Here is a 144,179-nt window from a genome sequence, read left to right as displayed (position 1 = left end):
TGCTGCATTTAAACCAAATGCATTATTAACCTTGATGAAATAAAATAGATAAACCTAATTTGGATATAATAGAGCCCTGCAAATAATTTTCGCTGCTTCAGTAACAACACCTCTATGTTAAATATGTACGATGCGATATAAACGATAAAACTTTTATAATGGAAATTATTATTTAATTTTTTTTGCTACTCAAAAACATACCGACAACACGGCCACTTTAAACATTTAAAAGTTACAAAGAAAACAACAGTTAATTGCAAGATACAGCTAGCAATGTATTAAGGCTACCGTTCTAAACTTTATTAAATGATTTATTAGCTAAAAATAACTATTATTTTGTAGTTCTAACTAATTCATTCTTTGTTATTCTGTCTCCGCGCCGTGCGTGACTTGCTTACACACTTTTCTTTACACAATTCGCTGTCTCCACACCCGCGGCGCCACTCACGCCTGTAAAGTAGTTAAGCTAACACAATAAAATGTAGCTCTAAATTAGCTCCTCGTTTTACAAGCAATAAATTTAATAGGCTCCCCGTCAAGGGGGTCGCTAGTCACGCTTAAAATTTTAACTCGGCGACAATTTCGTTACTGTCAGCCGTGGGTCATACTATCTGCATGTTAGCGTGAATATTGTCATTGGTACTAGTAATATCGCTGAATAAATTATAAACTTTTATTTTAGCGATTTATTTAGTCGGTTCTTTGGAACAAAAGTACTTAAAAGAAACAATAGTCGTCGTTATTTGTTTATGACATCATCTACCACAGTATAAACCTTTGATTAATTGCTATTAATTAAAATTAATCACCATAATTAGAGTTATAGATACATTAATAAAAATAATGAATTTCATCATGTCGCAGCGTCAGCGAATTAAAAAAATTGTAATATTTTTCTGTTTTCATATAATAAAGCTAAAATAAATTCTGCCTATATTTTGCTTTACATATTTCTTTCTCTTTATAAGTACGTCGCTACTATTCAGCAGTGTGACATGGGTGCCTGGGGTGTGTGTCAGAAATCGAGTTGGTAATCAACTTTTACTGTTATTATTGACTTAGGAACAACCCTCTGCGAAAACGCAGTGTTGGGCGCCCAGATAAGAACTTCTTTATTGGATGTGTAAAATTAATATGGCCACCTGTAAACGTTGAATAAAATTTACCCGATATACCTACTTATGTACATTTTCGTGGCAAAGTCTAGTGAATGAAATAAATCTTACACAAAAAATATTTTTTTACTGTGCCTTTGTTAAATACTTATTTTTTTGATTTCGGTCTAAGAACCCATTACGCCCCAAACATATTATTTATTATTATAGACACAAAATTTTGCTAGAAAGGTTTATATTAATAAAATTAAAATGCTATTATAGCGTTTATAGTATAATTCGTCATAGTAAGGAACGACTTCTTTCTTCTTTTCAGTTCTTGCCCTAAACCTAATACCATCCATATTACGTTATTTTCGAAAATTATAAAACTTTCGAAACGTATGCTCTACTTATCTCCAAACTTATACAATTTCCTACGAAAACTGAAAGCATTCTCAAACTGCGAGATAAAATCAAAAGTAGTATACGATAACACCGTCGCAGTATAAAGATGCCGTAATATCGTTTTAATATAAAATTTTCTTAGCTCCTCAGCGAAAAAACTTGTAAGCGCGCCCATCTTCCTTTTTGTTATTTTATTTTCTTACGTAACTTCAGTTAATTCAGTTGTTACGCTGCAACATGCTTTTACGGATCAACGGTGAGTTGCAAGAATATAATGGAGTCGTAATTTAGGGAAGCGATGGCAACTTCCGGACATTTTTATTTGAATATTAATGTCAGACCAAAAAAGATAGATTAACCTCTTGAATAGAATACTGAATCGTACCAAAATCTGGCAGTTTACGTAGTATACATACAGGAAATACGAATACAGAATTGTAATGCACTTTGCATTACATTGCTGATTGCGTTCAGTAGTTTATATTGCGCTCTTAAACAGTCAGGTACCTAATTAAAATTAAATAGCATAATTTACCATAAAATGTTCCAAATACGATTTTATTCGGCGTGATTTTAAAAATCTAGCGCTTAAAGCCCTCAGTCATAGTATAGGTATATATAATACAAGTGCAAGTTGCGCTTCAGTGTTCGGCATTGTTGTATTTTTTAGTCTAAGATATTTAAATAAAATTCTGTTTAAATTGACGATAATGACAATCACTGTACCGTGAATAACTTGTGTACTTATGTTGTCTTGCGTGTAGAGACCTTCGGCTTGAGTAATGTGTTGTTACTATTTGTAGATTACGTATGTTTTCTGCATCTTTTATTATTTTTATAACCTTAAGTAAGTAACAGCTTACTTATCGCTAATTCTTAGCATTATAATAATGTAGGTCGAATACAGTTTAACCGCACAAAGGTTAGATTGTTTGTTTCTATATTTTACAAGATTTCTATTGACTGGCTATGTTAAGTGCCTGTCGTACCCATACCTAGGTCAAATCTTCCAATTAAATTTGTAACTACCTATGCACTTTTAGTTAAACACTTCAATGTTTCTGTTACTTCAATGACGATGCAATAATATTATTATGATATTATAAAATCCAATAATTGCCATTTCAATGCCTCAACTACACGAAATGTCTTCTTCTTCTTTGTTTTCGTGCGTTCGTTAAATAATTCTTGTTTTAAAAAATACTAATCCTATAGTCAATGTCCAACAAAGTCGAATATAACTAAAGCCCAAGACAAACGATTGCACAATTGTGAAAATCCACAGTCAAATTAATAGATAAACTGGCAATAGATTCTATTTTATTGCAGTAATTATCTGAAATTAGCGTCGTAAAGATACTATTAAATTAAACATATTTAAACTGTGACTAAATAAATAATTGTTTAATATTTAATTTATTATTAAGTCTTATCTTTTTATTTATACATTTACTAAATATGTGTAGAATTATACACATTTTATTATTTGGTGTAAGTATACCTACTTAATGATTATTTTCAATTTGAGAGCGCGAGTCACAAATTAAAAATCGATTTGTTGCAATTATAAGAAACCCCTATGATTTTTATCTTAATCTCTCTAACTCGGCAATCATAATTGGCAATGAACAATCCATCATACATATGAGTTATATGTATAGCGGTTATGAAGTTATATGTATAACGATTCTGAATATCTATATATTAAACGTCTAACTCTGTGACTGTTAGAATTAGTATACCCTATAACTAGTAGCTGTTTATGATGTATTCTGGTTTAAAAGTTTTTTAAGATGCAAATACCTACATGGTTACTTATCTAACCATCTAACTTAGTCCTCAAACATGGCATAAAAGCACATTCTTCTAAGCCGGTATTCTCAAGACAATAATATATCAATAAATGGCCAATAACTGAGGTTAATTTGGGTTTTGAATACTATTGGAGCTGGAGTAAAACAATACAATTTAAATTGTATTCTATAATTGAAATTGGCCATATTATTAAACTGACGGCATCGTACACTACGTCATGAAAATAATGTAGCTCGCGAGTGAGTGATATAAAAGATATATATCTTCACCAAAGAGCTAATCACTCATCAACTCCGACGGATTTGAATTATATCTTTATATCCGCATCACATGGTTTAGTTCATAGATTCAAACGATTCCGGATATAAGATCTTCTTCAACTCAACAGTGTTATACTAGCTCGCGAGTGAGCGATGAGTCAAATGAGCGACTGACTGAGAGTGAGTAGTGAGCCTGATTCGAGTCAAATGCGTTGATTGAGATATATAACAGTTACGGTTACGTATTAAACACTAAATTAAAATATTTTATTGCTAAGAACATGGAAACCGGGATATACAAATAGCGTTGGCTGTGATAATTCATATATAATTTCTTGCCAGTTTTGTATTAATTATAAGAATCAAAAATGTCAAAACAATTTTGTCTTGCAGACTATTGTGTCTGTTAATGTGTGAGTAAGTCATTTAATTTTATAAAACTTTTTTCCATCGTTACTAATTTTAAGTCTTCGTGTTTTATTTTTCTAGCTGGCAACGGCAAAAAAATAAATGTATAAAAAATTAAAAATTATTAAATTGAAATTATTGGTTCATTAAAATTAGTAAGAAAAAATTTAATGATATGATATGGAAATATTATATAATTTTTATCCAATCGAATATATAATGCACTGGCATCATAGTATATTCTTTATAATCAGCATAAAGATCGCAAATAATGTATTTAAACTGTACCTACGGTTTAGCTCTAAATGTATTAGACTGATAGAAAGAAAACATACGTATCAGCACAAGATAGAAAGAGATAGCGGATACGAGATGCATGACCGTTAGGTTTTTTTGCTTATTACTCCTTACCATTCTCATAATAGAGTTTATATTATCTTGATAAGTTTTCGTAAACATTCAAAACAATGTTTATGTTTTTTTCGTTCAGAGTGCTTTTCGTAGGAAGAATAAGTTCAAATAAGTTGGTTTGCTAAAAGTTTGTGTTACAATTTTAATTTTATTTCATAGATTAGTATTTTCGTTATATTTAAAAAAAACTCTTAGTTCTATCGTATGTAAGTGTATAGTGTAAATACTTTTTGGACATTACAACTTTTAAATGATATAGAAAGTGTTATGTGTAAATAAACTTTTAGACTTAGTACTAATATATGATTTTAGTGTATGTAAGTGTATAGTGTAAATACTTTTTTGAACATTACGATTTTTAAATTAATAGAAAGTGTTAAGTATAAACAAACTTTAGACTTTTAGTGTAAATAAGTATTTTTCGGACAATTAAACTCTTAAGTTAGTATCGTTATAGCTTTTAAGTGCTTAGTATATAAAAACTCTTGTGACTTTTTAAAATGTCTTCCCATAAAAGAAAAAGAAGCCCCTTGTGGGATCACTTTTTGGAACCAGAGCCCTGATTGATCTGATTCTCTGAAATGCTGATAAAATGTCGCTTATATCTTTACAGAGCTACTGAGCTAAAGTGAGCTATTGAGCTAAAAGAGTGATATATATCACTGAGTTCAAAAGATATATATCACTCTTTTCACTTTAGTGATACATTTTGCGCAACTCTAGTACCAACTGACTTGCCGGTTTTTAAAAAGAGGTACAAAGTAAATTAACTCCGATAATTCTCCAACTAACATTACACCCGTATTCTTATCGATACCCCTTACCTATATAAGAAATGAACATAATTTTACTGAGGTAGCTTAAAGATAAGAGATATAATACAACGATTAAATATAAGCAATTCTAAAAGATATCTTCTTAAGGTCTCCTTCGCATGTCACCCTAAGGCAATTTAAAAACAGCTTACAATTTTATCACGGCACCTAAATCAAACGATCCCCCAGGGATAACATAAAATTCAAAATGCCAGCTTATAAAGCAGCGCTTTCACGCTTTAAATCCTGCTAGAATCGTATTTACTAAGTATGCGTTTTTATACATTTCAGTAATAGATATGCATCTGTATCTGCTAATTTAAAACTGTTAAAGTTATATTAAATATGGCTTCAGACAAAAAATACTATTTAAAACTAAAATAGGAAACAAATAATAAATTGCATCCACACATTTTTGTATAGGTACTTTTAATACCTAACCTAAACATGAAACACAGTTTAAAAGTTAAAAAAAATCAATTGTATGTAAGTATATTATGTTTATGTTACAAAATATTTACTGAAAGCGATTAAATTCCATTGTTGAATGGGATCATCAAAAGTCGCACATAAAACATCCAGCTTATCTTGTTCACTACTGAAATAAATCGTGGATAAATAAAATGGCGGCATGACCCGGCGATACTCAGTGGAAAAGAAAAAAGTCCGATAGCAGAGGCATGAATTGTTCAATCAATAGCAAAATGGCCTTAAGATATATCTCGAAACGATTGTCGTTTGCCCCCGAACTTAGAAAATGATTCGAAGTTGTTTAAGTCTACAGTAAAAATACATTCTTACAAATTATTCAGTTTAAGGAGCAACCACGTTCTATTCGTTCCCTTCGTGTTTACACAAGACAGCTGCTCTATGTGGTCTCGGTCGTAAAAACAGAATTGGAAACGATATAAACCATGTAGATACCTACTTGTGCTCGTCAATATTCATATAATTTTGTCGCACGAGGAAAGGGCATAAACAAAAGAATATTAAATCTGTTATAAACATTTTAATTACGTACTATACAAACATCAGCCATACTGGAAATAAATCTACACAATAATTTACAGTCTTTCAAATTAATACTCATAAACTTTTCTCTCAAACAAAATACAATAAATACGAAGAAGCAATTCGTATCGAAATGCAAAAATTTGGTATCGTTATTGTACAAAAGTTATAGTATACCTATTAAAACTATGAGGTCTATTTACATTGGAATTACATTGTTCATTCATTTACAACAAAGCCAGGTTTGTGTGATTGCTTACATTACAAAATGAGATCGGTTTGTTTCACTACGGGCCCCCTACACCAGGTACGTTTGAACAGTGTGGTGCAAAACCACGGACTGCGGCTGATTATGCCGGCCTTGGAAATCGGTAGATGAGTAATCCGAATCTATTGTAGAATATATGTGTTCCGATAGCGGTCGATCACAGGGCGAACGCTCAGCTGAATTGGCAGACTTGCCGCAGAGCGTTTGACAGGTGCTGTTCAATACAGACGCATCCATTGTGTACGTATTCGAATGCCTCCCATAGTTCAGCCTCTTTAGCTTCTGACCGCGTCGTTTAGAAGACGGCATCGCATAACGTAACCTCTCCCAAAAACGTTTCTCTTTCCACGTTATCTCCAAACCCGTTTTGAAATACGACTTCAACTCCGCGTCTCGTGGAACGAGCCCTACCGTGACTATTATTAATTTATGTGGGTTCTTTCGTAATGCTTTCTGTAAAGCTTGTCGGAATTCTATCTGAGACCATTCGGTCAAGATAAAATTCTTAGTCATAACTACTATAATACGCCTCGAAGCTTCCGTTGCTTCGACCACCAAGTCAGGAAATTGGGCGTAGGTCGCTTCGAATTGTGGGACGTCCCTATAATGCAAACAGAGATGATACGACGGATAACCATTTTCGAGCTCCCGCGCGAATGATTCTATTACGAACTCCTCGTCTTTAGGACTATAACAAATATAAGCGTCATAAAGCTTATCAGCGTCGTTAAAGGCGCCCGCTAAAGGAGAGAGCTTAATGCCGCAATTCGAATACAGCCACATTCTGCAAGCATATCTAAATGTGAACACTAACGCTAATATTAATAAAATGAGCATGAACCCAGTGAGAACCGACGCTAATAACGGTATGTTGTTGGAGATAAAGAACGCACTTATCATGGAGGTATCACTTATTTCACTGCAAACCGTCACATTTAAATTCAATGGTTTTTTCGCCGGATTAACATTCTCATTGTAACACCACAAATTGTGAATATCTACAACTTTTTCAACATTCTGCGATATGTAAGTTAGGAATCCTTGTAAATATTTACAACTACAAGACCAATAGTTACTTCCTACGTATAATGTTTGTAACTTTTTATTATTGTCCAAATGCCAGAGGCCGTAATTTACGAGTCTGTTCCCATCCAAGCGTAAAACTTCCAAAGCGCCCAAAAAGGAAAAAGTTGCATTCGAAATGAATTCGATAGCATTGTTTTGAAGATACAATTCTTTTAAGTTGCTTAACTTTGAAAACTCGAGACCGCGCAGTTGTGTTACTTTGTTTGAGTCCAAATGCAATATTTTTAAATCATTGAGACCGTTAAATGTATGATTATGGATGTAAATAATGTTACTGGAATTTAAGTATACAACCAAAGCTTTACGCATGGAATCAAAAATAGTTTGATTGATTTCAGTATACACATTGCCATCCAGATAAATGTGTGTCGCGTTAATTGGAAAATCCTGTGGCAAAGCGTATAATTGATTAACAGAACAATCAACAACATTTGTAGTTTTCGTAGAATCATGATAACAAGAACAGTTTCGTGGACAGACAGTTTTGCAATTACAAAAATTAAAGTCGCAACAATTACACTCTATAGGACAATAGTTGTCATATTTACACAAAAAATCTTTTATATGTAATGAGCTGACTGGCAAATATTTAACCCCACGTACATATGATTCTTTACATATAACATTTTCCAAATCCATTACTCTAGGATAGTCCCTAGTGGTTACCGAATTTATAAGTAGAATCCATTTCATTGTACAGTCACAACGAAAAGGATTTCCACTAATATAAAACTCTGGCAGTGAGCGATCGTCGGCTACTCGCGAAATACGTAAACTACTCATGTCTAAGGTTTCGATCTCATTAGAATACATATCAACACGAGTCAAATTAGTTTTTTCTAAAAACGTGTCTGAATCTATGCTTGCAATAAAGTTGTTGTTTATAAAAAGCAACTCTACACTGTTAGGTATAGACATAGAAGATAATGAAACTATACGATTATGACTCGCGTCTAACGTCTTCACGTGTAACTCCTTTTGAATTTTATAGTAATTACCAAGAATCTCGATAAAGTTAGCGTGAATGTCCAGCCATTTTAAACTTCCCGGTATAAAAGCGTAATCAAACCATACTAAATGATTCTCGGATAGATTTAACCATAACAATTTTGTCAATGACACAAATACGCCATTTATGTCTGAAATGAAATTACCGTCCAATCGAACGGCTTCCAATTGCACGTTCTTTTGAAAGGTTTCTGTTTCTATAGACTGTACTTTATTTTTAGCCAAATTGAGTACCTGTAGGCTAGGTAAACCCCAAAATAAACCAGCTGTAAGATTTCCAATTTGATTGTCGATTAAACGCAACCCAGTCAACTGCGATAAATTCTGGAACGAACTGTTTGATATTTCCGTTAATAAATTTTCCCCCAAGTCTAACGACTTCAAAAATGGTAATTGCAAAATTGCTTCTGGTACTTTCGTTAACTTATTGACACTTAAATCTAGTTCTTTTAAGTCTGAACAATTTCTAAACGCACTTTCACCAACAAAGGATATCAAATTGTTGTTTAAATTAAGCTTATTTAGTATAAATAGGCCATTAAACACATGATCTTCGACTGTGCGAAGTTTATTTTGGCCTAAATTCAAAGTGTGCAAATTGAAAAGTGGTGAAAACGCGTTATCCTCAATGAAGCCTATAGAGTTATTGTTCAGGTTAAGTATCTGTAAAAAGAACAAGTCCTTAAACATGTTTCGTGCGACCCTTGCGAGTGCGTTGTGCGACAAGTCGAGCACGATTAATCTTATTAAACCACCAAACGTTTCATCTTCTATGTGGTCGCTTCTCAATTTATTCGCTGAAAGATCTAAAACGAGTAATTGTTCCAGCCTATTAAATATTTTCTTAGGCAATATTTCCAGTTCGTTATACCGCAAGTATATCTCGCGGATTTCCCTCGTGTTATAGAATAAGCCCTCTGGTAAATAACTTATAGAATTTTCCGATAGATTTACAAGTTTAAGTGATAGTAAGTCACTGAATACTTCGCCTGGCAACTCGCTTATTTTATTATTCTGCAGAAACAATTGCGTTAGCCTCCGCAAATGTAATATTTCAGAGTCAGCTGGCAGAGACAGGATATCGTTATGGCTCAAATCTATCGTCTGCAGCGTAGATCCACATTTATGTCCGAAGCCAAGTTCGTCAACAAACTTTATTTTGTTTCGAGTCAAGTTGAGAGATATTATGTTTTCCAATGCACAAAACAAGTCCGATGGTATTTTCCGTATATTGTTATAAGCTAAATCGAGAGTATGCAATTCTCTCAGCCCATTAAAGGCGCCAAGGGACAGCTCGAGTTCCTTATTGTGGCCCCATTCGTTATTCATGGAGCGCAACTTCAAAGTCTTCAAGCCTCGTAAACCCTCGAACACGTTGCCGGGTAGCCGGAGTATCTTGCAGTTATTTATAGCGATCTCCGCCAAACCTTGCATTCTTCCGAAGTGATGGTCCCTGAGCGTGCTCTCGAGGAGGTGCGGGCCGCAGCGGATCGAGAGCCGCTCCGCGCCATCCGAGTGCATCGAACCGACCACATCCCTGTCCGACGACAGCGTCCGTACGTTGCACTCCACCGCACCGTTTTCACCGGACGCACGGAAACAAGCATCTGCAACGTCAGGCGCTTCCGTAAGCGCCGCGCCCATCACTAAACAAAAGAATATCACGTTAATTATCATTTTAAACCGCACCGTGTCCATATCATTGTCACTCGTCAACTCGTTTCGATGAATGAAAGTGTAGTTCGTGCGTCGCGTGCGATCATATTAGAGTTCGGGGCGCGAGTAATATGCGGACACGATTCGATAACAATGATTATGAGCGTGGTAAATAGAGCAGTTCACGGAGCTAGCTCGGGCACGACGCGATCCCCCCGCGGCGGCGAGGCCGCGACTGCCGCGCTTACAATGAAATGCCATGAATGCGCGGCGGCTTGGAGGGAACACACCGCACCATCGCATTTCTATTGCCGCATACTAAGTAACCCCCGTAGTTTTCGACTTTTGTAGAAAACGGAAACCGTTACGTGACTTTGCTTCCAATAATGTTATTAGATGTTTTGGGATCGAACGCTTAGTGGAAACACAAACCCAGTCTAATAGCCCGGGATTCCTATTCAATTACGCATATTATAAATAAAAATACTTAACATTTGTGATCACAAGTTTTTTTTTATTTTAAAATGCCAAAGGAGCGCTGGTAGTCAACCAGATGTTAGGCGCCATAATTTCACAGACTTAGATATCCATCTCGATACCATAATTATAAATAAAAAATAAAGAATATACCTAACGATAATATTTGATTTTGCTAGTGCCGTCCTCGCTGATCTCTGCTTAACCTAAGGGTTGACTGGTAGAGAATGCTCATAGCATTAAGTCCGCCTTTGTACCATATTCTAGGTATAAGAAGATTAAATAAATAAATAAAACAGATAAACTTTGGAAATGAAATTTTAAAAATTAAGTGTCAATATTAATAGATATAAATAGTACCTATTTAATATTTTCCTAAGCAAATTCTACCTACCTAAATTTTACATTTTCTACTTACTACAATTTTTAAATTTTTGTCTTTGATAGGCAAAAAATACATACTAATAAACTTATTGATTTTATTAATAAAGGCCGCAACTGTTCGATAAGATTACATAATTTAAATACATAATGTGAAATGAAATACTCATATTTTTGCAAAGTTCATTAATAAAACAGCAATTACTAAAAACAATATTCTGCGTTGAAAACATTAAAAACTCAGCGACTTATTTCCAAAGATAATATAAAATAATTAGGTAACTTTAAGTGTTGGAAGTAAAATGTATGTAGATGGAATCTCTTATATCTAACGTAGGTATACTTATTGAAAATACACTATACTTATACAGTGTATTTTCAATAAGTGATGAAAATGCTTGAAAAATAACAAAGAGATTAATGACTTTCGTATCACTGTTTTTAGGTTTTTAGTGTTTTTACCCAATATTTTCATTATTTTAATACTTCCAATGTTCAATCATTTGCGTAAAGTATAATCTATAGTGATTAATAAATGATAGAGGTTCTATTTGGAATCAAAATTTACAATAACAGTAATATTTTGCTATTTTGAAAATCCACCCATGTAACACTACGGGACTTCACAAGAGTATTAGGTAGATACATTATAAAGGGATTTATGGCCAGGAAAATACTAGCTCATTACGAGAATTCTTTTTAAAAACAACAAATTAACGTTTCAAAAACATGTGTTACATCCAAAGTTCGCTTTGAGATCTTAAAAAAACTAGGTACGAGTATCTGTAACTAGAATAATATTAAGTATACCTACCTACAGTAATTCCCGATTACAAACCAATTAACATTAATTAGGTACAATTAACATTGATTACCTACCTACACAAAGTAAATATTATTCAGGTATGTACCTAAATTTATATGTTTTATATTTTTTAATCTTTATTCGTTTACATTTATAAATAGAAGCAGATGTTTATCAACAATATGACAAAGTAAACTTTTCTTATTCAATAAATTAGGAGAAAGTAAATTTGGGGCGCAAAAGCTGATGAGTCCTGGTAATATTTCATAACAAATATCCCATTCTATGAAGCTTATTATATAAAAAAATTAACTGTTTTATGAATTGTATGTAGGTTGTTGTATATCCATGGGCAGCAGTACCTTACCATCAGATGTATTGCATGCTAATTTGCTACGTCAATATTAAAAAAAAGATCTGAAATGGTCTAGTTGTAACGCCTTATGTTCATATCTTCGCATCAAACGAAAACAGATCAATATTACACCGTTATTTTAAAGTAAAAATCATTGGTGCTAATGCACCCTATCTCACGACTTAAGATGCTCTACCAAATTTTTATTACAACCCCTATTACATAATCTAATTATATTCAGAACAAGTCAATTTACTCTTATCTATCCTTTGTGTAACTCGTTGCATAACAAGTGCCTTTGTTCAGTGAGGTTCCATTTGATGTATGCAGATAAGTTTTGTCTTTGCGCGAGCGCGTGACAAGACGCAATAAAGTTAACTAACGAGGAATTAACTACTTGAAGCTAGTTGAGTCGAACAATTACATGCATTGTGTAATTGCTCTGTTCTCCGTGTGCTCTATTTAACGGCAAAGTCAAGGTGCCCTAAATGCAACAACAAACGGTGCGCAATTAGATACCTACATATCGTAGATCTTGATCAATTTATCTGTTTCCTTTCACTTGTGGACTTGTCTGTAGAAGAACAGCTAGATACTTTGCTCATAGCGTTCATACAACAGGTAGATAAAACATAAGCTTATATCTAACGCTGATATTTAGACGATGATTATAAACTACAAGATTTAGCGAAGTTTAAGAGTACCCACACCATCGTATTAACTCATTGTTTTACATTATTTGTATAAAATTCTTGAATTAACAAAAAGTAGTTCGTTAAATTTTCATTTATTTTCCTAAAGTTAAAATTTAAACTGCAATTTTTTAGAGCCTGAGAAAATTGTGAACTTTTTTACTTATCTTAGAGTTCCTGCAGGAAAAAATCTATATGTTTATTCCTAATCCACTTTATAAATATCTTTATTTATGCCGTATATTCTTTTGTCCGCATTTTCAGTACTTAGACTAAGCATTTTAGCAAAAGATAAACAGGATAACATCACCGGACCTGGGGTATTGACATAGGAGAGAAGAATGGTCGCTCTAACAGTGGTACGAATATATAGCAGTTCTATTTTTCATGGGTCTTCGCCAAAAACAGTATCCACTTATAAATTTAAAGAGATTGAAAACATGATCAAAGGCTAGTAATGGCGCTGTACAACTGCATACCTGTTTGTAAAATGTCTTCTATCTGATAGAACTTGGATTTCATAATATATTATATATATTTCAATTATTAATTAATATGTATTTCATATTAATAAATATCATTTCATAAATTAAAAGAAGCGACCAAATAAGTAAGTAGTGTATGGAGATGCAATGTTAGAGATAAAGAGATGTCTTTGTGTATCCTATGTGTGCATCGAAAGTCCATAAATTAGGGTGGCGTTAAGAGTAGCACCTAAGTGAATAAAAAAACCACCAATACGAAATTATTTTGGACTACATAAATACAGTTATGTAGTTGTAGTACAGGTACCAGTTCTATCTGTTCTAGTCACCTAGTGTTAAAATTTACATCTCGACGCACTTTACCTATAACTGCTAAGTTCATTTCATACTCTTATGCTACACTGGCGCCTTTTTAAAGGGTTTTCGAACTGTTATTTACATTTTACAGCTGGACACTTTCAACAGATCCCTTCCATGAAATAGAGATTGAATGTCCTTAGCGAAGAATCATAAAGTAAATTTTTCCGTCAATTTGACGGAATGATTATATTTTTATACGCTTTATATATTATTACGCTTTACTTATAAATTTCTGTTTTCTCACATAAATAAAATTGCTCTTACACAAAAACTCTTGTTCCAACTGCAATTTATTATTGCATACTTTTCATACTGGCCAAGACAAATGTAGTGGCCATAAAATTCTACTTAGGCCACTTTTTTCACCGTGACGCCACTCTGCCACCATCCAAACAAAATAAAATGTATTAAAATTTTTAATTGTAATCACTACTGCAAAAATGGAGACGTTACCAAAACGTCGACAGGTGAGATACTTGATGAGATGTTTCCATATTTATTTAGCTACGTCTCTAGTGACAAGCCCCTATCTTACTGGGACCCAGAGAGATAGGGGCCTTATATGTGTTTACGTACGTTACCTGATATACATTGTTACCAAGTTCTTACGTTGGAAACGTTGTAACGTCGTCTTGTTCAGTAGTTTAGTTTTGCCCCATAAATATCAACAGTTCCGAAGTTAATCTAAAAAAAACATATAATTAAAGGCAAGAATAAATTGTAATCAAACAAGTGATTTTTTGTTAAATAAATATAATCATATTCTTTTAAAATTTACACTACGTAGCGTCAGGTGAAAATTCTTAGATATTAGCAAAACTACATTCATATTTTGCACATCTTTATTGTAGGTACCCTCTAAGCTTAAAAAATATTTACAATTATCAAAGCTGTATAGAGAAATTCTATTTTAAATAAATTGGTTAAGTCACACCAAAAATGTAGCTTAAACTAGTGATATTTTCATAAGTCATCGAGTTAACAATGAGAGGACACTGTATTGAATATATAATAGTTTTATAAAACTGAGATGCAATTACAATGTTAAGGGCAGCCGAAAAATCTGGTTTGGCATTTACCTACTTTGAGAATAAGTTGCCTACACACAAAATACTATTGAGAATAATATTAATGAATAACATAATACATATAACATTAACAAAATTTCTCTATGTTAATTAGGTATGTAACAATTACTTCATAATTAATTGCCAATAAATTACAGTCAACAGTAGAATGACAACCAAAAAAACTGACAATAACCCTCCCCATTGCATCCATTTTTCAAAAACATTACAATTATTCTATTTCACAGTTGACACCGGCTATAATTTTTAAAACATTAAATATTTAGAATATTTACTATTGTCTTTACTTAAATTCCATACAAGCGCCTATATAAAAAAATATGAGGCAATTAAATCCCTAATAATTCAAAATTGCAAAAATACAACATAGTGGCAGTTTTAAGTAATATACTACAAGAAAGATGAATGCAGATGTTAAAAATAATAAGAAAATCATGACTATATTGCATGTATACATTTTTTTACTAATGAACGTAAGTAGACTATTTTTAAAGATTTTTTTATTACTCATATAATTATAAATATTTCCACATAACAACACTGATGCAGTAGAATGTCACACCTAAGAGTTTCAGTCTTCCATAAATTTCCCTTACTCAGTCATTACATGCATTCCACATTTGTAACTAAAATTACCAAATGGTCACTAAGTAGTCACTTGTAAACATGTCACTTAAACATGTCTTCTTAACATGTCACAACAAAGTACATTACATGTAACAACAGAATATCCTTTATGACATTGGTAGTCGAGCAGAGCAAAATCAAAAATACAATAGAAATCCATACTTTCTATTTGTAGGGAATTCATAAATTTATTTGTAGATCTTTATGATAACCCATAATCCACATTTATTAGAGATCGACTTGAATTGCTACCATACAACATTTAATAAGAGTCATTCTGTTTTTCTCACGTTTATTACAGTCACAAATTTAGGTAAAGTTAATCGTTTCTATCAGTTGAATGCTGTTTAACTTTTATATTACGTCACAATATATCAATACCTATTTATAGGCAATTGGCTGCTTAATAATTTAAACTTTTGCTGACTATAACCCATATATGAGTATACTATATACAGACACATACATTATATATTAATTACTACATTTATTATTACTGCATAACAATTTATATGGTGTCAGATTATAAGTTGAATAGCATACAATATATAGCCTCAAGTTTAATTATCTTACTACTGGTATTTAATCATGGATACATATTGCTATAAGATTACAGGAAACAAATACTTCTAATCCACAGCCTATTTATTCAACAGTAATTTTTCTTTACTAATTAACATATCATTGGGATTTGCTAAATTTATTTTAAGTGTGAGTAACATAATTATCTCCTCATTTAACTTTAGTTTCAATTCTCATATAATCACATTGATCAAACAGCAAGTTGATAACTTTAATAATTCAAAAACTGGATGAGCAGTTTAGGTAACCTTAGTTAGTATCATTTGAAGGCAATGTACAAAAATATTAAAATTCAGGCAAATAAAACCAAGCATCAACAATATTGTGCAGTTTTAACAGTTTACTACATGTAATAACAATAATCTACTAATAAGATAAAGTGTCTAGCATCAAAAATTAGGTGTTATTTATATAAGTAACAGCTAATTATTGCATTCTCTGATGTTTTACCTAATATTGCTTAAAAAATATTTTGCCTCATAAGCATAGGCAAAATCCATGGGAAGGGAGACCTGAAATCTCTCAACATATTGACTAGAAAACAATAGCTGTCTTAGCGATTACAAGTGAAAATAACCTTGACACATTGAAAGTCAGAACTAGCCACTGGATTACCGTAAAAGTAAAATATAAACTAACACTGAGCAGGCTCTGATTAACACATTCCACTCATTGGGATCATATTCGAACATCCCGAAATGAGTTTGACACTGGAGGTCACTTAGCACGAGCACTGGGCGAACTTCACTTCACAGCTCAGTTGATATACAGTCATTAAGTTAAGATTAAAACTACTTCGCAATAATCCGCTACAAATATGTATGATGACATATATTTTAAACATTAAGTGGTTTTAAAGATTAAACATCGTAGAGTCAACTTAGCCTAATGATACTCCCTTTTGGAGCGAAACACGTGTTGGTTGGTGGTGGTATATATTTTTAATTTTTTGCATCTGCACGCATCCTTTGTGGGGGGGAGGGTAGTACATACTGCATGGTTTAAAATATATACCATAATACATATTTGTAATGGATTTTTGCGAAGTAAGATTAAGACTTAACTTAATAGCATAGATTTCCGCAAAGTAACGCCTGATACAACTAACTATCTGATACACAGTCGTTTGAGTCACTTCACAGTCGGTTACCGCACGTGTCCGATCACTAGCACCGTCTCTTTTTCCTGGCGTGTTGTGCGGGCGCTAAGGCCCGCAACATCTATTTGTCGACCGCCTGTATGTGGTCGGGACGCTCGCCGCGCATGTAGCGCGCCCACATCTTGTTGTAGAGCATCTCCAGGCCAGTCGCATACGCCTTGCAGTCGAACAACGGACTCTCCGAACGCGCCGTCCACACTTTCGCGCGGATTGCTTTGAGGCTGAACAAGAACAGATTTTATGAAGTATTTCCACATAATAAATAAAAATAAAATGTTTTACTAGAACTTGTAACAGATTCCACATTTGGCATAAGATGCTGCTCTATGTGAAAAATAGCTGAATTTCATAAAGAGTACATAAAAATGTAAACTTCGCTTTTAGGCCCAAAACTGCGTAATATGAGAATTTAATTACATATTGCTGAGTTATAATATTTTATAAGTACTTACTATTCTCTATCAGTTCCTAATCTTACAGCTATATCTTGATATTCCTGTCTCGTTCTTGCAATCAACTCAGGACAACCAAGTGTGTTCAGTTGGGAAGCAGCCACTCTGTAACAACATAATAATAATCGTAAGTCATACCTGTATGTTTTATATTTTTAGAAGACCTTAATTAATCCTGCAATATGATCAATTCATTCTTTTTTTTTTATAATATCATGCTGTGACTATTTTATGACCCTAACTACTAGCCTAGCTTTGTAGCTGCCTACAAATCTCTCGCCACAACTGGGCTAGGGCTTGAGTGTCCACAATTGTGAAACCTTATATTGAAGAATACTATTCTGTATAAGGCGGCTTATGTCAAAGTCCTCGGCGAAATAATTTAACAACATACTTTGGGCAAAGTTGTAATAAGATCTATTTTACTTTTTTTATAAGTCCATTTGATGGTATTTACAAAGGACATTGAGTTGAATACGTATTGGAATCCATTTATCATTATCTATGTACTTATTAGATCCGCGAATAAAGAATTTTTTAGCCGCGAATATAGGAATTGGGTTGCATTTTTTTTACCCGCGAATAGTGAAAACGCGAATAAGGAAGTTGAAGATGGTAGAACTCTTTGTGGTTCGACTCCAGCGGTACCACCGTCACACCTATTTCTACCTAATAACAGCAGTGGTAGGCCCTGCTGCGTTCCGGTTTGAAGGGTGTCGTAAGGGAGACAGACTTTTCCGAATCCAGACTTTTCAGGTGGACTGCATGCTCGTCTGCTACTCGTATATATTAAAAAAGGTGCTATTTCTGTACTCGTACTATTTTATTGTCCTTCGAAACATATATTCACAAGGATTGTCTCACCTGGAAGCCAGAGTCTCCCCGGGCAGCGTGACGACGGGCGTGCCGGTCCACAGGATGTCCATGCTGGTGGTGTGTCCGTTGCACAGCGGCGTGTCGAGGCACACGTCGGCCAGCTGCCCGCGCCGCACGTGCTCCTCCTTCGCGGCCACGTTCGAGAATATTATACGACCGTGGGGCAGACCTGCAACCAAATAAAACATTATTATGACATAGATAAGTATAGATATATAGTATAGATAATACACAAATCTTAAAGATATGTGAAGTGTACCAATACGCACTTGGCCAGCGCGGTGGACTATGGCCTAATCCTTCTCATTGTGAGAGGAGACCCGTGCCCAACAGTGGGACAGTAATGGGTTGATGATGATGATGATGATGAAGTATAGATATCTCACCGCCTTGGTAATTGAAGGAAGCCATCAAATATAGCTTAAACGGCTGACAATTCTGTCAGCCATTTAATAGCTGTTATGGTGTAAATTACGCGGAACAATGCCGACATGCGCAGTTAAATGGCGCAAAAACACGAAATCGAAGAAAAAGTGCGGAGAAATATCGTTTCATTCGTAAATTATCTAAAAACTACATTTTTTAATATTTTTCAAACCCGAAAATAGATGACAGTGACAATTCCAATTATCAAAACTGGTTGGATTTTCTTTTTAGGAGTGAGTAATCTTTACTAATCTATGGATTATGAGCAATACGGAAACGGTAAACATGACTACAACGACCCGCGTGGCAAGCATGCAGTCTACCTAACTACCACCCATTAGGTAAAATTTTCAAACCGAATGGCAAAAAAAAATTTTAAATTATCTGAAACGTAAAAATTTTTACGTTTCAGATAATTTCAAACCGAATGGCAAAAAAAAATTTTTTATGTGCCCTTTTAGCATAAATCCCTATTAACCCTTAGCTATAGGCCCTTTTACCTTTAAGCACGGATATATTGTACTATTATGCGGAAGTACTTATTTGATTCCCAGCCAGACATCTGCCTTAATATCTAATACACAAATACATAAATGTAACTATACAAGTCAGTGTCTGCCAAAACAATGAGTTGAAATAGCGACAGATAACTTCATTTATGCGAAAATAGACATAATAGACATTTTTTTGACTGACCTTGCTCAATATAGCTTATATTGACATATTGTTTGCGATAAGATAAGGCCTTAGCTATCATATAATATCGTTCAATTAAAAATCATGTCTTTATTTCTACTCACCCAACTGTTGCGCAGTCGCTTGTAAATTGGGTTCACCCACGGCCGGGAACCTCAGTAGCCAGAGCACACTGTTCGGCACGTGTTTCAGTATGTACACCCACATGTGCAGCGTTAACGGATCAATCTTGTACAGCTGGTTGAAGTTGCAGTACACCACCGCGTCGTCGGGAAGACCGTACTGCTGCCTCGTTGTGATCACGATAGATTGGGGCACTTCCTCCCCGGTTGCTGCCTTGTTGTTTGTTTGTGTTGTTGCCAATCCGTTTTGCAGGATCACTCCATTTACTGAGGTCTGTAAACAACATAAAAATTAGATGTGTATTGTTTTTGAAGCTTTCTTTTAGAACAATATGTGAAACGAAGTTAATAAAAAATGTGGGATTGGTAGACCAAATAATTAATAGGTTTCTCTAGAGTTGTTCTTAACAAAAGTTTCGGCGACTTTTATTTCAGAAGTGCTGCTATCAGCTAGTATGTGAAACATGTAACGTAATAATTACCTGAACTTGTCCTGAAGCAATCATTGTTTCGATGGGTGTGGTAGTTGGCAATTCGGCAACCTTCAGCGAGATCTCAACAGGTCTGGCGGCTCTTACGATTTCCTTTATTTCCTTAATGTCCGTATTCTCTACAAGTGGTGACAAGTCCGTCGCATTGATGACAGCTACGTTATCCGCAACGCTGCCCAGGTTGTTATGAGATTTCACCTTATCACTTAGGATCAATCGCTCTTGCAAATGCGGGAACATTTGCTTGTGGTCTCCAACAAAGTATGTATGAGGCATGTAAGCCAGTTTCTCGCTGTACTGGCTAGCCAGCTCCACGGGCGAAGTTACAGCATCCGTGACTAAATAATCCATGTAACTCGCGCCACTGGTACCTGGGTATCCCAACCACATAACCTGAACCGGAGCTGGTCTCAAAGCAAATATTTCATTACGTGCTCCCTTCGTATAACCATTCATGTTAACGAGTATGTGAATACCATCGGCGTTAATCTTGTCCGCCGCCTTTCCATTGCATGGAACTTGCGATAAGTCGATAAAGTGTTCCGCTTCTCTAGCAATTTTGGAACGGAACGTAGTGCCATCATCTGGGCTTAGAGCGTAGCAGTAGATCTCCACTTTGGATCGATCGTGCAGACCAGGAACTGACTGCATCAAGTGGGAAGTGGGATGATTACCGAAATCACTGCTAACGTAACCGATGCGCAAACGACCTGGTAGTTCACGAATAAATTTGTACGGATTCTTGTGAAGTACTTGGACTTTCTCGAGACACAAATTGGCATGTCGCGCTGCAATAGCCTTTCTGAAATCATGAGTCAAGGGATACAGCATGGAATGATGAGGATGAACCGACGGCAACCTGTTCTTCTCCAACTGTTCAGCCACGATGCTGACCAACTTCTTCATACGCGCTTCGTAGTCGGTCCAGTCACAAACAATTTGCAAGCAATGGGCCAAGTTGCAATACGCATCTGGGAAGTCTGGTTTCAGCTTAAGCGCTGTCCTGTACGACTGGATAGCTTCTGGAATGTTACCAGAATCCTTGTGAATACTGGCGAGGTTACTATGTGCGTCGGCAAATGCGGGATTGATTTGAATAGCCCTTGTGTAGCACTGCAGTGCGCCCGCTACGTCTTGCATTTCCTTCAGCGTATTGCCCATATTACTGTAGGCATCCGCAAATGTCGGCTGGATGCGAATAGCCTCCTTGTAATGCATGAGGGCTTCATTCAGCTTTCCTTGTTGTTGCAAAACTGAAGCTAAGTTACTGTGTGCTGCCGCAAATTCTGGGAACACTTCCAGTGCTTTCAAATACAGACGGGTCGCTTCTTCGATGTACCCTTGTTCCCGTTTAATATTGGCCAAATTGTTTAAAGAGTCCGCATGTGATGGACATAGGCGTAAGGCTGTGTTGTAACACTCTTCCGCGTCGGCTACCTGGCCTTTCTCCTTCAAAGCATTAGCCAAGTTACAGTAGGCGTCTGGGAAGTTGGGCTGAAGCTCAATCGCCCGCCTATACGTGTCAATAGCTAAATCGATCAATCCCTGTTCGTAATAGACGCAAGCCAAGTTTCCGTGAACGACTGCATTATTCGGTGACAAATTCAATGCGCGAAGATACGCTGCCACAGCCCTGTTGAAAAGGTATGAAACTATTAGAAATATATCTTACATTAAAAGCGGCAAAGAACATTTAATAAAAATATGCCTTACCGGTCAAAAATTCTAGCTTCTTTCAGGACATTTCCCAAATTGATGTAAGCATCCAAGAAATTCGGATCCAATGCCACGGCCTTTTCAAAATGATGGATGGCCAACCAGATTTCACTTTGTGCGTTAAAAACGCATCCCAAGTTACTCCATGCCACTGCAAAGTCTGGCCTCGTTTCAATGGCCTTCAAGTAACATGCCTACACACACGAAAAAAACAAGAGTTAATGTTAGGCTTAAGTTGTAATTTTACATTGATGAAATTCTGAGATGTTCTTTACGCCAAAGGATGTTACACCAGAGCGACGATTGATGCTGGGTAATCTCAACACAAAAAGCAAAATACCGAACATCAATCGTGTGATTTAAAAGTTACGCCAGTAGCACCCTACGACACGAAACTACGCCGAAAGCCAGAAACATCAGTAGGAAATGCAAACGACAAAACCTAATAGAATGCAAGGCAATCGAATAAGGACGACAATATAGTAACAAAGATGCATTGCATGAACCGCTTCCACTTCCTAGCCGATGGAGGGATGATCACGACAATGATATGTCAAGAGCCCGAGTGTGTCCGTTAACCTGTTCATAACGTTTTCTGCAAACCTTTTACACTTTACCTGAACAGCATAGTACGTTGTCATCGTGGCGGGATAGCGAGTGAAGTACCAACCGTAACCCAGCTACAACAGCACCAGTCACACCTACTGTCTTACCAGACAACACCTTGTGAAAATATAATAGAATTAGTTGATTTTGAGTCAAACTATGTGAGCCGATTGTCGTCTTACTTGTATTTTATTGCAAATCAAGGTTTATGATTTGAGAGGATCATCAGCTCGCGCTATCTTCGAGCAGAGTGTACGACAGGCAAGATGTGGATGACAAAATCATATTGTACAAATAAACAGAACGCTACGTCATACCACTAATGAAATTAATGCTACTGTCTTCTCTGATCCTCCATTGCAATGTACAGTAAGAGAAGTCACTACAAGCACAAGAATTAAAAACTATTCAAAAGATTGAAGGAAACAGGATATGGTCAAATATAAAAAAAATGTTGTAAGCTAACGTTAATTTTAGGGTACTCTTTATTTACACATTAATCTTCCACAGACTGTTTGTGTACAGCAAAGAAATGAAATTCCAAACGATTTTACATAACCTTTAGTAAATCAAGTACAAATCATAAATTGGAAGAATTTAAGGTTAACAATGTGTGGAAAATTATTAGAAAATTAAACATAGATTGTACGCATACGCAAGTCACAAAATATCATGGAAATATCATATTAACACGCCGCCACGATATTTTGCCACCGATGTGAAGATGTGAAACAAATTGGACAACGAGTCAATACCTTCACAATCACAATTTGTTTTCCAACTTGTTCGCATAATTATCATAATGGTTTGAACAAATACTTATGGTGTTAAGTGTTAATTGATCTGATACTAGCTCTACATAGGCTGTGGAAAATGTGACAAAAAATATCGTTAAAACCATTACGAAGGATGAAGTTACGCTTTGTGCAATCGTCACAATTATTTACGCAATTGCAATATACGCCGGCGAAACAGAGAGTACTCTAATTCGATTCAGCACAAAGTAAAATCTCAATAGAATCCTGTTAACTTCAGAGCAAACCAGAAAGCGAGGAACACAAGATTGTATTTACCTTCGCCTCGTCCAAACGTCCGAGGGCCTTGAGCAAATTGCCCAAGTCGCTCCTAACGCAGTAAAGATCCTGAAACAATGTTAAAATTTAACTTACTAGACATCATTTAAATTTAGAAACATTTAAAGTATTTTTAGGTAATTGAATTACAAAATGAGCGTGAAGTTAGTATCACTGTAAGTCGTCACATGGAAAACTGGGACTAATTTCAAAAGGTTTTATAAATTCTAAGATATGTATTCCGAAATACATTTATTGAAGTATACTGAGCATGATTTAGGAACATTTGACGTCACTATTGATCCAAACAACATACAACTTTTTCAACAAACAACGTTAAGTACTATCTTATCAGAATCGGTGTGCAATTTAAAGATTTTTGGTACCTTGCTATTTATACAACGATAAACAAGCTGTCTCAGTTGTCTCAGTAGCAGTAATAATTTAACATCTAATGTTCATGTGCAGTCACCTCCACCTGAATTACTTAGTTAAAGTAATAAGGATGATAACAATAAAAGGGCCTAACCGTATTTATTAATTATCACAGATTTGCAATCCCAATGAGACAAAGCGGTCATCACGACAGCCTGACGCGTAAAGGATTCAGAAATCACAGCCAAAAGGACATCTAAGGATGGATTTAAATTTCAAGTTTCTAGAATTATGTGTTTTTGATTATTTTTAGTTTAGATTAATTGTATTTTTTGTGTATATGTCATGTGCATTACAGGAAATTCTAGACTATTGAAGAAGAAAACATCATAGCCAATTTAAGATTATTGCACTGGTTGTAATAACAACACATTAGATAGTATATTATTTATCGAACACTTTCAAATGTATTGCGTGACTCATATCATGTTTACATCGATTCGTTGGTGCGTAGGTAATAGAAGGTAAGGATTTCCTGAACTTAATATAACAACAATTAATTACGATGTATATACATATAATGCGGGTACACCAATAAGCGGAAAAGTGGATTCGATTCCCAACCAAACCAACGTCATTTGTATAGGTAATAGTGAAATTCTTATTTAAATGGAAATTGGCAGTGACTGTAATAAATTGAATAAGTTTGAATAACACTGAAAAGTCCCATGTTACGTTTACATGAGCCTGCCTAAGTTTTAGACGAATATTATGCCATGAACGATCTAAACCCCTAAAATTTAATGCTCAATATGAACACGGGAAGAGCAACTGCAAAGCGTATTGGTGAGCGCAGTAAATTTCTGTGAAGAAACCGGAAGAGAGTCTTGAGTGACATTGACATACATTTTATCTTTGAGAACTGCTTGACTGGCTATGTATCATATAATTGGATATATTGATCACATTGATCATCAAATAACATTGCAGGAAGACACTGCCAGACAGCAATGTCTTCAGGCATAGGTATGCCCTGCAATTAAACCCTCAGTCGCCAACTCGCCACCTTCGACATCTAGGACAAGAGGTATGATACCATTACGGGTAAGGATTCTCAAATTTAATGAAACATATTTTTCTTAAAATACAATTATGCAATAGATAAAAAATTACCACCCACAAGGCAGCTCCATTTATTGATATTTACACTAGAACGCTACGAGTTCAAGGTTTTTTAATCACTGTGTGCCATTACGTAAGCCAAGCTCGTAGGTACATGCAACCTTTGTACAAGGAACTGGCGGCATCAATTAATTATATTCTAGCTCACTAGCGGTACACGGTGTTGTGTAACGTGTCACTAGTTATGACTCGCGAATACGCTTTTTTATAAAACTTTGTATTACTGAGTTCAACTCGCCCATTATTTGCGTGCCTTGTGTGATAACTAGACTATAAATAGACCTCTCACGTACTTACCGACTCACAAAGAAAAGCACACAAAAAAACCCAGATTTAGTATTTATAACTTAAATTTGTACGAAGATCAAACTCTTTCAACAAAAATATCACGGCGTGGGTGGTCTATATTTCAGTCTGGAACTCTCATACATGCCTGAGTAATGTTAACTAACAAATAGTGAATATCATTCATTAACATATTGTTAAATAAACGTCACTGATTTGAAATTTTCCATATAAAAACAGTTTCATCAAATAAAATATGTAAATAAACGGAGCAGTTACAATGTGACATCCGTTGAGATTTTTTAATACAAGTAGTTGTCGGCGCGCTACAATAGACATTTGTTGAACGAGGAAATTAATTGTAGGCGACCTTCAAGTCTATAAAACAACCATTTCTGCAAACAAACCCGCCCACTAACAATATCGTATGGAAAGATACTATGTAGATACTTGAATACTTTGAATACTTTATATTTTTATGCAAATTAAGAACAAACCATGGCGCCATAGAAATAATTACCACGATATAGACGTGATTGACTATACATACATTAGGTAAATATTACATCATAATTATGGATACAATACAAATAATAAACCGCTAACTACAACAAAGTATTTTAAAATTCAATACACACGGGCTAAAGTATAACTTTTCATTTTTATAGAATATACATACTAATCAATATTTTTTTTATTTTGTGTACATTTACCTACTACAAAACCTAAACGTAAAGAAACTACATAAGCAATACAATAATGTTTTCGAATCTGCCCTACATCAAATCGGGTAATATTTTTTGTGGCTCCTCCTCCCTTGCTTCAAAACTTAAAAGGGCAGAGGGATAACTAGATATGAAAGAGAGAGATAGTGGTGAAGCCGAGACAGAGATATCGATTAAAATAATGTTGCATTTGGTCGTCTTTACTTAACTGCCTCACAATAATAAAGTGTGCAAATAAACATGTACTTTATGACTAAACTACATGATACAAGTAAGGTCACCATAGGGGGGCGTGTGTGGCTGTAGGTCCGTGTATAGCCCGAATATAAGAACAAGACCTTGGTTGACGGACCTTGTGTTTGGAGCATTAGAGAGCAGCAATTATTCCAAAATTTGTAAAGTAATACAACAAATACGTTCTCTGCATCAGTATTTTAGAACACACGTCATTGAATAAAACGGCTTCTAAATATGCTTTCAATTATTTCATTAATATTTCAATCTATTTCGGTAAGACCAATGAATCCGTCCTCCTCCCTTTAGTCATAGATAAATCTTAAATTTCTGAAAGGGGCCTCCGCTCTAGCATATCAAAAGAGTAGGTATAATAATATTCCATGAATCTACATTGAAAATACAATGTAAACTCCTTTATACAAAGCTGAATAGAATATTGAAGAGAATATTTTGCTTTCTGTTAAGCTATTACAAACTAAAGCTGTGTGCTAACTTATAAGATTACAGATAAGTGATAGATTAGGTACAATACGATATATATAGGATTTGTTCTGATTATTTTTAACACGAGTCACATAAAAATGACTCGATTATTCTAATGTTGCTAAGATGATATATTTCCTATTTGATCTCAAAGTACCTAACAATTTAATAAACCGATAGGTTTAAACGTTCATAGCGTAATAGATAAATGCAATATGCATCATTTATTATTTTAAAAAGAACTAAGATTAAACACTGTTTTAATAACATGTACTAAAAACCACAATTTGACTGAAACTCAATACTTAGCTAAACCATATAATGGAATGTATATATTATGTAAAGAAGAAATTGTTTGATTTCGCAATTTTATTGTATTCTTGACTATATTATGAATATACACTGCATTGCGTTTTGTTTAGAAAATGTGTTGTTTATTAACAGATAACAGCGCATAGCACTTGAAGCAGAAACGAATGAAACTCCATTTTTCCATTCAACAATCCGTTTGTATTGGATAGCATCGACAAATGAATAACAAATGAAGGCCCATGCATAAACAGCGCCGCTCGGCTGTATTTTTCCGAGTAAAACAATGTGTATATTTCCATTACACTGCGCTCAACGCTTATTTTTGTAACGATTTTTCCACTGATGTTCACTAAGATGGAATTAAAGTAATATAGATAAACATTTTATTACGTACTTGCTATCTTCCCGTCGCTTCGGCGAGGAATTTAATAGAATCCATATCGTCAAAACAGTTAAAAACAGTGTCACAAGTAAACCATTAAATGTTTATACATAAACAGTTTATATAAATGTTCATCAAACGATATCTCATTTTTTTTCGTAAATATGTAATTAGTCAATATGCCTACCGCCTCTGTCTGTTTTAAGCGTCTTACATTTTGTTAATAGAAAATGTTTTACGCGTTAGGGTTCGTAAACAAAACTGCGATGCGACGTCGCATCGCAAAAATCTGCGAGCTCCCTCGACGCATCGCAAGAACTTGCGAATTGATTCGCATCGCACAGTGGTTGTTGTTGTTGGTCACCCTGAGAGACGCTACGCCGCACGATATCGCATCGCAGCAATTCGCATCGCAATTTTCTGCGTTGCGAATTCGCATCGCGTCGCATCGCAGTTTTGTGTTCGAGCCCTTAAGGAAACAATCGTCACTTAACATTTCTATTTTGGCAAAGAGATTAAATAAACATTTTTTTAGTAGTTTAGTATGAAAGTTGCCTATACCATGCTTCGTATTGTTTCCTAAACATTTTCGAGTATTATTTTAAGTAAGTATTTATATGACATATAAATAAATTATAATCATCATAACATAGTTTGTTAAGTTGTTTTCCTTCTTTCAATTAGCTGGCCTGTACAAAGTAACAAACAAGTTTCTTATTTTGATCTCAATGGAGAACATTAAAATAAATATTATCTAAAAATTACTCATAAATAAATTTTATGTAGCGACAGCTAATATGAAAAGTAATCTATCATTTTATCATATCTTATTGTCTCATACCATATATAAAAGACCAATTTGGGCCCTACAAAAAGTTTATGAGTTATCCCAATAATGTTAAAGACACGTATCTATAAAGTAAAATACCTGTAATATATCCTGATATACTACAGAGTAATATTACGGGAAGGTTAATATAATAAAAGGCAAGAATTTCGTGGGGTTAAACATACTTTCCAAAGCACATCTTATGGTATTTTTTAATAATAAAAATAATTAGCCAAGTAAGAGTCGAACTCGCACATGGAGGCTTCCGTACCATTCATTATTTTTTACTTATTTTTATTCATTTTATTATTTTCAACAATACTTAGTTATATGACACAACAATAGATGGCATTGGGGTGATGATGAATTATACGTAAAAAACGTATAATAAAATTAAAATAACTATATTAAAATATGTTTTATGGATTGTAAAAATTTCAACCGTCTTCATAGTACGGTTAAACAGTTAGATCCAAAAATGCCAATAAAATCCGGTTTGTTGTATGGAGACCCCCTTTAATATTCAACTTTATTTTATTTTTAGTATTTGTTGTTATAACGGCCACTGTTATACATGTTGTGTAAAAATTTCATGTGTCTATCTATTACAGTTCCGGAGATATAGCCCTGTGACGGGCAGACAGACAGCGAAGTCTTAATAATAGGGTTCTATTTTTACACTTTGGATATGGAACCTTAAAAATGTAAGATGTACTCACTGGGTTATACTGTAAGGCCGTGACGTATGCCTGCACGGCTTGCTCCATGTCGCCAGCAGCGACGAGCGCCGCGGCCAAGTTGATGTAGCCATCGATGAAGTCGGGCTTCAACCGGACGGCGTGGCGGTAGTTCTCAAGCGCCTCTTGGAGCTGGCCCCTCTCCTTGTAGACATTACCCAGGTTACTGCAAACAAATATAATGTGAATGGTACTTCTCATACTTACCATACATAATTATTTATTATATTAGCCAACATTATATGTAAAAACTTCCAAACTACAAATGCTACAGAGACACTTCAAGAACTTAGAATCTCGATCTAAATGTTTTTTACAAGACACCTCATTTTGTCTCTACAAATGAGTGCTCCAAGGAGTATGTATATCCCAGTGCATGTATCTGGATGTGATTATTTAATTAATTAGTTAGAATTGCATCAGTAGAAGCCAGTTATAAGTGGCACCAATATAACATTGATGATTTAAAAGAAAATGGGCAGAGTATGAGTAGCATGTAATTAATGCAGCCTTGATGATGATGATGATGATGTAGAACACCTTTGTAGTACTTAAAAAACACAAAGCCATTGCAAACATGATATATCTATTTGGGATTAACCATTACTTATCTGTAGATAACTTTACAGATCATATAAATACATTGTCTATCTACCATTTGAGTGAATAATCAAGGCAAACATGCCTTGATATGAATAAAGGAAATGAAATAAGCATCAATTACAGCATGTTTCTTGTGAGATAATTGTAGTTAATCATAGATACAATTATTGATGCAATTATCACTGTTTATGCATTATAATGTTATAAGATTGAGCAGAAATATATATTCAATATAAATAACTGCAAATATATGGTATATTCCACAGGTCCATTAACTATAATTATATATTGTTAAATTATAAATATAAATTACCTATTAAAGCAGTATTTGTGAAGATGTGTTAGCTTCAAGCAGGCGTCAATAAATAATGTTGGTGAAAATTGGTAATTAGCACAGATGGTACACCGAGACTAGAATGATTTTGTGTCCAGACTACTTCAGTTATTCTTAAATTGTTGGCTTAAATTCAATACCAATAATTATAGTTGCCTTTGCACCTGATGCTGTCAATATTATAGTCGGATATAGAATAGCATGATTTTATGTTTATCTGCATTTAAATGTGAAAATATTAGACAAAAATATACAAACATATTTTCATAGATAACCTGGTATAACCACTTTCCTTTGTTGTGTATTATAGAAATTGTACTTCGATTGAAAAGCAGATAGTTTTCGTCATGTAGTCAGATCTCACATTTTGATGTTAAAAAATATTTACTAAATAATTGTTTCCTATCAAGGAAATTGTAAATTTATGTATATTTAATAAAATACACTTTTTATCTATAGGAATATTGGAAGAACCTACAAGTTTTAAGAGACTAAGACTTGCCACAATACATAATAAATATGTACTGCCCTATGAAAGCTTTTGAAAAATTTAATTATTTGTCATGTTCATGTTCCAATTATATATCAGTATTATTGAAAATAGTAACATGAGACTTTTTTGTGCTCATAACATACAGGAAGAAATCCTACATCTATACAATTCGATAAATAAAAGATATCATTTGTATTCAAAAATAGTTCGATGGTTCTCATAACAAAGGATGGTATTTTATTTTTCCGTTAGGTACCAGACTTACCTGTAAGCCTCTGCCAATAATGGATTTTGCTTGATTGCGAGCGTGGAGAAATGCGCGGATTTGTCCAATCGCCGACATTGGAAGTGGATTGACGACAGCAACAGCAGAACTCCGGTGTTGGTCCCGTCCTGACGCCATAACTGCATGCAATGCAACTCGGCGCTATCGTAGTCTCCCGCTTGATATTCGCGATGCGCGAGCTCCAATAACCCTAGCGTAACACACATTATTAACTAAGGCCCTCATTACGTTATATTACATTAAACAATGTACGCTTTAAATAGTTATAATAGTCTAGGAAAATTCCTACCTTTCAACATACTATTAATAGAAAATACAATGAAACATACCCACTGTCGATATCTGTTGAATATCCGACATTTTTAGTATTACTGCATTCGCGGGCACACCGACAATTTGCTGAGGCTGCGTCGTGACAGACTGTGGCACCGCAACATTTGTTTGAGGTTGCATTTTTGTTATCATATTTCACTCTATTAATCCGTATCTCTTTTTAAAAAACACTTTTGACACGACGTTTATAAACAAAAAATCAGAAAATCATATTTGCCATGGCCAAATCAGTGTGAACGAACGCTTTTGATGCTGGGATTACAAAAATTGTTCAAGACTTCATCAAACCAGCTTCCAACTTTCAACAGATTTCAGCGAACAAACATGACAAAAATCCTTTCATCGCAATCGTCGGACAACAACGCGGCGTAAACGGAAATATTATTGTCTATGGATGATTAGTAACATATCTTTTTAATTTTTATTTACTTTATAATATTATTGTAATGTATTAAATGTTGTTTCATTAGTCAATTAATTTGCTGGTGAATTATTGTGTAATGATAGAGCTTAAAGTACAATTAATTTTATTTACACAAGAATTATTATTTGGTTTTATTATTGTTTCATAAGGTGATATCCGGTTTTTGTCTATTAGACAGATATAAAAAAAAATGAGAGTATATTAAAAATAACAGCGTATTAAAACTATAAATTAAAAATATAATATATATTTTAAGAAATATTTTAAATAAATGATAGTGTTAAACTTTAAAAGAAAACAACGTTTTGTTGAAGCAGGCGCATTACTGAAGTAAAGGACAATCATTACATTACATATTATATTCTCTACTCCTTGCTTCGTTCTGAAAAACTTGAGGTAATTTTTATCATTATATGGAGGCCCGATCAGGTTTTTTTTTTTTTTTTTTTTTCTATCTGTTTGGCGAATTTAATTGATACATTTTTTAATTATTAACATACATTAAATGTTAAATATAAACTAAAAATGGACTTATTTACAAAATATATACAAGAAAATTATAAATAAAATAAGCCATCTAAAATTGCCGTGTGAGGCATGGTTCCCAAAACGCTGGCGGCGTTTCCTTGCTGCACGGCAAGACTTAATCTTTGTGCAAAATAGCCGCCAGCTTTTTGGTCACCGGAAGCAGTGACAAGTCTGGTCGACATATCTGACATGAATTTTTTCATGTCAGATGACCATGGACCCATTGTCTCTAAAGCAAGCGCCGCAAACAAGTAATTGTCTAATAAATTACTATATTTACGACGCTTGAGAGTCTGGGCATGGTCGGCTGCAGCCCCCGCTTTCACTGAAGTATTAGCTAGGTGAGAGGGGGCTAAAGTGTCAACGCACGTTGCGTCCCATATCAGGGGTCGTCCGAGACTCCATGGAACTAGAGTGATTCCATCAGGTCTCTTGCCATCGTCTCTAAAAAGACCTGGGGGTTCTAAAGTCGCTGGTATAGAGACGGTAGCAAGAGCCCGACGAATCAAACTGTTCAGAGTCCCGTGACGATATAGCCTGCCGGCACTCCTGATACAGGACAAGCCATGTCGACCCAACGTGTCCACCTCCTGCCCACACGGACAAAAGTGAGACTCGCAAATCTTGGCACCGAGCCGGAGACCTATAGAAATGCGTAACGTTATAGGATCCAGCACGGTGCCAATATTGTTGGAAGGGAGCGCGTGTAGCCAATGTCCTGATTCACTTTGGGCAACAGCTAATAAACGGGCCCTATCAGAGTTGTCAGAACATTGTTCCAGAAGACAGGCAAAAACAGACTTAAGAGCCGGTGTATCCCAAACGGATTGCTTGGTTTTATCTGACATAGATATATCCTCAGCCGGAAAGCAACCACTCCAGGCCTCCTCAGCCTCTGGCATGTACGTCACCCGAACATCATCCAAATTAGAGTTTAATATATCGGAGATGAGGGCGATCGTACTATGACAAGAGGCCAAGAAAGCCGGAAGCGCCAAACTTTCCGTGGTGCGGATACCTATGCCACCAAACCTAACCGGAAGAGTTGCCTGCATCCAGGAACGATCATCAAATTTTAAATTTAGAATTTTGGATAAGCAATTTTGTAAAAGCGTATCTAATATGTGAGTGACAGATGGGAATTTCCAAAAAGGACAACAACGAAGTAAGTACAAGAATTTTGGTGCGAATAAACAAAGGCGCAAAATGTACATAGCCATATGTGGTTTTAAATCAAAAAGTCGCTCCGAAATATTTTCAAAATTATGTAATTTTGAATTAAAAATGGGTAAAAATGCATCATCAAATATTGGAGCACCTAGTAGTGTCAAATTTTCTTTTTCTAAAATAGATATGTTCGGTGATATTGAATTGAATTGACCGTAAATATGATGACATTGTTCAACTGATAATTTTTCCGAAAAGAATATTTCACATTTATTAAAATTTAAACTCAAACCAATATTATTAAAACGCCGGATTATGATTTTTAGGTCCTCCAATACAGTTGATGCATTTCCTCCCAAAGAACCATCATCTAGGTACCATACATTAAATTTCGAATTTAGTTCCATGATAATCGGTTGAATAGCCAAACTGAAAATTACTGGGCCAAGAGGGTCGCCTTGCTGACATCCCACACACGATTCGATGACATTATCACCAAATAATAATTTTGAGGGGGTACCATAACATTGCCACATGTAACCGAAAATCTCAGGCATTTCTTTTTGAATTTCTGCAAGAAGGGCCCCCCTATCTACCGAATTGAAAGCATTTTTAACGTCTATTTTTAGAAAAACCTCGTAATCTTTATTATTTAAAAATGTGCGAGCAGCGTGTACTGCTGCTTCGCAGCCACCCTTGACTCCGAAGCCGAGCTGCCGTGGCTTAAGCCGAATAGCCAATAGCTCACTATAGTTACGGCAGCACAACTTCGAAGCCAATCTTCGGATCGTACACCCAACAGCGATGGGTCGAATACCCCCATCCTTCTTTTTGAGAGCAACAAGGTTGGCCCCGTAAAGCACAGGCGTAATTTCGGGAGGAACTACACCTGCCAACATTATATTAATGAGGGCAGTGAGCTCCTTCACCAAATTTACGCCTGCTTCACCTAAAGACGGATCTGTAAGGTCTTTTAAGTGTTGCGGTGTAAGGCCGTCTAAGCCACCAGCAGATCCATTCGGAAAAGAACGGATAGCGATCTTGGTGGCATCCTCGCTGACTCTCAAAAAATCGCGCTGTGAACTGCGCGGTGGACTAGGAAGCTGCGAAGATGTGGTTGGTGTGGGATGCTTCTCGCGAAGTGCCCCAAGCGTTTCAGGCGAGCGCGTAGCCATAGTGTCGTCAGAAAATAAAATTTTCGCAGCGCCTTTTACATCTCCATCGGAGAGTTTGTTTTCGATTAGCTTCAGAATATTGTTACGTACGGAATTAAAATTGACAGAAGACGTATTAATAGGAAGGACATTTTGGGAAATATTTTGTTTAATTAAATTAGTTAATGTTTGGTTTTGAGTTCTATTGTTTAAATGTAATTTTTTAAATGTGAATAATAATAGGTCTTTCCAAGCATTGAAGCTATTCTCTGCGACTACTCTGGCCACGTGCTCGGTAAGACATACAGCCACGGCATGACGCGCTCCTTTAGGGATTCGTTTGACCACCCTGATGTTATGTTTTAGATTTGCGAGTCTCTTGTGTAATGGTTCGTCATTACGGTCCCTATCTGTGTTATTTATATAATTTGAAGTAGAAGGTATATTTATTTTTTCTATACGGGGGACATGAATGCGGCTGCAATGAATTTTTAATCCCCGTTGGCCTTTATAAAATTTATTATCAACACAGATAGGGCATCGTAATAACGAATCACTAGACATCTATTAATTAAAAAAGAATAAAATCTCTAAAAAAAACCTGTACAAATAATAAAACACTATAACTATGTCTTATTCTAAAACTTATAATTTATTTAAAGTAAATGGGCTATATTATTTATAATTATATACTAAATAAAGTTAAAAACACAGTTTTCTGGTACAAAGTAAATAAAAACAACAACACTTTTAACTGCTTTCGAACACTGGACTGGACACTGGATAGTTGCAAAAACAGAAGATATAATAGTCGGAAGATATTTTTACGATCACGAGAAGCACTTGAATAGATTTTTGATTTGGTTTTCTCCTCTTTTTGTGGTGTGATTGCATCCTTGTCAAATTCTTTTCTGTTGCAAACAATGGCTAAGATGATGGACACTATATTGGCAGTAATAGTTATAGGCACTTATAGCACTATTTATTCAATAAGTATAACTTATTAAAATCACATAAATATATTATTTTATTATTTAAATTGAAATTTTTTCGGAGCTTTAATTTTTCCGTGACACTGTCATTGTCATTGAGGTTGAGTACTTCCGGTTTACCGCGTATTTCAAATGAATATTTTGTTAGCAGAGATAATTAATACCGTCATAATCGCCGTAGCTATACTTTCTTTAATTAAGTAAGAATAAATTGTTTCGAAAGAAGCTAGTGTATTATCATAATTTGCAAATGCTAGGAATTTTAATGGATATGGACAAATTTGAGAATGTTACAATTTTTGCCGTTTAACCTCATAAAATAATAATGCTACTCCTTCCTTGCCACCCATTAATAGTAACAAAATTATATGGTCACAATAAAAGACTGATATTTTTTAATAAAAATATAATAATTCTTAAATATATTGAAAATGCTTCATGGACGGATAATAATTTAAAGCTACAATACAGTAAGTAATACTGATATAAAATACAGTAAGTAATAATAACCTAATATCAAAATAAGTATATGTTCCAATATTTTACTTTCTTAATAAAAATATTTAAAATAGTAGTATAATAATACAAATATCATTCTAAGTAAGAAAGCAGATAGGCAACTTCTGTAAGATCTTGTGGCACTGACTCGTGATAACATAAATACAGCTCCCGTGGCTCTGGCTCGCTAAAAACTCGCCTGCAAATCATAAAATATTCATATTAATTTGAAATAATGGGACAATGGTGTGGTGGCAGATAAATGTCAACTTATTCTCCCGTACTTTTGTCCTTATTCCCAATTACATTTCAGATAAGTTATTCATACTTACATATCATTACATTGTAAAAATGGTTTTAAGTAATCCCTAATAATATGATAGTATCTTACCCAACAACCCAGAAGTAAAATGGTTCGACATTCTTCTTTGTAATCCCACATTGATGCAGAATTTCGGGGGGTGCTTCAAACAGCATACCATATTCTTTAACAGCCACTAAAATCTTGTTCAAAGGATTTGATGGTGCTTGGTTCTTTTTAAACCTGCAAATTCAATTATAAAATGAAATTTTATAATATAAAATATTGACGACGTTTATTTTTCAGTGACTCATTGTAATATAAATTACATGCTTTATTTTTCTTATATGCTTCCGCAAAAGTCGCTAAATCAAACCACCAAAACTTACTTAATGCTGTGTTGCAATAGTTCATGTATCTTCTTAGATGCAGATCTAAAAGTTTTTACTATGTGTGAGTACAATGCGTTGCTGGCTTGAGCTTCGATACTTTTCATCGGCGCTATTAAAATTCCCTTTTCAGATTCAAGATGCACAAAATGGAATAACACATTGTCTTCTCCGGCCGTGATTCTATAAAAAAACGAAAATAAAAATGCGTTTTTAAAATATTTGTATACTATACTATATTCTATACTATACATTCAAAACAAGCATAAATGACGAAGCATAATGACATAAATAAAGACATTTTTCGAGATTGATTTGGGATTCATTTTAAAGGTAAGGTTGAATGTACTAATCTAATCATATGCTTTCTCCTTATATACAGTAAAACCCGTTTAAGACTATTTCATAGGGACCCGACCAAAAATGCGTCTTAAGCGAGAAAGCGTATTAACCGGGATAAGGAAAATAAAACTTAGTAGTAATAAATTATGCATTTATACATTACCTTATGATTAATATAATTAATTAATTATGATTCCCCCATTCCATCGGGTGTTATTTGCTTGTCGCATTTGGAGGTAAGTAAACAAGCTTGATATTCTTTAGTTCAACAACATTCGGATGAGCGGGACAATTATCAATTAATAGAATTATGCGTCTACTTTTAATCTGGAAGTGTTCATCTAATGATTTTAACAAGTCCATGAAACAAATGCCGGTCATCCAAGCTCGAGATTGTGCATAATATGTTACTGGGAGCAATCTTAGTAGTAGTAGGAGTAGATTTATTGTTCGGCCAGTTACAAAATAGGCGTATTAAACGAGACGGCGAAGCGTATTAAGCGTATGAAATGTATGAAAACATGTCTCAAAATGCAGGGACTTGCGTAAAATGGCGTATTAGCGAGAAATCGTATTAAGCGTGATCGTATTAAGGGGGTTCTACTGTAGTTGCTTACATATTCATGGGCCTTAGGAAGTCTACAATTGGACCTTTCATAACAACATTTGTATGTACAATCGAAATGCCGTTCATGTTCAAGTCATCATGCCATATGATACATGGCTGATGCTCAAGGACTTAACGTTCCCAGTGCGTGTCAATTCTTTTGTTGAGTTGTCCAACTCTAGTTATATTATATTATTTTTAAACAGTACTTCTTTCATATACAATACATACCTATGTACAGTGACGTGATCAAGTTCATTTAACAATGACTTCCTAATATCACTCATATCTAGATTACCACTTGCTCTACTACCATCCTGTGAATTGAAAAGTTTAATTACAGTTTCGTAAACAAATTAACTGGTTAAAAGTTTAATTAAATATTGAAATTCTTTAAAGTTTAATTTAATCCAATTATTCCGTCATAACAAAAATTTACCAAAGTTGTTCCACTCATCCAGTAGAGCAACCTTGGCTTCTGTAAAACTATCTGCTTGTACGAGGGTGCGTTTTTAAGTCCGCGGAATGGCAGGGTTGGAGGGGGGATAGCGGGCTCGTTAAGGGCGGTACGTGTTAAGTGACTCATAAATAGTATAAATATAAAGTTTTATCACAATTGCATCATTAGTTTTAAAACTATCGACAATTAAACAACTCAATCCGGAAGAAAATTGGAAGTATGGAGAAAATCGAGCATCGCGCCGTTATAAAGTTCCTTACCAAGCAAGGAAAGTCTGTGCAAATCATAATGGAAGAGATGTCATCGGTTTACGGGGACTCTTGCCCTGGAAAAACGATGGTTTACAAGTGGAACAACCTTTTTAAGCAAGGCAGGGATTCACTTGAAGACGACCCACGACCAGGACGGTCTGTTGAGGTGACCATTCCGGAAACGATAGCGGAAGTCGAAAAATTAGTACTGGAAGATGCTCGGCTAAAGAAGAAACAGCTTGCAGAAATGGTTGGAGTATCGGATACAACCATTTTTAAAATTCTGCATGACCATCTTGGCATGACTAAGGTCAGCGCGCGGTGGGTGCCGAGAATGCTCACGCCGCCTCAGAAACAACAGCGCGTTGAATGTTCCCGTGCGTTTTTGAACCTCTGTGGAGAAGATAAGGATATTGTACTGAATCGAATTGTTACTGGAGATGAAACTTGGGTTCACCATTGTGAACCTGAGTCTAAACAAGACTCCATGCAGTGGCATAAAAAGGGTACAGCACCTCCTAAAAAGTTTAAGGTGTCACAATCGGCCGGCAAACTCATGGCGACAGTCTTTTGGGATGCAGAAGGAATTTTGTTAATAGATTACAAAGATAAAGGTGTCTCTATAACCGGAGAATATTACGCAACAATCTTGGAGCGGTTAAAAGAAGCCATCAAAGAAAATAGACGAGGAAAATTATCCAGAGGTGTCCTGCTGTTGCACGACAATGCGCCCGTACACAAGAGCCGTATTGCACTGGCTGCCCTGCATAAGGTGGGCTTTGATATTTTAAATCACCCACCCTATAGTCCAGACCTGGCTCCCAGCGATTATTGTCTCTTTCCAAAAATGAAAAAAGAGCTTCGTGGAAAGAAATTTTCTACAGACGAAGAAGTAAAGGACGCAATTTCCTCGTATTTTTCCGACAAGGACAAAACATTTTTTTATGAGGGTTTAAATAAGTTAATACAAAGATCTGAAAAATGCATTCGTCTTGCAGGAGAATATGTAGAAAAAGAAAAATAATTTTGACATTTTATTTTCGCTCCTTGTCCCTCATTCCGCGAACTTAAAAACGTACCCTCGTATGTTAAATAAATGAAGTTAGTTTAAAAATATCATAAAGGTTGACTACTAACCGCCGTTTAGTTAGTGACTCTACACTGCAAAGGGAACAAATATTAACAGAGAAGTAAAATAGAAATAGACGTTATTACTTCACCTGTCTATCCCAATCGGAGTCAGAGCCAGAGGAGTCTCGGCGATTCTTCTGCTCCCGGTCAGCCCGCCGGCCCATCACACGGTCTTCACTGACTTCACTGAAAGAAGATAGTTTACTCGAGGTAAAGTATGTATTCTCTACGTCTTTCGTAAATTGCCTCAATAAAATGTTTCTTTGTAGCCGTTCACAGAAGAATGGAAAGCGGGTACTTTTGACATTATTCTATAACATATTGATTAATGTAAAACAAATCAATATTGTAAAATTATTATGTCCCACTTCAAGGTAGACCATTAATCCACGAGAGATGGCGCCACGCGTATCCTAAAACACGCTGTCGAAATTTCTAAAAACATTATCTTATCTATAATGTGGGATAAATTCTTATTAAATGTTAAATTACAAAACCATTACCTATTACTTTTCATACTGCCAGAATCCTCCGAGTAGCTTACATCCACATTGCTAGAATGCCTATAAGTTTTCTGCGATCCATTGTACCACTGTCCATACAGGCTGTGGTGGCTACTGCTATGGTAATTATTTATGGATGCCTCACTTGTACTCGAACCCATGTTAATTTGTTCTGAAGAGTTGTGACGTCTTTTCAAATCCAGTTGCGATTTCGACAATTTGAATGTTGAAGACCTCAGAATATCGGATTTTGAAGCTGAAATACATGTATGAATAAAAGGATATGTTATTTCAATTGAGCTTGATAAGATTTTTTTTATTTATTTATTGAAGAAACTTTAGAAGATATTTTGATTTATTTCTTAGTAATAGAAGCAAATCTACGATAAACTTTAATTATGATGATTCCGTTCATCTTACCTGAATTTCATAATTGGTGTCAAAAGGAACCAGTAATTTAATCAAGAGCAACTTTGCTTTTTCTAATACAAAAATCAAATGCTATTAAATACAATAATACACAAGAAATTAAGAAACTTCGAATCAGTTTGCATCTAAATAATTGAGTTAAGAAGATCTTACAATTACTATCTCTTATTTTCTTCCCATGTTTTGTGAGGTACTGCGGCGAAATCTCAACTTGTGGTTGGGTGTTGGAGGCGAACCACGACGCTAAGTACTTGTTGAGACCCACGTCGTAGAGAAGCTCTACACAACTCTCACACTCTTCTACATAGAATGGAGATGGTGGTGTCGCTCCAATGGCCTATAAATCATTTTTTTTTTATTCTTCGATGGAGAATTACAGTTAAACTAGTATTAGGCATTCGGAGTTTCTTCTTTTTTTATAATCTATTGTGTTGATATGGCAAAAAGGCTACCTGATAGATAACAGTCATAGTTGCCTATAGAAAATGCAACATCAGAAGAGGTGCAAATATTTGTTAATTGGTATTTTATTTGAAGACCGGCCGGCTTTGAAGACCATATGCAACAGAAATCGAATGTAAATATTTGCCTGGGGAGGACTTAATTGGAATGCCTCATAAAAACAGTGTAGTTAATATTAAACTATAGTACACAAAAGAAGGACTTACATCTTCTGTACATCCACCAGCTTCCATTAATGTTGCTAATATAAAGTGACCCTTGCCAACAATAAGAATAAACCAACGGCCATCTGGAATTCTGAAAAAATAAGAACAATTGTTGTATATACGTGACTAAGATATTTTACGTACTGAAAATTTATATTTAGATATTTCGAACCAAATTAATTTACACATTTCTGAGTTATTACTTTGAGAATAACTCAGAAATATGTGTATAAAATGACAAAAATTTCTATGTGCATCGAAATAAAACTTTGTTTATTGTTTTACATTTGATCTATTTGGCTGATGTGTTGGTAAAAATTATAAGCCTCCTATGACATTCTATTTAGTAATATCAATTTATTATTAAACCACTACAAAAATACCCCTGAAACCAAGACAGCAGCTAACATACTTTGATTCACACTTTTAGCCATTATAAACCAATAATTTTATTGTTATTGATCACCTGTAATCATTTCCTTCATGTTTACTTTGATTTCTGTGTTCGTTAATAAATACTTCTCTCCACATAACCAACTTTTCTAGTTCCTTTACAGCACTCAATTTTAATATTCCATTTAGTTTTAAATAAGAATGTATCTCCATCAAATCTTCATCTTGCAAGTGAGTACTCAATAAATGACTGGAGTAATATAAACATGAACCTATAACAGTATAGAGCCTTTGGAAGTTTTCCACATCATCCGTCTGAAATAATATAGAACAAGCAGCTTCTTAAAATTGAAAATGTTTGTATCAGGTTATATTTGGAAACTAACATTTCAAATTGTGATAAAAGTCCCTTTAAATAAGTATTCTCACCCATTCTCTATAGTCAGCAGCTTCTAATTCTGTTATTGCATCATCAACCTGTATTTTAACTTCTAGTGGCAGAGAAACTGAATGAGCAGCTAGAATATCTTCAAAATGTGTCAGATTTTTTACATTTTTATTCTTGTTGTCAGTCTTTTCTCTATCATTCCCAAAAAGTAGAGTGATAAAAATCCTCGAAAACAATCCATCTAGTTTATCCACATTGTTGGGTTTTGTGAAACAAGATTTGAGAGAACCATACAAGAATTCCAACATCTTCACAATATCAACTATAGTCCTTTTGGCTGCAAATAGATCTAAAAACTTGTTAGGAATTGCAAACAATAGCAAGTCATTATAATGAGATGCATATGCAACATTTATCAAAGTATTGTTGAATAATACTGTAGATGTCACTGGTTCACTGGTTCCCAGAGACTTTGGTGCTAAATGATTGAGTGTGACATAAGCACCTCTTGTGTTGTATAGAAAATTTTGATTGAATGGTCTAGGAAAACAGTACAATACTCCTTTATCATCATTGCCATGATATTCTATGTCATTACAGCAAACATACAGTACTGAGCACATAGATTCCTTTAAAAAATGTATCAAACTATTTTCAATAGGACTTTTTGAACTTAACAATTTTTCTACATCAAATTTAAACTCTTCTGTGACAACTTGGAATGTCAGTTTTGGGCTTTCATGATCCTCAATCACTCTTTGTAGAACATTGTTAATATTGTATGAGTTGACTTCAATTCCATTTATCTTTTGTAGACAATATCCAATGTTGACTTTTGGAGAGTACATTGCTTTAGCTTCAGGCAAGAAGTCTGCAACCACTAAAGTCTTTCCATCTGCATGAGTTCCCAAGCTCAAACCAAATAACTTTTCTATTTGACAATTTTTATCACTTTGAAATATCATTGTTTTGCTTACCTGTAATTAAGGGTAAAAAGTTTTCATAGTTTCTTTTTTCCAAAAAAATAAATAATAAACCTAATATTTTTAGCAAAATTTCTATTAATGCTCTAAGTAGTTCTAACAAAAGTATTGAAAAACATGTAACTTCCTTTATGATACTGGAGTATGAAAATTAAAGGCCAATTTTAAATACTTACCTGAATAATAACAAGTTTATTATTGTCTTCCACTGAATATTTCTTTGTGGTGCTTAAACCAGATCTGCCTACATCAATTTTCCCCAATGCATTATCCTTAAATTTTGGCTTTTTTGACTTCAGTACTTTGAATATCCTACCTAATTAAAAACAATTGAGAAAATGTATAATGATATTATTTCAAAATGGTATTTACATAAGTAAAGCAGTGTTGTAAGATCTATAGGAATATTCGTTATGCTTGTGTGACCTATTATATATAACAGCAAAAACTGCTGAATGTATATAATCATGATCATTTACTGGTAAGTACAAATCAAAAGAAATTAAAATGTTGTATGTTTTCCTAACAAAAAGTCATCAACATATTGACAATAATTTCAGATGCAAATGAAATTAACGGATTTTACTACCTCTAGTAGACCGTCTGGTTGAAGACCTCTTGAAATCACTTCTTAATTTAAAAGTTTCACAGTTTTCAAGCAACGGTGCTTTAGAATCATCGGTGCCTTCATTTACAGTTTTCACTTTTATAAAAACCAGTTCTCCATCTTCCCCTACGTCGGAATCCCATTCTGGAACTGAGCTAAAAGTAAAATTACAATAAAATAGTCAGTTTTAACACAGTTAAATAAACAAAAGGTATAATATCACCTTTCAGAGTCTGAATATTTAGAATCATCCGAAGAATTTGTCCAATCGTTATCAGAATCGCATGGACTTTCATAATTGTTTTTTTTCTTATAACTATTCATGATATTTTCTTAACAGAGTTTTAGTTATATAGTTTCAGATGAAATTTGAAAGCTTTCATAAAATAAAGTTAAAAGTTTTGATGATCAGATGTAGAAGTTGAACTTAAGCTTGTCAATGTCAGATGTTATGGCAAAGTTCAGTATTGTCAAATGGACAACGACGATTGACAACTTCCCTTTTTATTAAGGCCTGGCAAAAGAACGCGTACTTGGCGCCGCGTTAAAATATAATTTACGCCTCGTTCTAGCGTCGCCTACTGTAGGTGCTACATAAACTACTTTTAGTCTTATGCGTCATAACAAGGTATTTTACCAAGTCATACCACGGGTACCACATATGGATAACAGTTTTGGAGAAAATATACTCACTATTGAGATGTTGAGTGATTTAGATGTGGAATAATTTTAATAATATTTTATATCACGGCGTGCGTAAATGGACGTTTTACGCACGCTTCGCGTGCGCAAAACCCCCATTTCCGACCCCGTAATATAAAATTTTATACAACACGCGGACGAAAAATGTTTTTCTGACTCGTGTGATTGCAGTCCTCGCCTGCGGCTCGGCCTGCAAACTCACACTTGTCAGAAAAAAATTTTTCGTCCTCGTATCGTAATGTACTATTTTGTACTATTGCTATTTATTATCATTCTATATATAGACCTACAAGCTATGCCCCACGGTTTCTTTTTGCATGAAATCCTAACAATTAAACATCAGCTGACTACCAGTAAAAGTGACGACAAAATCAGTCCAGCCATTTCGAAGTTTTGTTGAACCAATGTTTTTTACTGCCTGTATAGGTTTAGTAAAAAGATGTTATTATGACATTAAGAACAGAGCCTATATGGTGAGATTATATAGAAGTATGTCCGATCGTGTACCATTAATGTAAAGTTTTTGCAAATGTACAACACTCTGCGACAAAGCTTCTTAGTGTTAGCGTGGACAGAACATTGCCCGCGTAAGCACTGTTAGGCCTTTTGCTACTAACTCAATATAACACATCTCGGCGCGATAGCACAGCGTCAGGATCTATCGCTCTTGCGTCATGATGCGTGTAAATCGTGTGGCCGGTTCTTTAGAGTATCGTTTTATAACTTTTACGTGTACCCAAAAACATACTTATTTATCTCCTGTTATATTTTTATAGTAATCATGGTAAAATATTAAAATTATACACTTTTTAGCACAGTTACGTTGGCTTCTCAAAAGTATTATAATATGATTAAAAAGCTTAATTTTATAAACATAAAACATAATCTGTAAATTAAACTAGCAACACTGTTAGCTTATTTTGGCACAAACATTCAAAATGAACGAAATCATGGATTGTGGGACGCGATAATTATGAACAAAGAGTATTTAATTAATTTATTTATTTCATTTTTCATAACCATTTAAGAATGAACTTATAAATAATATTTATTGAAGGTTCATATAAAATCTTGACCGTGTTCCAGTATGTGTTTCACAAAATTTCTTTCACGTGTCAATGGAAGATCAATTTAAAGAACGGTGCATGCCTACTTCTTCTTCATTTACTTTAAATGAAGAGAAGCCCGGCATAGCTCAGTTGCAGAGCACAGATTTATACAGTGACATTAACTATCGTCTTATACATCCGGATATTCCTAAATTTCCAAAGTCAGGTACTGTGAGAAATTCTTCTGCTAAAAGTTACATAGAAGATAATAACTTTGATGATTGTAATGAATCTTTGGAACCCTACTGCCACGTTAAACTAGTAAGTTATAAAATAATTATATACCTATTATATTTCTTTACTAAATGTATGATAATAATAATCGCAGTAGGCAGGTACTAACAGTACGCCGCGTGAACCGAGTTCAATACAAGCTCGGCTGTACGGCGTAATTTGCTTCTGCAGCATTCATGAAGCAACGGCAACGTTTTCGTGGACTGTAGGCCTTGAGGTCTAATATTTTAGCAATCACATCATAAAATTGGTATATAATTTGGTGCTCGGCGTAGGCGTCGTAGTACTCGTTCTGTACCGCGCAAATCAGTTAGAACTATTTGTAAATCGTTAGTTTCGCATGTAGAAATAAAATGCTTCCATCTATTTGTCCATTTATGAGCCGGTTACTGCTGGATGCGTCAGTTTTACTGCAGTCATAGCATTTGGCTGTTGATCATTCTTTATACTTACCATTGTGAATTTCTCCATTCGCTGCCGTACCCACACTATACCACAAGACATATACAAGAAAATACACATTTGTGAGAATATTAGATAATTTTAAACACATCATATAAGAGTGGTACGCTTTATTAATTTTTTTAGGAATAAGATCATTTTTTTTTAATTCCAGGATTCAATAGTTAAATTAAAAGACAGTACAAAGAAATTGCTGTGCTTGTTGGAGGAGATACAATCTAAAACACACTCAAAATTAATTAAACACGATGAATTCCTTACTTTGGATCATTTTACTAAGTCAACACCATCAGCAAACGTAACTATTTTTCTTTTGTGTTATTTTTAAATATTTTTGTACATTATTGTGTTCTATAAGTTATCATTATTAAGAATCAAATATTCCTTATTCATAGACTAACCCAGTTGCCGACAATATAAGCATTGGCGTATTAAAGAAATTAGAAACTCAAGCAAGTAATTTAGAAGCAATCTATGTCCAGGTTTATTTGTTTTTTTTTTTACTATATTTCATAAGCCAAAGAAAAATGTGAGTGATGACTAAATATATTTGCAATCTTCTATTTACAATAATTTGATTGATCTACTAAATAGATTTTAAACCAACTTAATTATTATTTCTTATTATGAAAATGGTTTTTGTATAAGATAGTAGTAGATGTAGAAGAAAATATTACAAATGATTAAATTCAAAGTAATCAATATTTGGTCATACGTAATATCAGTAACCACTCCAAAATAAGTTTGAACTTGTTCCCGAAATCGAAAATTGCGCTTCATAGAATTAAATTACAGTTTACTTCATTACAACCTTCAAACCTAACTACCGAAATAAGTATTTGCGGCAATAGAACCACTCTACCACCCTGATAGTACCTATTTATAATAATCTAGGACGAAGACGACGACTGTTCAGTATACAAAAGGCTGACAAGAAAATGCCACTGCTTAAATCAAGACGACTACAACGATTTAGTCATACATTTCAATGAGGAAACTAAATATTCCACGAGTACTATTGGCGAAATTATAAAGAACATGCGAATTCTTAAAAAGTTTTTATATATGGGTGGTAAATACACGAAACATGCTCTGATGTTTTTAAACGAAGTGAGTGAATTAACCTTAAACATCAAATACTTACCTATACCTATTCATCAAATATTTATCTAAGGAAATATAACAACTTCCATGAAGTGGGATGAACCATGATTAGAGTTAATTCTACCCTCCGTTACCACCGTCCGTTAATGAAGTAGGTACTCAGTTGAAACACGACTTATTTTTCCTACCACAATATTGAAGATGTCATTTGAAACTCCACTCGTAGCGTCGTAGTTAAGAATTTTGTAAAACTTGATAGAAAACCAATTTACAATATGTTACGTACATACAGATGGTACATTTATCTTATATTTTACTAACATTCCAGGGTCTTTCAGAGTCTCCACACACTGAAAAAGTAGAAATCACACAGGGTTGCTCACACTCAGACATCTGTAATATTTTCGATGATCAATCTATTGTCATGAGATGCATATCTTGGCCGTGTAAATTTGATTATTATGGAGACACTTTTACACAAGTAAGTACCCAAACAAAATATGATTAAAATAAATATTTTAAATAATATAATTGTATCTATATCTATTATCTGTATCCAATTGCTATTCAGGATGGTTCTAATACAAGTTCTTCGCGTATTGTGGATTGATTTAATTAGTTATAATAACATAAAAAATATGGATCGATCTGTTGCTACACTTAGGAACTCAGTCTTTTCAATATATTGGGGGGCGTTCAAGTATTACGTAACGCAATTTTTGAAGATTACGTAATACTTGAACGCTCCCCTGTTGAAAAGATAGGTTTATATCTTAGAGCAAACAACCCGTGACATTTCATGTTATGTTACGTGTACCTATGTAATTTTTTTAACATTTTGTAGGCTTTAGCAGCTGGATTACTAAACAAACTTGCAGAGATCGAAGAAGGAAGGAGATATTTGAATTTTAGTTCCAAGATAACGAACGATATCAGAAAAGTCCTGAGAAAAAAATCTGCTGTTTTAGAAATCGATACTATAGAATCATTAAATTCGACATTAAATTTACTAAAACCTCCATTCGTCAAAAACTCCAATATAACTTATTTTTGCAAGTCTATCTACGAAGGTAAACAAAAGAAGCTTATTACCAGATCCCAACTAACAAATACAAACGAATATACTATGCAGGAAAATCAAGACACTACTGATGCCACAAAATAATATACATTTAGACTGATTAGTACGTATCCTAGTTTAGAGAAATATTCTAGGGTATGTACTTTTATGGGAAGTACTTAAGTGATATTTAAAATTTTACAGGTTTTGGACACAAAACTATAAGTGATTTGATAAAATTTCGACAATATATGACATTGGATGAAATGCTAACCCATCTAGATCTGTTGAGAAACTTTAGTAACAATGATAATGGAAAAGTAGAACTGACCATGCATCTACCCGCTATACTGATATTGTTCAAAAATATGCTAACAGAGTTTGACAATAGCGAAATGAATATTATTATAACACACATACTGAATAATGTTGTTTCTAAAAATATGGTAAAACCAAAGGAACCAGAGAAATCAAAAATTGTATCAATCGCTGACACAGCAACTGAGGTGATTATTGATTCCGTGTGAATATAATTAGATATGACTTACCAGACCTCTAAATTAATTGTTTTCTTTTTGCTATCTTCTCATCTTAAAATCCCACCGTTCTTATTTGTTGTTAATTTTGTACCCCTAAACCACTACCCCTAACCCTAAACCTACCGCATTGCTATCATTGCTCTAGATATTTGTTTACCCTTCATCTTTTTTCATATCTGTGCTAAACTATACTAAATAAAATAGCATTCGCATCGAAATTCGGAAAATAATATGAAAGATTATCGGAAAATATAAATGTTTCATACATTTCAATTTAGAACAATTTATCAATAACAGAAGTAATTTACTGAGCAAACAAAGTTTTGGTTTAGACCAAGTTTCTTCCAAAAAATAAGTTTCGGCTTAAGTTTCGGTTTCGGTCAAATCTCGGCCGAATCTTTCCGCTCATCCAAAATATCCTTTCGTGAACTCTAAGGTTCCGTTGCGTGCTGTACCTACTCAATGCATTTGCATCGCACGGGTTTCGTGCCCAATCACCACCAACCAACAAGGCACTTCTGACGAGTCAGACTTTCGTTTATATTTTTTAATCTCAATGACTAATTTGATATTTTCCTAAGTATTTAAAAAAAATGATTTGGCCAAAAGACAAACCAAAGGTTCGGTTCTGGCTGAAAAAAAAATCAGTTTCCATCAGTCACTACAATGAGCGTATTAATTTTTTTAGCCAATTAAAATGAAAAATGAAGTGGTTCAAATTCCGCCAAAGAAAAACCATATTAACAAAAAGATGAATAAACAGAAATTAAGTTTGGGAATTGCACCCAATAAGAACAGACAGCCATTTAAACAACAAGGTAAAAGTACAAGTTTATATTTATTATTATTATACTATTTTTAACCATAGACAAGAAAAATGTTTTTATTATTTCTAGTTTCAGGATGGGAACCCTCTAACTTACTAAACAGATCCAAGAAATTCACCAGAGGTAAGATATTGTAAATAAATTACATAAATTATTTAAAAACCAAATTGTAATATTTTTTTATCATACAGATTTAAGAAGATCTATCATAGTGGTACCAATTGAAATAAATGAAACATATGAATAGCAGAGCCGATGTATTTCAAAAACATAACTACAAGTATATCACAAATTCTCAACCTACACCAACACAGTAATAAATAAATACAATCTATATAACTGTAAATTATGATTATTAATAAATATCCATTATGTATAAAAACCTTATTTTATTAATACACATTTTATTAATACACAAACAGCTACCTTTTGGTAGAAATGACATTATTACAATAAAAATGCAAACCAAATGCGTATTTCTTACAATTTTTTAATCAAATGTAAAAAGGAATGTTAAAAGAGGACATTTAATTTTTTTGTTGATCACACACATGTCACACAAGATTAGAAATCTTTAGACTTGGTAAAAAAAGGTACTGCTATGCATGCAGATAATGTATGTATAAATTGATGTACATTAGAACTTATATACAACTACCAAAAGATAGTCTTTCGAAAAAGTTTTGCATATAAAACTACCACATACAGAACCAAAAAATATAGCTTAGTCATATTTTTTATCTCCCAAATCACAATATATTTATACTCCATAATGTATTGTTATACTATTAACAAAAATATTTTAGACAAAATCTAATAACAGAAATAACTGTGAGGAAATATATTGTGCTAGGCTTGCTGGGCTGAAGATTAATTAGAATTTGTTAGGTTATTTGCAAGGTTCTTGTGAGGTCAGTTTGTTTACTTCGTAACTTTTGTACTTTAAGTTGATTTTAAAACAAAAACAAAATGCTACAATAGAATTTTATTTTATCTGGCTTTAGGTTTTCTTAAGCTATGATAATATTCAAAAATCTTTGGTGTAAAGCCATAGATTTTGTCTACAGATAGGCGCTGCGTTATTGAACCTTTGAAATATTGAGTAGGTATAAGAATGCAGACAAGTAAGTGCAACTACACTAGAATAATATTTCTGTAAAATTTCACCACTATCATAAGACATTATGGATAGCCGAAACATTAAAAGCCCTATGTCTACAATAATAAGTAACCATAATTACAATGAAATCATTGCAAGTATATCTGTTATGTAAAACCAATTCAATTAATCAAATGATCTATCATCATATTGATTTGGACGATGTTGTGTCCGGTCATAATATGTCAGGGTTCTTTTGTTTTGGGGAGGAGGATTACTCGGTTTAAAAAACATTGCTAGCAATATATAAAACCCACCAACAATTTTACTTAAAAAATCCAAAAATCCCAGAAACATGGGAGTAGAATTTTTAATCAAGATCGACAACTCTCTCACAAGAGCTAAAATGAAGTTACCAAGGAAATTGACAAAAGACGAGCTCCCTGTAAAAACTGCTATTATAAATACAAAAATAAATGAAAAAAATTCTTTTACATTACTAATAGACAAGGCACTTTTTAAACTATTTACAACATCACTGTAGGTTTCATTATAATTCATTGCATTCCTGACTAACTCTGCACTGCTATCTTTGGTTTTTGTCATCGATCCAGTAAGTATTGGTTCCAGTTCCAAAAACGCTTCAGATATATGTCTCAAGCATTTTAGGAGAATGATCACTTCGTTGTCTCTGAACTTTATACTCTTTATTTGAAACCAGAACGGCCCGAATGGTTGGTTATCTATTTCAGTACAAATGCAAGTCCCGGAGGAACTGACGCCCAAAATATCGGCATCACTTATACCAATCCAATATGAGTCGGGACACACCGATCGAAGTTTGTGTTGCGCTTCCAATAAATCTTTCTTTAGATCCACTTCGGCCGCACTCACCAATACGACGTCACGGTATCCAATTCGCTGATCTATTAGCCTCCTTTCTAAATACCGACCCAAGAATATTCGCGACTTCAATAAATCTTTCACGTAATTCTTTATTTTTGTAGTGTCCATATCGTCGTATGCCAACATTTGTGATGACGCACCAGACGAGTTAAACGATGAACTTAACCCCGAAACAATCATTTTGTTCTTGTTGTAATAGTAAAATAATGTATAAATAAAAAATAATTTAATTAAAAAACATATATGATTCAGAGACACAATAACAATAGTCACAAACTGTCAGTGTCACAAATGTCACAATGAATGTTTACTTGATAGTTGTCTTACCCTTGTCAATACTTGTCATAAGGTGTCAGATATAATGTCAATGTCAGTAGTGTATTATATAATTTTTGGTGTGCTCTATGGCCTCTATGAATGTAAAGTCATTTTGAACGGGATTAACCGTTTATTATAATTTTTGAAATATCTAATATATTGTTTAGAACCATACCTTTAGCCTCATAGAATGCAAACTTGACGTACACAAGTTTGTCTTTCGTATTGTACTTTTCTCATTCTACTAGTGTACGAAGGTGTATTATCACTTATCATCATTCGATATTAGAGTTTAAGAAATTATATTACTCCACCAATCCGCTCAGAAATATCGTAGAATAATTTTCAGTTTCTCTTATAACGAGAGACCTGCGCTCAGCAGTGAAATAGAGGCAGCCAAAACCACTACCACTGGACTAAACCTCATTAAAATTTTACTAAAATTACTTAAAATAGCTATTTGGTAATACACCAAAATAGTCTGGCATTGTTAATTGAGTGAGAGTAAGGAACTGCCTTGGTAGTTTTAATTACCCAAAATAAAAATAAAGATACGTATCAACAACGACCAAGATAGTGAAAAGGCAAATAAATTATAATAGCTCTCATCTACGATGAGAGTAACCGCCCGATAACATACGAATAATGTTTTATATGCTTCTTAATTTTAAGCTTCGGAACAAGTATATGAAGTAATGAATCATAGACTTAACTAACGAATTATCAATAATGAATTGTATTTGTAGGTAATGCAGATGGGTTATGTTAAATAAAAAAATATATACAAAGTTTGTACAATTTATTAAATTTAATTGTAATTAATACAGATTTAATTTGAAAAGATAAAGTTTACCATTCTGGTATTTAAAATATGTTCTGAGTATTTACAGACTGACTTATATTATAACTACTTTTGAGATACTTTGTAAAAATATCCACATTTTTTGCTGTTAATTAATTTTATCAATCGGACAATTTAATAATAAAATTCATTATTTAATAACAAACAAAATAAATATTTCGACAGGAGAATTACAAATTTTACGTATTTACAATGAGTTGATCCTTCGAAAAAGAAAATGTAATTGAATACCTCAAAACTGTGCTCAATATTTATAAGGTGCTCTCATGAATATAATATTTTTTTATGCGAAAAGTATAATTTTACACATTTTCAAATGTAAAAATAATTAACTTATTATACTTTTGTCTTGACTTAAAGGAACAAATAAAAAAATAATCTTAAAAATATTATAATAGAATGCAATGATTTAGCACCTCCATCCGAAGACTACTATTTGTATAAGCCCTGATATTCAAACAATATCGTCAGTGTTTGCAAAAAAATATGAGTCTGTTAATTCAATATGACACAGTGACTGGTTTCCACGATTGGACTAAAGACAGGACCTAATGTCCCTAAACACGCTGGCATTAAGACCCAGTTATAGTTATCGCCAAAATGCTAGTCCACTCTGAAGTTGTTCCGAGCAGGTTAGTCATACAATTTGCAATGACGACGCAATACATTTCTATATTCAGAGTGGTCTAGTAGTTTTACGAGGACTATACCAGTCTATAATGACGATGAGCTGTCTTAAATGAGCGTTAGTTTTATAGGTATATTCGTATTTTATACTCGACCCGTGGGGTCATACACAACGAGCGTCTATATAATAATACGTTACATTCGAGGTACTTAAAGAGCTGCCAAGCAATCAATATTCCATGAAGTAAAGTAAGCACATGTTGATCGTGTGATACTATTTATCGTCATCGGGCAAGCCCGAGGACAAGTCCTCGAACTAGTTTTGTGACCATTTAGTTGTAAATCTACAGGCGCGATCTAGGAATGGAAGATATGCTACAATCGCAGTATTTTGTGTTATTGCACTTATCATTCGGATATAGCTAGGCAAACCGCGTTCAATTTCTAACGGACTAGCAAGAAAGTATCCCCGGCGGGTATTACTGAGCTATAGTTCTAAACAAAAAAGTCCAGCTAGATTTAATTGTTATAAATTGCTTACGAGCCGTATATAAATCTGTAATGATTAATGACTCTGATCAATATCTAATTTATTATACCATCGGAGCGGTAGTAGTTTTGTGTCATTAGTAAATAACAAAAAGTGCTTAGAATAACATCTGAGATATATAATCGTATTTAAAAGTTTTATGCAGATCTAAAATTGTAATATTTACAGGTATTTAAATTACGTATGTATAAACAATATGTCGGTTTTATAACCACGGTTCCTATCTAAATATTTTATATTTTCTTCTCTTCATATACGAAACCGCCACAAATAATATTAATATTACTTACCACTAACTCGTATTAAAGTCAAAGTTAAGTCGACAAAATTTAAGGTTTAAAGAGATAAGACAATATTTAAGACTAATTTAAAGACGGAATTAAATTTGCAATTAATATAAGTGCCACCATCATACTATTTGAACCGAATAAAAATTACTAGCATAATGAGAAATCACAAATATACTTAACTAATAGCCATAAGTACTAAAAAAATGTACTTCTTATTCTATAAGCTTAAGATTCATAATAATATTATAAACTTTCTGCACTTGCACTCACAACCACAATATAATAAATTTTAAATTTACATCGAAACATTCGTTGTGAACCACAATACTCGCATCCATCTTAAACACAGCTGCAGAAATTGTAAAAGGATGATTTATCATAAGGATACACAGTCATCGTATTGGAGTCACGAAGCACCCTGTATAAATTTAGGCCTTAATAATGAATAAAGGCGAATCGAAATGGGAATTCAACTTCATGGCACCTCGCACAATAAATGGACATCACTCTTCTTAAATGTAAAACATTTTTTTCAACATTAAATACTAATTTACCACAGCCCCGAGGAAGGACTTTAATACAATTTAAAACTTAACTAACATGACACATTCGAGAACGCAGAACATCTGCGATAGAATTTCTTTGGATTGGCACACACACACTCAACCACAAGGAATAGTTTGAAAATACAACATTAATCTTATCAAATTATTTGACGATAAAAAATAGTTATCAATGTGTTACGTAATATTTGCGGGCGTGTGTGTCGCTATCTATTCAGTCATGTATCGTTTTTCAGTCGCGTTACGTCATAACGTGACAACGTCGAAGTACGTTATGTAACTTTACACTTGTTCCGATTATTTGCCTAACAATCCACGTCGGTTCCACTACTTCACAATCAGAAACCCGTGCACGCTCGCTAGGAACTTGTCGAAGTTGTCTTGAAAGCGTATCTTGTGGGTCCGAAGGCCATCGAATAGAACCCCGTTGGTTAGAACACCGAACGCTTCTTCCAATCGCGGTACGTTAGCGGGATCGTTGACAGCGAACGCCTCGATTAATTGTCTGGCTAATCCCTCTAATAATGCAGGTTTTACGCATGTCAACGCGTAAATAGCCGCTCCAGCCGCTGGTATCGAATCCGGTGGGATTTCCATCTTAATTATCAGCATCAGTAGCAGCTCAGCTAAGCTTAGAAGGGATATTGCGTAGGGGTTGTCATCCCCCAAGGTTCGCACCTTGTTCGATAGCCCCACTATTGTGTCGCAGCATAACGTTGACACGTCACACGACACCGCTGTAAGACCAACGCGCAAAGCGGTCACCACCATATTGAAATCAGTGATGGGTAAGCTTGTTAACTGAAAGAGATATTATATATTATTTAAAACAATGTAAGTAGGTATAATGTAAGTAGTAAGTAGGTATTACAGAAAAACACTATTTAGATTCTAAGGTTCAATTCAATTTATTTTTTATGTTTTCGCATTTTAAAGCATGTATATTGTAAGTAAGCTGTTCGTAAGTGCACATGCACCCTACAAAAAAAATCTTAAGCATACCTGATCCGTGGTATCCAAGTCGCGTATCATCCTGTAGGCGTGGTGGGCCAGACTGGGTAGCGCCAGTAGCGAGGGCGTGATGAGCGGCAACAGGATACGTAACCCTCGAGCACACGTGTCACCCACACCCCTCTCCGCCCCGCTCCTGCCTATACTGCATATCAGCTCCATCAAAGCGCATATGTCCTGGAAGATAATATAGAATTGATATTTGTTTACAACCAAGTATATTGATATTTTTTCCGTACTGACAAATTTTTAATATGCACTCAACTTTCAACTAATCACACTAGTCTTACATGCTTAATTTTTTTGTTCTTAATTTTACCATCCAATTATAAATAAAGGACTGTCCATAGATAAGTTTAATACAACTGTGTGTAGCATGCAATATTTTTGTTGTTAACTGTATTAGTAATATGTTTAATTTCAATAATTTTATTTTATAGAATCTAGATACTTAAATATAGAAATTTATATAGAACATGGTAGTTCCATTCTCACCTCATATGCTTCCTCTTCCGCATCTTGTGGAATACTTGAAATCTTCCCCGAATTCCATCTGAGATATACTTCGAAGGTGGTATTACACACCTCTAGGAACCTAAAACCAGATGGAAAATATACATGATTTATGATAAATGAGAATTTATGATAAAAAAGAAAACTACAACAAAAATCTGGCATAAAATGATATGTAATAGTGATTTATGAGTTAGTGCAGGGGTCGGCAACCTGCGGCTCGCGAGCCATATGCGGCTATTTCGAAGTGAAGCTGCGGCTCTTTAGTTCCATACGCAAATATGATTTAATTATTAAAAAAATCGTTCGTACAAGTTACATTGTACAAATAAAAAAATGACTTTACTAAAGTCATTTTTTTATTTGAATAACTATGAAAAGCCATGGCTTTGTTGATCAATTAATTTGGTTGCTCCATTACCCAATAAATTATTTTATATCAAATACTGTATTTATGCATGTACTACATATTTACTATTGAAATAATTTTGTGACTCTTTAAAAACATTAAAATTTTGTAAATTGTAATTTTTGACTCTTCCGACTTAAAAGGTCTTAAAAGGCCGACGCCTGAGTTAGTGACTAATGCAAGTTATCCCATGTAACAAAACAATATAGAACATATTATTTTAAGTAGCAGAGATCACTTGACATTGAACAGACACCATATTTCTTTCCTACTTAATCGTTAAAAAACTTACTTATTAACATTTTGCGGTTGAACAGAGTGCAACATTCTCTTCGCACTTTTGGCTAGCAGGTTCAAAGCGGGCAACACCACTCCCGGGTAGTTGTGATATCTGAACAGGATGCCGGGTATCTTGTCTAACGCACCGATCAGCATCATGAATTGTTCGTCCATTGTACCCACCTAAAAATATAATATTAATGATATGTGAGCATGTTTGGCTTCAAGGACAACAAGACATGACAATATTGTTTTTTTTGTTACAAGGTCTGTACATTTTCGGCTTTAATTTTATTTTAAATTTTAGTCCACTGTGCTGTCGGAGATCTTCATGGACTTTTAAAAGTATAGGAAGTACTCTCGATCATATAAGTTGCCTAAAGACGCATGTTTGCCATTAACGTGTATAGCAAATATGCCATGAACGATTGAAACTGGAAGGCCAAAATTAGCCCACTCCCATTGTGAATGTACAATGACCATGTTTACGACCAAAGCAATATTTTTTACGTTTACAGCCTTCAATTGACACGAGCCAGGTGACAAATAAAAAACATATTGTACAAAATACACCTCATATATTGTAAGAACCGCTACAGTACAATTTCAGATGGCATACACAATTCCGATTCACTACCGTCACAAATGCAACCGAAAAAACTTTAAAAAGAAAAATAAATCTGTTTGACATTTTTTTGTCAAAGTTACTGTACTTTGTCCAGTGAGTCAGTAACCAACACGCGTTTGCAAAAAATAACTATGACAACTAGTACAAGTATAGTAGTTATAGTACGTTTATATTGATAATCGTAGTCTCGCTTTTAACATGCATTAATCGCATTGCATGGCGCATTTGTCATGGATAATAGCCGTGAAATCGCATACCGTGGTTTCAGGTAACGCCAAATAGAGGCGCTGTATATATTTAACGATACAAATACCTTTCCGAGTGATCCAAGCTAACAGTTAATATCAAAAGAGCTGAATGCTCGTTTCTACCTACAGCTTTTTCAACATATAAATACTCGCCGGGCAAATAGGCGCGAATACATGTGTATAAATAACCTACTGAGATGATTCGGTACTTGTCAATTCTTGTCAGTTCTCTATTAAGTGTAGGACTTTTAGTGCGAATCAAAGAATTATGCATTCTTCATTCGTTCGCGGCGTTTAAATTTTGAAGGTGGTAGAACCCTTTGTGGTTCGACTCCGGCGGCACCATCTCCACACCTATTTCTGCCTTATAACAGCAGTGTTAAGCGCTGCTGTGTTCTGGTTTGAAGGGTGTGATAAAGGAGACATACTTTTCCGAGGCGTTCCAGCTTAGTCCTCAGGGGTAGCGGCGCATCTGTGGCCGACCTCCGGTACGAATATCGAATCCTATGTGGAGTCGATTACAGATGTCCATGGGCGGCAGTAGCCACTTACCATCAGGTGGATTGCATGCTCGTCTGCTACTCCATATTATAAAAATACTCCATATTGTACGACAACTAGTTCATTGTATCTAAATTTCGTATAAAAGTCAACCAACCTCATGCACGCCCTCCGTGAGTCCGATAAAGCAGTCGAGCGTGTCCGCGAGCATCGTGCGCACGGGCTCCGTGTCTGACTGCATGTTCAGGATGTTGTTCAGCTTGTCTTGCAACGCTACTGTACTCCCTAGGAGCCGGTTGCGAGCTTCACCTGAAACGACATTTAATTTAATACGAGATATGCCTGCATCATCATCAACCCATTACTATCCCACTGCTGGGCACGGGTCTCCTCTCAGAATGAGAAGGATCAGGCCATAGTCCACCGCGCTGGCCAAGTGCGTATTGGTAGACTTCACATACCTTTGAGATTTTTTTTATATCTCTCAGGTATACAGGTTTCCTCACGATTTTTTCCTTCACCGTTTTAGCAAGTGATAATTAATTTTCTAATAGGCGCATAATTTCGAAAAATCAGAGGTGGGATTTGAACCTCGGAGCCCCTCGATCGAGAGGCCGAGTTTCTTAACCACTCGGCTATCCCTTATTAGTCAAAGAAATCAAATAATTTGTATAGTGATAAAACCAGTTATAGCCGGGATCCTAACCAGTGTCATTGCATACCCAAATACCGCGACAAAGTCACATTGAATTTTGAATGGAAATTAAATACTACAATTATTATATTCTACCCAAAGGACGGATATCGACGTCACTCATCAATAATGATTATAAATATAAATTACCTTCAGCATACGTCGCAGCTATAGCGAAAGCCCTGTGTAGTTCTTTCCTTAGCTCGCCCGGCAAATTGCTGCCCGCTGCCTCCCACGCCACCAACGCGAGAAACTCCTCACAAGTCGCTAGAGGACTCTGCCTATAAAATTATAAACATATTAATACAGTAAAATTAGTGACGATTTTAAAATCAATGTTTACTTTAAAATTATGTAAAGCGATTTCGATAACAATCGAATTGCGACACATTTATGTGAATATAGTAATTGCGTGAAATATAAATAATTATGCGAATTTTCAGTATGAATTATGGAAGTGTACATAATAATTACGTAAGTGTATTTCGTGAGCAAATGCAATTGCATATTCAGGTGGTGTAAATCTGTTGTGTGCATCTACGTGTTTGCACATTTATGCATACTTGTGTGTGTTTGTATCCTTCTGTCTGTCTGTCTGTCTCTCTCTCTGTGTGAGTGTTAGTGTCTGTGCGTATGCGTGTGTGCGGGGACGTGTGTGTGTATGTCACTCTCTGGGTGTGTGTGTGTGTGTGTGCCTGCCTCTGTGTATGTGTGTGTGTATGTGTAACTCTGAGTGTGTGTGGGCGTGTGCACGCGCCTCTGTGTATATGTGTGTGTATGTGTAACTCTCTTGGTGTGTGTGTGTGTGTAGACGCACACGCACACACACACCAAGACGCCTCTGCGTACGTGTTTGTGTATAATATGTGCCTGTGTGTGTACGTGCGCATTTGCCTCTCTCTCTCTGCGCGCGTGTGTGTATATGTGCACGTCTGCCTCTCTCTCTGCGCGTGTGTATGTCGGTGTGTGTGTGCGCACTGACTTGTGGTGGTGGTGCGCGAGCGCGGCGAGCAGCTGCAGCGCGTGCGCGGCGGCGGCGGGCTGCGCGGCGAGGTGCCGCAGCGCGGCGGCCGCGCGCGCCGCCAGCCGCGCCACCGTCCACGCGGCGCCGCGCGAACCCGTGCCGAACGCGCACTCCACCACCGCTGACATCTGGACACGGGTTTAACATAATAACATAGATAAGTATAGATATCTCACCGCTTTGTAATTGAAGGAAGCCATTAAATGGCTTAAACGGCTGACAATTCCGTCAGCCATTTAATGGCTGTCATGGTGTAATTTACGCGGAACAATTTCGACATGCGCAGTTAAATGGTGCAAAAACACGATATCGAAGAAAAAGTGCGGAGAAATATCGTTTGATTCGTAAACTAAATTTTTTTAATATTTTTCAAACACGAAAATAAATAATAGTCACAATTTCAATTGTCAAAACTGGTTACATTTTAGGAGTGAGTAATCTTTACTAATTTGATTATAATAGAAAACTACCTTGTAATAAGACTTACTGGTAAGACTGATCGCCTTATTTTTTTTTATTTTTTTTCCGAGAGTTCCTTCAAAAGGTACCCGACGACGTGGGAGCGACGCCGGGTTATGTGGGATTTTTACCGCACTAAAACCCCCCCGGTGGCCGTCACCAACACTTGTTGGAGATATCCGGGATCTCCGAAGGAACACAACCGGAATCCTCGAAGCGCGATGCCCCGATCGAGCTCTGCCCTGGGGGGAGTAGTTTTCGCTCCTCCCACACCATGTAGTGTTTATGACAGTATGCGACCACACATACCGCCGTCCTTCCCGAGGTCGCTTAGTGGACGGTACGAGTTCCCACTCTTGCCGCCCGCTACTCCGGAAGCCCCCTTTTAGTCGCCTCTTACGACAGGCAGAGAATACCCTAGCCCTATTCTAGTCCCGGAACTACAGGGACAAAGACTGACCGCCTATTCAGTCTTTAACCTAAGTGCATATGGGCCTCCCAGTCTATTCGCTACACGGCACTCTAAGATATACATTTAAGTTCAATATTTCTATATTAAATTGTTGATCATTTGCTGGTCGTTGGCTATTTTTCCTTATATTAATTCTATACTATCGCTTCACCGATATCTGTTAACGCTACCATCTTATCGCTTAAGCTTAAGTTGCTGATTCCGATTAAGTAATACAAATCTGAGAGCACGGTAGTGCCCCCGCAAAGTCAACGTCACATTAAATTTGTCTTACGCAAAACGCAATAAGAAAATCTTTTTTTTTTTTTAATTAATTATAGTTTACAGCAGTTTAAATCTTAAACATAAATAAATACGACTACTGTACCATTTTTTAATTAAAATTCAAAACTTCTTTCCTTTTTGCACTTACTACTTAACAGAAAAAATATCATCATAAAATATAATAAATAGTGACATCCTCACCTCAGAATACATTGAGGGTTGTGACATCAAATAGGAGTTAGCCCATATCTTCAACAACCACGACATAGTGGCGGACAGTTCCGGACTGAAGACGGTCCCGAGGCCCGCTTCCAACGCTGCGCTCTCCCAAGCACTTATACGGAGAATGAGACCCACCAATCTGTTGGACAAATATTATAATGTAATAGATGTAGCATGCAACCTATATGGGTTTGATGTCAACCCATTTTTATCGCTATCTGCTATAGTATACCGCGCTGACAAGTTGGTAGACTTCACAGGGCTCCACACATCATTAAACCTTCTTCTTAGCGCCCTCAGATGTGTAGGACTATATTTTCCCACGTTTAAGCATATGATAATTAAGTTATTATCCCCATCTAGGACGCAATGGAGTATGGTGGATGATGTGTTATAGTGATAGAATTGAACTGCTTTTACTGAAGTTTTAAGTTGAAGCATCACTTATTGTATCTGAACATCCTTTAAATTATAATAGTGAAGAATTGCTTCATGGTGTCATTTTGTGGTAGAATCAAGGTGTGGTGTGGTAGAATCAAAAGTCTCACATCCAAAAAATTTTACACAAGATGCTTATAATAACATAGATGTATGCTAATGAAATCTTGATTGATAGTAGCCACATGTGCATGAGTATTAAAATTTGGTCTTCAGGGGTAGCAAGCATTTGTGGCTGAGTCTTAGGACTTCAATCTGAACCAATCAAATTTGATGTATTTATAGATTTCAACGGACTACAATTTCCATTTATGCTCAGGTAAACTACAGGGTCAATCTCAACATAAGACCCAAAATATATTAGTTAGTCATTCTCCACTAGTACTTTTATTTATGTGTCGTTCATCAAAATGCAGTGCCATTGAACGAAAAATCGGTCAAAACACAATAACAAAGGAAAAAACAACAACAAACAAACAAGTAAACAAAACGTCATTTACGTTATTTCGTAGTAGCTTTATCATCAGTTTGCACATAAAAACACGATGATTGAACATTCTTTTATATTTCCCCTGTTTTTATGATCTGTGAACGTCGCATAAAAGTCTCTATATTGTAAACCTCAATTGAAAAAATAAATAAATAGAAAAACTACTGAGAAGGTTAATCTATTTTACTCTATTTTCCTCAAACGTTTATAAAAACTAAATAGCAAATAAATTTTCCATTCACCAAAACCGTTATCTATTCTAATATTTGACACTTGACTCTCCCAAAGGTTGCCTCGTGTTTCATTTAATTTATGTACATATTGTGCGGAGTGTACATTATAATATGAATACGCCAGTTAATTTTATATCCGACGTTCAGTATAACAATGTGACAGGAATAGACCGAGAATCAATGGTCTGATGAATGAACCGCAGTGTTTGTAAATAGAGTTAGGTAACACATATTGAATAACCGCGCGATGATGATACTCAACACCAACGTAATAGATAGTGAAACCGCAATCTATTTATAAATGGATCATTAATATCTTTTGATAAAGCTTGATTTTGCTTAGTAACACTAGCATTATCATTCCGGTCTCTGTTAGATGCGAGTCCGATGAATCAGCATCGTAGCATAATTTGACGGGAACAATTTTTCAATAAATCTCAAATCAATTTGCTTTTTCATATAAATCATATAAGTTATACTGCCGATTTCCCTATCTGGTAAACTTATAAGTTGAACACTGGATATGCTAAATTTGGCATAAGCTTGGTCGGTGAGCCAAATCAGTGAAGATCCGGAGAAATCTACGATCCTACAAATCTAGATAATAAGATATTGATTAACTACCATTTGCTTATGTTGTAGGTGACCTATTCACGTACTTTACATACCACAATGAAATAATTACTTTTAACTGGGAACCCGTTGATTACTTTCCTAGCTTTAATTATTTCTTATCTCTAATTTTTTCAATGTTAATTGGTAGTGCAGCCTACGAGATTGCATAACGAAGTTTATTTGGATTTTCATGGGAAATAGATTGATGCATATAGCAATGAAAGGTACATTACTGCAGCAATTGGATGCTCTTATGTAAATAAATTTTATGACTCTAACTCGTATTAGTCCTCATACGAAAAACGTTGTGAAATTGGAAGTATGTATATGCTGAAGGCATTTGCAAGGTTATTGTTGCGAAACCATAACAAATTATTATAATAAAGCAAACAATAACAAAATATTAAAATAAAACATGTACATATTTTTAAATAATAATATATTGAGAATAATCGCATATCGAAGGTTGACTGATATAACATATACCTACTATATTAAACTTAACTACATCCTGCCGTTTTATGGTGCGTTCACATTTTCAATTACATATACACACTTAATAGCATTATAAGTGACATTACACTCACCTTTTCCCTGTAACGCCCCTAAATAAGATTAAGAAATACTAACTTTAGTATAGAATCCACATTTTCAGTACTATCGCTCTCGCCGACGAAGTATCGCAAGGAAGCGTCAATGTTCGCGTTCTCTAGGATGCTGAACTGCATCAGTTCCGGCGGTATCGTCACCATCTCGCCTTCTGTGCAGTCCATTGCTAGGAAATGCCCTGCAATACAATTTCATATAATACAATACTAATACTCAATCAATATAATACAATATCTTATATAAAAAATTCTCATGTCACAATGTTAGTTAAGTACCGTACTCCTCTGAAACGGCTTCAACGATTTTCACAAAATTTTATATGCATATTCAGTAGGTCTGAGAATGGGCTACTATCTATTTTTAATACCCCTAAGTGATAAGGGTTTTTCACCCTTAACATTTTTTTATTTATATGGCAACGCAACGTTTGCCGGGTCAGCTAGTAATCAATATAATACAATACTAATAAAACTGTTTTTGGAGGCCCCATGATCGGGGGCCCGGGGCAAACAGCCCCTTCCGCAATTAAGCCGCTAGAGCTAATACTATAGTAAGATATATATTCTTTATTACACATCAAAGCAAATATAACAAAAAATAAAATAATAAATATTTAAGGGTACAACATGAATTTTAATCAATAACGTAGGGATCCCTTCCAGACAACCATCTATTTTGTGAGTGAAAGTATTCCCGTTGCAAGAGAAATAGGGTGAACAAATGTATATATCGACTTGTTACGTTAATATGTCCGCAACTTGTGTGGCAAGGTCAGGTTAGAGGAAAAAAATAGAAGCAAAAACACTCATTATCTATAGATAATAGCGTGTTTTACGTATAAAGTACATGATTAATTTATGAACCTTTTATTAACCCTTGATCGTAGAGCTAAAATATAAAAAAGTGCAATTTACTTATAAATTACATAATCCGAAGATATAAATATCAATCTCACCCCAATTACGAGTATGTATAAGTTTTGTTTGTTATCCAAAAGATAGCATATATTCGTAGCAGTAGGCTTCACCTATTTCTGCCTTATAACAGCAGTGTTAAGCGCTGCTGTGTTCTGGTTCGAAGGGTGTGGTAAAGGAAACATACTTTTCCGAGGCGTTCCAGCTTAGACCTCAGGGGTAGCTGCGGATCTGTGGTCGACCTCCGGTACGAATAACTATTCCTATCTGGAGTCGATTACGGATGTCCATGGGCGGCAGTAGCCACTTACTATCAGGTGGACTACATGCTCGTATACTATTCTATATTTAAAAAAAATATATTTTTAATTAGATTATAGTTTATACATTACATAGCTATAGTTGTTTAATAGTGAACACACCAGTTATCATCAAGATCCAATGCAAGTCTTCGAATAGCGTAACGAGCTGCTCTCCGCCGCTTACAGGTAACTTGCCCATGTGCATCAGTTGTAGTTGTTCTTCGAGCCTACAACAATACAATATTAACTGAAATGAAGCAAAAGTCGGTTAAAGAGAAATTAATAGAACGAACGGATTTAATATGAATAATTTCGACTTCAATTGTCTATATCTCATTATTATTATTAAAAAAACAAAGAGTTACTAAAGTACCCTTAAATTTCAAAATTTGAACACTTTTCCTTTTAAAACTATAAAGCAATGAAAGACTAAAATGCATCACATTTTTAAGTGTTCCTATAGAGTGGTGGTGGTGGTTACATAACTGTCGTGTGCATCGACCTCCGCAAAAACGCATACGAACACGCACTGCGGTTGCCTTTTAGCTTAACTTTATTTCAGTACCATCACGGATTTCTGCCGAACAGTACCCTTAGTACATCAGCTCTGATACAGCCGCTACGGGCGCTGATTGGGAATGTACGGGCAAATACGTAAACAAATACCAAAACAGTCATTTTTGTAAAAACGTAAAAACTTATACTAAGGATACAGGTCACAAAAAAACGCGTTAAACATACCGCGATCGAAATGCAACAATTTACGTTTTTTAAATCACTCACTGAAAAAAAGTCACAAATGCGTGCACTTGTATAAAAAGCAATGTGTTACATTATTTTGCGGTTTCAGACTTTTGGTTAAACGCGCGCGTTTAATTAAGTGCATAATTAAGTACATTTTTTTGCACTTACAATTGTTACTCTCCACAGCAAGAGCAAGCCTGAGAAACGCTCCACTTTTTTAACTACAGATTTGCATAATATGACTTTCCCCTTATCTAGAGAGACCTGTAGCACCCTCTTTGTCCCAAAGCTGGGGATATCACTGGCATACTTTAACTTTTGTGTCCCTTTCCTAGGCACGTGTAGAGACCCACATTTAGGAAGACTTAAAGCATACTCAAACCTTTATACCCCACTATTAAACGATCTGTAACAAACTCCAGTCCTGATGCTGGATAAGGACCCAACAGCTGAAGAGAATTCTGCATCACGCTTTACCAAAGCGTAAAAAAAATAGAAAAGAAAAAGTTTTTGAGTCTTTTTCCCATAACATCTAGCGTAAAGCTTAGGATAAGCCCGTTACGTTTCATTTCGATATCTGTATCTAACCTCTTGCTCCTGTCCTGCAGCAGCGTGAACAGCACATGGCAGCAATGCGCCGGCGCCTTCCTGGCGATAGCACCGATCGTCATCAGCACGTTGCTGTGCAGTTTACGCTCGTCTTCCTCTAACTCCTCCTTGATGTCGTCCCCGCAACCGTCGTTGCTCTCCGTGCCCCTGTGTAACCAACGATAGATTAGTAAACATTACTCACTCCCATAGATAAGTATAGATATCTCATCGCCTTGTAATTGAAGGAAGCCATTAATTAAATGGCTTAAACGGCTGACAATTCTGTCAGCCATTTAATGGCTGTCATGGTGTAATTTACGCGGAACAATGCATGCGCGGAACGATGCAATGAACATGCGCAGCTAAGTGGTGCAATAAACGAAATCAAAGAAAAAGTGCGAAGAAATATTGTTCCATTCGTAAACGATCTAAAAACTATTTTTTTTTAATAATTTTCAAACACAAATAAAATCGAATCAAATAGATGACAATCACAATTTCAATTGTCATAGCAGAGATTAGTAAAGATTACTCACTCCTAACAAGAAAATGTAACCAGTTTTGATAATTGAAATAGTTGCGTAAAAAAGTTTTGCCATGTCTCCTCCATGCTAAAATGTCCCTAAAATATTTGAAATACTTATTTATTTATTACTAAGTGACCTGGCAAACTTCGTACCGCCTCAGAATCTATTTATGAAATATATTTACTCAACTTCTCTGGACTCCCACGAATAATTTAAAATCATAATACCTTCATTCAATACCTTCATTTACCTTCATTCAATTTCAAGGCGGCAAAGTATCTTTACTTATCAAAGTCAACGAAAATAGCAATTTATTAATACAAAGATAGATATAATTATCTACAGCATAAACTAGCTATAGTTGCTTTTTGTATATTGAAATAATTTTAAAAGGTCAAAAAGGTAAATTTAAATTTTATTGCCATTTTAATTGCAACAATTATAAATATACAACTTTAATAGGATAGTTTTGTGTAATTACCATAATTTGAAATGTGAAATAGGAATATACCAAGTAAAGTACATTTTCAGAGGTTTTATTATTTAAAAACCTAACTAATTACTTACCTTGTACCATCTGGAGGAGCAAGTCGACATTGTAAGTATGTATTAAATATCTCAATGCAGGGATTTTGCAATGTTTCATTGGTGTAACCATCTGTATCATGTACTATTGAGCTCCAAGTATGAAGAAACTTATTTAGAGATTCCCTCCACACTGTGTCTTCATTTATCTGCAAGTATTTTGAAATAGAATGTATTTCTTACTAGGTACCAAGATAACTTGGTGGATTAATTGGAAAAATAAATTATCACTTACTCCTTCTTCCACAATAGACCCTCTGATGCAATGACAAGTGTATGTCGTAAGATTTTGGAGGAAAGCAGGTGGCGTTGCTGCTATCATTTGCGGTGAGAAAAATTGTACAAGTCTGCGATATATGTCTGAAATACCGAGCATTTCTCTCTCCACTGGTTGTATGTACGCCAACATTCTCATAAAACTATTCACATAATTCTCCAAGTACTGTTGCTTGAGATTAGCGGCTGACACTACAACACCGCTCAGACTAGCTAACTGCACGAGGCAAGTCAATGATGGGTTAGCTAAGTCAGGATTTGATCGGACATGCATATGAATCTCGAAGAATAGAGCAATTAGTTCTGGTTGCATTATTGTATCCCTCCAGTTCATGCTTAATCGTAAAGCTGGGGCTGTGTCACTCTCGTATATGGCTTCGAAAGCACCAATCAAGCGTTTAGACAACATTGGTGATACATGACTCCAACATAAAATGGTTTCTACTATTGTTAACAGCTGCTTTGTCAACATTGCTTGGTCGCCTTCCGGACGAACACCTGAACGCACAATCTGTTCCAACACGCTCACTGTGAATCTAAATATTCTCTTCATGTCTATAGCCTCAAATGACTTCTTTAGTCTGAAATGTACCTCCCATATCAGGCCAACATCAGCTGACTTCACTGTGATGGCATATTCTTGCATGATAGCTAAGATTAGTGCACATGCTAACTTTTGCTCATTGATGGGAGCACTGAGGATTAGTTTTTCTAATTCACCAAGCAAAGCTTTTCTTTCTCTACCACTGTCATCGATGCTACCCCTTTTTACTATAATGGCAATTGTCTGAAAGATTAATATACAAGTCAATATTTGTTATGGAAGTTAACATATGAACACCTAGCTAAAACATAGAAATTAAAAATTTCACTGAAATGAAATAGAATTTTTGTTATTTCATTCCCAAAATACTAATTATAATAAAATTTAAAATCAACTGAATAAAATAATGATTAATGTTTCTATTATACATTCCAATATGTCTCGTTAAGAAGTAACTATAACTTTAAAAGTTGTCTAATGTATTTTAATACACACATTGTTGGCACTCAAAGTCTACATAACACATATTAAGTTAGCCTAAGATGTTGTAATGTAATACATGACTGTCTAAAAAAATAAAATAAACATGACTAAAAAAATAAAATAAAATAAAATTAAAGACTCTCAAATTGTTATTCATAAAAATATATGTATATGACGCTTAGCAATTTAACTTACCTGCAACAGCTTTTCTTTTAAGAATGGTGGTGTATCTTTCCTCATTAAATAATTAAGTAAGTATTCCCGCAGTGAGGAAATGTCCTGTTCAGATAGCAAGTTCCATTCCCTTATAAGGGCTGACTTCAGAAGACCAGCAGCCTCAAACAGCACATAATCAGAGGTGGACTTCTCTAATATCTCTCGACAAAGTTGGTATGGGTTTTTAGTGCTTCGGAATTCAAGAAAAACACTCTCTGCTTGATGCCGTTGCTCTGAAGTCACGAGGTTGGGCGGTGCCTACAAATATATCGTTATATTTAAAGCTGAACACCCAGCAGTATTTATAATGGATTGATCAACACTGTTACTGTTCCACTAATAGACACAGGTCTCCTCTCTGAATGAGAAGGATTAGACCATAATCCACCGCTCTGTGTATATTGGTACAATATATGATATGATACTCTGTGTATATCCAAGTGTGTATTGGTAGACTTCATATGTTTGAAAACTATTTTTTTTTTATTTCTCAGGTATGCAGTGCTCCTGCAGTTTCTCAGGTTTACTCATGTTGTTCTCCTTCACCATTTAAGCAAGTGATAATTAATTTCTAAGACGAACATAACTTTGAAAAAAATTAGAGTCTGGTGGAGTCTAGGCCTTAGGCTATCATTGCTTACTGATTTTATCATAAATGATGATGAAAATTCCAATTTCTCTTTATTTAATGCTAGTGTCTCTTGTGTAGTATGACTTAGGATGGAATTGATTATCAAAGTGGCATAAACCAACAGGTCCAGTGGGGCAAACTGGACAGTGGTGTCCCACTGGACTCAAATACATGAGAATTTTATAGCTTACTCATTTCAAATTGAATGCACAATTATAAAGAATAAATATTATAATTTCCTAAAATCTCTAAGGGATTCATTTCACTCTTTTTATGTCTCACTATTGGACACAGACCTCTCTGCTGTATTTCATGAAAATATTAGAGGTCAGCCAAGCTGCAATTAGTACCTAAAATGCACAGTGTAATGACTAATAATTTCTACAATGTACAGTAATTCTACAGTAATGTGTTAATGTTATTTACAATTTAATTACTTATTTAACTAAGGATGGTCAGAGACATCTGTACTTTTAGCAGTTAAATAATACAAGGAAAAAACCACCCTTCCATCCCTTAAAAAAACATTGTTTACCGAGTTTCAAACACGAATAAATAAACAGTAAACAATCACTTAAAATTTTACACTCCGTAAACCTAAAAAAAACATAAATCTGTTGTTATATCTTACCATCAACATCTGGGCCGCTGCTTCCAAGGTTTGGATGGCGGAGTTATCCATTGTGTTTATTTACTGCTTCTACAATAATTTGGGGAGAAAAGATGAATGGTAGATAAAATTATCACTTGTGCCAATTCATACCATAAAGCGAAATCATGTAAAAATCACATAACTGATGAAAAATTGTGAAAATTTGGCCGATTATTACCAAAATTTCACATAACAACCATTTGCGATAATAACTGACAGTCCCTGATACAGACTATTAAGGCCAGCTGTCAAATTGACACCAATACCAAGTTAACTTTCTGAAACTGCATCATTTAAATCACAGCTTTATTACCCAGGTAAATAGATAATATTTGCCTTGTATTTAAACTCAAAATAAAGGTACACAAATTTGAATTCATGCTGAAGGTGCCGAAAGACGAAAAACAAGGGGAACCAAAATGTACAGAATCTACTGTTGGATAGTTTCCAAAATACAGTTTAAATACTTCAGAAATTGCGATTCTCTATTAAAGTTTTATTTTCCAAGATCTTTTCTTTTACTATATTATTAGAGTTTCATCCCTGAAATATAGTTTTATCTGATGTTTGATTTGAAATAAAAATAATATGAACTGAAGTCCTACTTCTTCACTTACCTAATGATTAAATATTCAGGTCCTCATTCACAGAACATCTTTTATAATATAAGAGTATCAGACGAGCATGCAGTCCACCTGCCGCCCATGGACATCTGTAATCAACCCCAGATAGGATTAGATATTCCTACCTGAGGTCGGCTACAGATGCGCCGCTACCCCTGAGGACTAAGCTGGAACGCGGAAAAGTCGGAAGTCTGTCTCCCTTACCACACCCCTCAAACCGGAACACAGCAGCGCCTAACACTGCTGTTATTAGGTAGAAACAGGTGTTGCGGTGGTGCCGCCGGAGTCGAACAACAAAGGGTTCTACCACCTTCAAATGCCCACCTATTCTCAATCCATCTGAGAGGCTCAATGAAGACAATTTCTATATTATTCATTTCATCATTCATAAGATCATAAACTTTTTCAAACATATTTTATGTAATTACAATCGTAGAATATTTTTTTTTAAGTTTATAATCATAATTATTAGAAATCCAAACTGAGAGCGTATTTTACTTTAATAATCATAATAATAATTGTCTTTGTTTAAATTGGTTTAACCTTGTTTGTGTATAAACAAGTGTATAATCTCATTTATGGTGGGTACAATTTAAATGTATTGTTAACAAGAAAAAAATCACAAAAATTTACTAAACATAGTTTATTTCCAAAATTATTTTCCAACCTATTCTATTTACAATTATGTATATTGTCCTATACTTCATTTTCAATTCTTTGCAATCTTTGTTCCAACTGATGAGGATCCAATCTATGCATACATAAAAACCTTCCATTTAGAAATAGTACTGGGATGTCATATCTGTACAATCTCAACCATCTGACATTTTCTTTCTGAGTAATATCGACTTTCTGAATAATTAGTCTTTGTTGGAAAGGTTTTAACTGTTCCATAACAATATCACACAATTGACATGGATCTTTTGTGTAAAAGGTCAGTATAGGTGGGCCGCCTGTGCCTTCAGCCCTGCAAAAATTGAAAACTGGGCAGGTCATTAAAATAAAAGAATGAAATCATGGAATTCTTTGATTTAATCAACCATTCCAGTAAGTAAATATTATGACAATATAATATAAAGATTTACATTTTCTCAATTTTCGAGGTGTAAAATTCTATATAAAATATAACAGCAAATATAAACCATTTTTCTTAAAGCTAAATTTATTTCAACATACTTGATATACAAAGCTGTCTTTATTTATATACATAAGCTAAGGGTACAAGGCAATGTTATACACTTTAAAATAGGATTTATAATCTATCATAGAATTGCACTATGTTACAAAAATATTAGAAGTGATAATGATAAATTTAATGATAATAACCAAGACCTTTAAGAATTTTGTGCTTACAGATTTTGTATCACAGTGCAGTTCATTTTTCTTATATAAAACTTACAATTTTTCAATCATAATGGATGAGGCACCTCCACCTCCATTACAGATAGAAGCTACACCCTTTTCTCCTTTCTTAAGTGCATGACACAAGTGAGCAACGATTCTGGCTCCTGACATGCCTATGGGGTGGCCAAGACTCACAGCACCTCCATGAACATTAATCTTAGCAGGATCCAATCCCAAGAGTTTCTGGTTGGCAACAGCAACCACACTGAAAGCTTCATTGATTTCCCACAAAGCAACATCATCTTTACTGACACCAGTTTTTTCCAAGAGTTTTGGGATTGCAACAGCTGGAGCGATTGGGAAGTCAACTGGATCACACTCTCCATCAGCATACCCAACTACCCGGGCCAGTGGAGTCACATTAAGTCTTTGAGCGGCCTCTGCAGTCATCAATACTAATGCAGCAGCACCATCATTTAAGGTAGAAGCATTTCCAGCAGTTACAGTGCCATTTTCTTTCTGGAAAACAGTTGCCAATTTTGTGAATTTCTCAAAGTTGACTCTCTTATATTCCTCATCCTCTGAAAATAATACTGGTGGGGCCCCTCTCTTTTGGGGCACTTCAACAGGAACAATTTCATCAGCAAAAGCTTTTACTTCATAAGCAGCGGCACTTCTCTTATAACTGGAGATGGCATAGTCATCCTGGTCCTGTCTTGAAATTTCCAACTTTTTGGCTGTATTTTCAGCACAGTTGCCCATGTGGAATTTATTGTATACATCGGTAAGGCCATCAAATACAATACCATCAACTAACTGTATACCACCATATGGTGTTTCCCCTCTCTTCAAGTAATAAGGCACATTTGACATGGACTCCATTCCACCAGCAAGTATGACATCTTGAGTTCCAGTTTGCAGCCCCTGGGTTGCTAGGATAACAGTCTTCATCCCAGATGCACACACCTTGTTTACTGTAGTGCATATTGTGCTCTTTGGAAGACCAGCAAATATCACAGCTTGTCTAGCAGGTGCTTGGCCAAGATATCCAGAACACACATTGCCCATATAAACCTGAAAGAAATAACCTGAATGAACATAGTAAACATTAAAACCAATACATAATCCTGAACCCTTTAACTGTGTCAAAACAAATACCTTAAAAGAGATTTTACCAATGGATGCATCACAGTCATACTGTCACACAGGATTAAAAGTAACCATTTCATTTCCCCCTATTTCTCAATTCTATTGTACAATCATGATTTTATATATTTTTAATTTTATTCCGCTCGATAGAAATGTTCCGGATGTTAGATTTTCTATATACTTGCATAAGCAATATAGCACACATTACATACTTTATGTATTTGTTAATTTAGGAAAAAATGCTTGGAGCCTCATGTACATTATATACTTTTTCTCATTCATTTAATAGATGAGTTACATAACTAAATGAGAAATATTTAATTGTTATTGCCTAGTTACATTTTAATTGTGATATATTAAAGTATAATTAGTTTTTTTTCTTTTGAATTAATTTGAACTCTACTTGAAATAATTGTCAACCTAAACGCACCATAATATATTTTAACATTGAAAATCCTATCCTATAAGTGAGCCAAAAAAACGCAATGGTTGCATTGTACCTTATGCGGCAGTGACTGTCTTAATAATTATGTTAATTAATATTAAATTTGAAACATTTCATAATAAGACTCGGTAAATTTTGCAGTCTAATAAATTACTATAATACTACAATCTACATATTAATTGGATATTCATATTTGTTAATGTTTTAAAAATATATGTATTGGGGATAAATTATAGGATAATTATATTCAATTATAAGTGCCTACTTAAGAATAGAAATATACACATTAATTTCACTATAATTTTTGATAGTAATATAATTAATTATTATGCAACTAAAAGTTACAAGTGTTAGATAAATGATTATCTTATCTAATGGTCTTTACACACATGGCTTCAAAACGTCCAATATAACAGTTAATTTATACACACGCGTAGCTTTACGAGTTAACGGCACTAATAGAAAGTAGGTAAACAGAAATTAACCTCTTTAACTTCTTCCTTAGGAATTCCAGCTCTTTCGACTGCAGCCTTCACTGCGACCGCTCCCAGTTCCGTCGCCGAGAGACTCGCCAAGCTGCCCCTGAAGGAACCTATCGGAGTCCTCACTGCTGATGCTATAACCACTTCGTTCAGCGAAACCTTTGATGAGTAAGCCGCCATCGCTCTGAACACCTTACAAACGAAAAAATATATGTTTATAATTAAATATTCTTGCAAGAATAGACAATTGACGAGCCTTCCCATTCATTAAAGAAGTACATTTAACATTTTTATTAAATATTAACCTCGTTCAACAACTATTGACACGGCTTACTTTCGCGATCGAATGTAACTGACTGATCGATCTACCTAATCTGTTTGACGAAACGTAAAACTTAGGATTATATACTCTTTGGTGGAACTAAGTGATTATATTAATCTTTAGTGGTTATATTATGTACTCTTTTGTATTTGACCGACGGCCTCGGAGTAACAAAAAACAAAGTTTAAAAAAGTGTACCTTGTTCGTAGTTTGCATTTTTAGGCAAATAATTCTACTTCCTTTCAAAAGAATCATGATTATTTTATTGATTTACTATTTCTTTTATACACTGAGCACAAGCAGTATAAGCACCAAGATGGACGAGATAACTAAAAATCACAGAACGTTCATATTCAGAAAATTCATCAACTGATACGCTATCAAAATAATTATGTACAAAAATATGCAAACTTATCAGTACATAAGTTTCTACAATGAACCTTAAGTTAAAAGTAACAAAGCCTATATTATAAGTATCAAGTCTAATATAATCTTTGACCCTAGCAAATACATGTATATTTTTGTAAAATTATATATAGGTAGATAAAAGATAGATTCACAAGAATTTAATACATAAATGTTGCTAAATGCAAAATTTTCATTATGTATTTCAAAGAGTATAGTCATATTATTTTTCTCGAACTTGACTTGTTAGCCTTGTATTTTTTTCAATGCACCTATTATTTTCAGTTTTCTTTCATATAAAAAATTAAATCCAAGGATTAAGCAGTATTACTGAAGTCAAACATTGTTTCTGTTGAATCCGATCAACGTGACTTGGATGTATGACCAAATAATTTAGCATGTGCTACTGATATTATAATAAAGAGAAATCGGGTCGCAAGAGTGCCCTCTGCAATAAATAGCTCTCACTATGGTAAGTCGGTACTAATAATCTTAAAGTTTTAATTGAAATATAATGATTGTATTAATTAATATTTAAGAATTTATTTTTAATAAGCTAAAAGGCTTATATCCGTTCTGCTCCAAATTTTGGAGTTATTCGATCCCATATTTCTATAATATTCTGATAAACCATTTCAAAAATTAAAATAAAGGTTTCGCTAAAACGAATATAACGATCTCGTATAGCAAACCATCCACTTTGTTCTTCCAAGGGCCTGGAAAATGGCAATAAAACAGAAATATATTATAATGTTGACACGAGTGCAAAGTAGCAAACGAGTATGCAGTAGTGAATGCAATCCCGACTCGAGATCGTAAAGTCGAGATTCCGCGGGATTAGAAATATCAATCCCGTGATTTTCGAGATCTCGTCTTGTTAAAAAAATCACCTCACTGTAAACGATGAAAACTGCTTGTTGGTTATAATGAGGTTAAATAAAACAAAATATTATTGGAAACAAAAGCTTTTATCCTTTAATTTAACTAAAGTAACGAAATAAAAAACAGTTTTACTAAAATAATCAAAGCACGGTATAGAATAGTTAAAAATTAAAAAGTAGTTATGGGTGATTTTGAAAATAACTTCTTAAATAAATATAGTTTTAAAAACTAAAAAAACACGGTTTTATGATAAAATAAATAAAAAGTAGAAAATAATTTTCAATCTAGGAATCAATTAAAGAACAGCAAATAGTATAATTGTGAAAAAGCGTGGGTTCTCCATTTATCAGTTTTCGAAAAGCGCCCCACACTTTTTTTTTTGTTATTAATTTACTGTTCCTTAATTGATTCTTAGATTGAAAATTATTTTCTACTTTTTAGTTTATTTTATCATACAAGCGTGTTTTTTTAAACTATATTCATTTTATTAATTTTTAGTATTTGTAGTTATAGAGGCCACCATTGTGCATCCTCTGTAGTGTGTATCTATTACGATTTAGGAGATACTACAGCCATGTGACACACGAACAGACAGCGGAGGATTTCGTTTTACCCTTTGAGTACGGAATCCTAAAAATCATTCTACGAGAGGGCATTATAAACATATCTTTGCATTATAAACATATCTGTTTCAGAACATTTGAGTTATAGGGAAATAACATTATTATTTTCAAAACTAAATATCACGTTATAACAGTTATAGAAACTAAAAAGCAATAATTGTTGTAATATAGTAACTTTGCGATAAACTTTCTCTAAGGCGCTCGAACAATCGCGCTTCGAAAATTGTTAATCCTGAGGACGTTGATAAGGACAATGGTACAAAATTATGAAATTCGTGTATTGTCATCGGTTTTCGATAATTCTTCAAATTTTTGAATTAAACTGAACGTTCAAAGTGGATAGAAACTGGGTTCAAAGATTCCGTTACATAGTTACATACATACATATAACCCAAGCTAATAAAAGAGTGTTAAAACAAAGTGCGCAACGCTCGCGTCGCGAGTTAATCCTGAGGACGTTGATAAGGACAATGGTACAAAATTATGAAATTCGTGTATTGTCATCGGTTTTCGATAATTCTTCAAATTTTTGAATTAAACTGAACGTTCAAAGTGGATAGAAACTGGGTTCAAAGATTCCGTTACATAGTTACATACATACATATAACCCAAGCTAATAAAAGAGTGTTAAAACAAAGTGCGCAACGCTCGCGTCGCGAGCGGATATGTGCAACATCGCTGACCATTGCCGCCTAATCCCGTCAATCTCGAACGAGATCTCGTCATATTATGCTTCGGGATTGATCCCATAAAATTGCACGGGATCGGGATTGCATTCCCTAGTATGCAGTCCATCTGATGAAAAGTGGCAACTGATGTCAACCAAATATGCGTTGCTACCTCTGAGGGTTAAGTTAGAATGTTCTTTACTCATTTATCTCGAATGTGATATCGACTACTATTATCGACGACTATTGATCGATTATAATATCCAGCTTAAGATAAAGAGACAGAGAGATCCGAGGGGTCCGTTTGTGTTTAAGGAAAAGTATTTTTCCTGAATACTGTATTATCATATTTAATAAATGCCAAGTTGTATTGCCCACAAAATATGATGTTATTTTAACTATATAATAATCATCCAGGTGCTTTAATTATCTAATAATAAATGTATCACTGAATTAATTATTTATAAATTATATACAGTGTTAAAAATTGAAAACTATATAGATGTCACTACTGTACAGTGTTGGCAACCGTACGATAATTATCGTACATGTACGATAATTTGATACCACCGTACGATGTACGATAGCGAGTCATTATCGTACGCAAATGTACGATAATTGGCTACTTGAAACTTTTTGGGAAACTGTTTTAATGAATTCATAAACGTATTATATATATGCCTTTAATTGATAATTTATTCGAAAAAAGGGCGATTTATTAATAAAAAATATATTTTTATTACCGTATCTGCCGAAAAATTATCGTACATCTCATAAGAACGCGTGCATCGCGCCTAATGATGTGCCGAGTCGGCCATTTTTGGTATTCGAGTCCAAAGTAGTCGAGTGCAACAATAAACAAACAACAATAGCACGGAAGAGCAAAAAAAAAAAAAAAAAAAAAAAAGCCACCAGTCGACCTGACTCGGCACATCTCTACTCGCGCCCGCGTTCTTATGAAATGTACGATAATTTTTCGGCAGATACGATAATTTTACGCCCCTGGTACGATCAACGCCATCTCCCAGGTTGCCAACACTGCTACTGTATTGATGATAACCTTGATGATGATAACAGCAATGACAGATAAGAGGGACATCTAAAAAGTTAAACACTATGGCGTTGTTATTGTGAATTGTTTCTTTACATTGGCTTATTGTTTATAGAAAAGGGTGATGGTAATGAAAATGTTGTTGTCAATCTATAATTTATTTGTATTTTAAAAAATAGCTAATTTATCTTATTACATCCACTCAGAACCCAACCCTAGTGATATAAGTTGTATGACTGTGAGCTACCTGTCATATACTTTATCTTATCTATGTTCTTATCAGTTTGTGGCTAAAATAAAGGAATCGACGGCCTTAAAAAAAAAGATGACACTTAATGCATCTGTTTCCGCCCCTCGCTTCATTTGTGCATCTCTTTCTATTTGTACTCTCAGAATCTCTCGTTTCTTCTTTCACTTAACAGCACAACTTAATTTTCTGTAAATTGAGGACCGCGTAAAACGTTAGTATTTTTCAATTACATTACATTAATGTCATCGGTAAATTTTATAAAAAACCATCAACCAATTAATTGAATTTTGTTTATGTCATGTGTTATTAAAATTCAAACAACGGATGTTTTTGCAGTGTGAGTGAGTGTGCTCTAAATATTGAAGGTGATTGTGATGTCAAACATAAGGTTCTAAGTTTGCTCTCAATTTTATTCATAATTGGTCAATAGATTATTCCTTTGACTGAATGTTCTCATATGTTTACGGTCATTAATTTGTTACAAAAAAATTGTGTGTTTTTTTATTCATATTTATAGAAGTTTTAATATTAACTTTAATACTATTCAGTTTTAACTTTAAATATTAACTATTTCAGCGTATTATATTATTAATTTAACCATAGTATGGATGAATGGGACACAGGAGAGAACACACTCAAAACCAACCATAGGTTGTCAAGGAAACATGTCTAAATGAATGTAAGTATCACAATTCTTAATAAAACTGTAACAAATGTATGTTTAAATGTACAATTAATGAAATAAAGAAGATAAAAATATATAGATTAGCAGTAGTAAATGTCCACTCAACTGCTAGTTGTCTCTGTGGTCTAGGATATCTGTACACACTCACAGATAGGACACAAGTGTATGAAAGCACTCCAAAGGATTGCTTTCAAGCCAAATTGTATGACATGAGCATCTGCTTCAGTTATATGGTTGAAACTTAAAAACAGAGTGGCCATAGGAGAGAAATGTATGTGTTGATTGTACCACTACACAATCACTTGAGAGTTCAAGCATCTTTAATTCATAATTTTTATTTATTCATAGTTTAAAATCACTTGACAACACATTAATCACTTCCTAATTGAAATGTTATGCAATAATTACCACTTACTAATGAGTATACACTTGGCTTGATTTCTATATCTGAATTAGGGAAGATTGAATTGATTTGTGTGTGTTTTTGATGGTTGAGTTGATGTATATGTCTATAAATTTATTCAGTTGCTTCACATTATTTGTGATTAAATTGTTATTTTATAACACTTGTATTGTATAAAAGCAATGAGCATACAGTTCATGATGGTAAGTGATTGCAACGCCCCTTCGATATTTCCATCAGTTAAGATTCGATTTCGATCATTGGAGGTTGGCCTAGATTTCTTGCCATCCCTAAGGACTAGGTGGCCTTGATGCTAGGGGTATGTATGTTTCAGTTATCACACTAATTATGGTTATGTGAGATAGTATTAATGCCGCAGTAGAGACATCCACTTAATTATAGATGTACAATATATTGGCCACCTTTTTAAGAATTGGCAACATCTAACACATACATAATATTCTTGGCACGGTTTATAATGTTGTCAATCTTTAAAATTTGGCCAATACAATCTACAATTTCAATCATACTAATACTTCAGCTCTCTTATTCTTACTTTCCTTACCTTATAGTAACATTATTAAATTATTAGTTACATAGCCTCATTATCACCTAAAGTTATAAATCAAATATTAGTTTTACTGAGAACATGATTGCATGATTAGTCAGATGTAAATGACAATGTGATATGACATTGGTTATTCATATAATAATCTTCTGATCCAATGAATAACTTGCTAAATAATTAAAGTTTTGTGTTTTGTGTCTACATAAACATTATCGTAGTTACAAGTACATATTATTCAAATGTCTTTTTAACTATAGACCAAAATATTTTCTGAAGTTGTTATATTTATTAAAGTACATTGGTTGGAACTAAGTATTATTGTGTTCATGTAACTTATGACATGACTTAAATTTTACATGTGACCTTTAAATGTTTTCTTTTCAAATAACTAGACAAGATTTTCAAAATGTAAATCCAGTATACCCTATTTACGTTATGGCATCTTTTTTAGGTTTTTGTAAATAATATGTATAGATGGTATACAATTTTATTATATACTTACCTATATTATCTAGATCAATATAATAAAAATTGTTTTGTACATCATATATCATAATGCAGATGAATGCTTGCCTTATCTGCAATCATTCATAACATTGATAAGCAAATTGCTGTAATAAGAAGTATTTCAATTGGAGATTTGAGATAAAACAAAGATAAGAGTTGTTTTACACAGAAATTACATTTTCTGAAAAAAGGTCAAAAATATAATTTTAATTTCTGGATTTAAGGTACTTAGAAAAACAAATATTCTATGTTTATAGAACCTATTCCCAAAACGGAAATGTGAATCAGTTTCAGTAAGCCATTTATTACTCATACTACATTAATGATAATGTTGTTATATGAATATACTATATGTAATATGAGAGATGAAGTATAAACAGCAAAGTTTGACAGTTTTAAATTGATTTTTACCACAGTATAATTGTTATGTATATGAGTTAAAAAGTTTATTCCCTTGACTTTAGATCTATATCTAGTTTATATCGTTTTAATATCATCATATAATATAGTCAAGGGAACATCTATATTAAAACTATATAAACTAGTGAAACAACAAACTATTGTTATAATTCTCATGATAGACATTACAAAACTGTTATCTAAAAGTGAATATCTTTTTTATAAAAATATCTTTATTTTTTTTAATCTGTTAGTTTAAATTGAAATAATGTATCATCACTATGATTCATTAGGACAAATACATTTGACTGTTACAGTTCTTTTTCCTTAATTTGAAATTGACTAACATTTACTACCATTATCAGTAATAATTAATGAGGAAATCCATATCAATATTGTAAATGATCAAGTTAATTAAGGACCAAAAATAAAGTTTGAGAGAGAATCATTATCTTAAAATAAGAATTATTATAAATAAACCCACACTATTGTAATGGCAGTCTTTTTTACATTTAAAAGTCGTAAATTTTAAATTGTAATTAATACCTGTCATAATGTATAGTGTAATAAGGACAAATGGAATGTTTGCAATTAAAATTTCATATATTTCTTACCTTACAGAAATGCTAAATGCGAAGTCCAATATTTATCTTATATCTGTATTCTTCACAAGAACACTTTAGGCCATCAATTAATTATACTCAATGAATTACTCACAATAAACTTAGGCACTAACTCTGCTCAAATACTTGATCTGCTAGAAATCAATTGGAATTAATTTACATGGCACTATGGTATAAATACATAAAAGTTAATAGTCATCCTTATGAATATACACCATGAAAGGATCTTATCACTATGAAATATTATGATTATGTATACAACATGATTCATACATTTTGCAAGCTACACAATGACTTCCCACTGTAGTGCTATGTAGTTTACGGCTCTTACATTACAATTAGTACTATTAGTTCGAAGATTATTTGCATGCAAATATCTGCTTTGAGTTCTTAAGTGCACATCATGCATAAAGTGTGGAAAATTCTCAGTTCTAAACCTTGTGCGTAGTTTTATTGTATAAGTTATTTAAAGTTTATTTAGATTATGAGACGGCAATTTGTTTCAGGGTTTACGCCCAGAAGAGCAGGTTATGACTTAGGTCATGCGATAAAAATGGAGGTGGTCAATATGGAGGATGGTAGGTACGAACAAAGGGAAAGCCTACCAGGTAGCAGTGTCGATAGTGATGCCTCGAGTAGCGTTTTTGAGAGCAATGAGAGCAGCGAACCAATAAGCGATATGGACAAAGCATCTGAAGATGACGATGAAGACTTGAAAGAAGACATGCAAAAAAATATTCCCGAATGCTATAAGTCTGATTCAAACTTTACATCACACACCACTACTAGTGACATCACAAACGATGAGGAGTTTCAAGCGACTGCTCTGTGTCAGTTTATGGATATTTTGAATGATTTAGATGAAGTTCTAGATAAGTCCTTGTTAGCGTGTCTTGACGACGGTACAAAATCATTTGACAGTGACGAAGAGGACCTAATTTGTAAAATTAAAGAATGTATCGGCGATTCGGATCAAAGATCTTTGCGATCGGTATCTCAAAGCTCAGAAGACGATAATACCCAAGTAGTTGTATGCCAAAATGCTCAATCATCAGCACCTCTCTTAGAAGAAACTGAAGTGGAACACGCAATACCCTCTCGACCAACAATTTCAAGTCTCAGGCGAGCTAAAAGTTTTTCAGAACTAGCCGAAAGCCGTAGACAGCCTGTAGCGTCGCCTTTGGAGAGAGCTGGTACAACGAATGACAATTTGCGTAATTCAATGAGAAGATTGGATCCTATAGTTTTGCCCGCGATTTCAACGCAGGGTACAGCGTGCGAGTCTCTTACGTTGCCGGTAATTCTATTTTTGGAACATCATGTAAATATGAGGCCTACAAGCGCGCCAATTCAATTGCAAGTGACGGCAGCTAATCTGAGTAGCGATGGAGCTTCGGGCCCGCTTATTGTGGGTCGTCGGGCTTTGTTAATGAATCGAACTTTGTCTCTGCCGTCGCCCGGGGAGAGTGATATGACGACTGGGGACTGGACGGGTCGCAACACTGCTAGAAGTACAGCTAGAAGTACCAGTGCATCGAGTTCATCTAGTGAGTCGTTGGCTGGTGTAGCGCCGGCCAATCAAAATGCTTTTGCTGCTAATGAAGAGAGGTACCGTATATTATTTAACTTACTACCATGTACTGTTCGTAAAACTTAAGTTTACGTTTCTTAATAATGTATGATATTTGTTACAGAAACGAAGAGACTGAAGAGCCACCGTTTGGAGTGTGGCCGCATCAAATGAGTGCAATGTTGGCGTGCCTCAGTTGTACTGTAGGAATTTTTAATATTTCTAGATTTGCCATATTCAGTGTTCATTTTGGAGGTAAGCTATCAAATAGCAACAATTAATTCATTATTTCCTTATCTATTATTATTATTTCAGAATGACCATATAATATTGTTTTACAAATAGTAAAATTAAAGTGTATTATATAAATCAATAAATACCTTATTCGATACAGGTAGTGGTTCCGCTTGCCGTTAAAAAACTACTGTCATCTTCACAAATTTTAATTTACGTTTTCTTTAACTTGCTTTTTTCTCGCTATTCACAAATTCAATAGTAAGAAGTTCTTCAATGACCGTGTAATAAACGCGTGCCTTTTTATTTCCAGCAAGTTTCATAGTACAGTTTTTTATACTGTCATTTCTAATCGGTATACCGTTATTTACACTGCATTTGTGCCTGGGCCAAGTATTGGAAGCGGGCCCCGTGGACATGTGGAGGATATCGCCTATTTTCCAAGGCGTTGGCATCGTGTTGCTCATAATACAAGCCGTTATTGGCATGTACAGTATCATAGGCCTCTCGTGGATATTTGTATACTTTAGAGATTCGTTCATTAACTCCGATGATAAGTACAAATGGGCGCTACCACATGAGTTCAGTTTTGAAGGTGAGTTTTATTTGTTTTGAAAGATATTTTATTTTATTTTGAAATATTATGAAAATATGTTGAAAAAGCTTTTTTGTCCATTTTCTTATTTAGTCATTTATTTAGCGTATGCAGGTATCTCTGTTGTTATTCAAGTATGTTTATAGTGTAGTTTCTTTAGCAGCTTCAGATCTAAATATAACATACTATAAGTGAGACGTGATATCAGTAAACGTTAAAAATAAATTTAATTCAGATTTTTAAAATTGTATTCCAAAAAGTTAATTTGATAAATCATTGAAATTTTGACTTCAAACCAAATAGGCCACAGTTAATGACATAATATAGAACGTTCGTCAGTAAAGAAGATAAAACAAAAAAACATTGACGCTTAGTTAACAAAACATTGGTATAAAAAACTTCCTACGGAAGTAATCGAAAGTAGGAAGTGGACTTTGTATCTTCTTATTTTCTCATTACAACTACTCATTGGAATAATAAGTATTGATTAGGAGATATTTATTTAAGTGTCTTTGAATTTACTGCCATGATTCAAGTACTTTACGGGAACTATCGTCGAAGGCCGATACTCACCAAGAAATAATTTATTCAATTGATCTTTCAATGGGTTTCGCAATATTAAGAAGACGAGTTATATATTTTGAAATACTGTTTAAGTTTTGTTTTGCACAATTAATAATATTTATAATCTCGCTTAATTTACTGCTATTATGAAATTACAGTAATATATTTAATTTATAATTATATTAATTATATCTTTATTATGTTTATAAAACCTACTCGTACGTTTTAAATTATCTTTGCTATGGCATTCAGTAATTTACTTTCTATTTTTCGTTTGTAGGTTTTCTAATTTTTGTATTGTGTAAGTCATTTGAGAAACTGACTTTCTGGATACACTTAATCTAGTTTTAATTATGCGCTTTTTATCGATTTCAAAAGTATAAGATACATTGTAATGTAATAAACATAGGAACACACTTCGAAGTGGGTTCCTACTTTTATTATTTTTATAAGTCAAAAACAAATATAAAATATATGAGGAATTATGTATTGTGTTGTAAAAAAGTTATGGTCGAGCATGGGCTCTCTATGGAGATATCTGTGTAACGGTATATGAGAATTACAGTATAATTGACTTTTAATGTAATGGAAGCATTTACGGCACACTATTGCCCATTTGTGATAAAAATTATCTTAAGGACAAACTACTATATATTTACACAATGGACTCTTGAAACATTTATATACTTGCTTATGCCTTATGCTTATGCAATTTACGAAACTAAACAGATTTACATTATAGTTACATTAATGTGTTCCAGACGTGAGCTTAAAGAACAGTACAATAAAAATACAAGAGACAATACCGCAGTACTTCCACGGGGAGGTCCTGCAACGTAACTTGGGGTCCAATAACTACTTCGGAACGATAAAGTTTCAAGTGGCTTTCAACTTGGCTGTCTTGTGGATGATCGTTTTCGTCTCTCTCAGTAAAGGCCTTCGGTCATATGGCAAGGTAATGTTTGGTATATGTTGTTAATAATTAAGCTATTTTTATTTATTTATTCATGTAATAACTTACAATGTAACAATTTAGGATTGTTTTAGGATTATTTCTTAATTAATTAATTATTTAATTTAGTCTCTTTTATGTATGCCTTTGTCAGGAGTAGTAATACTAAAACTGTCATAAAGTAGCAGTTTTTATTATTGTAGCGTTCTTCTTGGTTATGTGGTTTTGTAGTAGATGAAATTGATTAGTCATCTATCAGTTGGACAGCATATTTGCTCCATCAACTAGTAAATTTTACATAAAAATAAACAAATAGTGTGATATTAGCCTTACGTTGTCTTATTATCCTAATGACTGAATGGTTTATCTTCGTTCGTCAAGGTAATGCATTAGCGCATTGTTTTGATGCTAATTATTGTGTAACGTCTTTGCTATTAGATGTTCTTTTTAAACCTTGTTTGGTATTATGGTATAATTATTAGTTACGCTTTTCTTTCACTATTCACAAATATTCGATACTTGTATTAAGGACAAGACCACATTTTAAGTTTCGTATTTTATAGGAATCACAACATATTTAATATTACTTAACATTAAGCTGTAAAAAACCCTGGGTTCAAAATGGCGAAATGGGACAGTATTTTTCGTCATTATCAATTCTTTTATAAATTTTTTTTGTAACAAATTTTTAAAGTTATCTTAAGAAACTGGTCCTTTCGTGACTAGATTGACCCGCGGATGTCGACTGTGTAATTGTGCGCGTTGTAGCGTTAAATCTTAGCGAAATTTGCAATCTTGAGTAGTTTATTTCCCGTAAATGGTATCCACGAAATGTTATTAATAGTTTTATTTATTTCACTAAGAATATTGGATATTATTTTATATAACCTTTGAGTGAATGAATCATTAAATTATTTAAGATAAAGTGGTTAACAATTTTTGTAATATAATATTTATTGATAATTTATAATAAAACAATAAAATCTACAGATACTTTTATAAATAGAACAGCGAACATGAGTGAAGCGAAATTATAGAAAAACTTATATGTCATCCAGCGTTAACTATATATAAAACGTTTATATTTATAACGGACATGATACTGAAAAAAGACATTTAAAAATGTATTTATGTTATTTTTATTTTCAGGCTGTATACATGCTGATATTTTTACCAATCTGCGGGACCCTCGTATTATGTACCAAACTTCTTACACTTATACCTTATGATACAGTAACGAATATCTTTTCCGAAACCGAATGGAGTGAATTTTTTCTTAATAGCAATGTAAGTAAATAATTATTTCAAAACTTTTAAAGCGAAAAGTATTCATAAATATGTTTAGTTTTTTGAGTAACAAAACTCAATTTTAAATAATTACTGGTCCAGTAAATCTTTTTTTGAATAAACTTAAGATTTGATGCAATTAATATAAAAAAAAAATACAAAATACTTGTTAAAGTTGCATTCCTGTTATTTTCAAATGACAATGAAAACAAACATTCCATTCCATTCGTACTATTGAAGGAATTTCTTAAGTGGCATACTTTGTGTCCTTTAGTTGGTGTATAATCACACATTTCCTTCTTTCAGAGTTGGGCAGCGGCAGCTCAAGAGACTTTTCTCACATGGGGCCTGTTCGGTGCCTGTGTCATGCAACTCACGTCACACAAGGACGCCAAGACAAAGACTAATGCGATTCTACAAAAGGAGAGCGCCTGTATAGTGGCGTTCACCTTCGCAGTACTACTTCTCGCGTCATTCCTGGCGAACACCTGCGTGCAAATACTGAAGAACTATGGATACAACTATGTGCCTGGGAGCTTTGGTAAGTTTTACCGATATACCGGACTTATACGCTTGATTGTTCGATCCCAGAGGCAGACATCAAAATAACTGATTTAAGTTTATGTTCTGGATATCGGCGTTTATATACTCGACTTTGTGATTCCATAATACACAAGTCATAGGATTCTTAGGAAGGTTTTATGTTTAGTAAAAAAATCATATAGTATTTGATATCTAACAGGGAATTATTCCAAGATGGCCATAGTAAGTATGAAATTATATATGTATGAAAGTATATCTGGATTAAGTGGTAAACTTCCTATCTACAACTGGTTATTTTATTTATTATGTAGACCGTTGTTTATTGTACATTATAGTATCCACGACAATGTTGTCATAATTTGAAATTTTAGTACAGTCCGCACCAAACTTCTAGTCCACTCTGAAGTTATTGCCCGCATGTGTGGTCAGTTAGCCAATGGGGTCACTAACTCACTACCGCAACTATGTACCCGCGGGCGAGAGCGAGTAACGTACGGGTGCCGGGGGGATCCCGAGCTGTCTTCGTCCCGCTAATATCTACAATTTGTTGTTGCGACGCAACTCGTTTCTATATTCAGACCATTGCTTTTATTTCAGAAACAATAAAATCATCCCAATTCCTATGGCCGGCGTCGGAGCCGTACCCCGGCGGGTCAACCCCGGTCCGCTACATGGGCCACTACGGCAGCCTGGTGGGCGTCACGGTGTGGCGCAGCGGCAACGCGGCCCGCCTCTTCAGCGGTTGGCAACCCCTGCAACTGGCCACGCAAATCGTACCCGCTACGTTGGCGGTGGTGCCGGCTAATATCGTAAGTGAATATACTTGAGTGACATTTTAGTAAGTTTCAAAAGTTATAGTACAGGATATACACGTAAGTAGGTTTTAAAATTCTTTAACAATGGAGTTGTTGGATTTTGGTATTGTTATAAATGAATGCTACTCTGTAAGTCTGTAAGCTTTTGAACAGACATTTTTGAAAGTGTAATATAATTATAATTTTCTGGTGATTATGGAATTAATTTTATCAAAATTTACATTTTTGATGCTTTGCTAATCTATTTATGTAATTATGTGGCGATAACTGTATAATTTCCAAGTAAAAAGAAAACGAAAGCAAATAAATTCTTATGAAAAATAATTAACACTACAACAATTAGAAAGTAACATTACTGAAAATTTGACGACAACTGATATGATCTTCCATTTTCTAAATCGATTTTCCAAATCGACAAGGCATGTTAATTAACCACCTTAAAACTATTTTTTTGCAGCTATCCCCAGCATGGGCGGTGATATTCTACTTCATCCTGATCATGTTCGGGATCGCGCAACAGCTGGCGATATGGCACTGCGTCATCGCAGGTGTGATGGCCATTAACGCGAAGGCGTTGCGGGTTTGGGAAACCACCATCACGTTTCTCAGCTGTGTGTTCGGATTGGCTATGGGATTGCTGCTTTCTACTGATGTAAGTATCCTGTTTTAATGGTTACTGACCAAATTGTAGCATTTTTTTTATGAAATTGAATGATTGCTTAATTTATTCGCAACATTGATTATTAAAAATATATATGCTGTAACGCAATGTAACTCTCGTGTGCGTTGGATTTGTATGAGCATGGAGTCCTGACGGGGAGTGTTTATTGCCACTCATATGTATCAACCGACTTTATATAGAACAAAGGTCTTATCGAAAGCCAATTACAGATGTTTTGTCATGCCTGCGTATCAAAACGGTTGCCTCATAAATCAGCCGGTAACGACACCCTTCCACTAACACGCAGAACCAGAAATAGATGTGGCAATGGTACTGATACAGTTGAATCATTTTGTTTTTATCACTTTTTATGTTTCCGTACCCAAAGGGTAAAAACGGAACAGTTGAATTTTTTACAATCCGTTTGCTACTACAACTGCTATTATAATAAATATAAATAAGAACAATAAAACACATTTTAATATGGTTATTTTATAAAAATAAGTAAAATATAATGTACATTTGGTGGTACGGAAGCCTCCACGTGCGAGTTCGACTCGTACTTGTCAAATTTTAAATATTCGTGTTACACATTGCAGGCGGGCATCCGCATAGTTCAGTTCGTGGACTACGTGTGGGTGGGCGCGTGGTGCGCGGCGGCGGCGCAGCTGGCGGCGGCGCTGGGCGTGTTCGCGGTGCGCGGCCGCCCCTACTCGCCGGACGCGCTGGTGGGCGCGCTGTACGCGGGGCCGCCGCGCGCCGCCGCCGCGCTCGCCGCGCTGCTCAGCTTCACGTGGACTGTTGTACTGCCCGTCGTGCTCGGTGTGAGTAGGTCCTTAGCTAGCGCTTAATACTAGTGTTGTTTACGGTGCGCGGTGCCTGTATTCGCCGGACGCGCTGTGCTGCTCAGCTTCAGCTGGACCGTTGTACTGCCCGTCGTGCTCGGTGTGAGTAGGTCCTTAGCTAGCGCTTAGTACTAATGTTGTTTACGGTGCGCGGTGCCCGTATTGGCCGGACGCGCTGTGCTGCTCAGCTTCGCGTGAACCGTCGTGCTGCCCGTCGTGCTCTGTGTGAGTGCGCCCTTAGCTAATATTAACAAGAAGTGTTGTTTACGGTGAGCGGCGGACGTATTTGCCGGACGTGCGTGTGGCCGCTAAACATGCTGCGTTACTTAGTTTCACGTGGAACCTAGTAGTTCTGATTTAGTGCGCTTTTCGATAACGTTTGTTAATAGTATAGTTCGCGGTCTGTGGCTGCACGCGTTGGTGGGCGTACTGTACACGAGTCGGCTGCGCGCCGCTGAATGGCCATGCTATTTGTTGTTCTGTTTGTAGTACACTTTTAGACCTCGCGCGGACCTCTGGAACGGCACGCTAAAGGATTATTAGTATTCCATTAATCCCAATGTCAATATCAATTAACTTGGACTGACTTTACATTAAAAAGAAAATAAACGCGTGTACATTGTTATAACATCATTTTTGTTCCAGGCAATATGCGTAATGGACTTTCGTGTTGGTCAACAAAAACAACTGTATAGTTGGAAAAAACCTGCGGGGTATGTAAATGTCAATTCATAGTCAATACATACGATATAGACGCGAGATAGTTAAGTTACGCGTGTGGCAAATCCATTAAAAGAACCGCTCGATAACGACAGAATTATCGTTAATTAAAAATCCAGTTTAGCCACATCGTACATCTCCAGTGAAAGGACAGCGGAATAGTGATTTTTTCTCTTGATATTGATAACAGCTACTACCCGGTGTGGGCGCGGCAGCTGGGCGTGGCGCTGCAGCAGGGCACGCTGCTCGTGGTGCCCGCCGCCGCCTTCGTGCAGACCTGGCGCTACATGAGCAAGGGCCCGCCCGACATCCTCGAGGTACATACTATATTCATATATATTTATACAATATGGAAGTAGCAGGCGAACATGCAGTCCACCTGATGTTAAGTGGCCACTGCCGCCCATGGACTTCTGTTATCAACCCCAGATGGGATTATACAGGGTGAATTTTTCAAACGGGCCTTCAGGGCCATATCCGAAACTATAAGAATTAGCGAAAAATGCTGAAAGGAGTTACGAGGACGATTTTGATAAAAATTAAAACTGCATCATTACTTTTTTAATAAATATCTTTTTCCCTAGCCGGGGAATCGAACGAGTTCATTTTGAAAAAAAAATACACCCTCTATATTATTCCACTATCTGATACTGTTGCGTATAAGGATCAAATTCTATAAAATAATGTTCTGTGACAAATTAAAGCAAAGGATTTTTTTTAAAGAAAATACATTTTTTTTTTCATAACTCCTCCTCGTAACTCCTTTCAGCATTTTTCGCTAATCCCTATAGTTTCGGATTTGGCCCTAAAGGCCTATTTGAAAAAATTACCCTTTATATTCCTACCTGGAGTCGGCCACAGATGTGCCGCTCCCCCTGAGGACTAAGCTGGAACGCCTGGGAAAAGTATGTCTCCCTTACCACACCCTTCAAAACGGAACACAGCAGTGCCCAACACTTGCTGCTGCCTAATAATGCGCTGCTGTTATTAGGCAGAAATAGGTGTTGCGGTGGTGCTAACGGAGTCGAACCACAAAATTTTCTATCACCTTCAAAATTATTAATCAAGCGTTGAGCATGAATCCAAAATTGCGGTACTTTTTTATTGCTGTCATTTCTACTTTGTCTCTGGATGACTTTTCTCTCACCCCAAGTTGTTGTATTCTTTAACATACTGGAAGAGGTTATTCAGTTTAAAATAAAATACATATTTTGTTCTGTTGTATATTAAAAAAAAAAAAAAACTTTTTGGCGAGATGTCTTTCACCGCAAGTTAAACACTTAGTGAACAAGAAGTTTAAGTAAATTATAGTTTTATTAGTAAATTTATAGTTTAAATATTTTTTTTTTAAATAATTAATAATAGAACATAATTTCAAGAAAATAAAAGAAATTAGACTCGAGTTTAATTTTTTCGTAGTGCTAGAAATCTTTTGGCGATCAAAATATTACAGTATACTCAAGTATAACACATCCGTCACCAGCTACTAGAAGCTCACTCAATCACTCTAGAGCCATATTACATACACTACAATAACACCCATAAGAAAAACCTAAAGTCAATTACAATTATCTTTATTGGAATTTTTATAAATATTGGATCTTTGGCCGTACATCGCTGACCACGCATTTATGGCAATCGTAAAAACATTCAGTGTACTCATTTTATCATTCATACAATCATATATCAGGCAATAAATTTACTTTCTTTCAAAACCTTTATTATTTCACAATTATCAAAAGGTGTCCACAATAACTAAGCTGACAAGTTTCAAGTAGTGATATCAGAATACCAGAGAGAACTAGTATTCAGTTGCCCCAATAACTGTCCACGGCCAGTAATAACCACACATCCACTATGTGTCCGGACTTGTCATTGCACATTGTACACAGGCATCACAGTAATGAGCACCAAACAATAACTGAAATAATAATAACATAAAATATAAATAGGTTTACATACGCACGTCCATTATCTGCTCTGAAATACACTGACACATGTTAGAAGAGAAATATTTACATTTATTATTCATACAAATATATACGAGTAAATGTGATTTTACGCTGCAAGGGATATGGGTCGGGCGACTGTTTGGACGACACGGTGAGATGTTTTACACATTCTATACTTTCTATAGCACATTGTTGTTTTTTGTCATTATTTTGAGGTACTTTAATTTGTCATTCTGCTTTTTTGTCATAATGCATTAGCCATTTAATTTTTGAAGATATAAATGGTAATTACTAGGTGGATTGACCGAAATTCGAGATTATGTAATACGTACGTAATTGCTTATGACAAGCTTAGTCAGTGTACTTGACTTTTTATTTGAGATGTTTATCTAGTTTTGCCTTATGGCTACATCGCCTCATCTATAGTCTGATTCATAATTAGGTGTCCAAAATGTAAACAAAGAAATGTCACTGTCAAAATTAACAAGAAACACAAACTTTAACAAACTCAACAAAAAACGAAAATTTAACAAATATACACAATTTAACAAAAACATTATGTAAACGAGAAAACATTAGAGTTTGATCACAATCACGAAATGAATAATATCACTTACGAAACTTAAAAATGACAGCACAAGAAATGTCTTGGATTCCGATTGTGTTACCATTATCACATTTTAATTTTCTACCATAATTTTGTTTTTTATTATTATTATTGTATGGAACGAAATTGAGGTGATATAAATATTAGAAAATGTGAATTAATCTTAATTTATTTAGATTATTATTTTATTATTGTTGTATTACTTAAATATCGACAAAAATAAAAACTACCATTTCTAACGTATTTTCTTGATAGATCAACACCTTTGTTTACATTTTGGACACCTAATTATGAATCAGAGTATATATGTACAGAGAGTAAATCTATACCCCGAATATGTATTCAATATTAAATGTCATTCTATGCCAAACTGACCAGTCCAAATATGGCGGATTTACAAACACTGAGATGGAATTTTGTGCTTTAGTTCACTTTTAAGTAGATGTAATGTGTTTAAAACACTTGTGTCCACACTTGTCTTCATCAAGCCAGCAATGTACATAATAACAGTAATTTATTAGTTTATATTGATGTTGAGTGTTTGTATATTAGACATCATGTTTTTTTTCGTTTTTTTTTTTAACTTTTTTCAATGCATAATACATATCGTTTGACATTATAATACATACTTACTTACATTACTATAGTTACAGATTACGCACTTTAGACCTCATAATATACATAACAAAATGAGAGGCTTACATATGTGTGCTTGTATAACTAATTTATTACTCGACAATAAATAAACTGTGCCTTAGTTATATGCAAAATTGTTTGTTTGATATTATAAATAATGTAACATAGTGATATAGTTCTTGTCTGTGGTGTTTCCTTGCGATTGTCTGTGGTAATAGAGTGCCTAGATATTTTAATAACATAGCGGTATCGCTACAGCGGTGTTTTAATTTTATTATTTTACCTCATACATATTAAATTCTTTGATGTGTCTATTTGTTGTGTAACTTTTTGAAGGCTACATGTTAAGTCATATTCACACAAAATAGTGTTTTGTCGAGACAATGCTTCAGAGATATGCCAGAATCCAATAAATGGCGCTTTAGAATTGCAGTAAAATAAAATCAAAAATGGACAACACAATGATAAGTGGATTAAGATCGTTCTTTCGTGCCATCTACCAGAAAAGTCGGGAAATTGCGAACCAGTATATATTATAGACCGCGCCAAACTGCTAGTCCGCTCTGAAGTTGTTGCGAGCAGGTGTAATCATACAATTTACTATGGAGATGTGATTCATTTCTATATCCAAAGCGGACTAGCAGTTTTACGTGGACTATACCTGGGTCGGTTGGTTATAGATGTTATATTCTTAGTTGGTTTCTACATTTCTATGTTTGATTTTGTGTGAGTGCATGACGTTGGTGTTTGTTGTATCTAAATAAGGTTGTTTGAATTTGTGACAGTAACGAGTTAGCTATTGTAATCGTGTTTTAGATGATTCAGTTAAACGTTTGAGATGATAAATGATTGTACGTTTTAATTAACTTACTGTATTTAAATATGAATCAAAATAAGGTGATATATTTCGTTAATAGCACTATTTCACAAGTTTTAAAGTATATAAAATATTGCCAGTATACAAAGTATACAGGCATCATAGTGATATCTAGTATATGTACTTAACAGTGTTGTATTCTGGTTTATACTTTTTAAAGCGGTTAACCTTTAGCAAATATTTCACAATAAAGGCGTTTTTAGGTAAAAAAACATTAAGCGCTTCCCACTGTGTACGAAAGACAAGTGGGAAAAGTGATGCGGACCGAACTGTCCGAAATAAGATTCTCGAATCTGAGTAAAAGTATTACACGTACATTAATATGAGTTTATTATTATATCTGGATGGTGTTTCAATATTGCAGCGCGTGCAGAACCTGTACCGGCCGCGATTGGGCGTGGCCAACGAGCCCCCGCCCCGCCCGGCCCCGCCCCCGGCACCGCCCGCCAACCCCGCGCCGCCCGCTCCCGACCCGCCGCCCAAGTACACACCCCCGCCCTCATACTCCACTGCCACTGGTGCTCGCCTGCTCAATACCATACGGAGGAGCTTTAGGACTTTGCGAAGGTAAGGCAGCAACTCCGAAAAACTTGCAACTACCAGTAACTACACCAGTTCGCAAACTATTTTAAAAAATGATTAAGAAAGTTTTAGTTTTAAGTGTCTCTTACCTATTTAATCTGTAAAAAAAAAGTTATATCCAGCATTTTCAATTTAGTTTGATTAATCTTAATCATCATGTATTTGTAATCTATTGTGTTCTTCATGCGTATGGCAATAAATTATATTATTATTATTATTAATTGTAATTTAAAATATAAATAGTGTTAATTAATAATGTATTTGTTACTAGAATCACATCAAACAACCGCACTGAAACAATGGACGACACATCACAAATCCCGATCACGTTGAGCGAGAGCGTCGACCGCGACCGACAGACTGAGAACCACCCGCCCGAGTACGCGGGCGTCTTTACACCCTCCCTCACTATCGCCGACGAAACTGATGCCCGAGTTACCCGACCTACCTCCTCTCGCAAGTTAATCGCACCCTCACTGACAATATCCGACGAAACGGACACCCGAGCCCGAGCCTCCTCCTCTAGGAACTCTCTCACCCTAACCCGAGACTACTTCCGCCGCTCGTTTGTGAGAAAAAGCGATGCAAGAATCCGCTCGAGTCTCCGTAGAAGCTTTAAATATGGCGGCGGGCTCACGAACAGCCACGAGCAGTTGGTTCGCGATGCCGAGCCTATCTCCAACACGGTCGCTATGTCTGCCATGCTGCTCGACGACACTCGGCAAACACGAAGCCTTGCGTCTGTCATATGATCTGGTGAAAATTGACTCGAATTTTAAATATCTCATAGGACAAAAATGCAGCAATTGGGTACTGCGCCTTTGGTAAGTGAATGGAATAAAGGTTTAAATCAAATGAAATTTGCATCGAGCAAAACTTAAAGTAAATATAAAAGAATAAAAGCCAATTTAACAGCTATTACTAAACTAAAAAAGCGAATACATTTTTGTATCACGGAATCAAAATTATTAAAAACTTTATTTGGCAGGTACTTATTCTTATTAAACATATTGCAAATACATTTATTTCTATTCTGTATGTGTCAGTACTGAAGGCATGGTCAAAACATTAATGAAGCGAATAATAAAACAAATCTTATACAAGTATTAACCCTAATTATATTTATTTTTACACATATCTTTATAGTTTATATTATATAATGTCTAAATGCAATAACAAAATTGTGATATGAAACTCTTGGATTGGCACTTAATTAACTTCAAATAATAAAATGTAATTATAATTATTGTATGTTAATTTTTGCTCTGAGATATTTTATGGCTTGTTAATATTCATATATTTTACTGAAATTGATGTACACACATATCTTATATTTAGTATATGAAATTCAAAATAGCTCAATATAATTACTGTTTTAAAGTATGTTTTTGTCAATATCTTCTTATGTATGTCTTAGTAGACGTAATTATATTAAATATTCTATTGTATTTGCAATTATTATATTTTTAAAGTTTCTATTTCATAAAGAATATCACAGTCATCACAGATAAAAGAGTATTATTATCGGTAGTATATTTCCTATGCGACGTCGTGTCTGTAATGTGTAAAAATAACATCAAATGCGAGTTACTCACTTTATTTTGAAAGAATTACCTTTATTTTGGTATTACAGTTATTTTGATTCTTATGTCCAGATAGTTTACATATTTTCTCTAAGTGTAATTGCGACGTGTAAAAGAATAATAGCTTTGTATAGTAGTAGGTCATAAGATGAGAAAATAGTTCCCCCGAGTAGTTGTTTATATGACCACTTTGTCGTCATCGACCATATTTTTATACCATTTATAACACATAGTAAATTCAAGGTTACATTAAACAAAACCCATATTTATTTTAAGGGTGCAATCATAATAAATTTACGTACCGCACCAAACGAACTTGAATTAAAATTAAAATTCAGAATACGCTTTAATTTTAATATAAAAATAGCATCACAATGAGTTCGGTTGGTGCGTATGTATGCTTAAAGAGTAGTTTTAGTTGTTACTTAATAATAAATTAATTCATTTTATGAAGAGGGAATCTCAGTAAAAACTCCACTTATTTTTTATATTGTTTAATATTTCAATTCCCTCGTAATGTGTACTCAGCATTAAGGCCATGTAGTTATACAATTATGATATACTTAATAGTTATAATAGGATACTTAATAAATTTGATAATAATTTCAGAGCTTAGAGAGGAATGTTTAAATTTGGTAACGTTATAGATTCGAGAGGGCGTTAGTTAAGTGTATTTAGATGATTTTTAAACGTGTAGAATATTTTACTAAGAAATGTGTTCTCGTTAGAAATAAGACATGAGCGATGTTTTTTCTTAAAAGTTTGCAGTTGTACTATTTATCGAAGTGCATGCATAAAACCGTAAAGTATTTATCATTTAATTATTTGTAACATTGATTTAAATAGTGATTTTATTGACGTTTGATGTTCATTAGAATCCTTATTTTTGTTTTTTACTTTCATCACAATACATTATTTGCAGCATCATATTTATGAATTGTGTACTTACATTATGTGATATTTTTTCGGATGTGTCCTATACTAAATTTAAAATTGAGAAATCTATTGATTAATGGTAGTACTTAAAAAAGGTCAAAGATTATGATTGTTCGGTATATTTAAGTAAAGTTGTGTATTCAAAGTACAATTTAATTAGCGGTATATGTCTTATTTACTGTTTTTATAATGCTCTTTAAATGAGCAAAATATTGTCGACGACGTGTAAAATGTGTAGATTAAACTTGAGTTTATTTTAGATGAAAGAATAAGTTCAATTTTGATTCATACCTAAGTATACTTTAATTTTTGGTTTTCTAGCAGAACTATATTTAAGTTGCAATAATATGTCGCTGTCAATTCGTACATAATACTGTGCTCTGTAATATTATGTAGTATTAGAGCTAAAACCCATGATTATACAGTCACAATTTGAATGAAAACATGTAAATCGTTCTTAGGTTGCATAATCGTTGAGAAGATTTAAAAATAATTTTCGGTCACTCCCCTATTTTTGTAGGCCCGGTATCATATTTAATTAATCTATCGTATATAATTTATTTGCTGGTTTAATTAAAATATATTTCTAACAAAAGATTTATCTATGAACTATTATAAGTGCAGCGTTTGTACAAATTGGCTTTGACAGTGCGTCTTTTAACCAATACTTTTGTGTAAGTCTTTTTAATCCATATATTTTTTTTAACTCTTCGAAATATATACCCTTCACATTAATACCTAGTTTACACACCGCCGCCTATATTTCGTCTAACGTGCATCATATTCGCGTCAAGTAAGGGTTTCTTAAAAAAATAAAGGAATGCAACTTTAATTTGTTATTTCATAAATAAAATAGCGGATTATTTTGTGGCAACTATTTATAAAATGACTTACATTGTTAAAATAACTGTTTGTTACAAATTCATCCTATTTTTCTGTCATCTTAATATAATGTCGGCATAAAATAAATAATGTTAGTTCCTTTCCTGCATTTATGAAGTGCTTATTATTGTGCTTAATCGAAATTATATTCTAGTTCTAGTCAGTACACTGCTTCCACTAAAAGTATAGTCAGACGAGTTGCATTTACCATAAAATTAAAATCGCTTTTCAAGCATGCAAGACCTTAAAAAACTATTGAGATTCATATTTTTATTTTAACCTTATATTATTGGACTATTAATATGATAAATATTATAAATATGTCCTCTTTATCCGGCGTAACGTCCAAAATGATTATGCAAATCTTATTTAATTGCATATAGCAAAAAAAGTGCGATAAATATGCCTGTCATGTGTACTTTCAACTGACTATCGAAATAGTTTTAGCACTTTGAAAATGCATTTCGTCTGTCTATATCCTAACGTGTTTTATTTCATTGTAACTAAACATCACATTTTTACGTACAATAATAATATATCGAGATAAAATGTTTTAGCGCACCTTTTATTTGCACGTATATTTTGAATTCCCTCTATTGTTTTTTTTTCCTTTTTTACATTCCATTTTTATTAATAAATAATAAACGTTTTTTTACTCATCGTATGTTTCATTTCGTTGAATTATCCACCTCATTTTATGTCTAGGTGTAGTCCTCAAAATATTTGTCAATTCATAAAACCCATATAGCAAAATTATAATTCAGTATGTATCATTTTCTTGAGATTGCCCCCCTTAGTATAAGGCAGAGTTGTGAACTTAAATGTTTAACTCTGCTAATAAATTGATAAAGTAATCAATGAAAACAAATACAATACGAGACAAAATATTTATTTAATACAGAATAAAATAATAACAATGAAAAAAATCAGAATCTTAACACAATTCACTCTTAAATACATAGAAACAGTAGATAACACCTAGTCACATAATATTACATAGATCACCAACGAAGCCGAGGTAATGAAATGTTTGAAAAGTGAAAGCAATAAAATTAGTTACAACAGATATGGCAAAGGAATGTAAAGTAAAGTAGAATGCTTCTAGGATTAAGTCCGCCTTTTATACAGATTTTTATGGTATAATAAAGTTCTACTTAAATAAATCAATAAATAAATAAAGTAAGAAGATAAGAGAGATTGAAGAAACAAGGACAAGAAACGAAATTAAAGCTTTACATTTAACGACCTCAACTCCTGTTCGTTTTCTTATAAAAGTTGCTAACATACGTAGACGAAGTAATCAAAAATACTCGTAACAGACAGTTCCCAAGATTTATTACATCCTTGTAAAATCAAATAACTTCATATAGTATAGTATAGTCATATGGTCAGTAGCCTACATCCTAATAGAAGGCGATAGCGCGATTTTCGCGAGTCTTAGTCTTAAGAAAATTACAAGCTTTCACAATGGCGCGTCATTTTAGTATACAGATATAAAACTCAATTTTTGGTCGTAAATAATAACAACCAAAGTCAAATCGAACTAGCGATAATCACATAATCGCATCCATTAGTACAACGCCTGATATTATACAACATAAATGATGATAACACAAATTTCGTATTTAAATTAAAAAATTGAATGTAAATAAAAAAGTCGGTACCATCAGATGTACTCAGCGTTGTGATGTATCAAATGAATATCTAACATAATTATAAGTACTCTACCCTTTGTACGAGTTTTTACGTTTGCGTACTATTTATATTTGTAAAATTAAGTGTCGTTACAATTGACTATTCAGTTTTTTAAAACTCAAATTGCGAAATTTTAGTTTCGATGAGGTCCACGGCGGCGCTGTATGCGTGAATTTGTAAACGTTGAACGTTTTCGAGCAAAGGTAAAAACTCGCAATAAGGGTATTTTCGAGCAAACGTAAAAACTCGTACTAAGGGTACTTATCACGAAATGGATAAATTTACCTAAATCACTACTTGTAAAAATGACAATTATATAATATCAGTCAAATAAACAATTGAGGTATGGCTGCAACCCTTTTTATAGCCCACAGTTGGGCACAGGTCCTTCCCTACAACTGGAAGAGGCTTGGACCTACTTCACTTCGCTGCTCCAATGTAGACTGGTTGCGACAACATTATTACCTAATAAGAGAGTTCATATTTAATAGGGATTTAGCCGCCTTTGAATCTGTCGGTTCTTTTTTCTTTGAAGGATCCAGCATGAAGCATTTCCAGAGCCTGCAACAAAATAGATTTTTTTTTAAATTGTTACAGGTTAAACGGTAATTACTTTATGCAGGGGTCAAGCTGCAGTCATTTTTGTAAAAATCCAGTAGCAACAAGCATGTAATCCTCTTGATAGTAAAGGGTAACTGCCGCTCTTGGATATCTGTAACCAACTACTTGAAGCCGATCACAAATGTCTTGGCACTTTTACACTCTTAAGTTAATATTCAGAACCTTCCATCGAATCGTAAGACCGCTTCACACTAGAAATATATGTGGTATCCCCGGTGGAATCACGCCAAGGTAGAGCCCGACATCATCGCGCTCGGTGGATTCCTGTTGTGTTTCATCTCTCTCGGAGTTCTCCCATTAACGGCTGAGGACGGCTACCGGGGGTTTAGCGCGTCGTCGGGTTCTATTGGAAGGTTTTCCGGATAAATTTCCGAAAACCCCCACCTCCGATCGATTTGAAACTTTGCACAGACAACAAGTTACAGTACCGACTATAGAAAACTCCACAATATATAAATATAACGCGCTTGAAGATCCAATTTTCAAAATTCTATTTCTATCTATATCTATCTATATATATGTCTATAGATATTTTCCAAAGAAAGGTCTGTGCAAAGTATCAAATCGATCGGAGGTGGGGGGTTTTCGGAAGTGCATCCGGTTTCCCCCTTGTAAACAAAAAAAAAGCAACTGGTTACCGCAAGGTCTCGTCCGCGCCCGCGGAGAGCACGGAGGTGCCGTCGGGCGACAGCGCGAGGTGCAGCACGCGCGCCAGGTGCCCGCTGAGCTCCGCCACGCGCGTCATCAGCGGGTACTTCCAGATCACCAGCTGGTTGTGCGCGTAGCCGTGCCCCGAGATCAGCTCCTTGTAGTGCGTGCTCCACAGGATCGAGCACACCTGGAACGACGATCCATCGATACAACCAGCTATTTAGGGGCTCAATATCATTGATTTCCTATAATCTGTCCCATCTCCAGATAAAACAACAAGAACGCAACAACAAGTTGGAACCCCCTCGTCAGTAACTTGCCTAATCGCACGGTAAAAGGTATGCACGCACGTTCATATGAATACCAGCTTTATTTTGCGAAAATGGAAAATGTATTATTTTTCACTATGTCTCCATTCTACGTTCATATTTATTTTATCTATTTATGTTTTTAGATACCCTTTTATCCATAAACTTTATATATGCAACATTAAGAATATTCAAATAATTTTTGACACAACACACAAAGATATTATTTATTATTAATTTGGCATTATTGAGAGGTATGTAAAATGTAAAGCGTACGTTACCTGCGACTTAGTGTCGACTGTGTGCAAGTTAGCACCAGTGCTGACGTTCCAAATGCGGATGGTACGATCGGCCGTCCCGCCGCCCGACGCCAGCAAGCCCGCGCTCCACGGACACCACGCGAGCCCCTTCACAGCTGCCAGGTGTTGACTGAACACGCAATTAACACACGGTTATTAATTACTAGCTGACCCGGCAAACGTTGTGTTGCCATATAAATAAATAAAATTTAAGGGTGAACAACCCTTATCACTTAGGGGTATTAAAAATAGATAGTAGCCGATTCTCAGACCTACTGAATATGCATATAAAATTTGGTGAAAATCGGTAAAGCCAATTCGGAGGAGTACGGTAACTAACATTGTGACACGAGAATTTAATATATAAGATTATAACATATTCTGTCGTTCAAAATCATTATGACTAATCTTTCTATAGTCATCATCAACCCATTATTGTCCCACTGCTGGGTACCCATGCTGGCCATGTTCACTTCACATACCCTTGAGTTTTTTTTTTTAACATAATTCTTTTGATATTTTAATTAACAAAACAGAAAAACCTAAGTTAAAACACTTCTCTCGGCCTATTGTCAATGGAACAGCATGGTAGAGTATGCTTGAAGTCTCTGTTGGTAGTAACACACGGTCCAAGTAGGACTTAAGAAGGATTCTAACTGTACTAAAGAATAACTTAATTTTATATGTGTTTACAAAATGTACACTTACTTGAAAGAATACAAATACTGTGGTTGTGAGTAATGCTGTCCTTGGGCGATTGGCCAGATGTTAAGTAGATTGTCGTTACCACCCGAAGCGAGGTATTTGCCATCCGGAGACCATTTGAGACCGCAAATCTACGAATTAACAAAATTTAGCATTATTATGCAATTTTATTTAAGTATTTAGAGAAGTAAACGACCTCATAGCACCTGCACCATTTTACATGTTTCTTCTCAGGTGTCAAAGTAAGGATTAAAAACCGATATTAACGAATTAGTTAAAAGTAAAGTAAGATATTTTAAATATATTAGTCTTCAAGGATGCATATTATATCAAACGGCACGTGGATGAATAGTTGCACGGATGCATTAATGCGTTGCAGTGTCTTCGCGACTCGCGTGTGTGGGGCCATGCATGGCAAGAAAAAGACAATATGCATATGGTAGCCATTAGATTTGCACGCGGGCTCAAACCTACGTAATACGACAAAGGCCCAAAGTCAGTTTCTGAGAGGTAGTAGTAGAGTCCGTGCCAAACTTCTAGTCCGCTCTGAATATAGAAACGAGTCGTGTCGCAACAGCAAATTGTAGATATTAGCGGGACGACGACAGCGCGGGATCCCCCGGCACCCGTTCGCTGCCCGCTCTCACTCGTGGGTACATAGCTGCGTTAGTGTGCCCTTACTATTGCTACGGAGTTTATGCTTGCAGTTGTGTTCGACCGCATTAGCTCTCTGACAACCTGCGCGCAACTTCAGAGCGGACTAGAAGTGGTGGTAGAACCCTTTGTGGTTCGACTCCGGCAGCACCACCGCAACACCTATTTCTGCCTAATAACAGCAGTGTTATGCGCTGCTGTATCCCGTTTCGAAGGGTGTGAGAAGGGAGACATACTTTTCCGAGGCGTTCCTTAGTCCTCAGGAGTAGCGGCGCATCTGTGGCCGACCTCAGGTAGGAATATCTAATCCTATCTGGGGTTCATTACAGATGTCCACGGGCGGCAGGAGCCACTTACCATAAGGTGGACTGCATGCTCGTCTGCTACACCTAAATTATAAAAAAAAGTATCATTAAATTGCTCCTAGGTTACCTCCGGCGTTGTGCCTTAGTTCCGGGACCAGAACGGCTTCAGAGCGGACTACAGCAGTATCACAAATTGGTCGCTCGTTACCTCCTGCGTGTGCGCGGCGACGGCGGCGACGGCGTGGTCGCGCTGGCGCACGTCGTGGTGCACGATGCGGCCGTCGCGCGCGCCGCTCGACACCACGTACAGGTTCCACGCCAGCGAGCCCACGCGCCCCGTGTGCCCGTCCATTATCTGACAAAATCATCATCATCACCATCAACCCATTCCAGTCCCACTCCTGCGCACGGGTCTCCTCTCAGAATGAGAAGGATTGGGCCGTAGTCCACCGCGCTGGCAAAGTGCGTATTCACATATCTTTGATATTTTCTTTTTTTTTTTATAAATCTCTCAGGTATGCAGGTTTCCTTACGATGTTTTCCTTCACCGTTTAGCAAGTGATAATGAATTTCTAAAATGCTCATAACTTTGAAAAATCAGGGGTGCGTGCCTGGGATTTGACTCTCGGTCCCCTCGATCGAGAGGCCGAGTTTCTTAATCACTAGGCTATCACTCCTGTTTCCTATATAATATACATAGAATTAAATATGCACATAATTTCGAGAAATAAAAAGTTTGTACCCATAGCTCGAACTTCATATACTATACCTATTTATTTGTAATTAATTATTATTTACTACAATAGTTTACAAATAACTTTATAAGGAAAAAGAACTAGACCACAGCAGCTTCATCACTTCAATGTCTAAAATACAGAAGTGCTATCAACTAAATAGTACATTACAATACGAGGACGAAAAATTTTTTTCTGACAAGTGTGAGTTTGCAGGCCGAGCCGCAGGCGAGGACTGCAATCACACGAGTCAGAAAAACATTTTTCGTCCGCGTGTTGTATAAAATTTTATATTACGGGGTCGGAAATGGGAGTTTTGCGCACGCGAAGCGTGCGTAAAACGTCCATTTACGCACGCCGTGATATAAAAAATCTCAGTGATTGATTCCGGAAATAACATTTTTTTTACAAATAAACATTAGACAGAAGGGTTGTTCATAACTATTAGTAATATTCAATATTAAAATTTGAGATTGTATACCCTCAATCTCTTGATCTTCTCACAGTCCCATAGCTCCACAGTTGCAGACGAAGTGCCTACAGCCAAATGAGAACTCCCTCCCTGAACCCATGCCACTGAGCACACTGTCTCCGATCCCTCGAGGGTCAGGAGTTGTTCAATCTGGCCTGTACCAGCATTCCACAAGTACACAGAGTTTCCTAAAGCCACTGCTAGGATATTTGATGCACTCCAGTCTACCAAATTGAGGTCTGCAAAACATGTTAAACTGTCTGTTAAATTTTTTTAGGGTACAAGAAACTTAAACATTACATAATAGTAGCAAATTAATAGTATCAACAAAGTTGTCTTCATACAAACTAAAATGCCTATATATTATAACACTTATGTTATAGTAATTTGGGATTTTGGCTGGCAAGATTCATTATAATGAAAACTTTTCTTATGCACCCCTCTAATTTTTAGTCCTGTGGTCTTAAATTAAAATCTAAATACTACTTACAATAGTCATCTAAAATATCAGGGGCATCCAGTATCCTATCGGGAGCTTGAGGTATGTATCTGGTTGTATTCTTCACTGTTGATGGAACCTTAGCCTGCAAGTGTCGTTTAATATATAAACATATACAGGTGTCATAGATACAGATCTTTTAAAGAGTGGGATGAGATAATACTGTGCTTAAATTACTATTAGGCAATTACAATTAGAAAAAACCTTTTTCTACATTTATTTAAGGGTTCGATTTGTAGGTGATGTGGACACACTCACCCACACAAAGACAAATGCACATCCAGACATCTTAACTCAATCAAACCCAGAACCCTTAAATTTACTGACTGACATATGCATTATATTATTCATATTCAGTAATAAGTAACTAGATAATGCTTTAAATAAAATCAAATCAAATCATTTTATTCAAAATAGGTTCTTTACAGACTACCTTTTGAATGTCAGTACAACTACCACCACTTCACAAGGTGTTTCATTATGGAGACGATGCGGCGAAAGAAACTCCATAACATACACCTTTTTTTTTTTAAATAAATGTTTTATACAATGGCAAACTTAACCTAATGGTACATGTAGAGCTGGATATACTTCAGTTCTGACCACGCCATTTTATCAGTCAAATAATATATAGTACACTTTTTACATAGCGTTTGTTTAACAACAAGTTTATACTTTTTTCTGTGTTACATAATCTATATTTAGGTATTGATAGTTTATTGATGTTTCTAATATTAAAGTTATGGTGGCTTCAATTTTTTTCAAACATATCAGTGTATTTTCTTATATACATTATATTTTCATAGATATATTGACTATGTACCGTCAATATTTTAATAGTGGGAAGAAGTTCTGTCAGGAACTCACCACGCTACAACTTAGTTTAAACTTTAAACTACAATAATAGATTTACAACTTTCAATCAAACTTACTTGAGAGTACACCACTCGTAATCTATTCTGGTATCCCTCGGGAGCGGCAGGGGCTTTACACGTGTACTGTAACAGTCTCCCTGGCTCAGTGTCCGTCAAAGCTCTCCCAATAGCCTCTGCTGCAGCTGTTTGTGTTACTACTTCTTCACCTTTGTCATCGTCACGGCTTAACTGTTAATAACAATCCCAAGGGGTAAATGTGTAATAAAAAAAATTGCAATACAACTATTTTTTTTTCTTAAAAGAACACTTCATTGTGATTGTATTAAAATTTGAAGATTCGTAACTGAAAAGCATTATCTTTCAATTGAGAATTTTTATTCAAGTGTTTATTTAATATCAATTGCAATAAACATTTGTCTTTAATAAAAAAATATATATAACAAGTAAACTTACCATATAGTGGCACAAGTCATAATTAGAATTGCTTCTTGACGGAATGAATCTGTCTGCTTTGTTTGGTGTTTTGGAGGCCTTGTTCGGGGTTGGAGTAGTGGAGCGTCCTGTTGAAGAATAGTTATACAGACTCCTGCAAAAGGTACTTGTAGACTATGAAGACTATCATTCATAACTAAAGTTAGGAAGTAATAAATATGCGCACATGGACAGTTGTGTTTAACATTATGTAATCTCTCTCTCATCTTAAGATTATAACAGTATCTTAAGATAATTAAAAGCGAACTTAAAACGGGTTAATGGATTGAGATTAAATTTTTAAAGGACGTTGCTTTCTTTATATAACATACATACATGTTTTATACATCTTATCGCGCGGGAAATAGCGTCCGCGTAGGGAATAGTTCAGTCCCAGCGAAACGTATTCAGTTGGGCTAGTAAAATAAAATTTATATTACCTGGAGATTTATTTTTTGAAGGAGTCTTCTTTCCCTTTTTATTTTCGTTCCTTGTAGGCGTCTTATTACTTGAAAGAACACTGGTGTTGCTCTGATTCGCAGATATCGATAACTTCTGCATAGATTGGTTGCAACTGCTCAAATTGATATTAGATATATTCTTGATCGACGTACTTAAAGAAGGGTTTATATTCTCACTGTTGGACTTCTTAGCCCACCTCTGAGGAGGACCCCGAGTTAAAGGTCCATCCATTGTCGCTAAACTGTTCAATTCGTTCAGATAATTGAACTGTGCCATACCTTTGAAACCCTAACGTACCGTTAACACTAGTGTATTTAACTATAATTTCAATCAGATTTATATCATCGAGAGGAAATCAGTTATTATTTATTTCAAAAACACTTCACGTTCATCAGCACTAAACAAAAGTACAAAACTTAGCAAACTAGACAGTGATTCAAAAGCCGTTGCGATTTTAAATCGAACATACAATGTTACCAATCCCAAAAAAATAACACACAATGCACACGGCTGACAAAACTATTCGGTTTATTATACTTGAAGATTTATTAATTTGTATTTTATTATTGTACATAAAATCACATTGCAGATTTATCTGCAACATGATATTTATATCGATTTTATAAAACAGTATAATACGAAATACGCATACGATTTTCCTTATTTATATTGAAATGTAATTTTCTTAGTGTTTTTGGATTATGCGAGTATTCCTTTGAAAGTAATTTTCTCATTTAAACTTTCTTCTAAAGCTAGACTATATAGTTCTATGGAATATAATCGTACATAATATAATATTCTCGTGTTAGTATAATATTCACAATGTTAGTTACCTTACTTCTCCTAAACGGCTTTGCCGATTTTCACCAAATTTTATATGCATATTCAGTAGGTCTGAGAATCGGCTACTATCTATTTTTTTACCCCTAAGTGATAGTAAGGGTTGTTCACTCTTAACATTTTTTTATTTATATGGCAACACAACGTATGCCGGGTCAGCTATAGTAATATTATAAATACTTATTTTCCTCATTATCATTTTTTATGGACAACGCCAAATTATTGGTGCTGGCTTGAAATATGAATGAAAATTATTGTGAATATCAGTCTTTATTGTCCTAATTCGTGTATTTATCGTTTACTTGTGCATGCTTGAACGTAAATTAAAAGATAAAATAGGAATAAAATAATACAAACTCAATCAATGGAATATCTTTATATTGAAGAATATAAAAAATTGTTCACAAAATAATGTCTATCTAAACAATCTAAAAAATATAATTTCAATAATGATTATTGCATTACAATAAAATGACAGTAAAGTTAATCTAGATAAAACATTATTACACTTAAAAGTCTCATTTGCTATATCATGGTAATTTACAATAATAAAATTATTACTAAATTTAGGGATGAGAGTGATTGCATACGAACGCAGTACACGTGTGCGAAATAGCTCTCGCTAACCGCGTATGTGACATCACTCTAATATTATACTTCGCTTATAATATAATATTATATTATATTCCTAAATTTCAAACACTTGAGACACTTGACTTATATCTGTGACGAGTAAGTATTAATTTGCACATAAAAGTTAATTAAACACATAAAAATATCTTGCGTACGTACAACAAAATTGAATTTACGTAAATGAAGTTAGAAAAACATTTAGTTAATTTCATAATCTAAGCAAAGTAAATACCATTTTTTTTAAATATTGGTTATTTTAAAAAACAAAGCAAAGAAAGTGAGAACTAAGAGAATAATCTAATAAAATACAACATGTTTGTTCCTGAAAATGCATTTTGAGCATAGATTTTACATAAAAAACACTTTATCATAATTCACATAACTGTACAATGATACATTGAACAACATAATACACTAACCAACTTCCAACTTCTATAAAACAACTATAGCACCATTTATAATTACTTATTTATAAGATATATAATCTTATTGACATAAAGAGATCCTCTATGATACCATCACATTCAATGAGCCATTTCTAAACAAAATGGCACGACTGGTTCTACCCCATATAGATCTTTATCAGATTAATTATTATCCACTGCAACATTACTATCTTAGATATTAACAGTAACAATTTATAAAGAAAAAGCTTGAAAGCCCAAAATTTTCTTAATCCTTCCTATAAACCATCCATAACTGAAATCTGCTGCAGAAATATGTTATAATTCATGAAATAAATTAATTTTGCAATAAAGATATATAAAATAGAATATTTCTGTTCTTCGTAATCTTACACGTACTGATTTTATTGATTGATTGAAATAAAAAAAATCACGTTATATTATGCTTAAGCTATAAATAGTGTGTTAAAGTGGTGAGAATTCTTATTTATTTTTCCTTTTACAAGTGACAAATGTAATTTTATTAAACATACATAAATCATATAAATGTCAAAATTACGTATGTAGTGCTTCTTTTGGTTTAAAACTAAGTTAAAAAAGCAAAGTGGATTCAATTTAATAATTTTGCTTAAAATATTATGGCGTAAATAATTTCGTTGTTTGCGATTATAGTAAAAATTTATGGAAATTCTAAACCTCCATCTTAAATGCAAAAGTAAATAAACCTAAGTAAGCAGTGCTATGTAGAAATCTAAATAAATTATTTAAACAGACTGGTGGGTATTAAAATATAATTAAATTCTTACTGTAATATTTTGACTATATGCTATTTTTAGTATATTAAACTTATTTGATTTCAACCTGTAAAATCTTATACATCAATACACTTAATCTCACGTGTGAAATATATGAAAGATAGTCATTATCGTTTCGTTGTAAACAATATGAAATGCACTAAGTACCTTATAGTTACTAAAATATTTAAATGTAAAAAGACTAATATTTATTTACGTGTTGGCAGTATTTGTGTAGTTCATTATTTACGTATAAGAATACCAGAGATCAAACATGTCTAAAATTAGTAAAAGTATTTATAATTATTATATTCTGTGTTATTTTAACGTAAAATCTCCTTGAATCTTTTTTTTATTTGCGACTGATTTTTTGTGTAGAACTTTTACGACTATTGAACAAGACGTATTATATTATAGTGGAACGCAATATCAGTTTTAAGGCGGAACCTGAGACCAAAAAATATAGACTCGTAGTTTTAATTTAATATTGTCAGTGCTATTTGTATTTTGTTCGAGTGGTTTTGTTTATTTTTGGTTTAAGTTTGGAACATAGTTTATTCTTATACTAAACAATCTTGAGCACAATTTATATTAGGAGAATATTATGGCTGTGTTGCACTAAATGATAAAATCGTATACGATCGCGATATCTGATAATCGCGTTTTTCTAACATTGACTCTAATTTAGAGTTACAGGCCTTACATTTACAACGTGGGAGTGCAAAATTTCCATTGTATTCTCATATTATTATTATGAGTCCCTTTAATTTATATCGTCACTGGAAACGCTAAAGTCTAATACGCAAAGAAGCCCTTTGGCGTTAGACTTTTCAGTTACTATGTGTATAGTGTTATTGAAAATATTACAACTAATTACTGCTTCACCATTACATACATATTGTTCATGTTTTGACAAATAAGAACACCATGTTTTTGAGCTAAAAAATACCATCAAGCAATTTGTATCAAAAATTATACTATAACATTATACTACTTTTTTTTGCTATTTTTCGATATTATTAAAAATAAAATTTGCCTACTTAAACACATTTTTAATTACAAAGAAAATCACTAGGTAATTATAACGAATTTAAAACATATTAAATGAATTGACAACATCATAATTAAACAATACAATATATAGGTTTTTTTAATCTGCCTGAAATATTTGATATTGACTAACCCCTTAGGATTATTTCATGTATTTGGAACCGTACAAAAGGAAGGAATTCAATAATTACGTTTTCAAACATGACCTGTCATGCCAATATCATATTCCACATAGTAACAAGTTATCTTACACAATTTAATAATGATTACTTGAGCTAAATTTACTTAGGAATTCGATTTTATGTGCGTTAATTGACACCTAACAATTAATATAATAATCACTGATATAATTTAATATGGTGTGCGTGAATATGCGTATCCATACATTTAATCAAACTGACCAATCTCGATGTAAAATAAATAATAAATCAAATCATATTTTATAATATTGTGCCTAAAGGTGGTCCACAATAATCAATTTTATAATAGAAATTTGAACACCAATGATCTTTGATAAACAACTTGTGTATGTTTGCTAGGAACGGCAATTATTCTGCATCGAATTTGGCCAAAGTACAATTTATATCCTTACTCTCCAATGTTGAGGTCAGAGCTAAAAAGGAAACAGGAGCATACTCCACCACGCTGGTCCACTATGCCGATCGATACACCAGTAGTTTTAGAAATTAATTATCACTTGCTAAACGGTGAAGGAAAACATCGTGAGGAAACCTGCCTACCTGAGAGATTTATAAAAAAAAATCTCAAAAGTAAGTCTACAATACGTACTGGGCCAGCGCGGTGGACTATGGCCTTATCCTTCTCATTATGAGAGGAGACCCGTGCCCAGCAGTGGGACAGTAATGGGTTGTTGATGACACCAGTTGTAAGTTCGTGCTACGTACAGCGTGGCATCAACAGGTTCATGATGTGTATATGGCCGGCGTTGTCGACTGTGACGAAGCAGGAGAACTTATCGTCTATACAGATCTTCTCAGCGTTAATACCGGACAGCTTGATACAGGCCAGCATCTCTTGACGTTTTGAACCCTCCTTGCTCCTGCAAAACATTAAAAGAACTTTTAATTTTCAGTCTATTCTAATTGCAGACGCTTGTATTTTTGTACATTTTTGAAGCACATCATGAATTTAGAACTGTAATTTACATTTTTATGCTTGTATAAAACCAAGATTCTAAATATATTATCACCATCGTCTACCTTGAAAACGGCAGCGAATTTTATATTAATCTGTAAAATCTATACATATAAATAAAATTGGAGTGTCTGTTTTTAATATTGAAATAACCACTTTTTAATACATGCATATAAATATATATGCGCTAAATACACCAAAATAACATTTTTTACAATTTTTGTCTGTCTGCCTGTCTGTTTGTTCTGTCTAATCTCTGAAATGGCTGAACCGATTTTGACGGGATTTTTATTGGCAGGAAGCTGATGTAATAAGGAGTAACTTAGGCTACTTATATTTTAGAACTGACTGTGTCCCGCGGTTTCACCCGCGTTATTTCATTTTAACGCGGGTGAAACCCCAGGGCAACAGCTAGTTATTACATATTAGAAGTAGTATTTTATCAATTACTCTACATTTGATATACGGGTATAAGAATTCAACTCACTTTTTGTGTTTCCAATTTTCCTTCCAGCAATGCTTCCCGCCGAACAGGGCTCCACCAAAGAAGAAATTGCAATTTATTTCTGTGTTCGCGTTGTCTACGGGCACGATTTCGTTACGGACCGTTAACGGGCTCGCTATAGGTGTTATTACATTCAAATTCCTAGAATTAATACATTTAATTAATTAAAGTTAATTATTGATGTATGAAGAAGAGTTTAATAGTATGGGCCTTTAATGGGCCTAAAATAAATAAAATGCCAACAATTTCCACTAAAGTAGGGTGTAGGAGTGCACTTCAAGTCTCTTAACTTAGAGATATGTCTCTCAGCCAGGGATGTACCCAGAACTGTACTCAATAAAAATTATAAAAAAGACAACATTAGATTGCACAAAACTACAAAAACTATTGGTATACAATAAAGTTCCAGCTACTACAGTCTAGCTTCTCATAGTTTTTAATATAAAACTACCTGTACCATTTTAATGTTTTTGTAAAAATACTTCTTATAAAGGTCTTCTTATATTACCTCCATGTAGTTTTATGCGCTGTGCGGATAACGTAAGTGACGTTCCACCAGACGATCTCAGAGGCCATCGTGACGAGCACTAGAGGCGGTTGTTCATCGTCCGCCTCGAACGAGGGCGCTAGGAACATATTGGAAGACGGTGACGTCACTGTGGTACTTCGGTAGAGCTTGTCCGGTGTTGGCGAGAAACAACACCACTGCACTTTGGATTTGTGGTGCTTCAACAGCCTCAGTTGACGCTTGTTTGGCACGTTCCATAACTGTTGATAACGAAAATATGCGATTACACAAATAGAATTAAGGATATCTGTAGTAATTAACGCGCTTTTGAAGTTACCTTTCTTTAGAGGAGGAAATTTGGTGATAATATTTTTTTTCTAACAAAAAGAATACATAGGGCTAAACTGTAAATACGTAGAGATCCTTACTTAAACGTTTTCGTTCCGAACGGTATGGCCACGACATAAGTAGTATAAGACAGTTCAATTTTCTTTTAAGGAGTAGCAATTTGTGAATGACCCTAGGTACCAAAGATGAAATATAATTTATTTTCTATTCATCATCACCACCGCATTACTGTTCCACTGCTGGGTATGGGAATGATTAGGCCATAGTCCACCGCGCTGGCCAATTGTATATTAGTAGACTTCACATACCTTTGAAACCTTTTTTTACGATTTCTCAGGGTTGCAGGTTTCATCACGGTGTTTTCCTTTACCGTTTTAAGCAAGTGATAATTAATTAGTAATACGCACACAACTTTGAAAAATCAGAGGTGCGTGCCTGGGATTTGAATCTCGGACCCCTCGATCAAGAGGCCGAGTTTCTTAACCACTTTTGCTATTACTGTTATTTTCCATTAGGAATTTGACATACATTTGACTCTAATATAAGTACGTACCACTACATCGCCAGAGTCAAGCCCCATTGCCAGTATATTCCCATCGGCGGTAAGGTCGCAAGACATGATCCTGTTGTTAAGGCGGTAGTCTTGTATCAGGTACAGATGCGTGCTATGATCTTTTCTGAGCTCGAAAGTCTAGGAAGAATATTGGAAAAAATACTATTAATATCAATAAAAAATATTAAGCAGTTGTACATAGAATTCCATTTAGATAATGTTCGATTCCACACTGGAAGGAAATATTATTTATATATAAATTAATGACAGATTTTTACGTAAAGTAAAAATGACGATGTTACTATTGCAAATTAAGAATTTTACGCATCGTACCTGAAACGCTCGATTACAGCTGTCGCACATAACCAGGACATTCTTCTCTAGCGCAGAGCATGTGATACAAACATCCTTCTGTCTGCCGTTGAGAACGCACTTGAGTTTTAGATTCTCGTCCCACAATTTCACAGTGGCGTTATCTTCCACTGTGATGAGGCCGGTGTCTTTTAGCCAATAGCAATCGATAAGACCGCTTTCCTTTAAAGACCGGCCTCTATGATCACTCGGGAAGTATCTATCGGAGGAGCAAATGCTCGTATTGCTACTAGATGATGACCCTCTGTCCTGTCTGTCTTGGTGTTCACTTTTTTTTATTTTCATTCCTGTAATAACATATAGTAGTATGTAATTTCGCCCACGAATTGATTTACAGGGACCAATTTAATAAATATGATTTAAGCACATACTAAATTTATTAATGTAAGTATGACACCACCATCATTTAATCTCACTTGTGTTCTCTAATGGGAGTTATGAATAATAAAATTTAGCAATGTTTTTTCTACTAGAAAATAAATGCTACTTAATAAAAATTAATAAGTAACAGGAGATCCATGTCCAGCACAGAGTTAGCAAGGGACTTTAATAATTTTAATCATTTAATTCACCAGCATTTAGGAACAGTTTTATAAGGTTTATATTTATAACATTTATATAATTATATATTATCTTTACCTTGCATATCGTTCAATATTTCCTGCGAGCCCAGATTGGCGTTGCCTCGCTGTAACATTTCCGTCTTCCATTCACTATCGTCCATCAATCTATATGCCATCAGACACTTGTTTTCCCCGGCGACTATCATTATGTTGCTACTGACGAAGTTCAAATACCGCACAGGGCTGTACAAGTCCATTATGGTAACGTTTTGTTTGGATCGCAACGTATATTTTTGTACAATACCCGATCGAAGACCATATATGATGTAATGGTTGCAGGGTGATATCTTCACGGTTGTGATTTGTTCGTCGATGTCTGGTGATATCTCCGTTAAGAGCTTCTTGCCGCGTGATATCTGAAAGTATCGTATTTAAATAGATTATTGTTGATGTTCACACTGTTGAGTTATTTCGTGTTCAGATTTAAATTTTGTAATGCTATCTGTTAAATGTTTGGCACAACTATAGTCTGATTCATAATTAGTGTCCAAAATGTAAACAAAGGTGTTGACCTATCAAGAAAATACTTTTCAAATGGTAGTTTCTTATTTTTGACGATATTAAATTAATACAACAATAATAAAATAATAATCTAAATTAATTAAGATAAATTCAAATTTTCTTATATTTATTTTACCTCAATTTCGTTCAATATAGTAATTATAATAAAAAAAACAAGGTTTATGGTAGAAAATTAAAATGTGATAATGGTAACACAATCGGAACTCAAAACATTGCTTGTGCCGTCATTTTTAAGTTTCGTAGCTGATATTACTCATTTTCGTGATTGTAATCGAACTCGAATGTATTGCGCATTTGTTAAATAGTGAATAATTGTAAAATTTTCGTTTTTTGTTGAGTTTGTTGAAATTTTTCGTTTCTTGTTCATTTTGACAGTGACATTTGTTTGTTTACATTTTGGACACCTAATTATGAATCAGACTATAGTCCCGTTTTTATAAATATGCTTGATAAATTAAAAAAATAAATACTGCTGCTATAATGTTTTTTTTGTCAATTTCATAGTAACACCGTCATCTACATTACTTCGAAAAAAAAAATACATTGTTATTAATAATAATTGTTATATTGGCAAGGTATTAAATTTAATATATACATTTAACATAGTCATTCAATACATCATTTTATGCAAATAAAAATCAAGGTTAGGCTCTTACCTTATCTATACATACCTTTTTTTTATAACGAGGGGGAAACTTTCAAAAAGGTACCCGGTACCATGGGAGCGACACAGGGTTATGTGGGACTCTTACCGCACTAAAACTCCCCTGGTGGTCAGCTGGGCGCTGCGTAGATCCGGGATCTCCAACGGAACGCAACCGGAGTCCTCTCGGCGCGTTGCCCCGTCGGGCTCTGCCCAGGTGAGCTTGACGCTCACCACACCTTCTGGTGTGCACGACGGTATGCGACCACACATACCGCCGTCTTCCCCGGGGTCGCTGGGCGGTTCGAGCTCCCACTCTTGCCGCCCGCAACCCCGGAAGCCCCCTTTTAGTCGCCTCCTACGACAGGCATGGGATGCCGTAGCCCTATTACGTTAGGACGTACCTGTATGCGATTTCTATCGTCGATGACCGCCAACAGGGGCTGAGGCAGGCTGTCGTCGTCCCCGTTGGAGATGCCCTTGAGGTTCAAGGGCTTGAGGGCGTGTCGGTCGAGGCTCATGGTGTGCGCGACGCGGGGCTTCTCGACGGAGTGCGTGTCGAAGGATCGGTTCCGCTTGGGCGTATTGGCGGTGCTCACTGGGGTTACAGGCGATACCGCCGCCGCGAAGCTCACGTCGAACTTTGTCGTCAGGCGGCCATTTCTAAAATAAATAAATAATAGGCGTGATGACTACGATAGTTTGAAATCTCCTTCCTCAATGTACGTATAGTCTTTAAATTGCTAGTCCGCTCTGAATATAGATATGAATCGCGTCGCCATAGCAAAATACTACTACTGCTCGCAACAACTTCAGAGCGCACTAGCAGTGTTTCCAAAAAAAAAATCTTATGGCAGCAATTAATTACGATTAATGCAAATAAATAATGTTTTACCATATTGCTCTTATGTGGATTAGTGGAGGAAGCTACTACGTAACTAACTTGCATTAATGTATTCTATCTTTTAACTAATTTCATATTTAAATAATCAGGAAGAATAGATTTTCGATTTGTTTTAAATCATTATTTTGTAAAGAAATAAACACAGGGTAACTTACCCGTTCTTGTGAGTTTTCTGTGATACATATGAGGCATCCAAGAACCACACTTTTACGGAATTCTCAACAGGTTCAGTTCCGGTCAACAGCACGTCCACACCGGGCACGATGTCGTCTACTGATATCACTTCACTCACTGCCATGGACACAACATTCCTGCAAATTTAAATAACAGCTGTTTTATGGGTTAGCTTGAAGGTGGTACAACCCTTTGTAGGCACCACCGCCATACCTATTTTCGCCTAATAACGGCAGTGCTATGCGCTGCTAATTAAATATATATACGCTATAATTAAAATACGTTATAATTAAAAATTATTCCAATAAAAATGATTATTTTCATAAATAAAGGTAAACTCACCCTCTTCGGTTCTCTAAATCGAAAACATGCGTATAATTCTTCAAATCAACGCAAATAATCCGACTGTCGTCTGTAGAAACGAACAACAGCGTACCGTTCTTGTTGACGGCTATCGATATAAAGGTTATACAGTCTTTGATTTCGTCATAGGTTATTATTGTTTTACACCTACAGTTATTGCAGTTGGGGCTGTTCAAACTCACACGTGTTCTAAGCTCGTATTCCGTTACATCTTTCGGTTTAAGTGTTAAAACTCTGTTGGTGCCTGTAAGAGAATTTAAGATAATAAGATATATGTATATAGAATTGAGAAACTAAGGTACCTGTTGACATATACAGGGTGAATTTTAAGAAAACTCCGCGCATATCAAGTTACAATCTATTATATAAATTCTTGGATAAAAAGACGACCGCTTTCGAATGATTTAAACATTTGAAACATTAGACCACAAAAATTGTTAATACGCGAAATGTTTAAATTAATGAATGGCGGGGACTTAACTGCCATATTAATATTGACAAAATATGTATTTTCTTAAAATTGAGGCTTTTCCTTTAGTTTGACATTTACCATTACTTTCCAGAATTTGATCTTTATAATCTATAAGATAGTGGAATAATATCGTGGATGTATTTTTTTCAAAATGAACTTGTTCGATTCCCGTCTAGGGAAAAAATATTTAAAAAATCTAATGATGTAGTTTTAGTTTTTACCAAAGTCGGCCTCGTAATTCCTTTCAGCATTTTTAGCTATCCTTATAGTTTCGGATTTGGCCCTGAAGGCCTATTTAAAAAATTCACCCTGTATAATCAATACTATTTTTGATTGTTATTGTGGACAGTGTGTCATTTTAATCTTTGGCATGTATACAATAATTCAAGTGGCTTGGCTTGTTGTACTAAAACTATATAATCTAGCATTAACACTGTAAAGAAATTGATCTATCAATAATGAGCTACTATTTTAACTGGCTAAAACAAACCTGGCACCGCGATAATATTGAGCACCGTATCAGTCTCTTCAAAAATCTCCCTCTCCTTCGTATCCAGATCGACTATCTCCAAATGGTTTCCACCTTTCATGGTAGCCACAACCAAACCCCTATCATAGTTACAGGGTATGCAGCACAGTATCTCTCTATCGTGGAACAACTCATACTCCTTTAGTACTTGTCCCGTGTGACTGTATACGATAATTTTGCTTGAGGTGTGTGCAAACAGTTTTTTGTCGTTATTCGCCCACCGACAGTTGATCAAGTGGCCCAGTTTGGGCGTGATCGTGACCGTACTGCCCCAGTTGCAGTCCGTCGTGTCTTCGGCTTCTGAAATTCATCAACAACCCATTACTGTCCCACTGCTGGGCATGGGTCTCCTCTCTTAATAAGAATGATTAGGCCATAGTCCACCGCGCTGGCCAAGTGCGTATTGGTATATTCACATACCTTTGAGATTTTTTTATAAATCTCTCAGGTATGCAGGTTTCCTCACGATGTTTTTCCGTCACCGTTTAGAAAGTGATAATTAATTTCTAATACGCACATAACTTTGAAAAATCAGAGGTGCGTGCCTGGGATTTGAACCTCGGACCCCTCGATCGAGAGGCCGAGGTTCTTAACCACCAGGCTATCACTGCTTTTTTGACTGAAATAATTATTTTAAATTAAACTCTTCCAAGTAGTAGATAGTGGTATAAAATTTAAGTCTCTCATAGTGGTAGAAGGTTAAGTTTTATTTTTTTGTTTGGGTACAAGAAATTATTTGTTACATGCTTAAAATAGTAAAGGAAAACGTTGAGTAGAACTACAGAAACCTTTATGCTCGAGATATCTACGAAAAAGCTGCTAAATTGCATCATGGGCAGATAAATCTACATGAGTCAACATGGTAGTAGGTACTTCTACCGAGCAGGTGGTAGGATGTTTTCCAGGCTTCTTAATATTGAGAGAAAAATGTATAAAGGCCTTGACAATAGGCATGATGACAGTATTCAAAAATCAAGTAATAAATTATTTAAGTAAAAACAATATATTGAAAGGATTCTCAAAAATAACCCAGTTTAAAAAAAAACTAAGATTTATTATATTTTCAATAAAATGAAAGTACTGTCGTCGTACTGCAGTCATCCATCTTGTATGAAACGCTAATCGGGGCGCGAATGACGTCATTTTGGGGTATGTCACTGAATTGCTTGAACTTTTGTATGGGAGGGTCTAATGTGACGTCACCAAAGGACACCATGACATCCGCGAGCGTTTTCGAGCTTAATTCAAAATGAGTATAAAAATATGCTATTATTTTCATTAACACTGAATTTATTGCAGAAATAATACGATTTTTGGATAGACATGTATGTACATTATAGAAAAGGTTTTCAAAATTTGTCATCATGCTCATTATTCTTATACGTTACCTTCTTCAATAACGTGATCCTGTTCCACATCATCAATATACCAGATCTTGATGACTCCATCGTACCCTAGCGCGGCGATTAGCGGCGGGTTCTTAGGACAAGCTCCGATCCATTTTATTGGAGAAGACGTGGTCGTTAGTTCCTTCTTCAGCTTATTCGTTGATATGTCGAAGAACTGGAAAGATAAAATTATTAAATACTAAAATAAGTCGGGTGGATTTCGTAGATCTTAAGCAATAAACTTGTTTTTAATATTAAGAACATTTAGTAACGTCTATCCTAAGTTCGGCCTATTTAAACATCTTATATATAAAATTCTCGTGTCACAATGTTAGTTACAGTACTCCTCCGAAACGGCTTTGCCGATTTTCACCAAATTTTATATGCATATTCAGTAGGTCTGAGAATCGGCTACTATCTATTTTTCATAACCCTTAGTGATATGGGTTGTTTACCCTTAATTTTTTTTATTTATATGGTAACACAACGTTTGCCGGGTCAGCTAGTAGTATATATAAATATTGAGTATAAACGAGCGCAATATTAAAATAAGCAACGTAATATTAAAATTGATCCTGTATGAAATTGTATTTCACAAAAAATAATAGTAGTAAATACATCAAAAGTAAAAGTAGAATACAGTATTATTTAATCTAATAAATTAAATATATGAAACTATAGGCAGTGAGAAAAATCCATAGGAAGGTTTCAATTAATATTAAGTTAAATTATCATTGCCCTAAAACACCAATGTCCTTATAACGTCACTAGCCTGTTCCTGTTTTTATCCCTACATGAATATATCTGCTTAATATGTTGTTCTATTAAAATGAAATATAGCTATTATATTATCTGAAAAACTAGTTATTTTATCACAAAACATTTTCAAAAAAAAAATAAAAAGAATTGAGTAAATTGTGTTGTAATGAAAAGTGAATAAATTTAATGAAATATCATGATGTTAGACAAATAGGTTACCTTTATCACACCGTTAGTGCCGACGAGGACATCGTTGCGAAGAAAACAAACTGAAGTGATATTTTGCTTCACATCTATAGTGGAAGGTGTGATTTCCTCTACATTTTGTTCATGCCTAATGGATGTAAAAATAAATTAAAAACAATTGGGATGTGAAGATGAAAATGACATAATGCTGTGTTTATTTACAATGTTAGTTTTGTTGTTATGTGAAATTAAAATTTTGTATTAATAATCTTACACATAACACAAAGATGCAGCAGTGTAAAATAGTACATTACGATACGCGTGGCCAAAGTAGCCTATTTTCGCACGGCGTGAAGTTAGCGCCCGAGCGCAGCGAGGGTGCTAAACGCCGTGCAGATAATAGGCTACTTTTGTCACAAGTATCGTATACTATTTTATAGCTCGTGTGACATAAACCCGCTTATACTTGTGAAGAAATATGAAAAAATATGATAATTATTTTGAAACTTATAAATGATTGAAACTAAAAATTATGAACTAAAAAAGCAATAAAAATGTGACACAACCAAAACCATTGAAATTTAGAAAATTTAGTAATTATTCTGCACTTGTGATAAAGACAAATCTAACACCACACATACGTCGAAATCTATCAAGCCATTTAGGCTACATACAGGCGTATTAAAGAAACATATGATAAGCAATCACATAATGTACTAATACATAACTAATACTAGTGATACAGTAGAAAATCGATTATCCGGACCTTAGTTATAAATATTCGCGATTGTTCGGATTGTGAAACGTGAACAAGTAACTTTGTAATAACCCTTACAGATCAGCCACATTTTGTGTGACTTGTGCATTTAAATTCCGGAAAGTCGCCAAATTGCAACAAAATATTTACTATAAAAAAAACAAAAACCCGATTGCTAAAAATATAACCTATGTTATCGCCACAATTTAGACGAATTCAGCGACACATCATGTATCAAAATTAATGAAGTCGTTTGAGTTTGCCAAAGAATGAAAAATACATACGTAACAAACATATAGTCGAAAAACATCACCTTCCTAAATCGGTTTAAATAGCTTTTCTTCATAAACTCAATTATCCAAACTTTCGATAATCCGAATGCCACAAATACGACAACAAATAGGTCGCTTAGTCGAGATTCTACTAGTAGTATTATGGCTAATTTTGATAACGATTCCTAATTTAAATATCTCCTACTATGGTGTGTAGCGAAAATAAAACAAACACAGTCAAAACAAACAATAAAATTCGATAAAGCCCAATAGTTAGTCTTATAGTGATGCTATTGCTTAGTATGTACACAATGGCAAAAACATTTATAAATACGTCCAAAATATTTATTAATATATAAAATAATTATAGCTTTAAACAAAACACTCATTACTCACTTTTAATTTTTAAATGGAATTTAAAAGTATGAAACGTTCATAGCTATGTTTATTTTTTTCAACTGTGAGGGTAGTGTATTAATATTCGTACGGTGTAAAAATCGGCTACTTTGGACACAGAAATGCGTGGCTAAAATGCGGGTTTAGGTCACAGAGTGCTATAATAGTACATTACAATACGAGGACGAAAAATTTTTTTCTGACAAGTGTGAGTTTGCAGGCCGAGCCGCAGGCGAGGACTGCAATCACACGAGTCAGAAAAACATTTTTCGTCCGCGTGTTGTATAAAATTTTATATTACGGGGTCGGAAATGGGGGTTTTGCGCACGCGAAGCGTGCGTAAAACGTCAATTTACGCACGCCGTGATATAAAATAAATTAAACCTAAGTATTATATTGAATTTGAAGTCTGTCATGTGACCTGCGATTTTTATGAAAATATCACTTATAAAGATTTTACCTCATATAACAAGCGCGCTAAAACTAAAAAAATATAATTACGGGTTTAACCATACTATATTTATAATATTTGTAAATGAAACATTATAATTTATCATTTTGATGTGATACAGTCACATGCAAATGATAAGTTATAGTGTAATGAGTAAATTATAGTAGATAATACTAGTAGTAAATGATCCTAATGAAAGTTGCACTACTGTGTCTTTACAGTGCTTAGAACAAATCTATTATACTTTTATTATACTATTATATTTAAAATTTATTATATTACTTACAGGAACTCAAAGTAAAGTTCATTCTTGGCGCATCGTTCCTGAGCGACCTCACACGCCTTGTTGTATAATATTCCTTTGTTCTCGTGTTGCAGAATGCTCTGTATTATGTCGGTGTACGGATATTTGTACAAATCAGCTCCGTGCGTGCTCAGGTACTTTATGATGCTTAGTAATAAAGTTTCTTGGTTCTGCTCCTTGAAGGAAATTATAAGAGACCTTTAATATCAGACATTAATCACATGAGAAGTTCTAACTTAGTCCTGAACCTTAGCCAACTTGTAACCTGTAAATCTATGTTCGACTTCATATTAAAGTAAATTACATGGAATTATGACAGATGCATTATCATGGTATAAATTATATGATAGGACAAAATAGTCTCCAGTACTTTTTAAATTGATTATCATGGTCGAATTTCAACCACACGGTGAGGACTAGTATTTGGAAATGGCTCAAATGTCCATTAGCTACCGTCACCGGTTAGTATCTGTCATATCGTCGTATGTTGGTTAGTATGTCTTCTATAAATAATACAAGCTGCGCCTTAAACCCGATTTCATTGCATGAAAGTTTAATTTTATAAATTGTCATATTGCAACACACTAACTAACAATAACCAGACTACTTACATACAAATATTTCAATTTTTTAGATTATTCGATGCGGATAAAATGAGATACGAACTTTTTTCGTTCGATTTTTAATTGATGTGTACGTATCACGCGATGTATTACGCTCTAATTATGTGCTAGTATGCGTGAGCGTGGACCAGATATAAGGAATACATTCACAACAATCTACCGCTATTATATTTTTACTAAATTTAAACGAAAAATATTACTCACATGTTCAGCAATATAACTGTTGTACTTTTGCAGATCTGATATGACGTCACCCGGGCCGGTCAACCTCACTTTATTGCCGAGGAATCTCAAATCAAGAAACAATCTGCCGAACAAGCTCCACATGTTCCTCTGATTTTTCGTACGTAATATATGATATCCAATATAAAACGCTATGTACCCATCATCCTCTATTTCCACCGGAGCGTTGATGACGTCGTATCCATAATTTTTTAACAGGTTACAATGTAGTTTTTTCAATTCTTCTTCACTACAACTGTTTTTCAAGCAGCCCATAATCAAATCGTGTATTTCGTAGATATAGTTCCTTTGTTCTTGGTCGTAGATACTTATTATTAGCGATTTTCTGGTGAGCTGTTTCATGATAGAGTCCACTTCTGATACGTCCTTGCCCCAAAGTTTGTTGAGGACTGGAGCTGAGAACTTTGCGTTTTCGGGAAGTACTGTAAGCATTTTGAATAGCGGCAATATGTCCGGTGGTAGCGAGTTAATACAGAATTCCACTGCTTTTATTGGTTGATCGTTGTTCTTTGTATAACTGTAAAAACATACAAGTTATAAAGTGCATAATATTTAATTTTATGGGTTATTCTTTCAAAAAAATATTAAATATAAAAACGAAGTTTTTTCTAGCTACAAAGAGTACACAAAAAGTAGGTAAACAGTTTTTAATAATAGATAATATACTTATTATTTTTAACACTATCCAACTCAAGCCTTTACAATCAATCTTATATGCAATAAACATGCCGAAACTTGCTATGCAATCTTATACTTTTAACATAAAACTTGTTTTCTTCGCATTTTTACAAAAAAACTTACAAAAAGAACTCCTTCCTCTCCAGTTTTTTCAAATAATAATTCCAGTGGCGGGTATCGTGGACGAGTTTCTCCTTGTTCTGGGCCAGTTCGGCGCCAATCAGCGCGATGTAGAAGGGAATGCCCTTACAGATCTCATGCAGCTTCTTCGCCTGGCGAGGTAGGTGTTTCACATCCACGTCGATGCAGGATGAGAACAGTTGTAAGGATTCCGATTCTGAGAATGAGTTCTCTATCTGGAAATTTTATTATTTATTGTTCTGTTATCAGTTGTTGTTGGTGTAGTAATCTAAAGGCGGTCGAACATTATGTGGTTCGACTCCGACGGCACCACGGCCACACCTATTTCTGCTTAACAGTAGTGTTAAGAGCTGCTGTGTTCTGGTTTGAAGGATGTGGTAAGGATAATAGTTATTTGTCTGTTATTAAATATATGTATTCAACAATTCCAAAAACAGTTAATGATTTAATTTTATTTTCTAACCTAAAAAGCGACATATGTAATATATGTATCTATTGTTTACAACCTAAATGATATTACTTCAAATACAAAAGGTGACCAGTAACAAAATATATTTTTCAATACAAAATGTAACTAAACTAACCTTTATAATCTGTGGGTGGTAGCTAGCAACAACATCGGCATCCCTAGTCGTGACCAGTATTTTGCAGCCGATGTCGAAGGCGTCCAGGCACTTCTTGTCGTTGAGTTCGTCGAGCACCAGTAGGGCGTCTTTGATCGCCGGCTCAGAGAACTGGGACTTGAGTCGGTCCCGCATCTCCTGCCACGTCCAGTCGTAGTTGGAAAACGACTGGCTATCCGCGTTGGAGCCGATACTCGACATCGATATCGACGCGTGCATATTTGAGCTGGACGCTTTGCGGTATAGCCTACAAAATCGTAAATAACCGTAATTGAAGAGAACCCTTTGTGGTTCAACTCCGGCGCACTACCGCCATACCTATTTCTGTCTCATAACAGTAGTGTTAGGCGCTGCTGGGTTCTGGTTTGAAGGGTGTGGTAAGGGAGACATACTTTCCGAGGCGTTCCAGCGTAGTACTCAGGGGTAGCGGCGCATCTGTGGCCGACCTCAAGTAGGAATATCTAATTCTATCTGGGGTTGCACTTAGTATCAGGTGGATTGCATGCTCGTCTGCTGCTCCTATATTATAAAAAAAAAATATTTTCCTGAAGAACCAGCTAGATTTAATTCACTTAGCCACTTTATGAATTTAAAACGACCAAAATGTAATTGCTACACGATTGAAAAACAGCCATCATGCCATCATGAATTTTTCCTAGCAATAATAGATATAAGTTACCTTAAAAATAGAAAATATTTTACAAGAAATTAAAGTAAGACCCGTTGCATGGACATTAATTTGAACTTTTAGGTACTACTCAATCTTAATCTATTCCTGTATAACTAAATTATATGTTCCTATACCAAATCCATTTGTGCATATTGTGCAAGATGAATGATGATTGAATCAGTTGAGTTACGAGGGTCATAAATATACTCGTCAGTTGGGACGATGACGGAAGTATAGTGATTAAATTAACGATTGATTTAGTAATAGTCGGAACAAGACCATTGAATGAACGAGTGTATATTTGTATATGTATGTATATGTGTGATTTTGTACGTTGTGAGCCGGTATCAAACGTAATTTTAATAAAAACTCGATCATTACGTTTTAGTTAGTTTCGGTCCCTTAACTTTTTTCATCAATTCTAAATAGTAAGTGTGGTACCTTTCTGAAATCTCTATTAACTAGACATATTTTTTGTCCAACGAGCACTTATAGTACAGTACATTTTTTTCACCGCGAATAGTCAAAGTTGAGGAAAATGTAGTACAAAATTTAAAATCTAAAAATATTCTTTTTCTATTTCTATTTTTTTCATGGTTCCTTCATGGTTGTAGACGCCGTTAACAAAAGAAGATAAAGCGGGCTGTGAACATAATGTTTTATAAAACTTCGATTCTTGTGGTAATAAAATAAAGAAATGTATACCAGTAAATAATTGTTTATCTATCACTACGTATGTACACAAGATGAACAAATTTATCTCCTATGCGACTTCGTATCGCTTTTTTCGATACGTTATAATCGTTACAAAGCCGGCGGAACATTGCCTTTTGATAAATTGTAAGTTTTAACCAATCAGCAAGCAAGTTGAGCGCAAGCAACCAATAAAAAATTGAGATTTCCTATATCAATTTGCCAAACAGCCTCTAAGCTTCAATTTATATAAAATAAGAAAAGAAAACCGAAGGCGCAGAGGAAACAATCATTAGTCACTCACTTGTTTTGTTCGGCGATGATTTCATCTTCAGTCTTGCAGTTGCCAAAATTGAGCCAGTACACAACACCGTTGAAGTTGCTCGTAATTAATTCGGAGTTGTTCCTGAGGACACTTATTGCGGCGGTAGTTTTACCGCAACCGGACATACCGTACAACACTAGGATTTTGTGACGCACTAAGAGCCTTAGTTCCTCGGCGATTCGCAATTCCTTAAATGAAACAAGAAATATTACGATTGAAGTTTCATAGGCACTAAAAATAAAAAGGACCACAAAGGTTAGTGAATGAGCAGTTTCGAAGCTGGAAGTACTAGTCGCCCAGGGAAAAAATCAGTATCAGCTAGTATCTCTATAATATGGTACTTATTTTTCAAGATTATTTCAAACGTCAATGTAATTCAAGTGCAAATTCGTGTAATATCATGTTTTAAGGGTGTTTGATTGTTAAATGCACCTGTGCTTATATGTATTGGATTTTACTTTCAGGCAGCTAGTCAACTATACTCTGATTCATAATTAGGTGTCCAAAATGTAAACAAAGGTTTACATTTTGGACACAAGTAGTTTTTATTTTTGTCGATATTAAAGTAATACAACAATAATAAAATAATAATCTAAATAAATTAAGATTAATTCACATTTTCTAATATTTTTATCACCTCAATTTCGTTCCATACAGTAATAATAAAAAACAAAGTTTATGGTAGAAAATTAAAATGGGATAATGGTAACACAATCGGAATCCAAGACATTTCTTGTGCTGTCATTTTTAAGTTTCGTAACTGTTATTATTCATTTTCGTGATTGTGATCGAACTCTAATGTTTTCTCGTTTACATAACGCGTTTGTTAAATTGTGTGTATTTGTTAAATTTTCGTTTTTTGTTGAGTTTGTTAAAGTTTTTATTTCTTGTTAATTTTGACAGTGACATTTCTTTGTTTACATTTTGGACACCTAATTATGAATCAGACTATAGCTATGGCGTTGCTCTTCAGAATTTACTAGGAATGTACAATGTACGTATAAGAGTATTAGCCCCAAAGCCCATCGATTCCAGTGAACACTTTATATCATCAGACCATGCTCCTTCTACCATTATTTAGGGATAGTTCTTCTAGATTTAATGCGTTAGGGTTGGTATTTCTTATTTGTCTCATCACTAACATGAACCTTTCAAATATATTGCTAAGCTCTTATGCTACTTCCATCCTACATAAAAAACTTATACTTAACTAAAACATATAGTAAGTAAGTAGATTATTTTTTCGCGGATAATAAGTTTTATATACACTTGGTGGCAAACAGGTGAGTTATCATTACAAGACGCTATTAAAGTCATTAGGCACCATAGATTAGTAAAGATTACTCACTCCTAACAAGAAAATGTACTCAGTTTTGAGAATTGAAATAGTTGCTTAAAAAAGTTTTGTCACGTCTCCGTGCTAAAATGTCCCTAAAATATTTGAAATTATTATTATAAATTTTTTAATTATCATGAAAATTATGCAGTATTAGTTATTTATTCGTAAATTTTCTCTAAAAATGTTTTTATTTGTCAAGAATTCAAAAAAAGAACTTACTATAATAAGCCATTTGCGGCTTCATTCAATTTCAAGGCGGCGAAGTATCTTTACTAATCTATGTTAGGCACATGCAACCCACTAGACAACGGAGTAAGTAATATCTTAATAACGTGATTGTTTCCGTTTTTATAATTAAAATAGTTTATACACGTGACCACGTGACCATTTGCCAACAATATTAATAAAACATATTATGTATTAATATTATTTTCATTTGTTTTTTAACGTAGAAATTAAAAAAAATATCCACTAGATTTCACTAGAAGAACAGGTTAGTCGAGTATGCTTCAAGTATATCCCGTGTTTGGAGAGAGAGAGAGAGAGAGAGCGAGCGAGAGAAAATACAAAAAATAAAAACAGTAACTGAGACCACTCCATTTTCAACAGCGGGTTCGCTTTGACAATTGTCCGGACTTAGAGATCTAATAGTCCCAAGTTGCACTCCTAAACCTTCACAATTGAAGTCGTACGATTTCAAATCAGATACAAAATATGCCTAACATCAGTAAATACTACAGTGGCTCATAACAATATAACTGCCACATATTTCAATATGCACACTAGTATAATACACACCACAGTCCGCCTCTCCACATAGTGTTGCGGCACTCTCGGGACATTGGCGCGGCTGATGCTGTCCTCGAAGCTGTCCTGCGCTACCTGCTCGTTGTTCTCCATGAATTTATCCCACAACCACCTGTAGTCCTTCATGAGAGTGTCCACGAACGCATCGTACGAGTTGTTCGTGCCATTCTGTAGCAGCGTATCAATTAGGTACTTGACACGGTCTGACCGTTTCGTCTGAAAATAACAAATATTTATAGGAATAAAAGCGCGTGTGCGACTTTGTGTTCATCATAATTGGTATACAAAGTTAAGCAATGTCGAGAGTTGGCGTGAGTTGGATGGGTGACCGCTAGTGGATAAGCATGAGCGATTACGAGTTTCGGATTGCATTAATCTCGTTACAGGTTTTCATTGTTAGATTACATTTGTTGAACTTTGTCGGAGACCTTATGGACGGTTTGAAAATATGTCAAACGGGACGGCACTTAGCCCGTACCTTCCTCCGTTAATAACACCGCAGACCTCCAACAACTGTGAGAGACTTGTGCTCAGTAGTATGTATATAAAAATGGTAGCCGTCAAAAAAATCATAATATACAATAATCTCATGTTATTAAGTAGACTTATAGAAGCTTATTTTCAGAGCTATTATAAATACATTTCATTAAAAACGAGTATGCTGAATCCGTTCAACTCTCATCTTCATCTAGTTATTGTCTGAGACCCTATATTATGAGGAACATTTAAGATACTTTTTGCACAAAATACAGATTTGGTTAATCAAATTTATTAATACTATCGTATGGTAATAACAGGTGAATGTTCACTGAATGTCCTTTATTGATTTATTTGGTAATTTATAATTACCGGCAGTCATAGACACGTTTTAAAATCCAGTCTTAAGGTCTAATTTCCTTAAAACTAATCACACACCACTTGATTTTACAAAAGTTATTTGCGTGTTAGGATTAGAAATAAAGTCTTAATTATTCTAAGTAAGGAGTTGGATAGTGATAGGATGACGACAAAGTAATAATTTTAGTGTAGTAATAACCCACTTCGTTCTGATCTGTAAGGCATTATATTTCAATTTCAGTCATAGGTGTCTCACGAGGTTGACACTGAATAATCCATCATCAAACCATTACTGTCCCACTGCTGGACACGGGTCTCCTCTCTATATGAGAAGGATTAGGCCATAAACCACTGCGCTGGCAAGTGCAAATTGGTAGACACCTTTGAACTTTGAAAGCTTTTTTAAGGTGTTTCAGGTATGCAGTTTTTCTCGCGTTATTCTCCTTGACCGTTTTAAGCAAGTGATCATTGATTTTTAATATAACGCACATAAATTTGAAAAATCAGAGGTGCGTGGCATTGGATGGAGTGGCATGTGGATTTGAATCTCGGACCCCTCGATCACGCGGCCCAGTTTCTTAACCACTAGATTATCACTGCTTTGATTTTACTATTTAATCATTAGGACTATACTATTATAGTGAATCAACCATTATGAAGAAATACTAAATGTGAAATAATAAATTTATTTGTCTTGTCATCTGGTTTCTGACCACAAAACTTATATTAATTGCGTATATTCTGATAACACAAACTAAACAAAATTTACTACATGTAAACTGTAACACTGTGAATTATGTTTTGAAAATTATTGTTTCATATCTTAAATACTTGAATTAAAGTAATCGCAGGTGACTCAGTAAACCTGAACACAACTTATAATCAACTAAGTGAACAACACATGCGTCTTGATTTTCATAACTTCCTGATAATTGCTTTAATTATTATGAGTCATGATTCAAAATGATTCCCTTTAATGCGTAGTTAACTGATCTGTGCAAATTTGGGCATGTTTAAAGGGTTTAATAATATAATAATCGGTTACAATTTGGGGCATGTACTTGTCCTCATTACAATATGTGTTATTATTTAACTTAGACATAATTCATAGATTTCTAAATTTTAGATCTTTCGACATTTAGGGGCGATTCTGACAAGCCGAAATATGTATTAAAATTTCAGTTTAATAAATACATGCTTCAGACACTTAATAGATAAAACCGAAAATGGAATATTACGTCATTGTCCCCAACATGGAATACTACATCACAATGCCATTACATAAAGATTAAATACATCAAGCGGTACTACCATAACTTAAGGATACTAACCAACGAGTAAATTTGATCGAACTCGTCGTTCGATATCACGCTCTTGGTGAACAGCTCATCGAGGATATACTTCACGTCTAAATCATTGCATAGTGCCTGCCGATTCCTCTGCAGCAACGTTCGACGTTTGTTGTCCATCTTACACGCTCTTCGCTCATCTGTAAAAAAAGTGTTTGTATGATCGCTACAGCGAGATCCAATACACGTAAGAGGTACACACGTTACAACGCGAGGATCTCAAAGGATCTTAGTAGTAGTACATCGTTACAATGCTTAATATATGAAGCATGTACCGTTGTCGAGGTTAATATGAAACTTCATATCGATTCTCTATTATCTGTGTATACCCTTAGAGGACTTGATAAGAGGACAATAGCCCAGAACATACAAATCCCGAATATGGCTAATATGGTGGTAATTATATATCTCTCGATAGGTTCCGGTCTCGACTCGATAGTTTCACGATACAGTAGTTGCTGGCTGGACATTATCGCTATATTTTAGAGCAGTATGTAGAATTTGGCATACATCCGGTGTCAACGGTTAAGTCAACGACCGCTTTTAGACGTGAAATTTCTAATAGAAAAAGATAAGAGAAACGTCTATATTTAATTACAAGATAGTGCAGTGGGATTTACGCAAGAATGCTGTTTTGCAATAGAACAAAAAGTTCAAGTGAATCACGGCGTCAATCGACGTTACGGTAAGATGTGGATTTTCCCCCATTATAACTGGATAACTAATATATGCCAGTGAGAGATCTCTAAGTATCTTATGAGGGGCATATATATGCGAAAAATACCCCGGTTTAATTTGTGGAATACCAAGAAATCTATAATTGTTAAAAAGCTGTGCTGGTAATAAAACATCTTTGTTTTAGCTTAGCGCAAAATCTAAAATCTAGAACGGACCTGGTTTAGGATTTTTGCTTAATTAATTAGCACCCGAAGCTGCGACACCTCTTTAGCGTGATTGAATAGAAAACTACATTTGATGCTACGCAACAAACGTGCATGTAGTTTATCATGATTGCTTACGTCATCATTTAATAATTAATGTTGGTATTCATTTCGGGCAACTAAAAGATCCTTGCAAGTTCCGATGAAGTTAATACATTGATCAAGCCGTGATAACTAATTCAACCTCCGACTCTCTCTGTAGAGATACGAGATTCGTATTACACGCTTAGGTATCTGATTTTTCGGAGTAATTTGCGTTTTAGAAACTGTTTAGTTATTTTATCGCGGCTACAGCATATGAGTATGGCCTGATTTTCATGATGATGTCAAAAATAGGTCAGTAAAGAGTTTATGATGATTGATGAAGTAAAATAAAACGATCAGTTTATTACAAGTGCACGGTGATCCTCTTGTATATAGAATATCATTGCCGGAACGTTACGTAGAGGGTCCGACATAAGATTGGCACTCACTTGCACTACACAAACATCTTATATCTCTTCCTTGGTGTCGTTCAACCTTCTAACAACTTCAATCAGAGACACTTCAATTAAATTAATATATAGGTTAATAAAATAACAATGATTTGCTTACTTTAGGCGACTGGGATACTCAGGAACGATATAAAAAACCGCAAATAAAGTAGCGTTTATCAAAGCTGCCTGGCTACTGATACGTAATATCACGCGACACACTCACAACTTGATACCTAAAGTATTCTTAATCACTGCAATATTATTTCAAATAAATACCAAAACAACGTCCGAAAAAATAGATGCGCCGACGACGAATGAATATTCCTATTGACATTCAAACCAGCGATTCTCTATAAAATACGACCTTGCCAATGAGTTCCACCTACATGATAATACGTAAACATCGGCCGAAATACGAAGATATTTTATGGTTCATTGACCGATCTATCATGACCAAGGCTTCGGTTAATATTGAAGCCTGCGATTGAGTCACCATTACGCTTAACAAGGTATGTAATACATGGACAATATTTGCGACGACGTAACAAATATCAGGCACTAGTGACACTAGTTTTCGTATGTACTTTGTAGAGATTTGGAAGAGTGGGGGATCTTCCTAATTGAAGACATACTGTAGTAATATTACTAGATAATATCTTTACTGACAATTTGAAAATGGTCTCATTGGATACAAATAAATACATTTTATTAATTTATTTATTGCATCATATAGGTGCAAGTTACAAAAGGGAGAACTTAATCTCTAAGGCATTTCCTGTCAGTCAGACTTAAGTAAATGTAGAATATTTTCAGCAGGTATTTCAAAAATAACAAATAGGTAATGCGATTTAAGAAAGTATGGTCTCTTACGACCACATCTCTTGTATGAAATTGAAGTTGAGTTATAGGGAACTTGAAAATAAGTTCATCAACATAAACAAAGGATGGAACAAGGTAATTAGTCAATTTTAATTTCAGACTTCAGAAATAATCTGATTATGTGGAAAGTATGGCACTGACAAGAAATAAAAAATCGTGCACTAAACTAATAACAATACACAAAGAATATATTGTGGGCTTCAAATGATGCCCCTAGCATATAAATAAATTCAGTTTTTTGGTTACATTAATCATTTCCAACTTTTTCATAATCTCTTAATGGATCACAATAATAGGTTAATTAATTTTTAAGGAAACAATGAAAACCTTTTTGACATAAAGAAATGTCATTAAGTTTTTCTGTGTTCTGAAAATTAGGGGGTATTAAGTATATACCTCTATGGATTGTAGCCCATTATATCTTTTACTACAAGGTAATTTTGTAAAGAAGGTTAACTATTTTCACCTAATCATGTAGGTAGTGATGGCTAAAAACAGCTACTTTAATGAGTTTAATGGTTTTTCCCAATAAGTAGTAAATTTACTACAAATAGCATAGTTTGTACTTGTCGGTACACATTTGTCTTGACCTTAATAATGCATCCAGTATGTCAAGGTCAGTCTATCTATTTCTAGTTTAGCCTTCTGCCTTACATTAGTTTAAGTGGGGGAATTTGTGGTCAGTTGATAACATATTGATAAAGTTATTTGCCATTAAAATATAAGTTTTTGAATCATAAAGACAGACAATAAATTTCAGGGGATTTACACAGTATCAAATATATCTGTGAAATGTCAAAACTCTAAAATTTAACAGGATTGTCAATCGTTATTTGTACATCATCTTAAAGGAACTGAATCGCAGAGAGACCTTCTACAATCTAATGAAGCTAAATATCTTGGCATGTATCCCGATACCTGGAGAAAATACATTTATACAAAATGCCTAGCATTAGGACAGCAGGTTAGAAAAATGTTATTAAAAAATATTACTGGCTGATTAACAAAAACAGTCAACTCTCAATGGAAAACAAGTTGCTACTTTATAAAACCATAATCAAACCAATATGGACCTCTAACTTGGAAATACTTCAAAGATTTCAATCTAAACTATTAAGAACGATAGTATACTCAACCTTGGTATATAAAAACGCAAGACTCCACCTGGAACTGGGCATTAGAACCATTAAGGAAGAAATAAGTGACAAAACATTATCATACAAACTTAAGATACAAAGCCACCCAAATAGATTAGCATCCCAACTTATGGACAATATATTTCCCAGTGTGCAAAGACTTAAAAGAAGAGTAGTCCAGGACCTACTCGAATGAGATTAGAGGGCATGTCACAAGACCTGTGCCTTGCATAAATGCACACATTGCCCTAAATATTGCTGAATGTCCATAGGGACAGCTTGCAATAGCATCTGGTGGAAAAAAAAATTAGAATACTTAAAATCTAAGATAAATGAGAAGTCAAAATCAAGTCAAATACCAATTATCTTTTAATATACAGTAATTTTTAAATGTCACCAAACTGACCATTAATTTACTACTGTGTCCACTTAATTGCAGTTTTTATCACATATTTCAAGCTATTTATTGGGGGTCAAATATGATTTCTAGTGTCTCAGACCATATAGAAGGTCCTAAAAGGCCTAATCTAGCTAAAGGCTTATTTTTATGAATATTCCCTAGATTTCAAACAGTGGCACTGTAGCATTAGTATGATGATGTATGTTCGATTCTATAACAAGCAAAACAAAGCTAGTATGTTAATGAACAATTAACTAATGCTGTTTAACTTTAATGACTAATAACTATCATTTTATAATTTTACTATTTATTTGTCTATTGTTGTAGAAAGACTTAAAGTGATTTTAAAAGCATAATAATAAGGGTAATTTTAACCAATGAGGATTTTGAAGAAGAGACCATTCTTATGGAATGCACATATTATAGTAATTGATCAAGTGTAATCTTTCAAGATTCAGTAATTTGAAATTTAATTGGCTTGTAAAGTCGTTTAGAAGCGATATTTTCTGAATGTTTCATAGTTTCAGAAAATGTTATTTCAATAAGAACAATAAAAAACTTGCATTTACAAGTGTGAACTAGATCGAAAAGTTCAATACAATGGAAAATCGATATTTATGAAAGTTTCAAACTAATTACTTAATCTTAAAGTTAGTTTCATATCGTATCATAATTAGTAAATTGTTATGAAATAAAATTACCAGCACTCTGTATCAAAGCTTACAGAAGCTTTTTGGCCAATAATTTAGTAAGTGCATTTCAAAGCTGTGACAACTTACCCCATGTACGCGCTAAGATGTATTTTTGTTAGTATCATGCGTTTACGATATAAAAATTGGGTCTAAGATCGATAATATCGATGTGTTCATTAAAATATTGCACTCATAAGTCATAAATATTGCTTCATACAACTATCAACACAACACAAAGCAAACAAACACTGATTCTACACTACTACATTGCAATTGCATTGCTCTTCAATTTTCATTGACGCCACAGATTACCATAAATATTGAATGCACTTCTATCTGTCTATTATCGTCACAGATCTACACAATTCACAGAGACACAAATTTACTTTTACTTATTAACAACAATTTTAATTTTTAATTTTAAAAATGAAATATTGAAGACAGTAAATTAAATAAATAATATCACTTTCTTTTTTTTCAATATCTAAAACTAGACAAAGGAACGTGAATAAAATGTATTTCTTGTAAGCGCCATCTCCCGGAAAATGTTGAATACTATAGAATCGTTTCGCTTGGTTTCGCGCGCGTAACTTTTTGTTGTTTGATAATTCCAAGCAAACAAGTTAGTAAGCAATTGGCTCGCTAGGTAGCGCTGTAATCAGTACAGTTATAGCAATAAATTTAGTTACAGCTAATATTTTTATTAGTTTTTGGGCCATTAAGGGGGCGGGAAACTCATTGTTGTGTACCGGACTTGTCTTAGGATGGGTGAAAAAAATATTTTAGAGTGCAGTACTATTTTTTTTAAATAGCAGGACTTTTTTTGCTGAACTTCGAATTCAATTACCACCCCGGCGACGTAAATCCGCACATTACGCTACCGAGCAATATGCTCAGAAATGGGTGTCATTATAGTTATTAGGCTAAAAAAAACTATTAACAAGTAATCAAATAATATAGTATCTACTAAGTAATAAGTACAAATAATAAATTAGGCGTCAAACTTGCGATGCAACGAGGAATTTTTTTCGAGCTCGAAGCTCGTTCGTCGTTAGTCCATTAGTGTCCTTATGGCCCTACTGCTGGGCACGAGTTTTCTTGCAGAGTGAAAGGGATTAGCCCATAGCTCCACCACGCTGGCCGAGTGCGGATTGATGGACTTCACATACCTTTAACATTTTTTTACGATGTCTCACGTACGTTGGTTTCCTAACGATGGTGCTTTACCATTAAAGCTATGAAAAATCAGTGATGCCTGGGAATTGAATCTGGCACCTCGCTCTTTATCCTTTGTTGTGTGTTGTTTGAATGCTTCTTATTTTTTACCCGACTGCCAAGGAAGGGTTATATTAAAAAGTTATTGTTTGTGATTCGAACCGCTGCAAAGTCCAAACTATTATATTTAGATTATTTTATCTGACCACGTGGAGATAACCTCGTTTGTAACTCACAAATTATAACTGCCTCGATCCTGGCTCCTAGATGAAATCAATCGCAGAAGCGTGGATATGGATACTGGATGTGAATGAAATTGAACGCCATCAAAAGTTAATCTTCCTTACTTGGTACATCCTAGAGTGTATAAACTTTATACACATAATAAGGCTAAAATCGGTTTAAAACATCAATGGAAATACTTTAACTTTTTTAAGTGTAACAAAATAACTATCGAAGACTGTGTTGCAATGTTTCGTTTGTAGGTAGAGCAGATGCATACATCACAAAAGCTTTCGCAATAAGGATTTACTGTAAACAGCTATTCTTCAGAGTTTCGATCAAAGGAGCTCATGAATGGTGGTGTGAGGTCGGTTTAGCTTTTAATAAGATTTATTGTAACCGATCTTGTTTTGACAATGACAATAGCGCGGTCCTTGGCGGTAAACAGCGCTCATTGTGTTGTGTGGTCCCGATTGTTAGCCTTTAAGCTAATGTCAAAATTGTTTGCGATAACACACCTGGACAGAAAAATTTTTGCTCTTAAGAAATGCTTCCTTGGTAATAATAATCTCGATACAAGTTTCGTGGTTTTTAAATTTAACATAGGTATTTAATTGTGCTTTTGTGCTTCGAAAGGAACGTTAGAGTATTACCTTTACTACATTAATAAGAATGTCGGTACACAACAGCTAGATCCCAGATTCTACATAAGCACACCTAATTTAGAGTGGTAATTAGTAAGAGTAGTAATTGAACCTGAACTTTGCGTGCATCATAAATGATTTGTTAAATAACACCCCATAAAATAAATTTAAGATCTTTTAGCAGTTCGCCATAAACCAATCCAGGGCAGGCATGACCTTTCCCAAGCTGGGAATTTTAATCGTCCCTTCGTTACGAGGCCCGAGTCTTCACACTTAGCCACTCACGAGCCGGGAGTGATAGCAGTAAAACGCATTTGAGTTATGCTAATGCACCCTTCGCTCGCGATAGGTACTCAGGAGTCATTCACGGGGCTAGCGCTCAAAAACTTAGAAACACCATTATCTTAACGGCATATAAACATAAAGATGTCCACTCCCCCGTCACTAAAAAGCGATTGTTGTTAAATTTAATGGCACATTAAATAAAATAAAACAGTTCCACTCACAATAATTACGGTATTGACTTAAAACAGAATATCATTTACCGTTGCGTACTAACGAGGGCTTAGAATTTGTTCGTGATAGTTGGGTTACGGTATTAGCGTATTTTCTTTCGTGCTATTATATTTATTAAGACTAAATTATATACTTTGGTATTTAAAAAGTTTTAAGCTGGCTGCAACCCCTGTTTAGGTTCCCAACTATTGGGTAGAGGTTTCTCCTCACTTCACGGCTATAGATATAGGTAGGTACATATGGAATACATGTGTAATGTTGCAAACAAATAACAATTTAAACACAAGTTCAATTTAATACGATATAAGCAAAATACAAATCGAAGTACGCACCAAGGACGAATTTAGGTCGTATCAATAACATTTATCCAACTTACCTAAATACATTTCTACGTTTTACAAAGCTTATAGAGTACGTCTTTTGATACATAAATTGGTACAAGGTTTTCTTTGTCATAACAACACTTCAGGAGCAAACGAAATAGAAAGAGCTTTTCACCGACAACAAGGGTTTATTTAACCCCCAATATGGAGCTGGGATTTCTCAGATGTCTAAATAAAACGTTACTTTTAACGTGTATTTCTTCAAACGTATAGAGGATTGCTATTTGCTACGTAAACCCTTTTAACCAAAAAGGAATAAAAACTAAGAGCACTAGATTTAAGTACGGCCTACTTTGGAACATCTAAGGCGAATCGCATTAAAGTAATGGATATATAGAAATAGACGATTTCGTAACATCGCAGCCTACTATCGAATGGGGACGAGCAAGTTTTACACCGAATCGAACACTACTTCTCTACGTATACATTTTTGATATACTTTACTCTTTTTGAGTTAATATATTACTACAAGATTCTAGACATGTTCAATTTAGTTATTATTCTACGTGGCACGTGGCGAAATTTTATTTCATACTTTATTGCAAGTTATAGAGAAAAAAAAAAAAAGTTATAGAGTAAGATGGAAATATGTGTGTCGATCGAGATTATTTTTTTCAAAAGACGTCATTATTATAAATACCTATTCTTTTTCATTTGTAATTGAGTAATAATTTAGGTAATTAATTACGTTGAAATACCAGGGATAAAGCGAACATCAGGAAATAAAGGATGAGCACATGGACTTATAAACATGTAATCTCTCTAATGTTAAGCTGTTAGAGCCTTGGACATTTGTAACTAACTACAAATAGAATTGAAATAAGAAAATTATTAAATAATTACGAAGCATAATTTTCATTTCTTATAGGTTTGTGTTAAGCCGAAATCTTCTCAGTTGGGAAGCAATGACGCGGTCTAAAGAGTAGCGTTTGCTTTATCCTTTCAAAATATTTCAGATTATTGTTTTTGGAAACTTATAGATACTCGGTGTGATGTGAATGATCACACAGGGGGTAAATATCGGCGTTCTACAAGCTTAGCACGTCCATGATTGGTCATTTCAGTATATCTCTGTTACACGCTAAGGGAATTCGAAATGAATTACGTGAATTGTTTATACTTGATGTCCGATTTTCTTTAGATTCTGGATGGGAACGGTCAAATTAGTACCTTTGTTAATACAAGGGGTAATATTAAAGGATAATGTATTTTTTACATTATTTAAAAGTTTTCGGACTTGAATTGTGAAATTACAATTCATTTACAAATATGTACAAATGTGTTAAATTTTATATTAAATAGATTAGAATGTTAGCATAAAATGCCTGAAAAATAAAACTAACGATTGCTATCATAGTCCCATAAGTCTGTTTCAGGGCTACTATGGGTTCACATACACATGAGTAGGTATACAAACCATTCAGAAAAAGACCTGTTTAAATTCTGTTATGTCTGCATGGACAATGGCCATGGATGGAACCTGGAACCTGGGTAAAACGATTGAATAAAATTGTTCTTTTGCTAAATATTTTTGGACTCCAAGGACTGATGCTTTTGGTAATGAATCACTATAGTAAATATAGTTACCCTTCCGTGTTAACGATAGGACCAACACGGCCTTTATCTCTTCACCCATATGTCATTAGCAGCGGATCGCATTGTACGTCCGCCATTAACCTGGCTTAAACGATTTAATTTTCTACTTTCCCTCCAATATATTGGTAACAATCGATGGCACCTAATCACGGCCCACGGACAAGATAATCCCCGGATTTATTGCCCATAACAACGAACACTGTCGTCAATCGAATTGATATTGTGGTCATACAGATTTATAAACAGTTCGGCGCTATTGCTGCTAATGAAATTATATTGAATTGTAATAAATTACAGTGACAATGCTAGAAGGCTGGCGACCACAATGATGGCTATTTACAACGTCGTATTTGAGTTAAATAGTGCTGCGGTCACAGCAGACCACCCCAATATTTGGAAACTCGAACAATTGACAAAGGCAAGATGCTCCCTTTGTACACGGTACGATCATAAAATTTATGGGAACAATTGTATTGTTTCCCTTAAAAACGAATAGTTGTAATAGTGCCAACATGGTTTTAAATGAAACTAATTTATAAAACCGCGATATTAAAATTACTCTATTTTAATTTCTAGTCCATTAACAGATGAGCTGCGGCATGACAAAGCGTATCACAAATTCCTTAATGAGAACAAATTTCGTCCTTTGATGGAGAGTTTGTGGTAATTGAAAAAAATGATACGTGCCTAAAGCCCTTTTATAATTAGAGAATCATTTTATATAATATCAGGGCTCATTCTCACGAGCTTCCATTTCGTTCATGACGTATCCAAAATTCCTGTGGACAAAGGTAGCAGGAGCGTAGGTAGCCCCGTCCCGTCAATATCGAGGACAGCGGGACACCATTGTCATTCGAACCATTGTACTTGACGTAGCGATGCACTGACCAAAAATCATTAATTTTGAACCACAAAGCAAGAACCCACAAATCGAAACTGAAAAAAATTAGGGCCATTCAGGAGCGGTCACTGACACAACCACGGATGCGAGCCCGAAATGCGTGGTGCTTTTGATTTGAATATTAATTATTGGGGAATTCTAACTGATGATAACCGAAAAGTTAATGTAAAATTTGAAAATAACGCACACTACTTTGAAACGACGGTCTTGTCCGTGAGAACTCATGGATCGGACAAGAATCCAATTTCGTATTCGGAATATCAATTCGATTACAATACAAAGATGAAAGGTACGGTGACTATGAATATACGTAAATGTGCGGACGTACGTGAATGTGTGTAATTTAGTTATAAATATAACTTGATTCTTAGTCGCTACATAAATATGTAAGAGTTAAAAAGGTCAAAGAAAAAGAGAAAAAATCATAAGTAAAGAGAATATAAGCACCACGTTATTTGTACAAGTATCACTATTTATATGTATAATTTACTACTATTATGTATTCTGTGGTACAGATAAGACGGTTGAAAAATTATTCTTTTCATCGAAAGACTCCGAGTAGCCAGTAATGATCGACATTTCACAAAGCGAATTCACAATACGTAGATGTCCGAGTTGTCGTTCATTTATCAATAACGCGGATCTTTTTATTTTTATCAGGCCGTTTGCCGTTTAGAATCAATCGTACCCGGCTTACCGGTTATAGAATGCCTGTTACATTGGACACAATCGCTTTGTACATTCGTACGGCCATATCTCCACTGTCAATCTTTCATCACTCATTTGTTCTGAGCGTCTGAATCAACGTGTCATGTTATTTTTTATTCAAGCCGGCTATTATGCTTATCACTTATCAAACGCGTTTTTGTCGTACATTTTCATATCAGACAATTTTAGTTTAAGGCGAGCGTGTGTAAACAGAGGTGTGTAGTTTTTTAACGCATAGGTATAAGGTAACGCCTGTTTTCTGTATGGAAAATGTAGTTAATTAAGTCTTTGGTGAATTAAGGTCGTAAAAATATTTGTGCTTCGTGGAAACAATAGGAGTTGATTAGAAACCTCCTCGTGTGGGAAGTACCTACTATCGAGAGGACTATATGATAATTTACTACCCCAATTTCATAAATGAAAATGATGTTACGGAGGAGATTTCTGTTTGCCATTAAAATTTTATTGGTAATCAAAGTACGTGTCGTAAATATTTATTTTTGGGGAATTTGCATTGGTACGTTCCAAGTAATTATCATTAAGGGATTTATCTCCCTAAACGCGCTGGCGTTGGCCTTAACCTAAATAGGTATACATATTGTTGCCCCGTATTTTCCTATTATGAAATATGCTTATCTAGACTACTGTTTTAATTACAAATATAACAAACTTAAACAACATAAGCAGTCGATTACACAGTTGTTTAAATGTATTTTAAGTATAACGGAGGTATTCATAACTTATCAGTCTCATTACTTTAAAACATTGTAGCTGTTAATAAGTCCTTTTGTACAAAAATTGGTTTTATAATTATTAAAGACGAGAAATGACGCATTGGTCTAAATGAGGTAAAAATAGAGCATTATTCGGTTTAATTAGGAGCGCGAAGTAACAAAGCATTAATAAATGATGGACGCTGTCAAGATTCGTATAATTCACAATCTGAAATTAGTTTTCTAATTTTATGGGTGACGTCGGCACATTCAAGTATAGACCCAGAACATCGAGATCTATTTACTTATTTGGATTTTTACGACGATTTTTTCCTCGTTAGGAATGCAAACTGCATTGGCACTAGTATTGTATTATTTATATTGCACACCAAGGAAAACGATAAATAATTAATGCAAGAATTGTCGGTATTGGATTAGGTATTTTAACTGTTATTTTTAATTGTTTATTATTTTGTTATAGCAGTGCTGTTATGAACAGTGCTAATTAGTGTTATTAGCTGATGTACCTATACTCTGATTCATAATTAGGTGTCCAAAATGTAAACAAAGGTGTTGACCTATCAAGAAAATCCGTTACAAATGGTAGTTTTTATTTTTGTCGATATTAAAGTAATACAACAATAATAAAATAATAATCTAAATAAATTAAGATTAATTCACATTTTCTAATATTTATATCACCTCAATTTCGTTCCGTACAGTAATAATAATAAAAAACATAGTTTATGGTAGAAAATTAAAATGTCATAATGGTAACACAATCGGAATCCAAGACATTTCTTGTGCTGTCATTTTAAGTTTCGTAACTGATATTATTAATTTTCGTGATTGTGATCGAACTCTAATGTTTTCTCCTTTACATAACGCGTTTGTTAAATTGTGTATATTTGTTAAATTTTCGTTTTTTGTTGAGTTTATTAAAATTTTTGTTTCTTGTTAATTTTGACAGTGACATTTCTTTGTTTACATTTTGGACACCTAATTATGAATCAGACTATAGTAAGTAGGAGAACATACATAGAGACACATAGGCTAGGTTCGTTCTTTTTCAAAGTTGGTAAAAATGTGACGCGGGTTAATACGAAGCTCCTAAAAGGTGTCTTTGTTTCACAAAACTCGGTTCCCGACACGTGTGT

General features: G+C 34.6%; 10 protein-coding genes across 21 annotated transcripts; 2 read left to right on the top strand and 8 right to left on the bottom strand.

Annotated features, from left to right (window-relative positions):
- Positions 1-6,200: 6,200 nt before the first annotated feature.
- LOC140744993 (toll-like receptor 7) lies at positions 6,201-10,487 on the bottom strand. Its single transcript, XM_073076732.1, has one exon. It carries the CDS (start codon positions 10,280-10,282, stop codon positions 6,521-6,523), a length of 3,762 nt encoding a protein of 1,253 aa, XP_072932833.1. The 5' UTR covers positions 10,283-10,487; the 3' UTR covers positions 6,201-6,520.
- Positions 10,488-14,623: 4,136 nt separating this feature from the next.
- sxc (O-linked N-acetylglucosamine (GlcNAc) transferase sxc) lies at positions 14,624-31,669 on the bottom strand. 3 transcript variants are annotated; one of them, XM_073076725.1, is made up of 10 exons: positions 31,302-31,669; positions 30,952-31,162; positions 29,239-29,422; positions 23,710-23,778; positions 22,028-22,224; positions 20,306-21,947; positions 19,806-20,097; positions 18,568-18,748; positions 17,704-17,808; positions 14,624-17,472 (listed from the first exon to the last, which is right to left on the bottom strand). In XM_073076725.1, the coding sequence occupies exons 1-10, from the start codon at positions 31,435-31,437 to the stop codon at positions 17,313-17,315; spliced, it is 3,177 nt and encodes a 1,058-aa protein (XP_072932826.1). In that variant the 5' UTR covers positions 31,438-31,669; the 3' UTR covers positions 14,624-17,312. The 3 variants fall into 3 exon arrangements, with proteins under 3 accessions (XP_072932826.1, XP_072932828.1, XP_072932827.1); XM_073076727.1 differs by lacking the exons at positions 29,239-29,422; positions 30,952-31,162; positions 31,302-31,669 and adding an exon at positions 22,648-22,753; XM_073076726.1 differs by lacking the exons at positions 23,710-23,778; positions 29,239-29,422; positions 30,952-31,162; positions 31,302-31,669 and adding an exon at positions 22,648-23,703.
- Positions 31,670-36,012: 4,343 nt separating this feature from the next.
- in (inturned planar cell polarity protein) lies at positions 36,013-43,975 on the bottom strand. 3 transcript variants are annotated; one of them, XM_073076722.1, is made up of 13 exons: positions 43,744-43,975; positions 43,503-43,675; positions 43,090-43,229; positions 41,972-42,907; positions 41,616-41,857; positions 41,150-41,240; positions 40,635-40,818; positions 40,053-40,308; positions 39,639-39,735; positions 37,939-38,024; positions 36,759-36,941; positions 36,460-36,612; positions 36,013-36,267 (listed from the first exon to the last, which is right to left on the bottom strand). In XM_073076722.1, the coding sequence occupies exons 1-13, from the start codon at positions 43,842-43,844 to the stop codon at positions 36,162-36,164; spliced, it is 2,748 nt and encodes a 915-aa protein (XP_072932823.1). In that variant the 5' UTR covers positions 43,845-43,975; the 3' UTR covers positions 36,013-36,161. The 3 variants fall into 3 exon arrangements, with proteins under 3 accessions (XP_072932823.1, XP_072932824.1, XP_072932825.1); XM_073076723.1 differs by having other exon boundaries at positions 43,503-43,670; positions 43,744-43,881; XM_073076724.1 differs by lacking the exons at positions 43,503-43,675; positions 43,744-43,975 and having other exon boundaries at positions 41,972-42,267; positions 43,090-43,226.
- A 1,144-nt stretch (positions 43,976-45,119) lies between these two features.
- On the top strand, positions 45,120-49,945 carry LOC140744986 (uncharacterized). The gene is made up of 10 exons (XM_073076720.1): positions 45,120-45,592; positions 46,182-46,325; positions 46,423-46,509; positions 46,922-47,137; positions 47,460-47,612; positions 47,976-48,201; positions 48,396-48,697; positions 49,419-49,548; positions 49,627-49,680; positions 49,749-49,945. Exons 1-10 carry the CDS (start codon positions 45,341-45,343, stop codon positions 49,802-49,804), a joined length of 1,620 nt encoding a protein of 539 aa, XP_072932821.1. The 5' UTR covers positions 45,120-45,340; the 3' UTR covers positions 49,805-49,945.
- A 141-nt stretch (positions 49,946-50,086) lies between these two features.
- LOC140744985 (uncharacterized) lies at positions 50,087-51,848 on the bottom strand. The gene has a single exon (XM_073076719.1). It carries the CDS (start codon positions 51,740-51,742, stop codon positions 50,843-50,845), a length of 900 nt encoding a protein of 299 aa, XP_072932820.1. The 5' UTR covers positions 51,743-51,848; the 3' UTR covers positions 50,087-50,842.
- Positions 51,849-52,662: 814 nt separating this feature from the next.
- Positions 52,663-70,580, bottom strand: LOC140744984 (exportin-4). The gene is made up of 15 exons (XM_073076718.1): positions 70,326-70,580; positions 69,043-69,321; positions 67,780-68,607; positions 67,527-67,693; positions 66,430-66,597; positions 65,218-65,324; positions 63,903-64,059; positions 61,476-61,635; positions 60,038-60,207; positions 59,206-59,336; positions 58,519-58,670; positions 56,998-57,167; positions 56,279-56,378; positions 55,775-55,960; positions 52,663-55,573 (listed from the first exon to the last, which is right to left on the bottom strand). The coding sequence occupies exons 1-15, from the start codon at positions 70,374-70,376 to the stop codon at positions 55,100-55,102; spliced, it is 3,300 nt and encodes a 1,099-aa protein (XP_072932819.1). The 5' UTR covers positions 70,377-70,580; the 3' UTR covers positions 52,663-55,099.
- Positions 70,581-71,597: 1,017 nt separating this feature from the next.
- On the bottom strand, positions 71,598-81,902 carry Acat1 (Acetyl-CoA acetyltransferase 1). 4 transcript variants are annotated; one of them, XM_073076716.1, is made up of 4 exons: positions 81,767-81,902; positions 74,393-74,581; positions 72,369-73,387; positions 71,598-71,936 (listed from the first exon to the last, which is right to left on the bottom strand). In XM_073076716.1, the coding sequence occupies exons 2-4, from the start codon at positions 74,567-74,569 to the stop codon at positions 71,666-71,668; spliced, it is 1,467 nt and encodes a 488-aa protein (XP_072932817.1). In that variant the 5' UTR covers positions 74,570-74,581; positions 81,767-81,902; the 3' UTR covers positions 71,598-71,665. The 4 variants fall into 4 exon arrangements, with proteins under 4 accessions (XP_072932817.1, XP_072932815.1, XP_072932816.1 ...); XM_073076714.1 differs by lacking the exon at positions 81,767-81,902 and adding an exon at positions 74,910-75,229; XM_073076715.1 differs by lacking the exon at positions 81,767-81,902 and adding an exon at positions 74,695-74,880.
- Positions 78,577-99,275, top strand: bdg (sodium-dependent transporter bedraggled). Of its 4 annotated transcripts, none has more exons than XM_073076709.1 (16): positions 78,577-78,801; positions 79,167-79,269; positions 82,282-83,383; positions 83,470-83,600; positions 83,893-84,174; positions 85,500-85,693; positions 86,840-86,977; positions 87,284-87,518; positions 88,118-88,329; positions 88,793-88,987; positions 89,596-89,820; positions 90,487-90,554; positions 90,752-90,878; positions 92,632-92,664; positions 94,998-95,200; positions 95,487-99,275. In XM_073076709.1, the coding sequence occupies exons 3-16, from the start codon at positions 82,329-82,331 to the stop codon at positions 95,965-95,967; spliced, it is 3,579 nt and encodes a 1,192-aa protein (XP_072932810.1). In that variant the 5' UTR covers positions 78,577-78,801; positions 79,167-79,269; positions 82,282-82,328; the 3' UTR covers positions 95,968-99,275. The 4 variants fall into 4 exon arrangements, with proteins under 4 accessions (XP_072932810.1, XP_072932813.1, XP_072932811.1 ...); XM_073076710.1 differs by lacking the exon at positions 78,577-78,801 and adding an exon at positions 78,808-78,955; XM_073076711.1 differs by lacking the exon at positions 78,577-78,801 and adding an exon at positions 78,815-78,978.
- Positions 99,276-99,943: 668 nt separating this feature from the next.
- fzy (cell division cycle 20 protein fzy) lies at positions 99,944-107,817 on the bottom strand. The gene is made up of 10 exons (XM_073076713.1): positions 107,346-107,817; positions 106,888-106,994; positions 106,492-106,662; positions 105,551-105,644; positions 105,070-105,299; positions 104,063-104,209; positions 102,899-103,026; positions 102,173-102,320; positions 101,571-101,770; positions 99,944-100,872 (listed from the first exon to the last, which is right to left on the bottom strand). The coding sequence occupies exons 1-10, from the start codon at positions 107,641-107,643 to the stop codon at positions 100,773-100,775; spliced, it is 1,623 nt and encodes a 540-aa protein (XP_072932814.1). The 5' UTR covers positions 107,644-107,817; the 3' UTR covers positions 99,944-100,772.
- Positions 107,818-111,866: 4,049 nt separating this feature from the next.
- Positions 111,867-136,419, bottom strand: Apaf-1 (protein). 2 transcript variants are annotated; one of them, XM_073076728.1, is made up of 20 exons: positions 136,212-136,419; positions 131,583-131,740; positions 129,406-129,630; positions 127,248-127,456; positions 125,542-125,827; positions 124,940-125,172; positions 124,100-124,655; positions 123,255-123,448; positions 121,126-121,240; positions 120,148-120,322; positions 118,721-119,059; positions 117,738-118,002; positions 117,377-117,532; positions 116,722-116,980; positions 115,169-115,508; positions 114,491-114,816; positions 114,158-114,295; positions 113,257-113,516; positions 112,731-112,889; positions 111,867-112,148 (listed from the first exon to the last, which is right to left on the bottom strand). In XM_073076728.1, the coding sequence occupies exons 2-20, from the start codon at positions 131,718-131,720 to the stop codon at positions 111,986-111,988; spliced, it is 4,536 nt and encodes a 1,511-aa protein (XP_072932829.1). In that variant the 5' UTR covers positions 131,721-131,740; positions 136,212-136,419; the 3' UTR covers positions 111,867-111,985. The 2 variants fall into 2 exon arrangements, with proteins under 2 accessions (XP_072932829.1, XP_072932830.1); XM_073076729.1 differs by having other exon boundaries at positions 123,255-123,442.
- Positions 136,420-144,179: the final 7,760 nt, after the last annotated feature.

This window comes from Epargyreus clarus, unplaced genomic scaffold (genome assembly GCF_041222505.1).
Source record: "Epargyreus clarus isolate Ecla_fem2 unplaced genomic scaffold, WU_Ecla_fem_2.2 ptg000009l, whole genome shotgun sequence".
Classification (NCBI taxonomy): Eukaryota; Metazoa; Arthropoda; class Insecta; order Lepidoptera; family Hesperiidae; genus Epargyreus; species Epargyreus clarus.
Note: the sequence above shows the minus strand (reverse complement) of the source record. Positions and strands in the feature narration are given on the sequence as shown.

Bases quoted from the DNA above. Each gene is read 5' to 3' on its own strand.
- Acat1 (XM_073076714.1), bottom strand. From the start codon at position 74,966: ATGATTCTTTTGAAAGGAAGTAGAATTATTTGCCTAAAAATGCAAACT. The intron at 74,582-74,909 runs GTACACTTTTTT...TTCGTTTGTAAG, and splicing joins AAATGCAAACTACGAACAAG to GTGTTCAGAGCGATGGCGGC. The intron at 73,388-74,392 runs GTTAATTTCTGT...TATTTCTTTCAG, and splicing joins CTAAGGAAGAAGTTAAAGAG to GTTTATATGGGCAATGTGTG.
- bdg (XM_073076709.1), top strand. From the start codon at position 82,329: ATGGAGGTGGTCAATATGGAGGATGGTAGGTACGAACAAAGGGAAAGC. The intron at 83,601-83,892 runs GTAAGCTATCAA...TTTTATTTCCAG, and splicing joins ATTCAGTGTTCATTTTGGAG to CAAGTTTCATAGTACAGTTT. The intron at 86,978-87,283 runs GTAAGTAAATAA...TCCTTCTTTCAG, and splicing joins AATTTTTTCTTAATAGCAAT to AGTTGGGCAGCGGCAGCTCA.
- Apaf-1 (XM_073076728.1), bottom strand. From the start codon at position 131,720: ATGGACAACAAACGTCGAACGTTGCTGCAGAGGAATCGGCAGGCACTA. The intron at 120,323-121,125 runs GTAACCTATTTG...TTATCTTTCCAG, and splicing joins GCACTAACGGTGTGATAAAG to TTCTTCGACATATCAACGAA. The intron at 112,890-113,256 runs GTAATATAAGAA...TATTAATTCTAG, and splicing joins GCGCATAAAACTACATGGAG to GAATTTGAATGTAATAACAC.
- LOC140744986 (XM_073076720.1), top strand. From the start codon at position 45,341: ATGGAAGATCAATTTAAAGAACGGTGCATGCCTACTTCTTCTTCATTT. The intron at 46,326-46,422 runs GTAACTATTTTT...CCTTATTCATAG, and splicing joins AGTCAACACCATCAGCAAAC to ACTAACCCAGTTGCCGACAA. The intron at 49,549-49,626 runs GTAAAAGTACAA...TATTATTTCTAG, and splicing joins ACAGCCATTTAAACAACAAG to TTTCAGGATGGGAACCCTCT.
- fzy (XM_073076713.1), bottom strand. From the start codon at position 107,643: ATGGCACAGTTCAATTATCTGAACGAATTGAACAGTTTAGCGACAATG. The intron at 106,663-106,887 runs GTAAGTTTACTT...TGTTATTAACAG, and splicing joins ATGACTTGTGCCACTATATG to TTAAGCCGTGACGATGACAA. The intron at 102,321-102,898 runs GTAAGTGTACAT...TTGCGTGTTCAG, and splicing joins CAGTATTTGTATTCTTTCAA to TCAACACCTGGCAGCTGTGA.
- in (XM_073076722.1), bottom strand. From the start codon at position 43,844: ATGAATAGTTATAAGAAAAAAAACAATTATGAAAGTCCATGCGATTCT. The intron at 40,309-40,634 runs GTAAGATCTTCT...CATGTATTTCAG, and splicing joins GAAAATAAGAGATAGTAATT to CTTCAAAATCCGATATTCTG. The intron at 36,613-36,758 runs GTAAGTTTTGGT...TTGAATTTGCAG, and splicing joins CTATTGCAACACAGCATTAA to GTTTAAAAAGAACCAAGCAC.
- LOC140744985 (XM_073076719.1), bottom strand. From the start codon at position 51,742: ATGATTGTTTCGGGGTTAAGTTCATCGTTTAACTCGTCTGGTGCGTCA.
- LOC140744993 (XM_073076732.1), bottom strand. From the start codon at position 10,282: ATGGACACGGTGCGGTTTAAAATGATAATTAACGTGATATTCTTTTGT.
- sxc (XM_073076725.1), bottom strand. From the start codon at position 31,437: ATGATAACAAAAATGCAACCTCAAACAAATGTTGCGGTGCCACAGTCT. The intron at 23,779-29,238 runs GTGAGTACATCT...ACATTGTTTCAG, and splicing joins CGGCCTTACAGTATAACCCA to GATCTTTACTGCGTTAGGAG. The intron at 17,809-18,567 runs GTGAGACAATCC...ATGTTGTTACAG, and splicing joins GGGGAGACTCTGGCTTCCAG to AGTGGCTGCTTCCCAACTGA.
- LOC140744984 (XM_073076718.1), bottom strand. From the start codon at position 70,376: ATGGATAACTCCGCCATCCAAACCTTGGAAGCAGCGGCCCAGATGTTG. The intron at 58,671-59,205 runs GTAATTTATATT...ATGTCGTTTCAG, and splicing joins AGCTGCGACGTATGCTGAAG to GTGAAGCTCGCAACCGGCTC. The intron at 55,574-55,774 runs GTATGCTTAAGA...TATCTCTTTCAG, and splicing joins ACTTGGATACCACGGATCAG to TTAACAAGCTTACCCATCAC.